This window comes from Schistocerca americana, chromosome 3 (assembly GCF_021461395.2).
Source record: "Schistocerca americana isolate TAMUIC-IGC-003095 chromosome 3, iqSchAmer2.1, whole genome shotgun sequence".
Classification (NCBI taxonomy): domain Eukaryota; kingdom Metazoa; phylum Arthropoda; class Insecta; order Orthoptera; family Acrididae; genus Schistocerca; species Schistocerca americana.
In genome coordinates, this window is record NC_060121.1 from 80,477,564 (window position 1) to 80,621,742 (window position 144,179).

Here is a 144,179-nt window from a genome sequence, read left to right on the forward strand (position 1 = left end):
ATTTGCAGTTTTGTGTTTATTTGCAGTTTTGTGTTTATTTGCAGTTTTGTGTTTATTTGCAGTTTTGTGTTTATTTGCAGTTTTGTGTTTATTTGCAGTTTTGTGTTTATTTGCAGTTTTGTGTTTATTTGCAGTTTTGTGTTTATTTGCAGTTTTGTGTTTATTTGCAGTTTTGTGTTTATTTGCAGTTTTGTGTTTATTTGCAGTTTTGTGTTTATTTGCAGTTTTGTGTTTATTTGCAGTTTTGTGTTTATTTGCAGTTTTGTGTTTATTTGCAGTTTTGTGTTTATTTGCAGTTTTGTGTTTATTTGCAGTTTTGTGTTTATTTGCAGTTTTGTGTTTATTTGCAGTTTTGTGTTTATTTGCAGTTTTGTGTTTATTTGCAGTTTTGTGTTTATTTGCAGTTTTGTGTTTATTTGCAGTTTTGTGTTTATTTGCAGTTTTGTGTTTATTTGCAGTTTTGTGTTTATTTGCAGTTTTGTGTTTATTTGCAGTTTTGTGTTTATTTGCAGTTTTGTGTTTATTTGCAGTTTTGTGTTTATTTGCAGTTTTGTGTTTATTTGCAGTTTTGTGTTCACATTGGTCACATTGTGCTGCTGCTGTCACATCACCTTCCATCTCTATTAGTCATGATCACAGAGGATACACCAGGCCAAAATACAAAGAAGCTTTAAAATTGCCCACATCAACTGCTCTAGCATCTTACAGATGAAATGCTACAGTGTGACAAAAATGGAGTATAGATGCATTGTCTGTAGCTCTATCAAACTGTGCTCTTGCAGATTATTTTAAAGCCTTCAGTTTTGACACTTTCTTTCCCCTCCAAGTGATGTAAGATTTCCCTTTTGCACATCAGAGAATCCAAAATTACATTGCAGTTTGATTTTGTATAAATGTTTAATTAGCTACTTGTAATAGTTGTAACTACATATAAGGACTGCCTAATATTAACTCATGACTGCTGAGTACCACACTTGTTCATGATAATTTTCTGGATAAGCTGTGTATCCACATTCATATGTGGTTCATTTCATTGCACAATATAAAATTTTGGAGATGTTGGAACTCCAATATCGGTATGCTGTTTCCTCACTCCCACTGTTCCTCTCTGCAGTGTCAATATGAATACATGTTAAGCTGTCACAGTACTTTTGCATTGTGATGCCTATATCATCGATCGCACTTTCACATAGTCCACTTCAAGACATGTGCACTATCTTCTTTGTAAATTAGACATACATTTCTGCATAGCACCTTAACACCATCCACAGTATTAAGTGGCTTCTGCCTATTCATTCGCTATGAAGCACACCAGTCTTACTTGTCTGTGTGTACAACGACAATGCAGCGAGGCCCCCACAGGGGGTCCACAACTCTTTTGTGGATGCGTGCATAGCGAGCACGGGACCCCTAGTTGATGTGGCCCTCCTTCCTTTCCGGGCTGCATACCTTCCCTTTCCGCATCCCTCCCTGTCCCCCATCTCCCCCCCCCCCCCCCCTCTGGCTCATTCCTTCCCTTTCTCCCCCTCTGGGAGTATGGTTTGTGCCTATGTCCGGAGACGGACGCTCGAAACTGTTACAAATTCCTTGCTTTCTATACTTGCAAGTCTTCGCCCTTCCTCTATCCTTCTCTTTTCCTTCATTCTTCTCTTTGCACTTTTCTCCGCTGCGGCATTTGAGACCCCTCTTCTTTCCTTTCCCTTTCTCTTTTTTCCTCCCTGTGCGTGTCTGACGGCCAACACACGCACTTCCCCCGGGATAACGCTTAATTCCCCGCCCCGGGTAGACAGGTAGGACACGTACGTACCCCCTGGTAACGGCCAGGCCCAGGGAGGGGTGATTACCCGAGCTGATACCTTCCAAAGGTGCCGATTGGTCCCTCCGTCCGTTTGTCGGGAGGTGTGACCTAAGGTGTGAACAATCACTTAAGGCGGGAGTGCCCTCAGAGAGGGCCCCCACAAGGGAGGAGCGCGCCATCGGAGACGCCGGTAATCATGGGGGATTCTTCCGCAATGGTTTCCTCACCTTCCACTATGTCTGCTCACAAGCATCTGACGAAGGTCACGACTTCTCCACGGTCAACCCTTTCATTATTCAGAAAGGTGTTGACGCAATTGCAGGTCCTGTAAAGTCTTGTTCCAGATTATGGAATGGCACCCTGTTGTTAGAAACAGTCAGTGCCCTCCATGCACTAAAACTGCTGCATACCTCACTACTACACACCTTCCCTGTCTGGGTAGAACAGCACCGTACTTTAAATTCCTCACGTGGAGTGGTTTATACACGCTCCATCGATGGATTGTCTGACGAAGACATTCAGCAGTACCTGTCTGACCAGGGCATAATGGCTGTTCATAGGGTTATGAAATGGGTTGACACGAACATCATTCCAACCCGCACTGTCTTCCTGACATTTGACAAAGTTCAACTCCCATCGAAAATCAAAGCAGGCTATGAGATAATTTCCGTTCGCCCTTACGTCCCAAACCCTACGCGTTGATACCGCTGTCAGCGGTTCAATCACACCAGCCAGTCCTGTTCCTATCCGGCCAAATGTGTTACGTGTGGCAAGGATGCCCATGAGGGTGCTTGTCCACCTCCATCCTCTCGCTGCATCAACTTTATGGGTGACCACGCTGCTTCCTCTCGAGATTGCCACGTTTTTTAAGGACGAAAAGCTCATCCAGGAAATTAGAGTGAAGGAAAAGGTGTCGACCTATGCTGCTCGAAAATTATTCGCCAGTCGACAGCCCACCGTGCCTCATACAGGAAAATACAGCACTGTCCTTGATTCTCCTCGGCCAACAAAGGAGGTGGCCACGCAGACTTGCGACCTCACCTTTAGTACCACAGTCGTCAGATCGGCCAGCGCAAAGATCGCCCATTCAACCTCACCACTTTCGCCTGCCCACTCTCTGGCTCACCCTTCGTCGGGTTCTGCTAAATCTCGAGCCCAAAAGTCAGACACCAAGACTTCGAAAAAAGAGCATACTCGTGAAGAGTTTTACGTCCCGCAACTTCCCAACCATCAGTTCCTCCTTCATCTAAACATACTTCCGAGAAGGCGACAAAGAAACCCAGTTCCTCTCCTTCTCCGGCAAGGCGTGTTCCATCTACAGCACCACCTGGTGGGAATCGCCCTCGGCCGTCTTCTGTGTCGCCGAGGCGCACTGATGGCGGCCGATCAACCGGCCGATCGCTGGTGGCAGGAGCTGCTCCTGACCAACCTATGGATCAGGATCTTGTGCCTTCGGCTGAATGCCATTCCACGATGTTGGTCGCAAGCTCTGAGCAATCGTTGAGTTGACAGTGACCTTGGTCACATTCCTCCATTTTCTGTTTTTCCTATGTCCATTATCCACTGGAATATCCGCGGTATTCGAGCCAATCTGGATGAATTGTCGATCCTCTTGCGATCCTACTCGCCGGTCATCTTCTGTCTTCAGGAAACAAAGCTGCGACCCCATGACTGTTTTGTTCTCCCTCATTTTCAGTCCGTCCGATATGATCTCCCCTCTGTTGAAGGCACTCCAGCACATGGAGGACTCATGATTCTTCTCCATGAAACTCTCCATTATCACCCAATCCATTTAAACTCTTCCTTCCAAGTTGTTGCCGTCCGTCTTTCCCTTTCCAGATACACGTTCTCTCTTTGTACTGTATACATTCCATCGCCTGCACCAATGGCATGAGCTGATCTCCTTCATCTTCTTGGTCAGCTTCCACCCCCCTATTTGCTGGTTGAGGACTTCAATGCCCACCACCCACTTTGGGGATCTCCACAGCCTTGTCCACGTGTCTCACTATTGTTTGACGTCTTCCACCAAGCGGATCTAGTTTGCCTCAACACTGGGGTCCCTACATTTTTGTCTGCCTCCACGGCAAATTTATCTCATTTGGACCTTGCGGTCGGTACTGTTCCGCTAGCTCGGCGCTTCGAATGGTTCGCCCTTGATGATACACACTCGAGTGACCACTTTCCATGTGTCCTTAGACTGCATCCTCAACTGCCATACATGCGCCCGCGACGCTGTAAGTTTGCCCAAGCTGATTGGACACTTTTTTCGTCTCTAGCGACATTCGATGACCGTCACTTTCCCAGCGTCGACGATGAGGTCACACATATTACCGACGTTATTCTTACAGCTGCAGAACATTCAATACCATGCACCTCCGAATTGCCCCGGCGCCCCCCAGTTCCTTGGTGGAACGAGGCATGCCGTGATGCAATACGTGAGCGGCGATGTGCTCTCCGCGTTTTCCGCCACCATCCTACTTTGGCCAACTCTATCCGCTATAAGCAGTTCCGAGCGCGATGCCGTCGTGTCATCCGCGATAGCAAGAAGGCAAGCTGGAAACTCTTTATTAGCTCATTTAACACCTTCACTCCCTCCTCGGAAGTTTGGAGTCGGCTTCGACAGTTCTCAGGCGCGCCTAGTTTCTCCCCGGTCTCTGGGCTCACTCTCGCGCATGACACATTAGTGGACCCCGTCGCAATTTCTAACTCGTTGGGTCAGCACTTTGCTGAGATTTCGAGCTCTTCAAATTACCCGCCAGCGTTTCTCCCGAAGAAACGTGCAGCGGAAGTGCGACATCTTGCTTTCTCCTCTGAAAATCGCGAAAGCTATATTACTGTTTTCTCCATGTGGGAACTCCAACATGCACTCTCTTCTTCTCGCTCCTCCGCCCCAGGACCGGATGGTATCCACATCCAAATGTTGCTACATTTATCAACCCATAGTCTGCGTTACCTCCTTCGCCTTTATAATCGAATTTGGACCGACAGTACTTTACCCAGACGATGGCGGGAAGCTATCGTCGTTCCTGTTCCAAAACCTGGAAAGGACAAACATCTCCCCTCTAGCTATCGCCCCATTTCTCTCAAGAGGAGTGTATGTAAGGTTTTGGAGCGTATGGTGAATTGCCATTTAGCTTGGTGGCTGGAATCCCGCAGTCTTTTAACACCTGCCCAATGCGGATTCCGAAAGCAACGTTCTGCAGTTGACCATCTTGTTGCTCTCTCCACTTATATCATGAACAATTTCCTCCGGAAACGCCAAACGGTAGCAATATTTTTTGATCTCGGGAGAGCATACGATACCTGTTGGAGGACAGGCGTCCTCTGCACACTGTTCTCTTGTGGTTTTCGAGGCCGGCTGCCCCTTTTTCTTCGCAAGTTTATGGCAGAGCGTACATTTAGGGTGCGGGTGAACACTACTCTCTCCCGTACTTTCTCCCAAGAAAACGGGGTACCCCAGGACTCCGTGCTGAGTGTTGTACTGTTTGCCATCGCCATAAACCCAATTATGGATTGTCTCCTCTCTGATGTCTCGGGCTCCCTCTTTGTGGACGATTTTGCGATCTACTACAGCTCTCAACGCAAAAGCCTTCTTCAACGACGTCTTCAAGGATGTCTCCATCGCCTCCACTTTTGGAGCATCGAAACTGGCTTCCGTTTTTCTCCCAGTAAGACCGTTTGTGTTAATTTTTGGCGACGAAAGGACCTGTCAACCTTCCGTTTTCAGATGTCGCTAAATTCTTGGTTCTTATGTTTGACAGGAAACTGTGCTGGTCCTCCCACGTTTCCTATCTTTCGGTTCGCTGTCTGCGATCCCTCAACACCCTCCGTGTCCTGAATGGTACCTCCTGGGGAGCGGACTGACTGGTCCTTCTCCGCCTCTATCGCGCCTTAGTGCGCTCGATATTGGACTATGGAAGCATAGTCTACTCCTCTGCTCGGCCATCTATTCTTCGGCGTCTCGACTCTATCCACCACCGTGGATTACGTTTAGTGTCTGGAGCTTTTTACACCAACCCTGTGGAAAGCCTTTATGCTGAGACTGCTGAACCTCCACTGTCCAATCGGCGAGCAGTCCTTCTGAGTCGTTATGCTAGCCATCTGTCTTCCATGCCTGCTAATCCAGCCCATGACATTTTTTCCGACGCCTCCTTTGATGTAGGGTATGCAGGCCGCTCCTCCTCCCTACTACCCCCGGGAGTCCACTTCCGTCAACTGCTCCATTCTCTTTCCTTCCGCTTTCCTAAAACCTTCTTGACAACTTGAGGTACAGCACCGCCTTGGCTCCGTCCCCGGACCTGCCTGCTCCGTGACCTTTGTCAATTTCCCCAGGATGGTACCCATTCACTTGTTTATCGTCGGGCATTTGCTGCTCTATGTGCACAAATGAAGGAGGCCACGTTTATTTACACTGACGGCTCAAAAACATCGTTTGGTGTAGGGAGTGCCTATATTGTTGGCGACACCCAAAATCCCTTTCGGCTTCCCGACCAGTTTCGGTTTATACTGCGGAGCTTTACGCTGTTCTCCAGGCTGCCCACTACATCCGCCGCCATCAGCGGATACAGTACATCATGTGCTCAGATTCTCTCAGCTATCTCCTCAGTCTCCAAGCTCTTTACCCTGTGCATCCTCAGGTCCACCGGATTCAGGACTGTCTGCGCTTGCTCCACCTGGGGGGGCGTCTCGGTGGCGTTCCTCTGGCTCCCAGGACACGTTGGTATCTGTGGAAATGAGGCAGCCGATATTGCAGCCAAGGCTATTCGATCGATTCCCTTCGCCGATCTACGGAGCGCTTTATGTCATTGTGTTGTTCATTTATGGCATGCGCATTGGTCGACACTTCCCCATAATAAATTGTGGGACATTAAAGCTCTTCCTTGTGCTTGGACCTCTTCCTCCCGAATGTGTCATCGGGAGGAGGTAATTTTAACTAGACTCCAAATAGGGCACTGTCGTTTTAGCCATTGACATCTTTTAAGCGGCGTTCCTCCCCCACTCTGCCCTCACTGCTCTCAGCTGTGGACGGTAAGACACATTTTAATTGAGTGCCCCTATTTTACTCCGTTACGTACCCGTCTACAGCTGTCACCTGATATATTGTCAATTTTAGCAGATGACATGTGCTCATCCGATCGCGTTCTCGAGTTTATTAGTGCCAGTGAAATGACGTCAGTCATTTGAAGCTTTTTTTGGGGACAACCAACCCCTATCTGTAGTGGATTTTTAAGCCTTCCTTCTGCTTTTAGTTTCTCGAATTTTATGACTTTCGTTCCCATTGCTGCTGGTTTCCACCTCCGGTTTTTTACTGTTTTCTAAGTCACGGAACGGGCGCTAATGACCATAGCAGTTTTGCGCAATAAAACAAAAAAAAAAAAAAAGAAAAAACAACAACAAAAGAAATTGATTCACATATGAATTTACAGTCCTGTTGTTACTGTGGTCTTCAGTCCTGAGACTGGTTTGATGCAGCTCTCCATGCTACTCTACCCTGTGCAAGCTTCTTCATCTCCCAGTACCTACTGCAACCTACATCCTTCTGAATCTGCTTAGTGTATTGATCTCTTGGTCTCCCTCTACGATTTTTAGCCTCCACGCTGCCCTCCAATGCTAAATTTGTGATCCCTTGATGCCTCAAAACATATCCTACCAACCGATCCCTTCTTCTAGTCAAGTTGTGCCACAAACTCCTCTTCTCCCCAATCCTATTCAGTACCTCCTCATTAGTAATGAGATCTACCCATCTAATCTTCAGCATTCTTCTGTAGCACCACATTTCGAAAGCTTCTATTCTCTTCTTGTCTAAACTATTTATCGTCCACGTTTCACTTTCATACATGGCTACACTCCATACAAATACTTTCAGAAATTACTTCCTGACACTTAAATCTATACTCGATGTTAACAATTTTCTCTTCTTCAGAAACGACTTCCTTGCCATTGCCAGTCTACATTTTATATCCTCTCTACTTCGACCATCATCAGTTATTTTACTTCCTAAATAGCAAAACTCCTTTACTACTTTAAGTGTCTCATTTCCTAATCTAATCCCCTCAGCATCACCCGATTTAATTTGGCTACATTCCGTTATCCTCGTTTTGCTTTTGTTGATGTTCATCATATATCCTCCCTTCAAGACACTGTCCATTCCGTTCAACTGCTCTTCCAAGTCCTTTGCTGTCTCTGACAAAATTACAATGTCATTGGCGAACCTCAAAGTTTTTACTTCTTCTCCATGAATTTTAATACCTACTCCGAATTTTTCTTTTGTTTCCTATACTGCTTGCTCAATATACAGATTGAATAACATCGGGGAGAGGCTACAACCCTGTCTCACTCCTTTCCCAACCACTGCTTCCCTTTCATGCCCCTCGACTCTGATAACTGCCATCTGGTTTCTGTACAAATTGTAGATAGCCTTTCGCTCCTTGTATTTTACCCCTGACACCTTCAGAATTTGAAAGAGATTATTCCAGTTAACGTTGTGAAAAGCTTTCTCTAAGACTACAAATGCTAGAAATGTAGGTTTGCCTTTTCTTAATCTTTCTTCTAAGATAAGTCGTAAGCCTCACGTGTTCCAATATTTCTACGGAATCCAAACTGATCTTCCCCGAGGTCCACTTCTACCAGTTTTACCATTAGTCTGTAAAGAATTTGCGTTAGTATTTTGCAGCTGTGACTTATTAAACTGATAGTTCAGTAATTTTCACATCTGTCAACACCTGCTTTCTTTGGGATTGGAATTATTATATTCTTCTTGAAGTCTATGGGTATTTCGCCTGTCTCATACATCTTGCTCACCAGATGTTAGAGTTTTGTCATGACTGGCTCTCCCAAGGCCATCAGTAGTTCTAATGGAATGTTGTCTACTTCCGGGGCCTTGTTTCGATGCAGGTCTTTCAGTGCTCTGTCAAACTCTTCACGCAGTATCTTATCTCCCATTTCATCTTCATCTACATCCTCTTCCGTTTCCATATTATTGTCCTCAAGTACATCGCTCTTGTATAAACCTTCTATATACTCCTTACACCTTTCTGCCTTCCCTTCTTTGCTTAGAACTGGGTTGCCATCTGAGCTCTTGATATTCATACAAGCGGTTATCTTCTCTCCAAAGGTCTCTTTAATTTTCCTGTAGGCAGTATCTATCTTACCCCTAGTGAGACAAGCCTCTACATCCTTACATTTGTCCTCTAGCCATCCCTGCTTAGCCATTTTGCACTTCCTGTCGATCTCATTTTTGAGATGTTTGTATTCCTTTTTGCCTGCTTCATTTAGTGCAGTTTCATAATTTCTCCTTTCATCAATTAAATTTAATATTTCTTCTGTTATCCAAGGATTTCTATTAGCCCTCGTCTTTTTACCTACTTGATACTCTGCTGCCTTCACTACTTCATCCCTCAGAGCTACCCATTCTTCTTCTACTCTATTTCTTTCCCCCATTCCTGTCAATTGTTCCTTTATACTCTCTCAGAAACTCTGTACAACCTCTGGTTCTTTCAGTTTATCCAGGTCCCATCTCCTTAAATTCCCACCTTTTTGCAGTTTCTTTAGTTTCAATCTGCAGTTCATAAAAAAATAGATTGTGGTCAGAATCCACATCTGCCCCTGGAAATGTCTTACAATTTAAAACCTGGTTCCTAAATCTCTGTCTTACCATTATATAATCTATCTGATACCTTTCAGTATCTCCAGGAGTCTTCCAGGTATACAACCTTCTACCACAACTATGCTACACTGTGTGGCGTATGACTTGTGATCTCTGCTAAATGGGACTAGAACCACCTAGCTTCAAAAGTTGGGGATCTGCTGGTGATCAGTAACCGGAAATACAGTGGAGACACTGTCAGAATTATATGTGACATATCATCTCCTACCTCCTGACTGACAACCTATAATTTTATAACAGTCTATTACTTCTTTCCCCTTCCATGATCCCTTGGACTATTTCACCAGGTCATAGCTGAGGGGTGTTCATTCCTGCAAACTATACTGTATTTGTCACTGCCAGTATTCTTACACCATCCTTTAAACATCTGGCAGCTATGATCTGCATTCCCACTCTGCTGACTTGCATTTCATGGGCACCTTTGTCTGCTCTGTGACAATGGCTGTACGTGGCAGCTGGCAGCCCTAGTGAATTCATATTACTGAGCTAAATTAAAAGTCAAATATTTTGTGATTATTCACTTGAATCATTATGCAGTTTCCATAAATGTCACTTCAATAAACTTTCACATCTACCTGCTTGTCTCTGCACCTGATTTGTTACCTCCAATACTGTTTTTATTTAGCAACTTACTAATACAGTGATGAGCATTGCAGTGAGATGACATACTACTGCCATGTTTCAAGGTGTTTGATTTACACTCAAATTCAGTTGATGTGAAGTTATTACACTGCTTAATTTTATTTATTTATTTATTTTTTGCAGCTCCCCAAAAAGTTGCGCATTGAGGAGATATTGGCAGGTGAGGTTTTCACTTTCTTCAGTAGCTTAATTATACAATTAAAATAGCATGTAAATGTTTTCTTATGAGGTACTTTCTTTTCAGTCTTCTTCTTGGACTTTAATTCTTTATTGATGGTATGCTAAATTATTTCGGTGAATCAGTTGTTCAAAATTTTATACTTTAAGTTGACACTGGATGTTAATTATGTAGTGCATAATATTTAGTGTATAATTGGTAGTGTCATCATAACTGCAACAGATTGGTTACAGATGTTGCAGTTGTGTTAAAAATGTATACTGTGGTAGACTGTGAGGGAAATGTGATCAAAGATAAAAGAAGACAAATTTTTAAGTACCAAACTGACATTTAAAAATAGCTCTCGATGAAAGTAAGCAATCATTGCCAATAAGCACCCCACTATAAGCAGCAATGTTTAGACCCCACACACTTTATTCTGTAGTCATAGCACATATTTAGCTCATCATCTTGAGATAAATATATTTAAGTATACAACTGTCACTCAACATAGCTGAAATTCTTGAAGACGAAATATCCAATATGATCGGGGACTGGAACAAGTCAACCACATTCACAGCCAGTGATTCGAAACCTCATTGTTGTGTCTTGAAATAGAGAATAGTGTCCCTGTAATCCTTCCCCTCTCCCTCAAACCTGTATTTTTCCACCAGGCTGATGTATGAAATAGCCTGGTCCATTTGGGTGCCACAATTGCTGGTGGGTGTCATTATGGACTAGCACATAGTCTTCCTGGTTGTTGTTCTTCATTGCATCTGCAGGAGGTCTATTGTTGACAATAAATGTCAGCAGAACAGACTACACTCCAGGAAAGCAATTTGTAGAGCACCACACAATCTCTGTTCCACCAGATGCATAAGATTATCTTTTGCGGATGCACACACATCTTTGTATGAGGAGTTTCTCCTTTATTCAGACTCTTCTGTAGCATTTGAACTATGTTTTCTGTGTTGTGATTTAGTTATTCATTACTTCCTAATATATATACCTCTATATTTCTTAGCCCAGTGACTGTTCCAAATGATTCCTCTTTCTAGGACTTAAAATCTGTGTAATTTGTAATTCAACATTAAAAATTCACATGGCTTTGCTACTGGGTTGTAGTGCTATATTTTCAAAATGTTAGACAGAGACCTTGTGTTGTAAACATTCCTGGTTATACTACATGCTCTCTCCATTTATCATTTCTCCCAAATATTTAAATTCATTAACCCTCCTTATCTCTCTATCTGTTTCTAGGGTTACAGGGGCATTCTAATGTTTGTCAGAAACTTTGCTTTTTTTCTATACAAACTCTTAATTCTGCTTTGTTGGCTATTTCTCTTGAGAGACTGATTTGTATTTCTACATTTGTTGGATTTTCATATAGAATGGCATAATCATTTCCAAATGGTCAACAGTGAATTTCAGTATTTATTTTCTTATCATCTAGTCTTACTGGTGCTACCTTGTGTTCTGTCAGTTTTTGTTTGCATTATCTTACTATTTTCTCTAGGATGAAGTTCAACGAGTGTAGACAGGCTGTCACCTTGCATTACACCTGTTTTTATTTTGAGTGCCTTCAATACTTCACACCAAAACTGTACTTTTGCTTCATTGTCTGTGAGTGTTTCATGAATAAGGTAGTTTAGCTTTAATGCCAAATTCTTGAGTCACTTTGTCTAGTGTTTCCCTGTCAATCAAATCAATTGCCTTTTTTAAATCTGTAAATGTTAACACCATGTCTTCAGAGTTTGTAAGTGTGTGGCAGATTATGGACTTGATGTTGAAATTCTGTTCTGAGCAAGATCTGCCCTTCCTAAATCCAATCTGATATTCTCACAAGTAGCTATTAAGTGTTACTTCTACCTGCTCACTGACAGTAGTCTCTGCAACTATTGACATCGTGCTCATCACAATTTTTTCGCACAGGATGGGTAAGGGTGACTTTCCAGTCTTTTGGCATTTTTCCAGTTTCCCCATATTTATTAATATATGGTCTGAAGTAGTTTGTCATTTTTAGTTGAGACCGTTTTTGGTTGGGACATTTTATGAGTTTCTCCACTGGCTTTGTTGTTTTTCACAGTATTTATTATTATTTTTTTTATTTGTACTTCATTAGCTGTGGGTTGTGGATTTGCTTCGGTGTTTCCATGAAGATAGGGAAATTCTAGCTAATAGTTCTTTTGTCCACAGTTCAAGAGTTGTTGACAGTACCATACTTTCTTATTAATTTACAGGTCTGGTTAATTGCTTATTTTACCATTTTCATCTTTGAAGTACACTACAGGCCATTGAAAATGCTTCACCAAGAAGGAATGCAGATGATGAATGGGTATTCATTGAACGAATATATTATACTAGAACTGACATGTGATAACATTTTCATGCAATTTGGGTGCATAGATCCTTATAAAACAGTACCCAGAACAACCACCTCTGGCTGTAAAAATGACCTCGATACGCTTGGGCATTGAGACAGTGCTTGGATGGCGTGTACAGGTACAGCTGCCCATGCAGCTTCAACACGATGCCACAGTTCATCAAGAGTAGTGACTGGTGTATTGTGATGAGCCAGTTGCTCGGCCACCATTGACCAGACATTTACAATTAGTGAGAGATCTGGAGAATATGCTGGCAAAGGCAGCAGCTGAACATTTCCTGTATCTGGAAAGGTCCATACAAGACCAGAAACATGCGGTCGTATATTATCCTGCTGAAATGTAGGGTTTTGCAGGGATCGAATGAAGGGTAGAGCCATGGGTCGTAACACATCTGAAATGTAATGTCCACTGTTCAAAGTGCTGTCAATGTGAACAAGAGGTGATCGACATGTGTAACCAATGGCACCCCATACCATCACGCTGGGTGATAAGCCAGTATGGCGATGATGAATACACGCTTCCAATTTCCATTCACTGTGATGTCACCAAACATGGATGTGACAATCATGATGCTGTAAACAGAACCTTCATTCATCTGAAGAAATGCCGTTTTACCATTCGTGCACCCAGGTTCATCGTTGAGTACAGAATCGCTGGTGCTCCTGTCTGTGATGCAGCGTCAAGGGCAACTGAAGCCATGGTCTCCAAGCAGATAGTACATCCTGCTGCAAACATCGTTGAACTGTTCATGCAGATTGTTGTTGTGTTGTGACTCAGGGATTGAGACGTCGCTGCACCATCTGTTACATCCATGCAGATAAGATGCCTGTCATCTTGACAGCTAGTGATCCGAGGCTGTTTGGATCCAGCACGGCATTCTGTACTACCCTCCTGAACAAACCGATTCCATATTCTGCCAACAGTCATTGGATCTTGACCAACGCAAGCAGCAATGTCGCGATATGATCAACTGCAATTGTGATAGGCTATGAACCAAACTTTATCAAACTCAGAAACGTGATGGTATGCATTTCTCCTCCTTACACGAAGCATCAGAACAGCGTTTCACCAGGCGACACCGGTTGACTGCTGTTTCTGTATGAGAAATCGGTTGGAAACTTTCCTCATGTCAGCATGTTGTAGGTATCACCACTGGTGCCAACCTTGTGTGAATGCTCTGAAAAGCTAATCATTTGCATATCACAGCATCTTCTTTCTGCCGGTTAAATTTCAAGTCTGTAGCATGTCATCTTTGTGGTGTAGCAATTTTAATGGCCAGTAGTGTAAATACTTGAAGCTTGGTAGCCCTTAGGTGATTGTTAAAAATCCTATAGAAATTCTGGGTGTGTTCTTTAACAAAGCTGTTTCATATGTCAAGAAGTTTACACTTCCCAAAAGACCATTTAGCACCCTTTATTATTCTTTCAATTTCTTTCCTTTGCACTTCAAATTCATCAAAGTGCTTAGCCTTCCAAGAACATTTCCTTTTTTCCTTTCTATTGTTCTTTCTGCAACAGCTTTTTCACCGGTTTCATTCCACCAGGCTATCTTCATTTTTGTTGTTCTAATACATTCTTCACTGCCCTATTGATTGCTTTGGATAATTCTTCCTATTTTCCTGATTTTTCTATTTTAATTTCTTCTTGAAAATGTTGTATTTTCTCTCTTGTGATGTTGAGCCTCTCTCTGTTATCTTTTAGCAATTTTTGCTGTCTCTTGTGGTTTTTAATAGGGAGAAATTACAGTTTAATTTGTGATGTAATGATCAGAGACTAATTCTCTGTTTCTTGTTACTTTCACATGCATAATATATTTAGTATTGTTTTGAGAAATAGCCACTTGATCTCATTGCAGTGCCTCTAGTATTATATTTGGTGATATCCACGTTTTTACTTTTCTTAGCAATTTTATGAAAGAAGTTGACATAAACATCAACTGAATGTTATATGAAGATTAGTAAGTCCTGATCCATTTTTGTTCCATCTATTATGGGATGGATATTCTCTTAAAATACCCTAGTAGCATCACAAAAGTTGTCTTCCAAAAGTTATCAAATCCTGCTACTTCACTTGTATTTTTCTTATCATCATCATTATTTGGAATGTGGGAATTAAAAGGTACACTGTTTATTTTTGCATTTCACTGTGAGAAATGTGTCTTTCTGAATGAGATTGTCTCATTATATTCAAACTTTTTATGAATATAGAGGGCAGTACCAAATATTGGCACACTTTTTATAATTTTTATTGCTGGTTTCTCCTCAAAAAAGTTTGTGGTTTTTTAGATTCTGTATCATTTTTGTTGGAAATTGTTACTTGTTCTGCTAAAAATTGTACGTCATGCTTGTCTAAGAGAATTTAAAGTTCTTCCTGTTTACCAAACTTTAGTAATGAGTTCACATTCAAGGTGCCTCTGAAGAATTTCCTTTTGAGCTTGAGTTTGGAAGACTACGATGGATGCTCTGACTCATCCTTCCTACTGTCTTTGTTGTTGATGTTGATAATATTGTTGATGATGATATTGATGATTATAGAGGTAAACAGATGAGTTTTATTACTAACTCTTTCATGTACCAAGTGATTCTATCTTTGATTTACACCTCATTGTGCCTCTTTGTCGATATTCAACAAAATATCCCTGATTTCCAACAGTCACTGTTTTCCAGAAACTAAAAAAATTTACATTTCAATACTTCCTTTGAGCTAAATTATTTTGGGAACTTAAGAAAGCTGCCACATACAGAAAATTTCAGACTACCAGTTATCAGAATTTTAGAAAAGAGTGTCAGTGTACAGGAATAGGTGGTGTCATGAAATAGTATCTTAAGTAATTAATGGCTTTTGAACTATGTAAATAATGTATAAATAATTACTTATTCAGTGTCAGGAACAACTGGTCTACAAAGCTGACTAGGTTGTTGTTCCTTAAAGTTAAATTGTGACACATGTATTTTTGCTTATTAATGAATGTGCAGTATACTGAAATTGTAACTTACATGAACTAATTAACGAAACTGGAAAACAATGTCACAAAATATTCAGGGTTGAAGAAAGTATAAATAGTGAACTAGAACTCCACAGACACATGTCTAGATGTTGTTTAGCATTGCCTAAATATTTTGGTATAAGGGACACACAGTCTACAGCAGCTTGTCACACAGTAACAATGTAATTATAACTGATTTAGTTTGATACCCATATCACAATTGTTTCCATGAAAAACTTTTACAAAACTGTAAGAGTTTAAATATGCAAACATCAAAAAACAAAATGCAGGTTAATGCTACTGCACATAGATGAAATTGTGATGTGGCGGCCTTTGCAGTGGGAATAGCTCAGCACAGTGGAATCATTCCACTGCATTCAGTGAACCCGTACGAAAGTTGCATATCGGCCAATTTTAAGTGAGCTACGTTATCCATAGTTCTGTGGGTCACTGTTCATGTAGAACTAATAGGGGTGGAAGAACAATCCTGAGACAGAACTGGGCAGTACTGAATGCAAACTCAAAGATGATAAGATAGGCATTATGTTGCTATCAGTAACTACTGTTAATGGATGGAACAGATTTGTTTCCAAGCACAAGACATGGCAGACAACATTGATATTTGTGGTGCTGTACTGATGTATTAAGTACATATGAAGTGCTGAATCTGCACCTAGATCCATTAATCATTGGCCTAGTTCTTTGAAACCTTCACCAGAAATGGCATTAGAAGGACTTGTGCCTTCAGCACACAGGGCTACACACATCATTGTTATACTGTTGTTTAATATGTTCAGTATCACTGAAATAGCTGTGTCAGTGTGGGTTTCTTACAAATGCATTGCTTTAAATGAGAAGTTCCTACTGGAAACACAATGATGCAAAGCATTATATGTTCATAGTCGACTTGCTGTTTTCATCCACAACCAATCAAAATGTATTCCAAACTTCACTGTTCAGATCCTCACAATTTAATTCATCAGTGTGTATGTATTGTACCAGTTTTTTCACAGCATTTTTTTTCTCATGCTGCAGGATTATTTGCACACAAATGCTCAAATGAGAAGACGGGGATGTCTGTAGTTAAGCACTGTAGATACATCCAACATTTTTGGAATGAACCTTTATCCATGGCTAACAAAAAAATTTGACTTTTACTTAAATATGGCATTGAAACAACAGAATAGTGGCAGATGAAAATTTCTTCTGTACTGGGATTTGGACAGAGATTCTTCACTTTACATGAGTGGTCACCTTAATTACTCATGCTGTCAGAGCATGTTTCCTATCTAACCCAAATATCCATATGACGGACACTACAGCATGTTGTACCCAGTATGTTATTCTTCTTTGCTTGCAGGTGTACTGTATTTCTGTAGAATAGCAGACAACATAGTGCATCTGGACTGAAAGGCAAATATGCCATTAGGCACCTGTGTTTATAAAGGTATGGTGTCTGTTGTTATGGAAGTGTGACCAAAAGAACAGGCACTATATCTATAAATTACCTAGGTTCGATACTTTTTGGTGCTTGGCTATGACAAGTGGTGTGGGCAGACTATAAATGTAGCCTGTGGTCACTTAATCTCACATTTTGTGCTTGATTGTTTAGTTGTGCAAGACTTCAACACCTGTCTTACTCCTCTGTCAACCACAGCTTCTGTTTCATGTCTTTTTTTCTCCTAACACTACATCCAGATGTGTTGCAGTGTAGCGATTTAGTCAAATGACAAATTATCTTCTTTACCTTACCTTCTATACTTTTCTGAAACTCTTTTATAATTACTTTAAAATTCATAATTAATGTCTTTGCTACATCACATTTTTATAAAAAGACATACGTCACCACTTACAAAATAGAAATAAATCTAATGACTAATATCTGTACATTTATGTATGATGAATTGTTTAACATCACTATTTTCATACTGTAATCATGATATTAAAAGAAAGTAATTTAATGTTAATAGGGCATAGGGCTGTGCATCATTCTTCTGGAGTGTCATGTATAAGCACAGTTCATAAAATTTCTAACCCCAAGGACAATGCTGAAAGCTTTCTTTCTTTCTTTCTTTCTTTTGTGCTTTCTGTTCTACAGACATGCAATGAACATGGGTTTCAGTTTCTTAATAACGGCTGCTGAAATCGTTTGTAGGCTCTGTACAGCTCAGTAAGTTAAAATACCCTTATATGCCAGTCATTGCAGTTATAATAGGAGCAATTGTTAAAGCAGTAGATAAAGATTTTTAAAAGAAGTTTTCCTCTCTGTGTATTTACAGCTGGAGGTACTAAGTGCAAGGCCAGTCAACGTGACCGGGAACCCGAGGCCGGCCCCAGTACTAGGTCTCCAGATGCAGCCTCACTAGGTGAGTAACAGTAAGTGCCCACCGTCAGAGGTTGGTGTTCCTACTCTACACACTACGGACTCCAATGCATAAGGGCACACATTAGTGGACTTGAAGATGGGGTGTGCCCACCATTCTCATTTTTGATGGCTTGAACTCCTCTGGGGACCCTTTCATCCATCCATCCTTGATAGTCGATACTGGAGAAGATGGAGATAGTGGATATCGGGTTTGGAGTGAAGCCACCTTGATATCTCATCCTTAAGATAAACCATTGCCTTCAGGCTGGAACATGGGCATACAGGCACACTTCAGAAATGTCACTGTCCATATATCATTTCCTCATAATTCCACTTCATGACAGCTGGTATTGTTGAACTGACTCAAACAGTCATTGTCTCTGCAATCATCCTCTGCTGTAGACAGTTCAGAGTACTGTCAAATATATGCTTATCCTTCTGCATTTAGCATTTTATAAAGTGCAATATGGAGAGAACAAGTTAACGAGGAGGACTAGCATATTGTATGGCATGCCTCCTGTGCATGTCATAGTTGACACGAAGATGATAGCAGGTAAAGCAAACATAGGGTTTCTCAAACTGAATCCAGCCATCAGATTGCCATGGAGGAAATAATAATTTGTCGCTTCACTCCAAAACCCTAGCTTCCAGTTGTCCTCTATATAGCGGATATTGTTCATTAAATGAACTTCAGCATTGCTTAATATCAAGAACAGGAATGTGCAGTATTCAGAAGCTGCTCAGCCATTGTAATCAGGGCTGCTGAGAGTGAGGACCGGTCATGGAGTGTGACACTTGGCTGGATTCTAACTAGAAATATAGCAACCCAATTGTATTGAAAATATAACGTACTTGGTCTGGCTCTGGAAGCTTGCATAAGCTAAAAATTGATTTTCATTGTATTGTTATACTAACCCAATTTTACTGTCATTTTAAAGAAGGTTTGACATGAAACATGACAGTCTGAGGAATATTGGAGATAAAGAAAATGTGCTCATTGGGATTAAATACAGTGTAAATATAATTTCTTACTGAACACTAACCACACCTCTACAATTGCAGTTGGTTTATGCATGACGGTGTGAAGCACCCCTATGTTTGAAAATGCTGTGTGTAAAAATTCAATTTTTGTGGGTCATGTCTCAGGTTATGTTGATCAATGAACTAATGGTCCTGTGTTTTGGATAGACATCACTCTAGTGACATTTTGAATACCTGAAGGAAGAATTGTGGTACTGCAACTATCCTACAGTACAGGGTAAAATGTAAAAGTTAGCCGGCCGGGTAGGCCGAGCAGTGCTAGATGCTTCGGTCTGAAACTGCTTGACCACTACAGTCACAGGTTCAAATCCTGCCTCGGGCATGTATGTGTGTGATGTCCTTAGGTTTGTTAGGTTTAAATAGTTTTAAGTTCTAGTGGACTGACAACCTCAGAAGTTAAGTCCCCTAGTGGTCAGAGCCACTTTTCGTCACTATCTTTTCTTTTTGACGGGAATTAATGGAAAACTTTACTGTATGTTCTAAAGATGACATTCTCAGGGAACATCAAAACATTTATTTACAACATTACTTGTTACTAAAAACCAGTGGTTCCAAGTTGTCATACTTTTGCCGCAAAATATGCATGTAATTACTGGTCTGATGCATAAATGTAGTTTTTTCTGATGCCATGGACATGTGGCAAGGGTTCTAGGGCCAATTAATGATTTCTCATGTCACAAAATTGTGTTTTTAGTCAGACTTTTTTCACCATGAAGCTTTACGATCACTTGCTCTAAACAATGGACACTTGATACCTATACAGATATGGCCAAAGTGGTATTGCAGTAAGAAAAAATTGGGTAACAAGGATCTTAATATATCTGGAAAGAAAATGATGGCAAAAATCTTGTAATACTAGAAAGACTGGAAATTCCGTTAAATATTCTAACAGTTTTACTCTTTTATGGTACAAATCACAAGCCAGATATTTTCAATGAATGGCAATTGATGAGCAGAATATCGGATAAAGTAAAACAAATGATAAAATGTTTTGTCACAAATGTCCTTCATTTGACTTCTGAGTGTGCTTTTATTTTGCACAATAATGACATTGGGTTTATAGCAATTCTTGTGTGTATGTTGAAATGTTAAAAAATGTATGCCTTGCTGTGACATGTCATCACTGAAAAAACATATTTCTATTTCCAAAGGCCAGTTCTGGTTTTCAACTGTGCACAATGTGATCCAGATTTCGTATCTTAGACAAGTACTCATATCCTGCAATAAAACTCATCTTTTAAGACGAAAAATATTTTTTCGATAAGTACAGACAGGGTAAAGGTATTTTATCATTTCAACATGATTTTGAGAAAGGCTATGAAGCTGAGATCATGACTGTGTAAAACAAATGAACAATTAACAGTCAAGTGATGGGAATTTTTTTAGAGAAGTGGAAAAAGAGATATTAGTGGTCAGTGGGGCAGTGGCAGTAAAGGAGGAGGAGAGATAAACGAAGACAGTCAGTGGGAGAAATAGAGAGAGGAGGCAGTGTAGTCAAAACAAAAGATGTGTGTGGACAATACACAGGCTCTGTGGATGATGGAGGGGTGGAGTCAGGACCCTCTAAGATCAGTGGGCTTGAACACACAGTTGTCAGAGAGCAAATTTTAGATCAAAATTTTACACACCAGTGCTTAAGAGGAAAAATAACTTGGATGCCCCAGAATTTTTGAACTGTTAGTGTGTTGTGGAGAGAGTGGGAGTATCAAAGAAAGACAAAAGCAAACAGCGTTATTGAGTGAGGTGACAGAGACAGTGGCAGTGGGATGTACTGTAAATCAGTGGGAGAAAATGAGAAAGTGGTAGATAGACAGAGACATAGGCAGTGACAGTGACAGTGAGAGGGAGATACTGAGTATGAAGGCTTCACTACAGAGAGAGAACAGGTAAAACTCTAGAATATTCTGTGTTAAAATAGTGGAAATATGTTCATAGACAAAAATGTTTGGAGAGGAAGGCAGAATGTAGACTGAGGCCACTGGTTCTCCAGTCTCCTGTCAGTATTTCAAAGAGGAACATATTCATATTTTATTTGCTCCAACAGGAGCATTTTTCTGCTGGTTTATCCTATGGTACTATTTGTTGCATGAGATAGTGCTGGCAAAATTAGAGCAAATTAACAGCTTGTGGTGCAGTAGGTTGATTCAGAGAATGTGGTAGTATACATACGTGTACCATCAGCCCACTATTAACAGTACTGACTTGTGTTATGTGTTACGTGCAATGTTATCCTGCATTGCAGAACATGTGAACATTGAAGTTTGTCGCCTTCCCATTAGACAGAGGACAGGAATATAAACATTACTTACCAATAGTACAGTTTCTGCTAATGCTTTGTTTCCTGTGCAAAATTCAGTGCTCACCACCCTGATTCTAGATGCTTTTGCTTCAACTGCATTTCGTCCCACAGAAAAAAGGATTACTGATATTTGTCTCTTCCATGAAATTTGTTTACTTCATTTCAGGCATTAAATTACAGAACTATGTTCTTCTATGAAAGTAAGGAAATACAGGATTCCCAATTACAGAGCATTCGGGAGGATGACGGTTCAATCCCGTCTCCAGCCATCCTGATTTAGGTTTTCCGTGATTTCCCTAAATCGTTTCAGGCAAATGCCGGGATGGTTCCTTTGAAAGGGCACGGCTGATTTCCTTCCCAATCCTTCCCTAACCCGAGCTTGCGCTCCGTCTCTAATGACCTCGTTGTCGATGGGACGTTAAACACTAACCACCACCACCACCACCACCACCACCACCACCACCCAATTACAGAACTGACACAGCAAGTTAAATTTGCTGCCTCATAATATTATATTCTTTAATCAGATTTTCTGAAATCATATTTGTGGTACTCCACACACATTTTAAGTCAGAATTTGAGTACATTGTGCTATCTACAAATTTAAATAACACTTATAAATATATTTGCAATTTTCATTGTATTTAGTTATAATAATTTTACTGACAGAAAACTAGCATATCTGTGATGAGCTCTTGCTAAGGTCACACTCTAAATTTCACCCTTTATTTGCAGTGAAGTACTCCAAGCCCTTTCATCACATCCCAGTGTAAGTGTGAGGGTTGGTTCTTACAGTGGCAACACTGCTGTGGAGACACTGATGCATTACATCCCTCCACCGCAGATCATAAATGCACTGTACTACTGCTCGTTCTTGGAGCCAAACCTGCGACCATCTTTGCTAAAGAAGCAGCGACACTTTCTGTACAACCCAGCCATCATTTTGCACAACAATGCACATGCACATAGAGTGCAAGTTGTGGCTGCTCTGTTCAGTCGATGGAACTCGGACGTACTGTACCATCCACCATACTCCCCAGTCTCAAGTCCTTGTAACTGTGATTTGATTCTGAAGATGAAGGAACCACTTTGTGGCATTCACTTCAGTGCTGTTACAGAGATTACGCAGGCAGTAGACTGGTGCATTTGCACCATCAACAGAACAGGCTCTGCCAACAGGGTGCTATGCCTTCCACATAGCTGGCAACAGGTGCTACATGATACTGTCGACTACTTAAAAAGGTCAGGTGCAAACCCGCAGCTCTTTTGTATCACTTGTAAATAAATAGTTGCCACTATTTGACATTGTATTGTTAAACAAAATGTTTAATTTCATGACCTCCATCATTTGAGAAAACTAGTAAGAGCTATTATGATATGTCTTGTGTAATTTGTTACTACAATCAGAATTATTTGAAATGTAGTAAAACAAAAAAGTCTTAAACCATTCATGTAGCAGGAGTTGGAAAGAATAATAATAATAATAATAGTAGTAATAATAATAATAATAAATGTGTGTGGAAAGTAGTGTATCCAGGAAATGTTTTGTCTAAGGTTTTCACTGTCTGAAATTGAGTTCAGGTAAGATTGTCAATAATGACATAAATTATATTTAACTTGAATAAATCAGTTTCTGGGTTCACCAAGAAATAATTTCCTTTCCTTAATGCACACCTAATGTAATTCAGGATTGATAGGAATTGCACTCGCAACAACTTTAGATCAGGGGGAATGGTGCCCAAGTTTCCACAAAGATACTGAAATTCACTTAATAAGGTCTGAGTTTGTAACCTCAACATCAATGGTAATGTTTCGAGCTTCTTGTAATTAGCTTCTGCACTCAGTTGATGCTGACAACTGTAGCTAAACAGATGGCATAATCTCACATGGAACACCCCATACCACAAGATGTTTCAGCTGACAAATTTAACTTACTGAGAGTTTAAACAGCAATGGCAAGTGTACCCAAGGGAGCATCAATTGGTATTGCAGTGTCAAACTGAAAATTCCAGTGGGTATCAGATGTGGCATATAGTGTTTCAGAATTCCCTAATATTGTGAAAAGCTACTGAACTGGTTTTAAATGTCAAATCTCTCCAAATGAAGTATATGGTAAGCAACATAAGGTTAAGAAAAGCACATGGAGAAAATTTCACAAGAGGATTTCACTGAAGAAAATGTCAGAGCAACTTCATACAATCATCTAATGGTACTTCCCTTTCCATAACCATGTCTTCCCCACCAGGGGGCTCGCCACCCTTTGGCGGGTTTGTACTTGACTACCACAGGACCCCAGCCTTAGCAGTGTCTATTTCCCTTCTGTTCTGCATGTCAATCATCTTGCTGTCCTTCGCACCCTCCCTTGGGGAACATTATTTGGTGTTACTGGGAATATTCCACACTGCATGTCGCTGACATGAGAACCTTCTCACCACTGTTTTTCATTTCATTTCCCTTTCTTCGTTTCCCTCCTTCTCTCGTTACTCTGCTTTGGCTTTTGAGGTTAATCTTTTTCATCTTCCTCCTTGTGTGCTCCTGATGGCCATGACATGCATCTGACATGTAACAGGTGACTGGGTACTGCATAATTCCCAGGTCGACAGGCAGGTTTCGCACATAAACCCTGGTACAGGCCAGACCCAAGGAGGGGTGATTGCCTGAGCTACAATCTTCCCAAATTGCTGATTGGTCCATCTGTAAAGTGTTTGGGAGGTGTGACCTGAGGTGTGACCAATCACCTAAGGTGGGTGTGCTCCCTTGTGAAGGTGGCCCCCAGTTCGATGGAGTGTGCCATTGAAGACGCTATCAAACATTCAGGATTTTGTCACAATGAGCCAGTCATGTTCACACTCAGTGTATACAAAAACCTAGACAGAATGAGGCTAATGATTCAAAGACCTTTCCAGCTGCACCACGGTACCTCGTGGTCTCACATAGTGAAGATGGTAGATCTGTTCATTATTCACAAGCGTGTTTATGCAGTTGTTGACCCTGTGAATCCTGCTCTCATCTATGGAATGGCACTTTGCTTTTAGAGACTAATTCTGATTTTAAGCACAACAATTGCTTCCGCCTCACTTCTCCACATCTATCCTGCTAATGTACAGGCCCATAGAACTCTGAATTCTTCCCTTAGTGCTGTTTACACTAGGCTGCTCAGTCATCTGACGGAAGCTGAAATCCAGTCGTACCTCTCTGATCAAGGTATCATAGCTGTCCATCAGCCAGCCAAATGTGTAACCTTAGGTAGGGATGTGCACGAGGGCGATTGGCCACCACTTCTCCCCACTGTATAAACTGCAATGGTGACCATGCCACCTCCTCTCTAGATTGTCCCATGTATCGTGATGAGTGGGCTGTCTGGGAGATCCGGGTAAAGGAAAAAGTGTCTTACGCAGTTGCTTACAAGTTCCTGGCCAGTCGCAAACTGTGCAATCTCCCATCTGGCACCTATAGTTTGTTCTTTTTACCCCTCAATCCGTGAAGGACATGGCCATGCAAACATGAGACATTAAATTCAGCTATCAGGTTGCGAAATCGCCCTGTTTCAAGGTAGCATCCCCATCCCCTGTCCAGCTGTGCATCAAGCCATCAAACTCTCACCTTCTACATAACCAGTATTGCATTCTGTATTTCATCACCCTTATACAGACAAACAATATATTCTTGCCATATGTTCAAAGCCTCCTGTGTTTCTTCTGCTAGAGTGCCATCTGCTCTTTCCATCTTATTCCACTTTCTCTTATGTTAAAAACCTCTCTCACTAGCCAGCCTATACATCATTTCATAATTCTCTCTTTCTCCATTTTCCCTATTTTGTTGCATTTCTGTGTCATCCATTTTTCCCTTGCTTCTTCAGTTTCTCTTTTTAATTCATTATTCAGTTTCTTGTACCTACTTCAGTTCTTATGTTTTTCCACTTTCTCCGTTCTTCCATCTTTTTCAACATGTCCTCTGTTATCCATTCTTTGCTGCTACTTCGGGATGCTCTAATTCCTAGTACTTCTTTGGCAGAGTCCATGAGTCCTACCCTCATTTTTGTTCATTTGTCATATTTTTCTGTCAATCTGTTTTCTAAATCTGATGCTTTTCCTACCTCTTTGAATCTTTCTATGTTCATTTTGCTTTATCTCTCTAGACTTTTATCAACTACACTTGCATTTCTCCCACTGCTAGGTTGTGGTCTGAATTTATATCCACTCCAGGATTAGCTTTGGCATTCTTCAAACAGTTCCTAAACCTTTTTGTGTGAGGATGTATTCCAACTGATATATTTCCCTATTCAAATTTCATAGGCATGTGTAACATCTCCTTTTGTGGTGTTCAAATAATGTGTTAGACCACTACTAATGAATTTTCTTTACAGAAAGTAGTCACTCACCTCTCTTTTCTTGTTGCTAATTCAGATTTTCCTACTGTATCTTCGTCTCTTCCTTTACCAACCACCACATTCCAGTCCTCCATTATGATGCGGCAGGCATTCCTATTTTCTTTATCAAGGAGTTCTTATATTTCCTCATAATTTTCTTCAACTTCATCTAATGCTGGCTGGTTGGACTATATACCTGTATTAACACCAAATCTTTTGAACTACCCTTCAATCTTACCATCATCAGTCCTCCATCAATATATTGTACCTTCAATATGCTATTTTTCACCTTTTGTCGTATCAAAATTCCTATTCCATTTTTATCACTCTTGATTTCCTTTGAGTCCCTGAGTAAAAGATCATTTTCTCCCCATCTCATATCACACAATCCAAGGGCATGTAATCTGTTCCTTTCATCTCCTGATTTGCAATCTCTAGCTTTCCTACTTCTCACATTGACCACTGCCTTTTTTGCCATCATCATCATCTGACAAGTGTTTCTCCCCCACTGCTATGTACGTATTGTCCCACGTTTTAGTTGTCTCCCACGTCCTGATGGAATTTCAATTTTTGAATGATTTATGTTCCTGTTTGGGTTTGCCATCAAAGTCATTTTAGCAAACGAGAGAGCAATTGACAGAGTTTTACTTTTTATCCATCAAAGCAATATGGTGAAGGTCCTCCGTTTCTGTATGGTGTCTTCTGTAGCCCTTTCTCCATGCCCATGCTTTTAGCTGTCTTGTTCTATGTCATTTGGGATTGATGTTCAGTAGCTCAACTCCTCTGTTTTCGTGTTCCATAGTTTTGACATGGGTGCTTATGACCTTGAGTGTTTAAACATAGTAAAACAAAACAAAACAATCACGTCTGTGGCATTCATTAGTAGGAATTGAATGTTTCACAAGTGTTCATTGAAATATGTTTGGAATAGCAATTCTTGTTTTATGATTACAATCTACAAATTCCAAAAATCAGTCAAGTGTTTGACATTTATCAGTCTCCTTATCACAGTAAATGTAATGCAGGGTGAATGTTGCTTTTCAGTGTAATTTGAATCAGGAGTGGCAGCAACAGGAATTGAGAAATACATTTTACTTTCTCTGTGTTCCAATATGGCACCAGTGACATGACAACTAGAAATAAGTTCATTGTGAGCATCAGATATCAGATAATGCACATGTAAACACTTTCCGTACACTTGTTGGTATCTGACCTTGCTTAAGTATTGGATTATTGTAGAAATAAGGGTACTAATATTCACAGGAGAATTTCTTTGTTTGTATCTGCAATTTCCTAAGCTGAACCTTTGCATGCCAAGCCTCTTTGACCAAGAAATAATATCGCATCAAGTAACATGAGAGCTCCAATGCAAGTTGGCTATTCTACAGATGAAGAGAAAGCATTAACTCTCCACTACCAAGCACTCTTTCATGTCATTTCATACCTTCACTTTCATGATTCTTCCATAAAAAATATTTACAAATGCAAGTATTCCATTTGATGTTTGCTCTTGAATGAAAAGTATATTCTATATACTCGTTTTTCATTCATTGAGGATGATTTGAATCTCTAAACTAAATATTTTTGTATGACCTATTATTGTAGAAACTGAAGTGAAATACTGGGGTGTGAATGTAGTTTATCACAAGCTGTAGCTAATAAATTCAGCACTACACTATGAAGTATTTGCTACTAAGATTTTCAGAGGCTCCCTTAACCCTTCTGTGAACCTTTGGAGTTAAGGAACCTACCATAATGTTTGTTTCAGACTCCCCACGTCTGAAGGAATGTCCAATTTCTGTGTGTTACTGTGATGTGTTGTGGTGTTGAGTTTTAATACTATTTGCCCACAGAGGCTGACAGTTGGTGTTAGAAATGTGTATTTCTGCTTTATTTCTACAGAACTGAGCACAGTATGTTTTGTGGAAGGCGCTTCTAATCTTTCACTTCTTTGTGGGTGGCAAAGTCAGTGAAGATATTATACTACATTATTTGCTACACATAGTGTTTTGGATGTATATGTTCACTACTGACTTATTCTGGATGGGAACTTTTGTCTGTGTCTTGTAACTAGACTGTTCAGAAAAATTAACATTCTCATTAAAATTTCTTTACATCCGAAATTGTTTCTACATTTCTCACAGCTAACACTAAGTATCTGTGGCTGGACATATCTGGCATTGCAGTAAGAGGCTATAAAAACCAACCCATGTATCTATTAAAGAAAACCATGTGAAAATCCTGACTGTAGTTTAGATTAGTTCTCGCAAATGTACCGGTACTGTACTCTAATGTACTATTTTTCTTTCTTCTTATGAGATGGTGTAGCGGAGACAATTGTATTTTTCCATTATTTTGTCTTGGATGTCTTGATAGTTTCTTGGAATTGCATCAGTATTGACAGTCCTTTATGGAACAGTCACTTGAATAATGGGTAGAGGGTTATGAAGAATCCAATCAGCAGAAATAAGATATATATGATCTACCTTATGATACAGGGAACTCCCTTGCCCAAATTGTCACCCACACTCATGGTCCTGTGTACCACCAGTTGTGGATGATCCATGCACAAGAAGAGAAATATGCTCAGGTAGCCATGAACATTTGAACTGCATTGTAACACAGAACGTACATCATAATACTCAGCAAGTGAAACAGCTTCATAATGAAATCAACATATAAATAGTCCCAACTGGCTGTATGGTTGTTACTAATGAGAATCATTCCTGAAGGTGCAAGTTGAGCACTGCAAGGTGTACTGGTGATATCCTAGAGTCGAATGTTGTGTGCTGTACTCGGAGGAAAGGTTGTGACTATAACAGCAGCAACAACTTTGAAAGCTGTTATCCCCATGGAGGAGATGGCAGTGCCATATAGGAGGTGCAGACCTGGAAGAAAAATACAGGAATCAGGCCAGGACATCTTGAAGGAGGGATTATGTGGTGGAATGACACAGGCAGAAAGATACCAGAATGAAGTGTTCTGCACTCCTAGGAATAGTCACGACACTCCAAAGTAGGTAACTGACGTCATGTCTGGAACTTAGATTGGGTGGTGCTCCACTGTGCAGTGAGCTATAAAGGCTGAGTATTGGAGGAATACTGGAAAGTTGTCCAATGTCACATGGCTCATGGATGGACACTATTCAGTGGCTGTCACAGGCAAGATGTTATGCACTGAGTTTGGGTTTCAGGCTCCTTAACATGGTAGCAACAGACAGCCCTCTGTTGTGTGGAATAAGGATGGATTTCAAGGCAGCAGCGAGATGCTACATCACCCACTTGCACCTCAATCCTATTAAGTCTCCTACTCCGTCATGTTGCCATAACCATCAGCTGTTCTTGCTGCCCCACCTCTACAAAGAATCCAGCTGAGAAATACCGTACCCATTTGCCACTCATTCTCCTAACTGCATGTACTCATCTGTAATTAAAGAAAGGAGAGTTACATTGTAGGTGTTTGGTGTGGCAGTTTTACTGCACGAACAGCAAAAATGCTGTAAGCGATAAACATTTTTCCTATAACTTTGTGTTGGGTATTCCAGAGAAAAATTCATGATTGTTTGAAATTGTGCGTGAAGCTTTTTGCTAGTCACTAAGTTCTCTGTTTGCAAAAGACTGGATTAACATATTGTGAGTATATGCCTGCAGTGAGTGTGGCTGCATATACAGTCTTACTCACGGTTTGTAACTGTAGAACTTGCCACAGTGAGATAACTCTGTAACATAAGGTTGTATGTTTTAATAGGCAGATTACTACAGGATTTCAAATTTTAAAATTTGTTCAGTAATTATTTGTAATGCTGACAGTAAATGTTTGTTTGCCCTAGATGGTCTTCAGATAGCCATCCTCCAACCAGAGTAAAGTTCTGCCGTTTTGGAACTTTGTTAGTAATGTTGATTCTTGTGCATAATTGAGTAGATTAGATGCTCATTGTTCACTTATCAGTAGGAATTTGAAAAGTCTTAAATAAATGATACCGTTCTCTTTCATTTCATGTTGAAACAATATTATTTTATTTGGTTGTTTTACTTTTGCAGAAAAAATGTACGTTATATTAACTCAAAATTTCTTTTTCTGTCCATCAGGACCTCATCAGGAACCCCTTCCGCAAAGAGCGGAGGGGAGAGGAGCTTCATCGAGCACGTCAGAGACTGGCAGAGCAAATGTGAGTTTCACCTGTAGCAAGAAAGTTAGATTTTGTAGCATATAATTAACACGACACTCCTTCCTCGCCTCTTTCCAGGGTGCCCACAATTTTCATCAGCCCATGGGTTTCAGCCACTACAACACTTCCTCATTTGGTGTACTGCCCTGCACACTTCCAACTTACTTAATGAAGTAAACTCCTTTCTACGCACCCTATTTACTATGACTTTGGTATCATTATGTCCTGCACTCCAGTTGGTATCCTCACCGAACAACCTTTGCAACTTCTTCTGCACTGGTAACTGAAATGTTACCTCAAGTCTAAATTCTCTGTTGAACAATCAAAAATGTTTAACAAAGAATACAGACTCTTCATTTAGAAGAGAAACTCCCCTTAATAACTAAAGATTGTACATTGTATACAGTATCTGAATGACACTCAACTTCATCTTCATTCTATTGATGTAATGGCAGTTCTCACAGTGCTCACAAATCTAAGGGCACGGCATATCACTGAACCAGAATGAGACAGCATGGAATAAACAACTCAAATCAGCAGGTACAGAGAAGCATGATAAAGCAGCTATTGTTGTCAAACCCTACAGAAATGCAGCATTCATCTGCATCAGATCTCACGCACAAGAGAGAGAGAAATCCTAAACCATATAAAAGTGTAAATCCTTTATTTGAACTAAAAAGTATCTTCATGGTAGCCACCATCATTCATACATATCATTACCAAAGTAATAGGTTATATCACAGTTTGTGTTATATACACAGATTAACACCTATGTGTGAACAAAAAAATTTATTAGAAGGAGCTGGGCCACCGCTTAATTTTACAGAAAGATAAACTTTCTTCAAAAACAAAAGGCTTTTTCTGCTACCAAAATTTTATGACAAGCCAAAGAAAATGCCACCTTATTGAATCGAAATATTAGCAACTGAACTGAATTTACATTTCTTTGTTGGGGTTTTCTCATGATGTTTCCTGGCAGATGCCGAGGAAGTACAGGGGCACAGAGTCCGGGGTCAATGGCTGGCATAGTGAAGATGTGGCACCTGGATGTTCCAGCTGCATTGAAGTATCTTCCAGGCAGCAGTCTGGGCCGGGTCGAGAGACGCCGGTTTCCCTTTCTTTCGGCTATTTAACCCAGCAGCTCCAGTCTTCCTCCGCTGATTCCAGAGTGATGAACGGCAGCCGTTGGCGATACCTGACTGGTGGATGGTCATTTCATAATGTGACCATCCGTGCCGGAAAAACACTCATGTGCATGCATAGTTGACGGCTGATTGAATGTTTGGCGGGAGCGTATCTAGCGCCAGTTGGCGGAAGGTGCCGGCACTAAGTTGCAGCTGCACTTAATTCTGCTGCGGTAGCTGGTTGTTGCGTTTTTGTGGCTGTGTGGGCCACGACCTTTAGTATTCATTAAAATGCCAATTATCACTTACAGTTCACAAAATTATTTATATGTATAGCAATTACACATCCAAATACCTTTCTAAAATGATAAAAGAGCCACACCTCTTGCTACAATTGTGGCCGGACGAACTTCCTAAAATCTTCTTAAAATAACTTCACTGGTTTTTAAATCAATATCACATGCACTTCGTAGATAGGTCTTATTGTCTCTAGGTATCAAGAGTATCACACACACATTGCTTAGTAATTCAATAAAACTGACTTCATGTTTTTAAGCTCATGTATCACAGCTTGTGCAGTGTAATGTAAAAGTAAGTTTGTAGCTATGTAATATTCAGATAGGTCTCTGGTGCATGAAACAGAATCAAATAATGATTCTTTTGACAATCCACAAGTTCTTGTATTGACTTCTTTATGCTGACAGGTGTCCCTCTAGCAATGATTCTATGATCAATACAATTGCTGTCTGTCATACAAATTGCACTGTATAGTGTCTGCCACAAGGAGTGCAACTCTTAAGGTGAGGGCTTATGCCACAATAACTCACATTGCCATGGTCATTGCAAAATATCTTGCATGTGGTCACAATGGGCCTAATTAATCCGAATGAATAAAAATTGGATGATGTGACAGACAATACAGCGCATTTTGTAAAGTTGTAGACATCGGGGGCTGGTTTGACACTGTTCACAAGATGCTGGAAGCTAGGGTAAGCCTAGTGTGTTAACATCCTCAATGTTGTCAAGCCGTAGAGGTAGTTGTGTTTCTTGCACAACTGAGGGGATATTTTCGAGTAGTTTCACACTGTTGCTGCACAATTTCCATAGTGAAGATCCACCTTCCATAAATATTCTTGTGAGATCTTGCTGGAGCTTGATTGCTGCCCCTACTGTATCACAACCTAGGATTGTCCACAGAGAAACAATTAATGATAATGTTTGCTGCTTCACTGTGGTCACTCTATTTGTGAGCTGGTTGTAACAGACACCATGCTGCAAGAAAGGTTGCACAAGCCATTTGTCATGTGACTGTCTTCAATTGGTATTCCTGAAGTGTTGCACATATCACTCTTCCTTAATATTTTTTGGTAAGCATGATCTTCACCTGCTACCAGAACTTTTCAATATGTCTTCTCTATATCTGGTGTAAAGGCAATGCAGTGCATGCAGAAACACAAAGTTATGGATTACAAAGCCTGTTGAATGATTGGTCCTGTCATTAGCAAACTGTTTAGTTACTAATCCATGTTCAATATGGTAGAAAAATCAAACACTACTCTCATTCAGTAGTTGAGCTGGCTTCCTCAGAGACAGTACTATGTGCATTGTAACACGAAACTGCATCTGTAATGACTACTGGTTCGTAAGTCTTTGTACCCCCTCATAAACTCTGCATAAATTTCTTTAAACTTTGGATGTAATGACTACTGGTTCGTAAGTCTTTGTACCCCCTCATAAACTCTGCATAGATTTCTTTAAACTTTTGTTGTCACACTAGATTCTGTTCAGTCTGTGAGAAGCATTTTGCTTCAGTGTAAAAAGAATTGAGTACTGACTCATCTCTTTGCAAAACAGAAGACAAATGATGAACCTGCCTGTGGAATCTATATTTGTGTGTTTAACAAAGTGTGCTTTTGCATTGCTGCTCTTCTCATCATTACAACATGATTTAATTCTTCTGTCTCCAAGAATCTGTTCAAGGAGGTTTGAGCATCAGTGTAACTTTTTGCAAAGCATAATATTACTGAACACATTGATGAAATGTGCTCTAGCATTTATTACTGCCCTGACATTTACTGAAGCACAGGATGATCACTTCCTATGGAGACAATCCTTGCCTTCTAATAGCAACTTAGATTTGTCTCCCATGACCTAGGTGCTTGGCATTGGAGGGAGATGTCTGTCTGTTCCCAGGTGTGCTGTGCCATGGTGGTACTGTAGTCTTGAGATTTGCAAAGATTCTCATTTATTTTTGAGAAAAGCACACTCTCTTCAGATGACATGGAGCTATTGGGACTCAAACTGGCTTCAGATTTTGTTCTTACAGGTTGGTGAACTTTTTCTTTCAGGGGCTGTAACGTAATCATATGTTGCAGGGATGCATCTACTTGTAATGCCACCAGTGCATGCACAATTGCATGGAGCCTTGTTAAGCAGTGCATGAAGTTCACTTGCACATGCCCTTGTCATTGATGGGAGTGCAAAGTTTCTTCCCATGTCTTGATGCAAGAAATTGAGTCTTTTTGTATTTGTTGCAGACCATATTAAAGGCCACATTAAAATAAGTGCTAGTCCCTAGAAGATGAACAGTTGAATTGTGAACTGCACGTTACTTAACTAAGCAAATGATAATACTTAGCATTGCCCTGTAATTCCTCATTATTTACCACAAGACTCGAAAATGTCATAAAAATGCCATTACTAAATTACTTCATCATTAAATGGTGGCAGTTAAGTGATGGGCAACCTAATGGTACTTTTGATGTACTCAAGTCAGATCCACCATTTAAAGAATCCTTGTCACAGGCATTGGCACAACACCCTCACAGCAGTCTCAGGCAACTGAGACCACTCTCATACCATTACATCCCACCCTGAATTTTCATTGTTTGAATGTAGATCTCTAATAAGACCCCAATGCTTCATTGTAATAAGAAGAATTATGTTTCTTTTACTGAGGATTTCTTCGTTTTGTGCTCTGCCATAATTAAACATTGTTATTGACACTAGCTGACACCTGTGAACAGCTCATTAGGAGGTTAATATGGGTAGACCCACAATATAAACCTTGGAATGAGGTCATATCTTTTAGCAGATTGTTTAGCTTTTGCTAAATGATTAATTTTTAAATAACATTCAAAACGATAAATTAACTAGCCTGCAGGACATGTTTGCGAATGTTTCTTTCGCTGATATTGCCAAAAAGTTGGCACAAGCTGCGAATTAAATAAAGGATTTTCTGTGGATAAGGTGGATTGCCACTTGACCCTTTTTCGGAGACAAAGAGAGTTCAGACTATTGCTGGTGATCTTGGGGAGAATGTAACAATAGTCAAATGTTGTGATGCTGTAATTGCAAGCATCCCACCCATAAATCTGTTCAGAGGAAGGCTGTGTAAAGATGAAAAGCGTTAAAAGTTCCGTGATGACAGCTCAATGACAGCCAGTATCCTTGCAAAACCTTCCTCATTCTTGATGCAGCTAAATCACATCTGGATGCTTGGTATTGTTGCTACTGCTTAAGAAAACAAAATATTCTATTGCCTATAAAGGAATTAAATGTGAATGTATGCCAATTGTTACATGTGTTCCCAAAACATCTGAATATTCTGGGATGTTGCTGACCTAATTACTGGACATCTGGAAGAGCTGAGAGATGTGATATTTGTAAGTGCCTGGCTAAAAGAAATGACACAAATGAGGCTGACTGCTGTTTCAAAGAAACAGGAATCTTTCCTCCCAATCTTTAAGTGATTCGCCAGTCCATATTTGCACCTTCAGTTTTTATTGAGTGTCATATTGAAACATTTCAGCCATGATGCATCAAACTTATCAAAGGATGATTCAGCAATTGACAGTTATCCCTAAGCTATTGATCAAATGTAGGCGGTACTGATTAGAATCACACAGGGAACACTACCAAAGAAGTAGTAGTAATAGTAGTAGTAGTAGTAGTAGTAGTATGGTATTCTGCCTTATGGCAGGTCTTGTCATGGGTTAAGACTCTTCCACTTTTGTCTGTCCATAGCCAGTCTTTTCATTTCTGAATATTTGCCTCCTTTGATATTGTCCAGCATTTGATATCCTCATTTTCCTCTTCATCTTGTTCCCTCCACCATTCCTTCTATTCCTTCCTTCAACAAACAGTCCCTCCTCGAACAATGTCCAATCCAGTTCCGTTTTCTCTTTCAGCTGACTTTGTACATGTTGACTTCTTCTCCAACTCTCCTTAATGCTTCTTCATTCCTTACTCGGTCTTCCCAGTTCACTTTTCCTTTCTTCTCCATATCCACAAGTCTAGTGCCTCCAATCTTATTTCATCTTCCTTCCTCTATGTCGAGGTCTCTGCACCATATAGTGCAACACTCCAGATGTGACATTTGGCGAGTCTTTTCCTCAGATCTTTGTTTAGTGGTCCACAAAGCAATTTGTTTCCTCTTGAATCCTTCTTTTGCCATTGCAATTCTTTTCCTATTTTCTGTTGAGCAATACATACAATCCATTATTACAGTTTCCAAGTAATTGAAGTTATTCACTTGCTCTGTTTCCTCTCCCCCTATTCTCAAAAGTGTTTTGTCCCCTTTTCTCCAATTACCATGCTTCTTGTTTTCTTCTTGTTAATCTTCATTTGTTATTCCTCTAATTTTGTGTTTAGATCATATAACATTTGTTCCATCTCTCTTGCACTATTTGCAATCACAACCATGTCATCTGCAAACCTTTTACACTCCACTCTCTGACCCCTTATATAAACTCCTTTCCTTCCATCAAAACTTTCACTAATAATTTCCTTCTGATATATACTGAACAGTGTTTGCGATAAACAACCACCTAGTCTTACACCTCTTCCCAGTTGAATTTCTTCATTCAACACACCTCCTACTTTTACTCTTGCTCTCTGGTTCAAATATAGATTTTAATTAACCATCTATCCATCTAGTCAGCTCCATGTTTCCTTAAGATTTCCATCAGTTTGTCCCATCTGACAGTGTCAAAAGGCTTCTCAAGATCAATGAACACAACATACACCTTCCTTTTCTTCTCCATGTACCTTTCCCCTATCACCCTCAGTAGCCCAATGGAATAGGTAGTCCCCACTCCTCACCTGAAACCAAATTGTTCATCTTCTAGTACACAATTCAGCTGTCCACATAGCCTTGTATTGAGCGTCCTCAGCAAGCCTTCAGCTGCATGTGACATCCGGCACATTGTTCTATGTTTCTCACACTTTTTGCTGTACTTTGTCTTTTCTACGGGTATTAAGTTTTCTTTCTGTAAAGTCCATTGGCTATTTTCCTGTTATGAATATTTGATTACACAATTCAATCAACTCCCTTTTCCCCTCTTTCTCCAATTACTCTATAGATTCTTGAATCTTGCTAGTTAGTATTGCATTTCCTTTGCCATCATCTGCAACTTTAGCTTCTTCTTCTATCCCAAGATCTTCTTCACTTGGTCAGCTGTTTACAGCGTATAGCCATTTTATATATTCTTCCCATCTTATCATTATTTCTTGGGGTTCACTCACCATTTTACCATCTGCTGCCTCTACTTCCTTTAGTCCATTGTTGTTTCTCTTTTTCCCTGAATGTCAAATCCATTGCTTCTTTGTACGAGAAATTATATGTTCCTTCTTTCTCTAATTTCACTACCTTGTCACACTCTCCTGTCAGCCGTTTGTCCTTTGCTTTTTCTGCCCCCCTTCTTACTTTATTATTTAATCTCCTGTAGTTGCACTTCCCTTCTTCTTTGTTAAAAGTATTCTATTTCCTGCGATCATCAACCTTGGTTACATACCTGGTGGTACCCATTCTTTCTTTCTTTATTATTTTCCTCTCCTTGACTCACAGCGTTTCTTAGCTGCATTTTTGATTCCATTTTTAAAATGATCCTGCCTTCCTTCTGTGCATTCAATTTCCTGATCCTTCATTATGATTTCACAATATGCATTCTCTAATTTTTCAAAATTGCCTTTGTCTATGTTTCTCAAAGTTAATGTGCTCTCTCTTCTGTCCTTCCCAGGTTCTTTTCAATTTAACTAGAACATAAGCTATTACTAATATATGATCTGAATAAATATCTGCCCCTGGATAGCTTATGACACTCCTCAGGCAATTTTGGTATCTTTGTTGTATCAATATGTAATCAGTTTGATATCTTTGGTTGTCAAATTGAGATATCCAAGTATACTGTCATCTATTGTGGTTACCAAACAGAGTATTTCAAACTACCATGAAATTTTCACTGCAGTATTCCAAAAATCTTTGCCCTCTCTCATTTCTTTCACCCAGTCCAAATTTTCCCAAAGCTTCTTCTTCTGGTCATTCACCAACTACCGCATTCCAATCACCCATTATAACAAGATATGCATTTCTTTTCCCTCTCTGCTAAGTTCTCTATCATTTCACAACATTCTTCTACCTCCCCATCCGAATGATTACTTGTTGTCATGTAGACCTGGATGATTACTAAGTCTTTCTTTTTCTCTTTCAGTCCCATCATCAATATTCTTCCACTAACATACTCAACCTCGATAACCTTGTCCTCCAGTTCTCCACCTGTCAAAATTTCAACCTCATTCATTCCATTTTTATCTTGACCTGAACAGTACAATCAGAAGTCATCACTTTCTAGTTTTTCACAACCACCCCATCTCACCTCACACATTCAGAGTACATCCAATTTGTTTCTTGTCATTTCGTGTTTGGCGTTTTCTAATTTCCCCTTCCTGGAGAAGGATTAAAACATTCCAACTACAAATTCCAAATAAGTCTTCCTTCTTTTCCTTCCTTCCTTTTTCCATTTGCCCTAATCTCTGGACTCCTTGTTGTATTCGCCTCTTGGAGAAGCAATTGAGGGGGAGCTTTACCTCTGGAATATTGTACAAAGAGTTCCATCCCATGAATATCTAGGGAAATAATTCTGGTAGTGGTTTCCCATTGCCTTCCACCATGCTCCACATCTTGTCAGCTTGCTGACCCAGTTTCCTGCTGGGGTTTGTTACCCAACCTTCCACTGGGTTGCTCAGCTTAACAGGGCCATGATGTGTAGGTAGGATTGTGGAGAATGGAGATGAGAGAGTCGAAGAGAACTCTCTTGTGGAGTTCTTGTATTTGCATCTCACCCCCATTTTTAGCCAGAGTCACAAAGTTGTAGCAGTGATACTCCCAGGTAATCTCCCAGACCTACCAAAGAATGACGGATAAATGTCCACAGTGTCTAGTACACATACTAGAGCATTGCATGGTAATTTATCTACTCCACAACCATAGCAAAAAATGAAAAAGTAAACCACTACAGCGCACAGCTCAAAATAGCGGACAAAAGTTATTTTGAAGTCTTTTTTTTGTATAAGAAGGAACATCAGCAAACTCATATGGTTTGCAGCAAAATCCAAAATATGTGTGAACCACAGAATCAAAACACCTAGACTTTATGAGAGAACGTATTTGGAAAACCAACCAGAACGTAATGGTACCCAAGTGAGAGGAGTAGGAAATTTAAGGATTTATTGCTTTATGTTCTGAAGATACAGCAACGTCAATTGTCCTGATAATGAGGATGACCTGTAAAATGAAGTTGAACATTGCATTATCAACTTGACATGGAACCTTTGTTTTTATTTATTTATTTATTGCTTGCATCATTATTTTCCTCGGCAAATTCTAACTGAATTTAGTATTCATTAAGTAAGGGCCACTTGATGAACAATTCTGTTACTTACACTGGAAAAGCTATTAAGTTCATAAATTCACCTTTTCTGCCCATCAAAGAGAGAGAGAAATTGACTGGCTAGTACCATAGGAGGATTGCTATGAATTTTTAAATTAAAGAGTCAGAATGTACTTACTTTACAATGTCAACAGTTACAGAAGAGATAGATTGCTGCTCATTGTAAATGTGACACATGGCCTACTACAGGAACGTGGAACACCCTGCACAACATGGAGCTACACATAACGTGCCCAATTTCAATGGCTGATTCACAACACAGGCAATCTGTGTTGTCACATACACCACCAGCTTTTCTGAACTCTGAAGACTGGAGTTGTTCTTAAAACACATTCCCTGCTCCTGAAACCATCCCTGCCTCAGCCTACAGTAACCTATTGCCCCCCTTCTTCCAAACAACCCCATCCCACCCTTTCCCCATTGTCCTATCATCTCCTCCCAAGCCACATCCCCACTGTGCATGGCTCTCTGCAAGTGAACCAACCAGTCCCTTTTTTCCTTTTATGTGCTCCTTTCCTTTCTGGTCCGTTTCCTTTCCTTCCCTCCCTCCCTCTCTCCCTCACAAATCTACACCAGATAGCCTCATCTGCCACATCTAGTCCCTGCACACTCCGCTAAGTTGCACTGTTTCCTCCTCTTCAACCTGTTCAGGGCTGTCCCTTTACCTGCTCTGCTCCACTATCGATTGTTAATTCTGTTTAATATGTTGGTCTGGCCTGAGCAGCCAGAGATATTGCGTGGTGGTGGTGGTGGTGGTGGTGGTGGTGGTGGTGGTGGTGGTGGTGGTGGGGTAGTAGTGGCAACTGCCTGTAACACTAGTTTGTTCTTGTAACATTTGTGTATATGGCCTTGATGTGCTGGTACCATGAACAGCTGAAATTATGGTGAAACTACAGCCATTCCTTTTTCTTGTTGCTGTGTTGTTCTACTGTGTGACTTAACCAATCAAACCCAATTTAATTTTAGTCATTATATATTCTGTATTTTTGGGAAACTGTGTCCTTGCAAAAAAGGCACCTGTAACACTTTTTATCATGATGACCTTGCTGTTGGGCACCCATGAGATTCACACCCACATGAGGTGGCTAGACTAAGTGTTTAAACTCAAAAGAGTGTTTTCAGAATCACTTGGCAGCAATTCCGGATGTGTGGAGTGTCGCACTTACCTGCTGGAATCGCTGCAGTCTGTTAGAATGCACAATGTACACTGGATATAATTGGATGCAAGTGATCAGCCAGGATTCTTAAGTACATGCCACCTGTCGATCATATCTAGACATATTAGACGTGTCCGTCCCTGGTTGCTGAGTGGTCAGTTCAACAGAGTATCATACCTAATGGCCCGGGTTTGATTCCTGTCTGCGTCGAGGATTTTCTCTGCTCAGGGACTGGATGTTGTGTTGTCCTTACGTTCATAATTTCGTCCCCATCAAAACACAAGTCTCCAAAGTGGCGTCAACTCGCAAGACTTGCACCAGGCTAACTGTCTACATGATGGAAGGTCCTAGCTACGTGGCATTTCCATATCAGGAGTCCAATATCACTCAAATTGCACATGCCCCACACCATTACAGAGGTTCCACCTCCTGTCATGTAGGGTCTATGGATTCGTGAGGTTGTCTCCATAACTATACACTTTCATCCCCTTGATACAGCTTGAGATGACTCATCCAACAAGCCAACAAGTTTCCAGTCAACAGTCCAAGACCAATGTTGAAGTGCAATTACTGATGTAGACATAGGATGGATTTTCACTTTTATATTGCTTGTTGAACACAACCCAATCATCATGGGAAAGAATAGAAACAGTGAAACCAACGATTCACAGTATCATTCAGTCGCTGGCCTCAGTAAGGAAAATGTTGCAACAAAATACTTTATTATATTCCAACAGGTCTCATCGGTCACAAGTGCCATACTATTACTTTACTTACCAATACCATGCTTCTGTATGACCCAGTACAATGTAGACATTGTGAAGTACACGTGCACAAACAATTTTATGGGAAAAGATGTCCAATTTCTTCACAGGATTTATAATATTATTCAGGGCACACATGGTTTGTCTTGAACTAGAGGTCTAGCATACTGTATATCATGTGGATGCATGTGCAATTATCTACAAGCAAATTAACAACAGACTAATTGCTCCAAAAAGGAACAATGAGAAAGGGAAGATCAGGAAGATGATGGTGAGGCGAGCAGTCTTGCGATGGACCATCATAGCAACAATAGTTTGGGGCACAGAGGAGTGAATATGTCATGGGAGGGCTTTGAACACCAGCAAGGCCCTAATTACTAGTGACAAACATACCAAATAAACAGAGATGAAGAAATACACCACTGGCTGTCATCACTCATGCCCTCGGTACAAACCAAACTGCTGATGTCTGCTTCACTGTGATATCCTTCTGGTTTTGATGGTGAATGGATGACGGTAACTGAGGCATTGTCAAAGCTGTTTGACTTATACATAAGAAATAGCATATTGACCCAGTTCTGATTGCTCCCGCATGATGCCAATAATGTTGAAAACATTTATAGGAATTTTCTTGCCCAAATGGCCTGTCCTCCAGTGTAAGCTGTGCAGGATTCAGCAAACATATGAAGAATGCAGATGAATTTACTTTCCATCAATGCATGTTGTGCATCTGGCACATTCATGAATTTCTAGGTATCCTCCATTGAGACAACTACTATTAATTGGTAGGAACAGGTATTGTTAAAGCTATACAAATTTATCTCAAGGGCCCCTGTGGTTAGAATAGGCCTGCAGTATTCCTGCCTGTAATAAGAGGCAACTAAGAGGAGTCTCAACTGCTTCGGCCTATATGTGATGGTCCCCTCTCGTGTTTGACCTCCATTTTTCCAAATTTTTGCGAAGAGCGAACCAATTGGGGAAGGGCACCTTACATGGTGCATTGTGCCCATTGTGCATAGATACCTTTATCCAGGTTTCTCATCGTTGCATTGCCGTTCCGCTAGTTCCCCATCTCTTGGGTGAGGATACATTCCTAGGTGCAATTTCCACCATGCACTGTGCAGTGTTGCTTTTTGTGGAGCTGATGACTATGGACTTCCTTGCACCTAATTCCAGCATAGTAGCCAGTCAACTGTGGTGGCACTGCCATGTACCCTGTTGGTTGTCGCCTCCTTACAACACAGGGATCACTCTGCTGATGACTGCGCCAACTCCGCATATATGCCAAGGAGTAGAGGCCTATCTCCCTGGGGTATTGGGTCTCCAAGCAATGGCCATCCTGCCAAGTGGCCCTTGCTGTTGCTGAGTGGCGCGCGTGGGGAGGGCCTGTGGTCGGAGTGGGTGCCATCAGGGCAGATGACCTGCAATGAAGCGTGGTACATCATCTCTTGCTGGTGGCCATCTACCAGCAGTCTCTAAGCATTCTTGGGCACAATTCAATGCTCAGAAATATGATCCCAAATCATTCCCCTCCCTGGTCACACTGTGGGAGGAGTGTCTCAGGATGGCAGTGACACTTATTCACTCTGGTTGCTAGTTTATATGAAAGCTGAAGGGGAGTCTAAAGTCTAAATTCTTCATAGAGCATTTAGAGGACAAGTTTGGGGAGGTGGAGGGCTTGTCCAAAATGTGCTCTGGGTTAGTATTGATAAAAATGGCATTCTCGGCCCAGTCTCGAAGATTACTTACTTGTGACAAGTTGGGGATGTTTCAGTTACCATAACACACCATGAGAGTTTAAATATGGTCCAGGGTATTATTTTCGATAAGGACCACCTTTCCAGTCTGATGACTTGCTGCACGCCAATTAAGAACGTCAAGGTGTTCGTTACATGTGGCGCATTCATAGGGGTTTGAATGGTAATCAGATTTCTACCGGTGCCTTCATCTTGGCCTTCGAGGGTGATACATTACTGGAGAGGTCAAGGTGATGGTCTACCACTGAGACATCAAGCCCTATATTCCTCCCCTAATGCAGTGCCTTAAGTGCTGCAAGTTTGGCCATATGTCTTCCTGCTGTACTTTCTGCCTCACATGTCGAGATTACAGACGCCCATCACATCCCAATACTCCATGTGCCCCGCCTCCCATCTGTGTCAACTGGAGAGACCCTCAATCACGTTGCTCACCAGAATGCAGGATCTTGCAGAAGGAGCAGAAAATCATTGATATAAGACACTGGACTGACTGACTTATACTGAGGCTAAGTGGAAATATGAACGACTCCATCCTGTTCGAATGACATCCTCATATGCCGCTGCAACATCAACTATGATAGCCCCATCAGCTCAGTGAATTTCAGTCGGCTCACCAAGCCGAATAAGTCCAAATGCCCCCTTACCCATGGGGGCACTACTCACCCTGCCCTGTTACTCCTGCTCCACCTACCTTGGGAACAATCAATTCCCCCCCCCACCCCCACCCCACGCATCCCCCCCCCACTACTAATTGGAGATGTCCATCGCTGCTTCTAAGCCAGAGAAATGTCCAACTTGTTCAGCTGCTCTCTCTTGCAAGGGGTCCCTTGGGTCCCTCCCTTCCCAGGTTTCCACAAGTGGGAAGGATGACGCCCAGCGATGGCATAAGTGCCCACAAGCAGCTGGTTGTAGGGCTATGTATCGCCCTCCATCCCAGAGACTGAATTGGTGAAGCCCTCCCAGTTGGTGAAACCCAAGGGACAAAGAAAAAGATCCAAAAAGGAGACCTCGAAGATGAAGGAAATTGTGGTTGCATCTAGCCCATCGCAACCTACAAGCTCTGTGTCTGAGGACGAGGTAGAGACTCTGGCATCCGCTAAGGACCTAGATCTCGCCTGACACTGATACAATGGATGTCACTCACACAGGTGCTCAGTCGGTGGCAGCAGGTGACCCAGTGGCATAATCTCCCTCTTCGGTCCCTTCACGCCTTTCTCAGCCAGGGACAATGTCAGCCTCCAGTGGAACTGCAGTGGTTTTTTCCACCATATTGCTGAGCTCAGACAATTTCTCAGCCTTACCCTTTCCTCTGCATTGCTCTTCAGTAATCTTTGTTTCTGGTGATGAGAACCCCTGCCCTCCATAGCTATGTGGTTTATTACAGGAACCGGGCAGCTTATGACAGAGTACCTGGTGGCGTCTGCATTTATTTCGATCAGTCCCTTTACAGCGACTCTGTCCCTCTACAAATGCCTTTAGAGGCTGTCACCGTTCAGGTGTGAAAAACCTCTGCAGTCTCTCTCTTCCACCAGATAGTGATGTCCTGCAGCATGTCCTGGCTACACTGATAGTCCAATTGCCGCCTCCTTTCTGTTACTGGGCGACTTCACTGCCCATAAACCTCTATGGGGTGGATCAGTGGCAACAGGCTGAGGCTGCATCTTTGAGCAAGTATTGCTACAGCTCGACCTTTCTCTTTTAAATAATGGTGCCTTCACAAATTTCAGTGTGGCACAAGGCACGTACTCAACCGATGACCTTACCAGCGGCAGCCCTAGCCTATTACCATCTGTCCAGTGGAGTGTGCATGACGACTTGTGTGGTAGTGATCACTTTCCAATATTTCTGTCACAGCCACAGCATCACTCTGCGCAGCTCCCCTGGAGATGGACTATGAATAAGGCTGACGGGGACTTGTTCACCTCCATTGCCACTATTGAGACTCATTCCAATGACGCCACTGATGTGGTGGTTCTCTCGGTCACCACCGGCATCATTACTGCTGCAGAATGTGCCATTCCGTTTTCTTCTGGGTCTCCCCAGTGGAGCACTGTGCCTTGGTGGTCGCCTGAGGTAGCTGAGGTGAAAAAAGATCTCGGGCAGGCACTCCAGCGTATCAAGTGGCATCCCTCATTGGAACACCTCATCGCCTTTAAATGGCTTTGTGCACAAGCCTGCTGCCTGATTCACCAATGCAAGCAGGAGTGGTGGGAAATGCATGACTCCACCATTGGCCTCCATACCTCTCCATTGCTGGTCTGAGCCAAGATTAGGTGACTATTACTGTCAGACCCCCGTCAGCGTACCTGCATTTCCACAGATTGGAACAGTCTGCACTAACTCAGGCAGGATTGCAAACCACTTAGCGGAGCATTTTGCTAAGAGTTCTGCTTCTGTGAATTACCGACTAGCCTTCCACTCCCTGAAGGAAAGGTTGGAACATCAGAGCCTTTCATTTCACACGCGCCGCCCTGAATCGTTCTATGCTCCATTCAGTGAATGGGAATTCCAAAGTGCCTTAGCCACTTGCCCTGATACGGCTCCCGGGCCAAATGGCATCCACTGTCAGATGCTCAAACACCTCTCAGTGGACTGCCAGTGATGCCTCCTAGACCTTTTCAATCATATCTGGGTTGAGGGTGAGTTCCTATAACAATGGTGAGAAACCGTTGTAATCCCTGTGCTGAAACCTGGCAAGTACCCACTGGAGGTGGACAGCTACTGCCCCATTAACCTCTCCAATTTTCTTTGCAAGTTGCTCGAACCCATGATAAGCCAGAGGTTGAGTCGGCTATTTTATTTTCTGTGCCTTCTGGTTCTGTCTCAGGGTGGGTTCGTAAGGGCAGCTCTGCCACCGATAATCTGGTATGCCTGTTGTCTGCCACATGTATGGCCTTTGCCCATCATCAGCATAGGGTCACCATCTTTTTTGACATGTGGAAGACATACAATATGACTGGTAACATCACATCCTCTCTATGATTCATGGTTACGATTTTTGGGGTCCCCTCCCATTTTTATACAAAGTTTTCTGTCACTTCGTTCCTTCTGTGTGCAAGCTGTGGCCTCCTATAGTTCCTCCTGAGTTCCCGAGTATGGGGTACCGCAAGGATCTGTATTAAGTGTCTGCCTCTTTTTGATAGGAGTTAATGGGCTTGCTTTGGCAATGGGAATGCCTGTCTCATCTTCCTTGTATGCTGACGACTTCTGCCTATACTATAGCTCCACTGGCATTGCAGCTGCTGAACAGCAGTTGGAGGGTGCTTTCCAAAATGCAGCTGTCTTGGGCTGTAGTGCATGTCTTCTAGTTTTTGGCTGCCAAGACCTGCGTTAAGCATTTCTGCCAGCGACACACTGTTCAACCTGAGCCATGGCTTTATCTTGATAACAAACCTCTTGCTGTTGTGGAGACACATCAGTTTCTGGGATTGGTTTTAGATACCTGGTTGACTTGGCTGCCTCATATTTAGCAGCTTAAACAAACGTGCTGGTGGCATCATGATGCTCTTCATTGCTTGAGTCACAACAACTGGGCTGCCGATTGGTCTACCCTCCTACGGCTGTACCAAATGTTAATTCAGTCCTACCTAGATTATGGGAGCCTGGCTTATGGTTCGGTAACCCCTTCCGCATAGCTGTTCTTTTAACTGAATTAAACTACTTCCAGCTAAATGTTTCGAATATTACACTCTCTTTGCTTCCTCTGTGCCTATATACCTGAAAAGTACTAAATTGAGACTGCCCTTTTATAAAGTTATTTGTTGTTATTTCAAATCCATCTGTCTTCCCCTCTATTGCCATCCACTGCACTTGCCCACAAATGATCAAAACATTTCTTCTAACTCTCTCTCTCTCTCTCTCTCACACACACACACACACACACACACACACACACACACATACATTTCTTTTACAAATTACGGAGTCCATGTTAGCAGTATCAGGAACGAGACTATGAGAATGGCTTGTACTTTCTAAATAGTGTTTAAATATTGAAACTGGTCTGTGTGTTGTAGTGAATTGATGGAGTGCGCTCTTCTTCTTATGGTGGGCATAGGATAGTAAAGAATGACATATTTGTTTGCATTGGACAAATTTTTTTCTGTAGGCTGGACTACAGCATTCAAATTCCTCTTCCTGAAAAGGAGAAAAAATGAAACTGTGGACACTGCATCATGTAATTTCCATCTTGCTTGTTCCATAGCCTGATGAAGCACAGCATTGTTAACAGGCCATCTGATCTCAACAATTGGTCATTACGCCTAGTCAATAACAGTAGCAAGAGAATGCAATAAATTTCCTTACTAAGTGGCAATCTGCCTTACAGTCTGCACCTTTCAATAGGAGCGAAAGATTTGAGGAGTGGGAAGTAACCATAGTGCCACTTGTCTCTGACACTTCATACCCTCATCATTGTTGAAATCTTTATCATATACATAAATCTGGTATGAGGCATAGTATTATCATATCACAGTGCACACATGGAATGATATCAGTGCAGTCACCTCCAGCATCTTCTGTGCAGATGACTAGTCTGACAATTCTGTACTGCCTTCACAGAGTGAACAAAGTACTTGTTTCTCTTGAATTAGTGCAGTGGTGTAAGTTAAGTTGCCATTCTATTAGCTATTGACACTAGCTGATTGGACCAAAATCGATATACTTCCCATCCATAGGATTAGTTACTTACCACTACTGTAAGCCCTCGGCAAACTACGGACATTTGTGGACCTGATTAAGATATGTTGCTTCCATCTATTACTCCCCTTTTTGTTCCCATTTCAATTTTTCTGATTTTATTTGTTGTGAATGTCATTGCCCCAGTCGAATTATGCCCCTGCTCATGTCACTACTCCACAAGCTTTTCTTATCTGCAGTTTTGTATTTATTGGACGTGTTCACATTGGTCACATTGTGCTGCTGCTATCACATCACCTTCCATCTCTATTAGTCATGATCACAGAGGATACACCAGGCCAAAATACAAAGAAGCTTTAAAATTGCACACATCAACTGCTCTAGCATCTTTCTGATGAAATGCTACAGTGTGACAAAAATGGAGTATGGATGCATTGTCTGTAGCTCTATCGAACTGTGCTCTAACAGATTATTTTAAAGCCTTCAGTTTCGACACTTTGTTTCCCCTCCAAGTGAAGTAAGATTTCCCTTTTTCACATCACAGAAACCAAAATTACATTGCAGATGGTTTTTGTATAAATGTTTTATTAGCTACTTGTAATAGTTGTAACTACATATAACGACTGCCTAATGTTAACTCATGACTACTGAGTACCACACTTGTTCATGATAATTTTCTGGGTAAGCTGTGTATCCACATTGACATGTGGTTCATTTCATTGCACAACATAAAATTTTGGAGATGTTGGAACTCCAATACCGGTATGCTGTTTCCTCACTCCCACTGTTCCTCTGTGTAGTGCCAATATGAATAAATGTTAAGCTGTCACAGTACTTTTGCATTGTGATGCCTATATCATCGATTCCACTTTCACATTGTCCACTTCAAGACATGTGCACTATCTTCTTTGTAAATTAGACATACATTTCTACATAGCACAACGCTAGATTTGTCACAATTGCAGTCAGCTACAGCCACTTGGACTGCAGTAGTTCATGACTTTAGTATGGTGGCTAACAGACTGTGTGCTAACAGACACAAAATACATATTTTCACATAGAGGGAAGATAACTTTCTTGATTCGAACCAACACTGTACCTTGAACAGTCTACATGCATCAGTTAGAAGCAACCTAACAGGGTTGCATGGCCCACTATCTTAAGTATCTGGGAGAACATTTTCAACATGCTCCAGGACAGGTAATAGCATGCTGGAATCAAACATATGAACTCTGATGATGAATTATTCTAAGATGCAATACTCTGGGACAGGTCAGTTGGCCCATAAATAGACACATATTATGAAATAATAATGTACTGTTCCTCTCAGCATCACATTGCCAATACAAAAGAAAGTGATTAACATATGAATTAACAGTCCTAAGCTACCACAACTACGCTACACTGTGTGGTGTATGACTTGTGATCTCTGCTAAATGGGACTAGAACAGCTAGCCTCAAAAGTTAGGGATCTGCTGGTGATCAGTAACCAGAAATACAGTGGAGACACTGTCAGAATTATATGTGACATATCATCTCCTACCTCCTGACTGACAACCTATAATTTTATAACAGTCTATTACTCCTTTAGCCTTCCATGATCCCTTGGACTATTTCACCAGGTCATAGCTGAGGGGTGTTCATTCCTGCAAACTATACTGTATTTGTCACTGCCAGTATTCTTACACCAACCTTTAAACATCTGGCAGCTATGATCTGCATTCCCACCCTGCTGACTTGCATTTCATCTGCACCTTTGTCTGCTCTGTGACAATGGCTGTACGTGGCAGCTGGCAACCCTAGTGAATTCATATTACTTAGCTATATTAAAAGTCAAATATTTTGTGATTATTCACTTGAATCATTATGCAGTTTCCATAAATGTCACTTCAATAAACTTTCACATCTATCTGTTTGTCTCTGCACCTGATTTGTTACCTCCAATACTGTTTTAATTTAGCAACTTACTAATACAGAGATGAGCATTGCAGTGAGATGACATACTACTGCCATGTTTCAAGGTGTTTGATTTACACTCAAATTCAGTTGATGTAAAGTTATTACACTGCTTAATTTTATTTACTTATTTATTTTTTGCAGCTCCCAAAAAAGTTGCGCATTGAGGAGATACTGGCAGGTGAGATTTTCACTTTCTTCAGTAGCTTAATTATACAATTAAAATAGCATGTAAATGATTTCTTATGTGGTACTTTCCTTTTACTCTTCTTCTTTGGCTTTAATTCTTTATTGGTGGTATGCTAAATTATTTCAGTGAATCAGTTGTTCAAAATTTTATTCTTTAAGTTGACACTAAATGTTAATTATGTAGTGCATAATATTTAGTGTATGTTGCAGTTGTGTTAAAAAATGAATACTGTGGTAGACTGTAAGGGAAATGTGATCAAAGATAAAAGAAGACAAATTTTTAAGTACCAAACTGACATTTAAAAATAGCTCTCGATGAAAGTAAGCAATCATTGCCAATAAGCACCCCACTATAAGCAGCAATGTTTAGACCGCACACACTTCATTCTGTAGTCATAGCACATATTTGGCTCATCATCTTGAGATAAATATATTTATGTATACAACTGTCACTCAACATAGCTGAGATTCTTGAAGACGAAATGTCCAATATGATCGGGGACTGGAACAAGTCAACCACATTCACAGCCAGTGATTTGAAACCTCATTGTTGTGTCTTGAAATGAAGGATAGTGTCCCTGTAATCCTTCCTCTCTCCCTCAAACCAGTATTTTTCCACCAGGCTGACATATGAAATAGCCTGGTCCATTTGGGTGCCACAATTGCTGGTGGGTGTTATTGTGGACTAGCGCATAGTCTTCCTGGTTGTTGTTCTTCATTGCATCTGCAGGAGGTCTATTGTTGACAATAAATGTCAGCAGAGCAGATTACACCCCAGGAAAGCAATTTGTAGAGCACCACACAATCTCTGTTCCACCAGATGCATAAGATTATCTTTTGCGGATGCACACACATCTTTGTATGGGGAGTTTCTCCTTTATTCAGACTCTTCTGTAGCATTTGAACTATGTTTTCTATGTTGTGATTTAGTTATTCATCACTTCCTAATATATATACCTCTATATTTCTTAGCACAGTGACTGTTTCAAATGATTCCACTTTCTAGGACTTAAAATTCGTGTAATTTGTAATTCAACACTAAACATTCACATGGCTTTGCTACTGGGTTGTAGTGCTATATTTTCAAAATGTTAGACAGAGACCTTGTGTTGTAAACATTCCTGGTTATACCACATGCTCTCTCCATTTATCATTTCTCCCAAATATTTAAATTCATTAACCCTCCTTATCTCTGTGTCTGTTTCTAGGGTTATAGGGGCATTCTAATGTTTGTCAGAAATTTTGCTTTTTTTCTATACAAACTCTTAATGCTGCTTTGTTGGCTATTTCTCTTGAGAGACTGATTTGTATTTCTACATTTGTTGGATTTTCATCTAGAATGGCATAATCATTTCCAAATGGTCAACAGTGAATTTCAGTATTTATTTTCTTAGCATCTAGTCTTACTGGTGCTACCTTGTGTTCTGTCAGTTTTTGTTTGCATTATCTTACTATTTTCTCTGGGATGAAGTTCGAGGAATGTAGACAGGCTGTCACCTTGCATTACACCTATTTTTATTTAGAGTACCTTCAATACTTCACACCAAAACTGTACTTTTGCTTCATTGTCTGTGAGTGTTGCATGAATAAAGTAGTTTAGCTTTAATTCCAAATTCTTGAGTCACTTTGTCTAGTGTTTCCCTGTCAATCAAATCAATTGCCTTTTTAAAATCTGTAAATGTTAAAACCATGTCTTCAGAGTTTGTAAGTGTGTGGCAAATTATGGACATGATGTTGAAATTCTGTTCTGAGCAAGATCTGCCCTTCCTAAATCCAATCTGATATTCTCACAAGTAGCTATAAAGTGACAGTAGAGATATATCTCTGCAACTATTGACATCATGCCCATCACAACTTTTGTGCACAGGATGGGTAAGAGTCACTATCCACTCTTTTGGCATTTTTCCAGTTTCCCCATATTTATTAATATATGGTCTGAACTTGTTTGTCATTTTTAGTTGAGACCATTTTTGGTTGGGACATTTTACAAGTTTCTCCACTGGCTTTTTTGTTTTTCACAGTATTTATTATTATTTTTTTTATTTTTGTTTCCTTAGCTGTGTGTTCTGGATTTGCTTTGGTGTTTCCATGAAGATAGGGAAATTCTAGCTAATAGTTCTTTTGTCCACAGTTCAAGAGATGTTGGCAGTACAATACTTTCTTATTAATTTACAGGTCTGGTTATTTGCTTATTTTACCATTTTCATCTTTGAAGTACACTACAGGCCATTGAAAATGCTTCACCAAAAAGGAATGCAGATGATGAATGGGTATTCATTGAACGAATATATTATACTAGAACTGACATGTTATAACATTTTCATGCAATTTGGGTGCATAGATCCTTATAAAGCAGTACCCAGAACAACCACCTCTGTCTGTAAAAATGACCTCGATATGCTTGGGCATTGAGACAGTGATTGGATGGCGTGTACAGGTACAGCTGCCCATGCAGCTTCAACACGATGCCACAGTTCATCAAGAGTAGTGACTGGTGTATTGTGACGAGCCAGTTGCTCGGCCACCATTGACCAGACATTTACAATTAGTGAGAGATCTGGAGAATATGCTGGCAAAGGCAGCAGCTGAACATTTCCTGTATCTGGAAAGGTCCATGCAGGACCAGAAACATGCGGTCGTGTATTATCCTGCTGAAATGTAGTGTTTTGCAGGGATCGAATGAAGGGTAGAGCCACGGGTCGTAACACATCTGAAGAGTAACGTCCACTGTTCAAAGTGCAGTCAATGCGAACAAGAGGTGGTCGACATGTGCAACCAATGGCACCCCATACCATCACGCTGGGTGATAAGCCAGTAGGGCGATGATGAATACACGCTTCCAATTTCCATTCACTGTGATGTCACCAAACATGGATGTGACAATCATGATGCTGTAAACAGAACCTGCATTCATCTGAAGAAATGCCATTTTACCATTCGTGCACCCAGGTTCATCGTTGAGTACACCATCACTGGGGCTCCTGTCTGTGATGCAGCGTCAAGGGTAACTGCAGTCATGGTCTCCAAGCAGATAGTACATGCTGCTGCAAACATCGTTGAACTGTTCATGCAGATTGTTGTTGTGTTGTGACTCAGGGATTGAGACGTCGCTGCACCATCTGTTACATCCATGCAGATAATTTGCCTGTCATCTTGACAGCTAGTGATCCGAGGCTGTTTGGATCCAGCACGGCGTTCCGTACTAACCTCCCGAACAAACCAATTCCATATTCTGCTAACAGTCATTGGATCTCGACCAACGCAAGCAGCAATGTCGCGATATGATCAAATGCAATTGTGATAGGCTATAAACCAAACTTTATCAAACTCAGAAACGTGATGGTATGCATTTCTCCTCCTTACACGAAGAATCAGAACTGCGTTTCACCAGGCGACGCCGGTTGACTGCTGTTTGTGTATGAGAAATCGGTTGGAAACTTTCCTCATGTCAGCATGTTGTAGGTATCACCACTGGTGCCAACCTTGTGTGAATGCTCTGAAAAGCTAATCATTTGCATATCACAGCAACTTCTTCCTGCCGGTTAAATTTCAAGTCTGTAGCATGTCATCTTTGTGGTGTAGCAATTTTAATGGCCAGTAGTGTAAATACTTGAAGCTTGGTAGCCCTTTAGGTGATTGTTAAAAATCCTATAGAAGTTCTGGGTGTGTTCTTTAACAAAGCTGTTTCATATGTCAAGAAGTTTACACTTCCCAAAAGACCATTTAGCACCCTTTATTATTCTTTCAGTTTCTTTCCTTTGCACTTCAAATTCATCAAAGTGCTTAGTCTTCCAAGAACATTTCCTTTTTTCCTTTCTATTGTTCTTTCTGCAACAGCTTTTTCACCGGTTTCATTCCACCAGGCTATCTTCATTTTTGTTGTTCTAATACATTCTTCACTGCCCTTTTGATTGCTTTGGATAATTCTTCCTATTTTCCTGATTTTTCTATTTTAATTTCTTCTTGAAAATGTTGTATTTTCTCTCTTGCGATGTTGAGCCTCTCTCTGTTATCTTTTAGCAATTTTTGCTGTCTCTTGTGGTTTTTAATAGGGAGAAATTACAGTTTAATTTGTGATGTAATGATCAGAGACTAATTCTCTGTTTCTTGTTACTTTCACATGCATAATATATTTAGTATTGTTTTGAGAAATAGCCACTTGATCTCATTGCAGTGCCTCTAGTACTATATTTGGTGATATCCACGTTTTTACTTTTCTTAGCAGTTTTATGAAAGAAGTTGACATAAACATCAACTGAATGTTATATGAAGATTAGTAAGTCCTGAGCCATTTTTTGTTCCATCTTTTATGGGATGGATATTCTCTTAAAATACCCTAGTAGCATTACAAAAGCTGCTTCTGTAGCTTTTGATATTTTGTCCTCCAAATCTTGTCAAATGCTGCTACTTCACTTGTATTTTTCTTATCATCATCATTATTTGGAATGTGGCAATTAAAAGGTACACTGTTTATTTTTGCATTTCACTGTGAGAAGTGTGTCTTTCTGAATGAGATTGTCACATTATATTCAAACTTTTTATGAATATAGAGGGCAGTACCAAGTATTGGGATATCTTTTATAATTTTTTTGCTGGTTTCTCCTCAAAAAAGTTTGTGGTTTTTTAGATTCTGTATCATTTTTGTTGGAAATTGTTACTTGTTCTGCTAAAAATTGTACTTCATGCTTGTCTAAGAGAATTTAAAGTTCTTCCTGTTTACCAAACTTTAGTAATGAGTTCACATTCAAGGTGCCTCTGAAGAATTTCCTTTTGAACTTGAGTTTGGAAGACTACGACGGATGCTCTTCATCCTTCCTACTGTCTTTGTTGTTGATGTTGATAGTATTGTTGATCATGATATTGATGATTATAAAGGTAAACAGATGAGTTTTATTACTAACTCTTTCATGTACCAAGTGATTCTATCTTTGATTTACACCACATGGTGCCTCTTAGTCTATATTCAACAAAATATCCCCGATTTCCAACAGTCACTGTTTTCCAGAAACTAAAAAAATTTACATTTCAATACTTCCTTTGAGCTAAATTATTTTGGGAACTTAAGAAAGCCGCCACATACAGAAAATTTCAGACTACCAGTTATCAGAATTTTAGAAAAGAGTGTCAGTGTACAGGAATAAGTGGTGTCATGAAATAGTAACTTAAGTAATTAATGGATTTTGAACTATGTAAATAATGTACAAATAATTACTTATTCAGTGTCAGGAACAACTGGTCTACAAAGCTGACTAGGTTGGTGTTCCTTAAAGTTAAATTGTGACACATGTATTTTTGCTTATTAATGAATGTACAGTATACTGAAATTGTAACTTACATGAACTAATTAACGAAACTGGAAAACAATGTCACAAAATATTCAGGGTTGAAGAAAGTATAAATAGTGAACCAGAACTCCACAGACACATGTCTAGATGTTGTTTAGCATTGCCTAAATATTTTGGTATAAGGGACACACAGTCTACAGCAGCTTGTCACACAGTAACAATGTAATTATAACTGATTTAGTTTGATACCCATATCACAATTGTTTCCATGAAAAACTTTTACAAAACTGTAAGAGTTTAAATATGCAAACATCAAAAAACAAAATGCAGGTTAATGCTACTGCACATAGATGAAATTGTGATGTGGCGGCCTTTGCAGTGGGAATAGCTCAGCACAGTTGAATCATTCCACTGCATTCAGTGAACCCGTAGGAAAGTTGCATATCGGCCAATTTTAAGTGAGCTACATTATCCATAGTTCTGTGGGTCACTGTTCATGTAGAACTAATAGGGGTGGAAGAACAATCCTGAGACAGAACTGGGCAGTACTGAATACAAACTCAAAGATGATAAGATAGGCATTATGTTGCTATCAGTAACTACTGTTAATGGATGGAACAGATTTGTTTCCAAGCACAAGACATGGCAGACAACATTGATATTTGTGGTGCTGTACTGATGTATTCAGTACATATGAAGTGCTGAATCTGCACCTAGATCCATTAATCATTGGCCTAGTTCTTTGAAACCTTCACCAGAAATGGCATTAGAAGGACTTGTGCCTTCTGCACACATGGCTACACACATCGTTGTTATACTGTTGTTTAATATGTTCAGTATCACTGAAATAGCTGTGTCAGTGTGGGTTTTCATACAAATGAATTGCTTTAAATGAGAAGTTCCTACTGGAAACACATTGATGCAAAGCAGTATATGTACATAGTTGACGTGCTGTTTTCATCCACAACCAATCAAAATGTATTCCAAACTTCACTGTTCAGATCCTCACAATTTAATTCATCAGTGTGTATGTATTGTACCAGTTTTTTCACAGCATTTTTTTTTCTCATGCTGCAGGATTATTTGCACACATATGTACAAATGAGAAGACGGGGATGTCTGTTGTTAAGCACTGTAGTTACATCCAACATTTTTGGAATGAACCTTTATCCATGGCTAACAAAAGAAATTTGACTTTTACTTAAATATGGCATTGAAACAACAGAATAGTGGCAGATGAAAATTTCTTCTGTACTGGGATTTGGACAGAGATTTTTCACTTTACATGAGTGGTCACCTTAATTACACTTGCTGTCAGAGCGTGTTTCCTGTCTAACCCAAATATCCATATGACGGACACTACAGCATGTTGTACCCAGTATGTTATTTTTCTTTGCTTGCAGGTGTACTGTAGAATAGCAGACAACATAGTGCATCTGGACTGAAAGGCAAATATGCCATTAGGCACCTGTGTTTATAAAGGTATGGTGTCTGTTGTTATGGAAGTGTGACCAAAAGAACAGGCACTATATCTATAAATTACCTAGGTTCGATACATTTTTGGTGCTTGGCTATGACAAGTGGTGTGGGCAGACTGTAAATTTAGCCTGTGGTCACTTAATCTCACATTTTGTGCTTGATTGTTTAGTTGTGCAAGACTTCAACACCTGTCTTACTCCTCCGTCAACCACAGCTTCTGTTTCATGTCTTTTTTTCTCCGAACACTACAGCCAGATGTGTTGGAGTGTAGTGATTTAGTCAATTGACAAATTATCTTCTATACCTTACCTTCTATACTTTTCTGAAACTCTTTTATAATTACTTTACAATTCATAATTAGTGTCTTTGCTACAACACATTTTTATAAAAAGACATACGTCACCACTTACAAAATAGAAATAAATCTAATGACCAATATCCGTACATTTATGTATGACGAATTGTTTAGTATCACTATTTTCATATTGTAATCTTGATATTAAAAGAAAGTAATTTATTGTTAATAGGGCATAGGGCTGTGCATCATTCTTCTGGAGTGTCGTGTATAAGCACAGTTCATAAAATTTCTTTCCCTGAGGACAATGCTGAAAGCTTTCTTTCTTTCTTTCTTTCCTTCTTTCTTTTGTGCTTTCTGTTCTACAGACATGCAATGAACATGGGTTTCAGTTTCTTAATAACGGCTGCTGAAATCGGTTGTAGGCTCAGTACAGCTCAGTAAGTTAAAATACCCTTATATGCCAGTCATTGCAGGTATAATAGGAACACATCGTTAAAGCAGTAGATAAAGATTTTTTAAAGAAGTTTTCCTCGCTGTGTATTTACAGCTGGTGGTGCTAAGCGCAAGGCCAGTCAGCGTGACCGGGAACCAGAGGCCGGCCCCAGTACTAGGTCTCCAGATGCAGCCGCACTAGGTGAGTAACAGTAAGTGCCCACCGTCAGAGGTTGGTGTTCCTACTCTACACACTACGGACTCCAATGCATAAGGGCACATATTAGTGGACTTGAAGATGGGGTGTGCCCACCCCTCTCATTTTTGATGGCTTGAACTCCTCTAGGGACACTTTCATCCATCCATCCTGGATAGTCGATACTGGAGAAGGTGGAGATAGTGGATATCGGGTTTGGAGTGAAGCCACCTTGATATCTCATCCTTAAGATAAACCATTGCCTTCAGGCTGGAACATGGGCATACAGGCACACTTCAGGAATGTCACTGTCCATATATCATTTCCTCATAATTCCACTTCATGACAGCTGGCATTGTTGAACTGACTCAAACAGTCATTGTCTCTGCAATCATCCTCTGCTGTAGACAGTACAGAGTACTGTCAAATATATGCTTATCCTTCTGCATTTAGCATTTTCTAAAGTGCAATATGGACAGAACAAGTTAATGAGGAGGACTAGCATATTGTATGGCATGCCTCCTGTGCATGTCATTGTTGGCACGAAGATGATGGCAGGTAAAGCAAACATAGGGTTTCGCAAACTGAATCCAGCCATCAGATTGCCATGGAGAAGATAATAATTTGTCACTTCACTCCAAAACCCTAGCTTCCAGTTGTCCTCTATATAGCGGATATTGTTCATTAAATGAACTTCAGCATTGCTTAATATCAAGAACAGGAATGTGCAGTATTCAGAAGCTGCTCAGCCATTGTAATCAGGGCTGCTGAGAGTGAGGACCGGTCATGGAGTGTGACACTTGGCTGGATTCTAACTAGAAATATAGCAACCCAATTGTATTGAAAATATAACGTACTTGGTCTGGCTCTGGAAGCTTGCATAAGCTAAAAATTGATTTTCATTGTATTGTTATACTAACCCAATTTTACTGTCATTTTAAAGAAGGTTTGACATGAAACATGACAGTCTGAGGAATATTGGAGATAAAGAAAATGTGCTCATTGGGATTAAATAGTGTAAATATAATTTCTTACTGAACACCAACCACACCTCTACAATTGCAATTGGTTTAAGCCTGACAGTGTGAAGCACCCCTATGTTCAAAAAAGCTGTGTGTAAAAATTCAATTTTTGTGGGTCAAGTCTCAGGTTATGTTGATCAATGAACTAATGGTCCTGTGTTTTGGATAGACATCACTCTAGTGACATTTTGTATACCTGAAGGAAGAATTGTGGTACTGCAACTATCGTACAGTACAGGGAAAAATGTAAAAGTTAGCCAGCCGGGTAGGCCGAGCAGTGCTAGGCGCTTCGGTCTGAAACCGCATGACCACTACAGTCACAGGTTCAAATCCTGCCTCGGGCATGTATGTGTGTGATGTCCTTAGGTTTGCTAGGTTTAAATAGTTTTAAGTTCTAGTGGACTGACAACCTCAGAAGTTAAGTCCCCTAGTGGTCAGAGCCATTTTTTGTCACTTTCATTTCTTTTTGATGGGAAATAATGGAAAAATTTACTGTATGTTCTAAAGATGACATTCTCAGGGAACATCAAAACATTTATTTATAACATTACTTGTTACTAAGAACCAGTGGTTCCAAGTTGTCATAATTTTGCTGCAAAATATGCATGTAATTACTGGTCTGATGCATAAATGTAGTTTTTTCTGATGCCATGGACATGTGGCAAGGGTTCTAGGGCCAATTAATGATTTCTCATGTCACAAAATTGTGCTTTTAGTCAGACTTTTTTCACCATGAAGCTTTACGATCACTTGCTCTAAACAATGGACACTTGATACCTATAAAGATATGGCCAAAGTGGTATTGCAGTAAGAAAAAATTGGGTAACAAGGATCTTAATATATCTGGAAAGAAAATGATGGCAAAAATTTTGTAATACTGGAAAGACTGGAAATTCCGTAAAATATTTCTTACAGTTTTACTCTTTTATGGTACAAATCACAAGCCAGATATTTTCAATGAATGGCAATTGATGAGCAAAATATCGGATAAAGTAAAACAAATGATAAAATGTTTTGTCACAAATGTCCTTCATTTGACTTCTGAGTGTGCTTTTATTTTGGACAATAATGACATTGGGTTTATAGCAAACCTTGTGTGTATGTTGAAATGTTAAAAAATGTCTGCCCTGCTGTGACATGTCATCACTGAAAAAACATATTTCTATTTCCAAAGGCCAGTTCTGGTTTTCAACTGTGCACAATGTGATCCAGATTTCGTATCTTAGACAAGTACTCATACCCTGCAATAAAACTCATCAAAAAAATATTTTTCATCTTAAAAGATGAGTACAGACAGGGTAAAGGTATTTTAACATTTCAACATGATCTTGAGAAAAGCTATGAAGCTGAGATCATGACTGTGTAAAACAAATGAACAATTAAGTCAAGTGATGGGAATTTCTTTAGAGAAGTGGAAAAAGAGATATTAGCGGTCAGTGGGACAGTGGCAGTAAAGGAGGAGGAGAGATAAACGAAGACAGTCTGTGGGAGAAAGAGAGAGAGGAGGCAGTGTAGTCAAAACAAAAGATGTGTGTGTACAACACCAAAATTTTACACACCAGTGCTTAAGAGGAAAAATAACTTGGATGCACCAGAATTTTTGAACTGTTAATGTGTTGTGGAGAGAGTGGGAGTATCAAAGAAAGACAAAAGCAAACAGTGTAATTGAGAGAGGTGACAGAGACAGTGGCAGTGGGATATACTGTAAATCAGTGGGAGAAAATGAGAAAGTGGTAGATAGACAGAGACATAGGCAGTGACAGTGACAGTGAGAGGGAGATACTGAGTATGAAGGCTTCACTACAGAGAGAGAACAGGTAAAACTTTAAAATATTCTGTGTTAAAATAGTGGAAATATGTTCATAGACAAAAATGTTTGGAGAGGGAGGCAGAATGTAGACTGAGGCCGCTGGTTCTCCAGTCCCCTGTCAGTATTTCAAAGAGGAACATATTCATATTTTATTTGCTCCAACAGGAGCATTTTTCTGCTGGTTTATCCTATGGTACTATTTGTTGCATGAGATAGTGCTGGCAAAATTAGATCAAATTAACAGCTTGTGGTGCAGTAGGTTGATTCAGAGAATGTGGTAGTATACATAAGTGTATCATCAGCCCACTATTAACAATACTGACTTGTGTTGTGTATTACGTGCAATGTTATCCTGCATTACAGAACATGTGAACATTGAAGTTTGTTGCCTTCCCATTAGACAGAGGACAGGAATATAAACATTACTTACCAATAGTACAGTTTCTGCTAATGCTTTGTTTCCTGTGCAAAATTCAGTGCTCACCACCCTGATTCTAGATGCTTTTGCTTCAACTGCATTTCGTCCCACAGAAAAAAGGATTACTGATATTTGTCTCTTCCATGAAATTAGTTTACTTCATTTCAGGCATTAAATTACAGAACTATGTTCTTCTATGAAAGTAAGGAAATACAGGATTCCCAATTACAGAGCATTCGGGAGGATGACGGTTCAATCCCGTCTCCAGCCATCCTGATTTAGGTTTTCCGTGATTTCCCTAAATCGTTTCAGGCAAATGCCGGGATGGTTCCTTTGAAAGGGCACGGCTGATTTCCTTCCCAATCCTTCCCTAACCCGAGCTTGCGCTCCGTCTCTAATGACCTCGTTGTCGATGGGACGTTAAACACTAACCACCACCACCACCACCACCACCACCACCCAATTACAGAACTGACACAGCAAGTTAAATTTGCTGCCTCATAATATTATATTCTTTAATCAGATTTTCTGAAATCATATTTGTGGTACTCCACACACATTTTAAGTCAGAATTTGAGTACATTGTGCTATCTACAAATTTAAATAACACTTATAAATATATTTGCAATTTTCATTGTATTTAGTTATAATAATTTTACTGACAGAAAACTAGCATATCTGTGATGAGCTCTTGCTAAGGTCACACTATAAATTTCACCCTTTATTTGCAGTGAAGTATCTACAAATTTAAATAACACTTATAAATATATTTGCAATTTTCATTGTATTTAGTTATAGTAATTTTACTGACAGAAAACTAGCATATCTGTGATGAGCTCTTGCTAAGGTCTCCACTGTTTTTCATTTCATTTCCCTTTCTTCGTTTCCCTCCTCCTCTCGTTACTCTGCTTTGGCTTTTGAGGTTAATCTTTTTCTTCTTCCTCCTTGTGTGCTCCTGATGGCCATGACATGCATCTGACATGTAACAGGTGACTGGGTACTGCATAATTCCCAGGTTGACAGGCAGGGTTTGTACATAAAGCCTGGTACAGGCCAGACCCAAGGAGGGGTGATTGCCTGAGCTACAACCTTCCCAAATTGCTGATTGGTCCATCTGTAAGGTGTTCGGGAGGTGTGACCTGAGGTGTGACCAATCACCTAAGGCGGGTGTGCTCCCTTGTGAAGGTGGCCCCCAGTTCGATGGAGCGTGCCGTTGAAGACGCTATCAATCATTCAGGATTTTGTCACAATGAGCCAGTCATCTTCACACTCAGTGTATACAAAAACCTAGACAGAATGAGGCTAATGATTCAAAGACCTTTCCAGCTGCACCACGGTACCTCGTGGTCTCACATAGTGAAGATGGTAGATCTGTTCATTATTCACAAAGATGTTTATGCAGTTGTTGACCCTGTGAATCCTGCTCTCATCTATGGAATGGCACTTTGCTTTTAGAGACTAATTCTGATTTTAAGCACAACAATTGCTTCCGCCTCACTTCTCCACATCTATCCTGCTAATGTACAGGCCCATAGAACTCTGAATTCTTCCCTTAGTGCTATTTACACTAGGCTACTCAGTCATCTGACGGAGGCTGAAATCCAGTTGTACCTCTCTGATCAAGATATCATAGCTGTCCATCAGCCAGCCAAATGTGTAACCTTTGGTAGGGATGTGCACGAGGGCGATTGGCCACCACTTCTCCCCACTGTATAAACTGCAATGGTGACCATGCCACCTCCTCTCTAGATTGTCCCATGTATCGTGATGAGTGGGCTGTCTGGGAGATCCGGGTAAAGGAAAAAGTGTCTTACGCAGTTGCTTACAAGTTCCTGGCTAATTGCAAACTGTGCAATCTCCTATCTGGCACCTATAGTTTGTTATTTTTACCCCTTGCTCCGTGAAGGACATAGCCATGCAAACATGAGACATTACATTCAGCTATCAGGTTGTGAAATCGCCCTGTTTCAAGGTAGAATTCCCATCCCCTGCCAGATGTGGATCAAGCCATCAAACTCTCACCTTCTACATAACCAGTATTTCATTTTGTATTTCATCCCCCTTATACAGACAATCAATATATTCTTGCCATATGTTCAAAGCCTCCTGTGTTTCTTCTGCTAGAGTGCCATCTGCTCTTTCCATCTTATTCCACTTTCTCTTATGTTAAAAACCTCTCTCACTAGCCAGCCTATACATCATTTCATAATTCTCTCTTTTTCCATTTTCCCTATTTTGTTGCATTTCTGTGTCATCCATTTTTCCCTTGCTTCTTCAGTTTCTCTTTTTAATTCATTATTCAGTTTCTTGTACCTACTTCAGTTCCTATGTTTTTCCACTTTCTCCGTTCTTCCATCTTTTTCAACATGTCCTCTGTTATCGATTCTTTCCTGCTACTTTGGGATGCTCTAGTTCCTAGTACTTCTTTGGCAGAGTCCATGAGTCCTTCCCTCATTTTTGTTCATTTGTCATTAACACTTCCATCAACACTACCTCTTTCATATTTTTCTGTCAATCTGTTTTCTAAATCTGATGCTTTTCCTGCCTCTTTGAATCTTTCTATGTTCGTTTTGCTTTACCTCTCTAGACTTTTATCAACTACACTTGCATTTCTCCCACTACTAGGTTGTGGTCTGAATTTATATCCACTCCTGGATTAGCTTTGGCATTCTTCAAACAGTTCCTAAACCTTTTTGTGTGAGGATGTATTCCAACTGATATCTTTCCCTATTCAAATTTCATAGCCATGTGTAACATCTCCTTTTGTGGTGTTCAAATAATGTGTTAGACCACTACTAATGAATTTTCTTTACAGTAAGTAGTCACTCACCTCTCTTTTCTTGTTGCTAATTCAGATTTTCCTACTGTATCTTCGTCTCTTCCTTTACCAACCACCACATTCCAGTCCCCCATTATGATGTGGCAGGCATTCCTATTTTCTTTATCAAGGAGTTCTTATATTTCCTCATAATTTTCTTCAACTTCATCTAATGCTGGCTGGTTGGACTATATACCTGTATTAACACCAAATCTTTTGAACTACCCTTCAATCCTACCATCATCAGTCCTCCATCAATATATTGTACCTTCATTACGCTATTTTTCACCTTTTGTCCAATCAATATTACTATTCCATTTTCATCACTCTTGATTTCCCCTGAGTCCCTGAGTAAAAGATCATTTTCTCCCCATCTCATATCACACAATCCAAGGCCATCTAATCTGTTCCTTTCATATCCTGATTTGCAATCTCTAGCTTTCCTACTTCTTACATTGACCACTGCCTTTTTTGCCATCATCATCTGACAAGTGTTTCTCCCCCACTTCTATGTACGTATTGTTCCATGTTTTAGTTGCCTCTCGCGTACTGATGCAATTTCAATTTTTGAATGATTTATGTTCCTGTTTGGGTTTGCCATCAAAGTCATTTTAGCAAATGAGGTGCTGGCTATCGACAGAGTGTTACGTTTTATCCGTCAAAGCAATATGGTGAAGGTCCTCCGTTTCTGTATGGTGTTTTCTGTAGCCCTTTCTCCATGCCCATGCTTTTAGCTGTCTTGTTCTATGTCATTTGGGATTGATGTTCAGTAGCGCAACTCCTCTGTTTTTGTGTTCCATAGTTTTGACATGGGTGCTTATGACCTTGAGTGTTTAAACATAGTAAAACAAAACAAAACAATCACGTCTGTGGCATTCATTAGTAGGAATTGAATGTTTCACAAGTGTTCATTGAAATATGTGTGGAATAGCAATTCTTGTTTTATGATTACAATCTACAAATTCCAAAAATCAGTCAAGTGTTTGACATTTATCAGTCTCCTTATCACAGTAAATATAATGCAGGGTGAAAGTTGCTTTTCAGTGTAATTTGAATCAGGAGTGGCAGCAACAGGAATTGAGAAATACATTTTACTTTCTCTGTGTTCCAATATGGCACCATTGACATGACAACTAGAAATAAGTTCATTGTGAGCATCAGATATCAGATAATGCACATGTAAACACTTTCCGTACACTTGTTGGTATCTGACCTTGCTTAAGTATTGGATTATTGTAGAAATAAGAGTACTAATATTCACAGGAGATTTTCTTTGTTTGTATCTGCAATTTCCTAAGCTGAACCTTTGCATGCCAAGCCTCTTTGACCAAGAAATAATATCGCATCAAGTAACATGAGAGCTCCAATGCAAGTTGGCTATTCTACAGATGAAGAGAAAGCATTAACTCTCCACTACCAAGCACTCTTTCATGTCATTTCATACCTTCACTTTCATGATTCTTCCATAAAAAATATTTACAAATGCAAGTATTCCATTTGATGTTTGCTCTTGAATGAAAAGTATATTCTATGTACTCGTTTTTCATTCATTGAGGATGATTTGAATCTCTAAACTAAATATTTTTGTACGACCTATTAGGGTAGAAACTGAAATGAAGTTATGGGGTGTGAATGTAGTTTATCACAAGCTGTAGCTAATAAATTCAGCACTACACTATGAAGTATTTGCTACTAAGATTTTCAGAGGCTCCCTTAACCCTTCTGTGAACCTTTGGAGTTAAGGAACCTACCATAATGTTTGTTTCAGACTCCCCACGTCTGAAGGAATGTCCAATTTCTGTGTGTTACTGTGATGTGTTGTGGTGTTGAGTTTTAATACTATTTGCCCACAGAGGCTGACAGTTGGTGTTAGAAATGTGTATTTCTGCTTTATTTCTACAGAACTGAGCACAGTATGTTTTGTGGAAGGAGCTTCTAATCTTTCACTTCTTTGTGGGTGGCAAAGTCAGTGAAGATATTATACTACATTATTTGCTACACATAGTGTTTTGGATGTATATGTTCACTACTGACTTATTCTGGATGGGAACTTTTGTCTGTGTCTTGTAACTAGACTGTTCAGAAAAATTAACATTCTCATTAAAATTTCTTTACATCCAAAATTGTTTCTACATTTCTCACAGCTAACACTAAGTATCTGTGGCTGGACATATCTGGCATTGCAGTAAGAGGCTATAAAAACCAACCCATGTATCTATTAAAGAAAACCATGTGAATATCCTGACTGTAGTTTAGATTAGTTCTCGCAAATGTACCGGTACTGTACTCCAATGTACTATTTTTCTTTCTTCTTATGAGATGGTGTAGTGGAGACAATTGTATTTTTCCATTATTTTGTCTTGGATGTCTTAATAGTTTCTTGGAATTGCATCAGTATTGACAGTCCAATATGGAGCAGTCCCTTGAATAATCCATGAAGAATCCAATCAGCAGAAATAAGATATATATGATCTACCTTATGATACAGGGAACTCCCTTGCCCAACCTGTCACCCACACTCATGGTCCTGTGTACCACCAGTTGTGGATGATCCATGCACAAGAAGAGAAATATGCTCAGGTAGCCATGAACATTTGAACTTCATTGTAACACAGAACGTACATGATAATACTCAGCAAGTGAAACCGCTTCATAATGAAATCAACATATAAATAGTCCCAACAGGCTGTATGGTTGTCACTAATGAGAATCATTCCTGAAGGTGCAAGTTGAGCCCTGCAAAGTGCACTGGTGATATCCTAGAGTCGAATGTTGTGTGCTGTACTCAGAGGAAAGGTTGTGACTATAACAGCAGCAACAACTTTGAAAGCTGTTATCCCCATGGAGGAGATGGCAGTGCCATCTAGGAGGTGCAGACCTGGAAGAAAAATACAGGAATCAGGCCAGGACATCTTGAAGGAGGGATTATGTGGTGGAATGACACAGGCAGAAAGATACCAGAATGAAGTGTTCTGCACTCCTAGGAATAGTCACGACACTCCAAAGTAGGTAACTGACGTCATGTCTGGAACTTAGATTGGGTGGTGCTCCACTGTGCAGTGAGCTATAAAGGCTGAGTATTGGAGGAATACTGGAAAGTTGTCCAATGTCACATGGCTCATGGATGGACACTATTCAGTGGCTGTCACAGGCAAGATGTTAAGCACTGAGTTTGGATTTCAGGCTCCTTAACATGGCAGCAACAGACAGCCCTCTGTTGTGTGGAATAAGGATGGATTTTAAGGCAGCAGCCAGATGCTACATCACCCACTTGCACCTCAATCCTATTATGTCTCCTACTCCGTCATGTTGCCATAACCATCAGCTGTTCTTGCTGCCCCACCTCTACAAAGAATCCAGCTGAGAAATACCCCACCCATTTGCCACTCATTCTCCTAACTGCATGTACTCATCTGTAATTAAAGAAAGGAGAGTTACATTGTAGGTGTTTGGTGTGGCAGTTTTACTGCATGAACAGCAGAAATGCTGTAAGCGATAAACATTTTTCCTATAACTTTGTGTTGGGTATTCCTGAGAAAAATTCATGATTGTTTGAAATTGTGCGTGAAGCTTTTTGCTAGTCACTAAGTTCTCTGTTTGCAAAAGACTGGATTAATATATTGTGAGTATATGCCTGCAGTGAGTGTGGCTGCATATACAGTCTTACTCACGGTTTGTAACTATAGAACTTGCCACAGTGAGTTAACTCTGTAACATAAGGTTGTATGTTTTAATAGGCAGATTACTACAGGATTTCAAATTTTAAAATTTGTTCAGTAATTATTTGTAATGCTGACAGTAAATGTTTGTTTGCCCTAGATGGTCTTCAGATAGCCATCCTCCAACCAGAGTAAAGTTCTGCGGTTTTGGAACTTTGTTAGTAATGTTGATTCTTGTGCATAATTGAGTAGATTAGATGCTCATCATTCACTTATCAGTAGGAATTTGAAAATTCTTAAATAAATGATTCCGTTCTCTTTCATTTCATGTTGAAACAATATTATTTTATTTGGTGGTTTTCCTTTTGCAGAAAAAATGTACGTTATATTAACTCAAAATTTCTTTTTCTGTCCATCAGGACCTCATCAGGAACCCCTTCCGCAAAGAGCGGAGGGGAGAGGAGCTTCATCGAGCACGTCAGAGACTGGCAGAGCAAATGTGAGTTTCACCTGTAGCAAGAAAGTTAGATTTTGTAGCATATAATTAACACGACACTCCTTCCTCGCCTCTTTCCAGGGTGCCCACAATATTCATCAGCCCATGGGTTTCAGCCACTACAACACTTCCTCATTTGGTGTACTGCCCTGCACACTTCCAACTTACTTAATGAAGTAAACTCCTTTCTACGCACCCTATTTACTATGACTTTGGTATCATTATGTCCTGCACTCCAGTTGGTATCCTCACCGAACAACCTTTGCAACTTCTTCTGCACTGGTAACTGAAATGTTACCTCAAGTCTAAATTCTCTGTTGAACAATCAAAATTGTTTAACAAAGAATACAGACTCTTCATTTAGAAGAGAAACTCCCCTTAATAACTAAAGATTGTACATTGTATACAGTATCTGAATGACACTCAACTTCATCTTCATTCTATTGATGTAATGGCAGTTCTCACAGTGCTCACAGATCTAAGGGCACGGCATATCACTGAACCAGAATGAGACAGCATGGAATAAACAACTCAAATCAGCAGGTACAGTGAAGCATGATAAAGCAGCTATTGTCAAACCCTACAGAAATGCAGCATTCACCTGCACCAGATCTCATGCACAAGAGAGAGAGAAATCTGAAACCATATAAAAGAGTAAATCCTTTATTTGAACTAAAAAGTAACTTCATGGTAGCCACCATCATTCATAAATACTATAGACATTGTGAAATACATAACATTACCAAAGTAATAGGTTATATCACAGTTTGTGTTATATAAACAGATTAACACCCATGTGTGAACAAAAAAATTTATTAGAAGGAGCTAGGCCAACGCTTAATTTTACAGAAAGATAAACTTTCTTCAAAAACAAAAGGCTTTTTCTGCTACCAAAATTTTATGACAAGCCAAAGAATATGCCACCTTATTGAATCAAAATATTAGCAACTGAACTGAATTTACATTTCTTTGTTGGGGGTTTCTCATGATGTTTCCTGGCAGATGCCGATGAAATACAGGGGCGCAGAGTCCGGGGTCAATGGCTGGCATAGTGAAGATGTGGCACCTGGATGTTCCAGCTGCATTGAAGTATCTTCCAGGCAGCAGTCTGGGCCGGGTCGAGAGACGCCGGTTTCCCTTTCTTTCGGCTATTTAACCCAGCAGCTCCAGTCTTCCTCCGCTGATTCCAGAGTGATGAATGGCAGCCGTTGGCGATACCTGACTGGTGGATGGTCATTTCATAGTGTGACCATCTGTGCCGGAAAAACACATGTGTGCATGCATAGTTGGTGGATGATTGAATGTTTGGCGGAAGCGTATCTAGTGCCAGTTGGTGGAAGGTGCCGGCACTAAGTTGCAGCTGCGCTTAATTCTGCTGCGGTAGCCGATTGTTGCGTTTTTGTGGCTGTGCATGCCACGACATTTAGTATTCATTAAAATGCCAATTATCACTTAAATGTTTACAAAATTATTTATATGTATAGCAATTACACATCCAAGTACCTTTCTAAAATGATAAAAGAGCCACACCTCTTGCTACAATTGTGGCCGGACAAACTTCCTAAAATCTTCTTAAAATAACTTCACTGGTTTTTAAATCAATATCACATGCACTTCGTAGATGGGTCTTATTGTCTCTAGGTATCAAGAGTATCACACACACATTGCTTAGTAATTTAATAAAACTGACTTCATGTTTTTAAGCTCATGTATCACAGCTTGTGCAGTGTAATGTAAAAGTAAGTTTGTAGCTATGTAATATTCAGATAGGTCTCTGGTACATGAAACAGAATCAAATGATGATTCGTTTGACAATCCACCAGTTCTTGTATTGACTTATTTATGCTGACAGGTGTCCCTCCAGCAATGATTCTATGATCAATAAAATTGCTGTCTGTCATACAAATTACACTGTATAGTGTCTGCCACAAGGAGTGCAACTCTTAAGGTGAGGGCTTGTGCCACAATAACTCACATTGCCATGGTCATTGCAAAATATCTTGCATGTGGTCACAATGGGCCTAATTAATCCGAATGAATAAAAATTGGATGATGTGACAGACAATACAGTGCATTTTGTGAAGCTGTAGGCATCAGGGGCTGGTTTGACACTGTTCACAAGATGCTGGAAGCTAGAGTAAGCCTAGTGTGTTAACATCCTCATTGTTGTCAAGCCGTAGAGGTAGTTGTGTTTCTTGCACCACTGAGGGGATATTTTCGAGTAGTTTCACACTGTTGCTGCACAATTTCCATAGTGAAGATCCACCTTCCATAAATATCCTTGTGAGATCTTGCTGGAGCTTGATTGCTGCCCCTACTGTATCACAACCTAGGATTGTCCACAGAGAAACAATTAATGATAATGTTTGCTGCTTAACTGTGGTCACTCTATTAGTGAGCTGGTTGTAACAGACACCATGCTGCAAGAAAGGTTGCACAAGCCATTTGTCATGTGACTGTCTTCAATTGGTATTCCTGAAGTGTTGCACGTATCACTCTTCCTTAATATTTTTTGGTAAGCATGATCTTCACCTGCTACCAGAACTTTTCAATATGTCTTCTCTATATCTGGTGTAAAGGCAATGCAGTGCATGCAGAAACACAAAGTTATGGATTACAAAGCATGTTGAATGATTGGTCCTGTCATTAGCAAACTGTTTAGTTACTAATCCATGTTCAATATGGTAGAAAAATCAAACACTACTCTCATTCAGTAGTTGAGCTGGCTTCCTCAGAGACAGTATTATGTGCATTGTAACACGAAACTGCATCTGTAATGACTACTGGTTCGTAAGTCTTTGTACCCCCTCATAAACTCTGCATAGATTTCTTTAAACTTTTGTTGTCACACTAGATTCTGTTCAGTCTGTGAGAAGCATTTTGCTTCAGTGTAAAAAGAATTGAGTACTGACTCATCTCTTTGCAAAACAGAAGACAAATGATGAACCTGCCTGTGGAATCTATATTTGTGTGTTTAACAAAGTGTGCTTTTGCATTGCTGCTCTTCTCATCATTACAACATGATTTAATTCTTCTGTCTCCAAGAATCTGTTCAAGGAGGTTTGAGCATCAGTGTAACTTTTTGCAAAGCATAATATTACTGAACACATTGATGAAATGTGCTCTAGCATTTATTACTGCCCTAACATTTACTGAAGCACAGGATGATCACTTCCTATGGAGACAATCCTTGCCTTCTAATAGCAACTTAGATTTGTCTCCCATGACCTAGGTGCTTGGCATTGGAGGGAGATGTCTGTTTGTTCCCAGGTGTGCTGTGCCATGGTGGTACTGTAGTCTTGAGATTTGCAAAGATTCTCATTTATTTTTGAGAAAAGCACACTCTCTTCAGATGACACGGAGCTATTGGGACTCAAACTGGCTTCAGATTTTGTTCTTACAGGTTGGTGAACTTTTTCTTTCAGGGGCTGTAACGTAATCATATGTTGCAGGGATGCATCTACTTGTAATGCCACCAGTGCATGCACAATTGCATGGAGCCTTGTTAAGCAGTGCATGAAGTTCACTTGCACATGCCCTTGTCATTGATGGGAGTGCAAAGTTTCTTCCCATGTCTTGATGCAAGAAATTGAGTCTTTTTGTATTTGTTGCAGACCATATTAAAGGCCACATTAAAATAAGTGCTAGTTCCTAGAAGATGAACAGTTGCATTGTGAACTGCACGTTACTTAACTAAGCAAATGATAATACTTAGCATTGCCCTGTAATTCCTCATTATTTACCACAAGACTCAAAAATGTCATAAAAATGCCATTACTGAATTACATCATCATTAAATGGTGGCAGTTAAGTGATGGGCAACCTAATGGTACTTTTGATGTACTCAAGTCAGATCCACCATTTAACGAATCCTTGTCGCAGGCATTGGCACAACACCCTCACAGCAGTCTCAGGCAACTGAGACCACTCTCATACCATTACATCCCACCCTGAATTTTCATTGTTTGAATGTAGATCTCTAATAAGACCCCAATGCTTCATTGTAATAAGAAGAATTATGTTTCTTTCACTGAGGATTGCTTCGTATTGTGCTCTGCCATAATTAAACATTGTTATTGACACTAGCTGACACCTGTGAACAGCTCATTAGGAGGTTAATATGGGTAGACCCATAATATAAACCTTGGAACGAGGTCATATCTTTTAGCAGATTGTTTAGCTTTTGCTAAATGATTAATTTTTAAATAACATTCAAAACGATAAATTAACTAGCCGGCAGGACATATTTGCGAGTGTTTCTTTCACTGATATTGCCAAAAAGTTGGCACAAGTTGCGAATTAAATAAAGGATTTTCTTGGTAAACACTAAAACATATTTAGTGTGGATAAGGTGGATTGCCACTTGACCCTTTTTCAGAGACAAAGAGAGTTCAGACTATTGTTGGTGATCTTGGGGAGAATGTAACAATAGTCAAATGTTGAGATGCTGTAATTGCAAGCATCCCACCCATAATTCTGTTCAGAGGAAAGCTGTGTAAAGATGAAAAGCATTAAAAGTTCTGTGATGACAGCTCAATGACAGCCAGTATCCTTGCAAAACCTTCCTCATTCTTGATGGAGCTAAATCACATCTGGATGCTTGGTACTGTTGATACTGCTTAAGAAAACAAAATATACTATTGCCTATAAAGAAATTAAATGTGAATGTATGCCAATTGTTAAATGTGTTCCCAAAACATCTGAATATTCTGGGATGTTGCTGACCTAGTTACTGGACGTCTGGAAAGGCTGAGAGATGTGATATTTGTAAGTGCCTGGCTGAAAGAAATGACACAAATGAGGCTGACTGCTGTTTCAAAGAAACAGGAATCTTTCCTTCCAATCTTTAAGTGATTCGCAAGTCCATATTTGCAGCTTCAGTTTTTATTGAGTGTCATATTAAAACATTTCAGCCATGATGCATCAAACTTATCAAGGGATGATTCAGCAATTGACAGTTCTCCCTAAGCTATTGATCAAATGTAGGCGGTACTGATTAGAATCATGCAGGGAACACTACCAAAGTAGTAGTAGTAGTAGTAGTAGTAGTAGTAGTATGGTATTCTGCCTTATGGCAGGTCTTGTCATGGGTTAAGACTCTTCCACTTTTGTCTGTCCATAGCCAGTCTTTTCATTTCTGAATATTTGCCTGCTTTGATATTGTCCAGCATTTGATATCCTCATTTTCCTCTTCCCCTTGTTCCCTCCACCATTCCTTCTATTCCTTCCTTCAACAAACAGTCCCTCCTCAAACAATGTCCAATCCAGTTCCGTTTTCTCTTTCAGCTGACTTTGTACACGTTGACTTCTTCTCCAACTCTCCCTAATACTTCTTCATTCCTTACTCGGTCTTCCCAGTTCACTTTTCCTTTCTTCTCCATATCCACATGTCTAGTGCCTCCAATCTTATTTCATCTTCCTTCCTCTATGTCGAGGTCTCTGCACCATATAGTGCAACGTTCCAGATGTGACATTTGGCATGTCTTTTCCTCAGATCTTTGTTTAGTGGTGCACAAAGATATTTGTTTCCTCTTGAATCCTTCTTTTGCCATTGCAATTCTTTTCCTAATTTCTGTTGAGCAATACATATAGTCCATTATTACAGCTTCCAAGTAATTGAAGTTATTCACTTGCTCTGTTTCCGCTCCTCATCGATCTTGGTTACATACCTGGTGGTACCCATTCTTTCTTTCTTTATTTTTTTCCTCTGCTTGACTCACAGCATTTCCTTAGCTGCATTTTTGATTCCATTTTTAAAATGATCTTGCCTTTCTTTCTGTGCATTCAATTTCCTGACCCTTCATTATGATTTCACAATATGTATTCTCTAATTTTTCAAAATTGCCTTTGTCTTTGTTTCTCAAAGTTAATGTGCTCTCTCTTCTGTCCTTCCCAGGTTCTTTTCAATTAAACTAGAACATCAGCTATTACTAATATATGATCTGAATAAATATCTGCCCCTGGATAGCTTATGACACTCCTCAGGCAATTTTGGTATCTTTGTTGTATCATTATGTAATCAATTTGATATCTTTTGTTGTCAAATTGAGATATCCAAGTATACTGTCATCTATTGTGGTTACCAAATAGAGTATTTCCAACTACCATGAAATTTTCATTACAGTATTCCAAAAATCTTTGCCCTCTCTCATTTCTTTCACCCAGTCCAAATTTTCCCAAAGCTTCTTCTTCTGGTCCTTCACCAACTACCGCATTCCAATCACCCATTATAACAAGATATGCATTTCTTTTCCCTCTCTGCTAAGTTCTCTATCATTTCACAACATTCTTCTACCTCCTCATCTGAATGATTACTTGTTGGCACGCAGACCTGGATGATTACTAAGTCTTTCTTTTTCTCTTTCAGTCTCATCATCAATATTGTTCCACTAACATACTCAACCTCGATAACCTTTTCCTCCAGTCCTCCACCTGTCAAAATTTCAACCTCATTCATTCCATTTTTATCTTCACCTGAATAGTATAATCAGGAGTCATCCCTTTCTAGTTTTCCACAACCACCCCATCTCACCTCACACATTCGCAGTACATCCAATTTGTTTCTTGTCATTTCATGTTTGGCGTTTTCTAATTCCCCCTTCCTGGAGAAGGGTTAAAACATTCCAACTACGAATCCCAAATAAGCCTTCCTTCTTTTCCTTCCTTCCTTTTTCCATTTGCCCTAATCTCTGGACTCCTTGTTGTATTCCCCTCCTGGATAAGCAATTGAGGGGGAGCTTTACCTCACGAATATTGTACAAAGAGGTCCATCCCATGAAAATCTAGGGAAATATTTCTGGTAGTGGTTTCCCATTGCCTTCCACCATGCTCCACATCTTGTCAGCTTGCTGACCCAGTTTCCTGCTGGGGTTTGTTACCCAACCTTCCACTGGGTTGCTCAGCTTAACAGGGCTATGATGTGTAGGTAGGATTGTGGAGAATGGAGATGAGAGAGTCGAAGAGAACTCTCTTGTGGAGTTCTTGTGTTTGCATCTCACCCCCATTTTTAGCCAGAGTCACAAGGTTGTAGCAGTGAAACTCCCAGGTAATCTCCCAGACCTACCAAAGAATGACAGATGAATGTCCACAGTGTCTAGTACACATAGTAGAGCATTGCATGGTAATTTATCTACTCCACAACCATAGCAAAAAATGAAAAAGTAAACCACTACAGCGCATGGCTCAAAATAGAGGACAAAAATTATTTTGAAGTCTTTTTTTTTTGTATAAAAAGGAACATCAGCAAACTCATATGGTTTGCAGCAAAATCCAAATTATGTGTGAACCACAGAATCAAAACACCTAGACTTTATGAGAGAACGTGCTTGGAAAACCAACCAGAACCAAATGGTACCCAAGTGAGAGGAGTTGGAAATTTAAAAATTTATTGCTTTATGTTCTGAAGATACAGCAACTTCATTTGTCCTGATAATGAGGATGACCTGTAAAATGAAGTTGAACATTGCATTATCAACTTGACATGGAACTTTTGTTTTTATTTATTTATTTATTACTTGCATCATTATTTTCCTCGGCAAATTCTAACTGAATTTAGTATTCATTAAGTAAGGGCCACATGATGAATAATTCTGTTACTTACACTGGAAAAGCTATGAAGTTCATAAATTCACCTTTTCTGCCCATCAAAGGGAGGGAGAAATTCACTGGCTAGTACCATAGGAGGATTGCTATAAATTTTTAAATTAAAGAGTCAGAATGTACTGGCCTCTAAGTTCCTTACTTTACAATGTCGACAGTTACAGAAGAGATAGGTTGCTGCTCGTTGTAAATGTGACACATGGCCTACTACAGGAACGTGGGACACCCTGCACAACATGGAGCTACACATAATGTGCCCAATTTCAATGGCTGATTCACAACACAGGCAATCTGTGTTGTCACATACACCACCAGCTTTTCTGAACTCTGAAGACTGGAGTTGTTCTTAAAACACATTCCCTGCTCCTGAAACCATCCCTGCCTCAGCCTACAGTAACCTATTGTCCCCCTTCTTCCAAACAGCCCCATCCCACCCTTTCCCCATTGTCCTATCATCTCCTCCCAAGCCACATCTCCACTGTGCATGGCTCTCTGCAAGTGAACCAACCAGTCCCTTCTCCTTTTATGTGCTCCTTTCCTTTCTGGTCCGTTTCCTTTCCTTCCCTCCCTCCCTCTCTCCCTCACAAATCTACACCAGATAGCCTCATCTGCCACATCTAGTCCCTGCACACTCCGCTAAGTTGCACTGTTTCCTCCTTTTCAACCTGTTCTGGGCTGCCCCTTTACCTGCTCTGCTCCACTATCGATTGTTAGTTCTGTTTAATATGTTGGTCTGGCCAGAGCAGCCAGAGATATTGCGTGGTGGTGGTGGTGGTGGTGATGGTGATGGTGATGGTGATGGTGGTGGTGGTGGGGTAGTAGTTGCAGTGGCAACTGCCTGTAACACAAGTTTGTTCTTGTAACATTTGTGTATATGGCCTTGATGTGCTGGTACCATGAACAGCTGAAATCATGGTGAAACTACAGCCATTCCTTTTTCTTGTTGTTGTGTTGTTCTACTGTGTGACTTAACCAATCAAACCCAATTTAATTTTAGTCATTATATATTCTGTATTTTTGGGAAACTGTGTCCTTGCAAAAAAGGCACGTGTAACACTTTTTATCATGATGACCTTGCTGTTGGGCACCCATGAGATTCACACACACATGACGTGGCTAGACTAAGTGTTTAAACTCAAAAGAGTGTTTCCAGAATCACTTGGCAGCAATTCCGGATGTGTGGAGTGTCGCACTTACCTGCTGGAATCGCTGTAGTCGGTTGGAATGCACAATGCACACTGGATATAATTGGATGCAAGTGATCAGCCAGGATTCTTAAGTACATGCCACCTGTCGATCATATCTAGACATATTAGACGTGTCCGTCCCTGGTTGCTGAGTGGTCAGTTCAACAGAGTATCATACCTAATGGCCCAGGTTTGATTCCTGGCTGCGTCAAGGATTTTCTCTGCTCCGGGACTGGATGTTGTGTTGTCCTTACGTTCATAATTTCGTCCCCATGAAAACACAAGTCTCCAAAGTGGCGTCAACTCGCAAGACTTGCACCAGGCTAACTGTCTACATGATGGAAGGTCCTAGCTACGTGGAATTTCCATATCAGGAGTCCAATATCACTCAAATTGCACATGCCCCACACCATTACAGAGGTTCCACCTCCTGTCATGTAGGGTCTATGGATTTGTGAGGTTGTCTCCATAATTATATACTTTCATCCCCTTGATACAGCTTGAGATGACTCATCCAACAAGCCAACAAGTTTCCAGTCAACAGTCCAAGACCAATGTTGAAGTGCAATTACTGATGTAGACATAGGATGGATTTTCACTTTTATATTGCTTGTTGAACACAACCCAAACATCATGGGAAAGAATAGAAACAGTGAAACCAATGATTCACAGCATCATTCAGTCGCTGGCCTCAGTAAGGAAAATGTTGCAACAAAATACTTTATTATATTCCAACAGGTCTCATCAGTCACAAGTGCCATACTATTACTTTACTTACCAATACCATGCTTCTGTATGACCCAGTACAATGTAGACATTGTGAAGTACACGTGCACACACTATTTTATGGGAAGAGATGTCCAATTTCTTCACAGGATTTACAATATTATTCAGGTCACACATTGTTTGACTTGAACTAGAGTTCTAGCATACTGTATATCATGTGGATGCATGTGCAATTATCTACAAGCAAATTAACAACAGACTAATTGCTCCAAAAAGGAACAATGAGAAAGGGAAGATCAGGAAGATGATGGTGAGGCGAGCAGTCTTGCGATGGACCATCATAGCAACAATAGTTTGGGGCACAGAGGAGTGAATATGTCATGGGAGGGCTTTGAACACCAGCAAGGCCCTAATTACTAGTGACAAACATACCAAATAAACAGAGATGAAGAAATACACCACTGGCTGTCATCACTCATGCCCTCGGTACAAACCAAACTGCTGATGTCTGCTTCACTGTGATATCCTTCTCGTTTTGATGGTGAATGGATGACGGTAACTGAGGCATTGTCAAAGCTGTTTGACTTATACATAAGAAATAGCATATTGACCCAGTTCTGATTGCTCCCGCATGATGCCAATAATGTTGAAAACATTTATAGGAATTTTCTTGCCCAAATTGCCTGTCCTCCAGTGTAAGCTGTGCAGGATTCAGCAAACATATGAAGAATGCAGATGAATTTACTTTCCATCAATGCATGTTGTGCATCTGGCACATTCATGAATTTCTAGGTATCCTCCATTGAGACAACTACTATTAATTGGTAGGAACAGGTATTGTTAAAGCTATACAAATTCATCTCAAGGTCCCCTGTGGTTAGAATAGGCCTGCAGTATTCCTGCCTGTAATAAGAGGCAACTAAGAGGAGTCTCAACTGCTTCGCCCTATATGTGATGGTCCCCTCTCATGTTTGACCTCCATTTTTCCAAATTTTTCCGAAGAGCGAACCAATTGGGGAAGGGCACCTTACTTGGTGCATTGTGCCCATTGTGCATAGATACCTTTATCCAGGTTTCTCATCGTCGCATTGCCGTTCCGCTAGTTCCCCATCTCTTGGGTGAGGATACATTCCTAGGTGCAATTTCCACCATGCACTGTGCAGTGTTGCTTTTTGTGGAGCTGATGACTATGGACTTCCTTGCACCTAATTCCAGCATAGTAGCCAGTCAACTGTGGTGGCACTGCCATGTACCCTGTTGGTTGTCGCCTCCTTACAACACAGGGATCACTCTGCTGATGACTGCGCCAACTCCGCATATATGCCAAGGAGTAGAGGCCTATCTCCCTGGGGTATTGGGTCTCCAAGCAATGGCCATCCTGCCAAGTGGCCCTTGCTGTTGCTGAGTGGCGCCCGTGGGGAGGGCCTGTGGTCGGAGTGGGTGCCATCAGGGCAGATGACCTGCAATGAAGTGTGGTACATCATCTCTTGCTGGTGGCCATCTACCAGAAGTCTCTAAGCATTCTTGGGCACAATTCAATGCTCAGAAATATGACCCCAAATCATTCCCCTCCCTGGTCACACTGATGGGAGGAGTGTCTCAGGATGGCAGTGACACTTATTCACTCCGGTTGCTAGTTTATATGAAAGCTGAAGGGGAGTCTAAAGTCTAAATACTTCATAGAGCATTTAGAGAACAAGTTTAGGGAGGTGGAGGGCTTGTCCTAAATGTGCTCTGGGTTAGTATTGATAAAAATGGCATTCTCGGCCCAGTCTCAAAGATTACTTACTTGTGACAAGTTGGGGATGTTTCAGTTACCATAACACACCATGAGAGTTAAATATGGTCCAGGGTATTATTTTCTATAGGGACCACCTTTCCAGTCTAATGACTTGCTGCACGCCAATTAAGAACGTCAAGGTGTTCGTTACATGTGGCGCATTCATAGGTGTTTGAATGGTAATCAGATTTCTACCGGTGCCTTCATCTTGGCCTTCGAGGGTGATACATTACTGGAGAAGGTCAAGGTGATGGTCTACCACTGAGACATAAAGCCCTATAGTCCTCCCCTAATGCAGTGCCTTAAGTGCTGCAAGTTTAGCCATATGTCTTCCTGCTGTACTTTCTGCCTCACATGTCGAGATTACGGACGCCCATCACATCCCAATACTCCATGTGCCCTGCCTCCCATCTGTGTCAACTGGAGAGACCCTCAATCACGTTGCTCACCAGAATGCAGGATCTTGCAGAAGGAGCAGAAAATCATTGATATAAGACACTGGACTGACTGACTTATACTGAGGCTAAGAGGAAATATGAAAGAGTCCATCCTGTTCGAATGACATCCTCATATGCCGCTGCAACATCAACCATGATAGCCCCATCAGCTCAGTGAATTTCAGTCGGCTCACCAAGCCGAATAAGTCCAAATGCCCCCTTACCCATGGGGGCACTACCCACCCTGCCTTGTTACTCCTGCTCCACCTACCTTGGGAGCAATCCATTCCCCCCCCACCCCCACCCCACGCATCCCCCCCCCACTACTAATTGGAGATGTCCATCGCTGCTTCTAAGCCAGAGAAATGTCCAACTTGTTCAGCTGCTGTCTCTTGCAAGGGGTCCCTAGGGTCCCTCCCTTCCCAGGTTTCCACAAGTGGGAAGGATGACGCCCAGCGATGGCATAAGTGCCCACAAGCAGCTGGTTGTAGGGCTACGTATCGCCCTCCATCCCAGAGACTGAATTGGTGAAGCCCTCCCAGTTGGTGAAACCCAAGGGACAAAGAAAAAGATCCAAAAAGGAGACCTCGAAGATGAAGGAAATTGTGGTTGCATCTAGCCCATCGCAACCTACAAGCTCTGTGTCTGAGGACGAGGTAGAGACTCTGGCGTCCGCTAAGGTCCTAGATCTCGCCTGACAATGATACAATGGATGTCACTCACACAGGTGCTCAGTCGGTGGCAGCAGGTGACCCAGTGGCGTAATCTCCCTCTTCGGTCCCTTCACGCCTTTCTCAGCCAGGGACAATGTCAGCCTCCAGTGGAACTGCAGTGGTTTTTTCCACCATATTGCTGAGCTCAGACAATTTCTCAGCCTCACCCTTTCCTCTGCATTGCTCTTCAGTAATCTTGGTTTCTGGTGATGAGAACCCCTGCCCTCCATAGCTATGTGGTTTATTACAGGAACTGGGCAGCTTATGACAGAGTACCTGGTGGCGACTGCATTTGTTTCCATCAGTCCCTTTACAGCGACTCTGTCCCTCTACTAATGCCTTTAGAGGCTGTCACCGTTCGGGTGGGAAAAACCTCTGCAGTCTCTCTCTTCCACCAGATGGTGATGTCCTGCAGCATGTCCTGGCTACACTGATAGTCCAATTGCCGCCTCCTTTCTGGTACTGGGCGACTTCACTGCCCATAAGCCTCTATGGGGTGGATCAGTGGCAACAGGCTGAGGCTGCATCTTTGAGCAAGTATTGCTACAGCTCGACCTTTCTCTTTTAAATAATGGTGCCTTCACAAATTTCAGTGTGGCACAAGGCACGTACTCAACCAATGACCTTACCAGTGGCAGCCCTAGCCTATTACCATCTGTCCAGTGGAGTGTGCATGACGACTTGTGTGGTAGTGATCACTTTCCAATATTTCTGTCACAGCCACAGCATCACTCTGCGCAGCTCCCCTGGAGATGGACTATGAATAAGGCTGACGGGGACTTGTTCACCTCCATTGCCACTATTGAGACTCATTCCAATGACGCCACTGATGCGGTGGTACTCTCGGTCACCACCGGCATCATTACTGCTGCAGAATGTGCCATTCCGTTTTCTTCTGGGTCTCCCCAGTGGAGCACTGTGCCTTGGTGGTCGCCTGAGATAGCTGAGGTGAAAAAAGATCTCGGGCAGGCACTCCAGCGTCACAAGTGGCATCCCTCATTGGAACACCTCATTGCCTTTAAATGGCTTTGTGCACAAGCCTGCTGCCTGATTCACCAATGCAAGCAGGAGTGGTGGGAAATGCATGACTCCACCATTGGCCTCCATACCTCTCCATTGCAGGTCTGGGCCAAGATTAGGTGACTATGACTGTCAGACCCCCGTCAGCGTACCTGCATTTCCACAGATTGGAACAGTCTGCACTAACTCAGGCAGGATTGCAAACCACTTAGCGGAGCATTTTGCTAAGAGTTCTGCTTCTGTGAATTACCGACTGGCCTTCCACTCCCTGAAGGAAAGGTTGGAACATCAGAGCCTTTCATTTCACACGTGCCGCCCTGAATCGTTCTATGCTCCATTCAGTGAATGGGAATTCCAAAGTGCCTTAGCCACTTGCCCTGATACGGCTCCCGGGCCAAATGGCATCCACTGTCAGATGCTCAAACACCTCTCGGTGGACTGCCAGTGATGCCTCCTAGACCTTTTCAATCATATCTGGGTTGAGGGTGGGTTCCTATAACAATGGTGAGAAAGCGTTGTAATCCCTGTGTTGAAACCTGGCAAGTACCCACTGGAGGTGGACAGCTACTGCCCCATTAACCTCTCCAATGTTCTTTGCAAGTTGCTCAAACCCATGGTAAGCCAGAGGTTGAGTTGGCTATTTTATTTTCTGTGCCTTCTGGTTCTGTCTCAGGGTGGGTTCGTAAGGGCAGCTCTGCCAACGATAATCTGGTATGCCTGTTGTCTGCCACATGTATGGCCTTTGCCCATCATCAGCATAGGGTCACCATCTTTTTTGACATGTGGAAGACATACAATATGACATGGTAACATCACATCCTCTCTATGATTCATGGTTACGATTTTTGGGGTCCCCTCCCATTTTTATACAAAGTTTTCTGTCACTTCGTTCCTTCTGTGTGCAAGCTGTGGCCTCCTATAATTCCTCCTGATTTCCCGAGTGTGGGGTACCGCAAGGATCTGTATTAAGTGTCTGCCTCTTTTTGATAGGAGTTAATGGGCTTGCTTTGGCAGTGGGAACGCCTGTCTCATCTTCCTTGTATGCTGACAACTTCTGCCTATACTATAGCTCCACTGGCATTGCAGCTGCTGAACAGCAGTTGCAGGGTGCTTTCCAAAATGCAGCTGTCTTGGGCTGTAGTGCATGTCTTCTAGTTTTTGGCTGCCAAGACCTGCATTAAGCATTTCTGCCAGCGACACACTGTTCAACCTGAGCCATGGCTTTATCTTGATAACAAACCTCTTGCTGTTGTGGAGACACATCAGTGTCTGGGATTGGTTTTAGATACCTGGTTGACTTGGCTGCCTCATATTTAGCAGCTTAAACAAACGTGCTGGTGGCATCATGATGCTCTTCATTGCTTGAGTCACAACAACTGGGCTGCCGATTGTTCTACCCTCCTACGGCTGTACCAAATGTTAATTCAGTCCTACCTAGATTATGGAAGCCTGGCTTATGGTTCGGTAACCCCTTCCGCATAGCTGTTCTTTTAACTGAATTAAACTACTTCCAGTTAAATGATTCGAATATTACACTCTCTTTGCTTCCTCTGTGCCTATATACCTGAAAAGTACTAAATTGAGACTGCCCTTTTATAAAGTTATTTGTTGTTATTTCAAATTCATCTGTCTTCCCCTCTATTGCCATCCACTGCACTTGCCCACAAATGATCAAAACATTTCTTCTAACTCTCTCTCTCTCTCTCTCTCTCTCTCTCTCTCTCTCTCTCTCTCTCTCTCTCTCTCTCTCTCTCTCTCTCTCTCTCTCACACACACACACACACACACACACACACACACACACACACACACACACACACACACACACACACACACACGAAACATTTCTTTTACAAATTACAGAGTCCATGTTAGCAGTATCAGGAACGAGACTATGAGAATGGCTTGTACTTTCTAAATAGTGTTTAAATATTGAAACTGGTCTGTGTGTTGTAGTGAATTGATGGAGTGCGTTCTTCTTCTTATGGTGAGCATAGGATAGTAAAGAATGACATATTTGTTTGCATTGGACAAATTTTTTTCCGTAGGCTGGACTACAGCATTCAAATTCCTCTTCCTGAAATGGAGAAAAAATGAAACTGTGGACACTGCATCATGTAATTTCCATCTTGCTTGTTCCATAGCCTGATGAAGCACAGCATTGTTAACAGGGCATATGATCACAACAATTGGTCATTATGCCTAGTCAATAACAGTAGCAAGAGAATGCAATAAATTTCCTTACTAAGTGGCAATCTGCCTTACAGTTCTGCCCCTTTCAATAGGAGCGAAAGATTTGAGGAGTGGGAAGTAACCATAGTGCCACTTGTCTCTGACACTTCATACCCTCATCATTGTTAAATTCTTTATCATATACATAAATCTGGTATGAGGCATAGTATTATCATATCACAGCGCACACATGGAATGATATCAGTGCAGTCACCTCCAGCATCTTCTGTGCAGATGACTAGTCTGACAATTCTGTACTGCCTTCACAGAGTGAACAAAGTACTTGTTTCTCTTGAATTAGTGCAGTGGTGTAAGTTAAGTCGCCATCCTATTAGCTATTGACACTAGCTGATTGGACCAAAATCGATATACTTCCCATCCATAGGATTAGTTACTTACCTCTAATGTAAGCCCTCGGCAAACTACAGACGTTTGTGGACCTGATTAAGATATGTTGCTTCCATCTATTACTCCCCTTTTTGTTCCCATTTCAATTTTTCTGATTTTATTTGTTGTGAATGTCATTGCCCCAGTCGAATTATGCCCCTGCTCATGTCACTACTCCACAAGCTTTTCTTATCTGCAGTTTTGTGTTTATTGGACGTGTTCACATTGGTCACATTGTGCTGCTGCTATCACATAACCTTCCATCTCTATTAGTCATGATCACAGAGGATACACCAGGCCAAAATACAAAGAAGCTTTAAAATTGCACACATCAACTGCTCTAGCATCTTTCTGATGAAATGCTACAGTGTGACAAAAATGGAGTATGGATGCATTGTCTGTAGCTCTATCGAACTGTGCTCTTACAGATTATTTTAAAGCCTTCAGTTTTGACACTTTGTTTCCCCTCCAAGTGAAGTAAGATTTCCCTTTTTCACATCACAGAAACCAAAATTACATTGCAGATGGTTTTTGTATAAATGTTTTATTAGCTACTTGTAATAGTTGTAACTACATATAACGACTGCCTAATGTTAACTCATGACTACTGAGTACCACACTTGTTCATGATAATTTGCTGGATAAGCTGTGTATCCACATTGACATGTGGTTCATTTCATTGCTCTATATAAAATTTTGGAGATGTTGGAACTCCAATACCAGTATGCTGTTTCCTCACTCCCACTGTTCCTCTGTGTAGTGTCAATACGAATAAATGTTAAGCTGTCACAGTACTTTTGCGTTGTGATGCCTAAATCATCGATTCCACTTTCACATTGTCCACTTCAAGACATGTGCACTATCTTCTTTGTAAATTAGACATACATTTCTACATAGCACAACGCTAGATTTGTCACAATTGCAGTCAGCTACAGCCACTTGGACTGCAGTAGTTCATGACTTTAGTATGGTGGTTAACAAACTGTGTACTAACAGACACAAAATACATATTTTCACATAGAGGGAAGATAACTCTCTTGATTCGAACCAACACTGTACCTTGAACAGTCTACATGCATCAGTTAGAAGCAACCTAACAGGGTTGCATGGCCCTCTATCTTAAGTATCCGGGAGAACATTTTCAACATGCTCCAGGACAGGTAATAGCATGCTGGAATCAAACATATGAACTCTGATGATGAATTATTCTAAGATGCAATACTCTGGGACAGCTCAGTCCGCCCATAAATAGACACATCTTATGAAATAATAATGTGCTGTTCCTCTCAGCATCACATTGCCAATACAAAAGAAAGTGATTAACATATGAATTAACAGTCCTAAGCTACCACAACTACGCTACACTGTGTGGTGTATGACTTGTGATCTCTGCTAAATGGGACTAGAACCACCTAGCCTCAAAAGTTAGGGATCTGCTGGTGATCAGTAACCAGAAATACAGTGGAGACACTGTCAGAATTATATGTGACATATCATCTCCTACCTCCTGACTGACAACCTATAATTTTATAACAGTCTATTACTCCTTTCCCCTTCCATGATCCCTTGGACTATTTCACCAGGTCATAGCTGAGGGGTGTTCATTCCTGCAAACTATACTGTATTTGTCACTGCCAGTATTCTTACACCAACCTTTAAACATCTGGCAGCTATGATCTGCATTCCCACCCTGCTGACTTGCATTTCATCTGCACCTTTGTCTGCTCTGTGACAATGGCTGTACGTGGCAGCTGGCAACCCTAGTGAATTCATATTACTGAGCTAAATTAAAAGTCAAATATTTTGTGATTATTCACTTGAATCGTTATGCAGTTTCCATAAATGTCACTTCAATAAACTTTCACATCTATCTGTTTGTCTCTGCACCTGATTTGTTACCTCCAATACTGTTTTAATTTAGCAACTTACTAATACAGAGATGAGCATTGCAGTGAGATGACATACTACTGCCATGTTTCAAGGTGTTTGATTTACACTCAAATTCAGTTGATGTAAAGTTATTACACTGCTTAATTTTATTTACTTATTTATTTTTTGCAGCTCCCAAAAAAGTTGCGCATTGAGGAGATACTGGCAGGTGAGATTTTCACTTTCTTCAGTAGCTTAATTATACAATTAAAATAGCATGTAAATGATTTCTTATGTGGTACTTTCCTTTTACTCTTCTTCTTTGGCTTTAATTCTTTATTGGTGGAATGCTAAATTATTTCAGGGAATCAGTTGTTCAAAATTTTATTCTTTAAGTTGACAATAAATTGTTAATTATGTAGTGCATAATATTTAGTGTATAATTGGTAGGGTCATCATAACTGCAACAGATTGGTTACAGATGTTGCAGTTGTGTTAAAAAATGTATACTGTGGTAGACTGTGAGGGAAATGTGATCAAAGATAAAAGAAGACAAATTTTTAAGTACCAAACTGACATTTAAAAATAGCTCTCGATGAAAGTAAGCAATCATTGCCAATAAGCACCCCACTATAAGCAGCAATGTTTAGACCGCACACACTTAATTCTGTAGTCATAGCACATATTTAGCTCATCATCTTGAGATAGATATATTTATGTATACAACTGTCACTCAACATAGCTGAGATTCTTGAAGACGAAATGTCCAATATGATCGGGGACTGGAACAAGTCAACCACATTCACAGCCAGTGATTTGAAACCTCATTGTTGTGTCTTGAAATGAAGGATAGTGTCCCTGTAATCCTTCCTCTCTCCCTCAAACCAGTATTTTTCCACCAGGCTGACGTATGAAATAGCCTGGTCCATTTGGGTGCCACAATTGCTGGTGGGTGTTATTGTGGACTGGCACATAGTCTTCCTGGTTGTTGTTCTTCATTGCATCTGCAGGAGGTCTATTGTTGACAATAGATGTCAGCAGAGCAGATTACACCCCAGGAAAGCAATTTGTAGAGCACCACACAATCTCTGTTCCAACAGATGCATAAGATTATCTTTTGCGGATGCACACACATCTTTGTATGGGGAGTTTCTCCTTTATTCAGACTCTTCTGTAGCATTTGAACTATGTTTTCTATGTTGTGATTTAGTTATTCATCACTTCCTAATATATATACCTCTATATTTCTTAGCACAGTGACTGTTTCAAATAATTCCTCTTTCTAGGACTTAAAATTTGTGTAATTTGTAATTCAACACTAAACATTCACATGGCTTTGCTACTGGGTTGTAGTGCTATATTTTCAAAATGTTAGACAGAGACTTTGTGTTGTAAACATTCCTGGTTATACCACATGCTCTCTCCATTTATCATTTCTCCCAAATATTTAAATTCATTAACCCTCCTTATCTCTCTATCTGTTTCTAGGGTTATAGGGGCATTCTAATGTTTGTCAGAAATTTTGCTTTTTTTCTATACAAACTCTTAATGCTGCTTTGTTGGCTATTTCTCTTGAGAGACTGATTTGTATTTCTACATTTGTTGGATTTTCATCTAGAATGGCATAATCATTTCCAAATGGTCAACAGTGAATTTCAGTATTTATTTTCTTAGCATCTAGTCTTACTGGTGCTACCTTGTGTTCTGTCAGTTTTTGTTTGCATTATCTTACTATTTTCTCTAGGATGAAGTTCGAGGAATGTAGACAGGCTGTCACCTTGCATTACACCTATTTTTATTTTGAGTGCCTTCAATACTTCACACCGAAACTGTACTTTTGCTTCATTGTCTGTGAGTGTTGCATGAATAAGGTAGTTTAGCTTTAATGCCAAATTCTTGAGTCACTTTGTCTAGTGTTTCCCTGTCAGTCAAATCAATTGCCTTTTTAAAATCTGTAAATGTTAAAACCATGTCTTCAGAGTTTGTAAGTGTGTGGCAAATTATGGACATGATGTTGAATTTCTGTTCTGAGCAAGATCTGCCATTCCTAAATCCAATCTGATATTCTCACAAGTAGCTATAAAGTGACAGTAGAGATATATCTCTGCAACTATTGACATCATGCTCATCACAACTTTTGTGCACAGGATGGGTAAGAGTCACTATCCAGTCTTTTGGCATTTTTCCAGTTTCCCCATATTTATTAATATATGGTCTGAACTTGTTTGTCATTTTTAGTTGAGACCATTTTTGGTTGGGACATTTTATGAGTTTCTCCACTGGCTTTGTTGTTTTTCACAGTATTTATTATTATTTATTTTTATTTTTATTTCCTTAGTTGTGGGTTGTGGATTTGCTTTGGTGTTTCCATGAAGATAGGGAAATTCTAGCTAATAGTTCATTTGTCCACAGTTCAAGAGTTGTTGACAGTACCATACTTTCTTATTAATTTACAGGTCTGGTTATTTGCTTATTTTACCATTTTCATCTTTGAAGTACACTACAGGCCATTGAAAATGCTTCACCAAAAAGGAATGCAGATGACGAATGGGTATTCATTGAACGAATATATTATACTAGAACTGACATGTTATAACATTTTCATGCAATTTGGGTGCATAGAGCCTTATAAAGCAGTACCCAGAACAACCACCTCTGTCTGTAAAAATGACCTCGATATGCTTGGGCATTGAGACAATGCTTGGATGGCGTGTACAGGTAGAGCTGCCCATGCAGCTTCAACACGATGCCACAGTTCATCAAGAGTAGTGACTGGTGTATTGTGACGAGCCAGTTGCTCGGCCACCATTGACCAGACATTTACGATTACTGACAGATCTGGAGAATATGCTGGCAAAGGCAGCAGTTGAACATTTCCTGTATCTGGAAAGGTCCATGCAAGACCAGAAACATGCGGTTGTGTATTATCCTGCTGAAATGTAGGGTTTTGCAGGGATCGAATGAAGGGTAGAGCCACGGGTCGTAACACATCTGAAGTGTAACGTCCTCTGTTCAAAGTGCTGTCAATGCGAACAAGAGGTGGTCGACATATGTAACCAATGGCACCCCATACCATCACGCTGGGTGATAAGCCAGTATGACGATGATGAATACACGCTTCCAATTTCCATTCACTGTGATGTCACCAAACATGGATGTGACAATCATGATGCTGTAAACAGAACCTGCATTCATCTGAAGAAATGCCATTTTACCATTCGTGCACCCAGGTTCATCGTTGAGTACACCATCACTGGGGCTCCTGTCTGTGATGCAGCGTCAAGGGTAACTGCAGCCATGGTCTCCAAGCAGATAGTACATGCTGCTGCAAACATCGTTGAACTGTTCATGCAGATTGTTGTTGTGTTGTGACTCAGGGATTGAGACATGGCTGCACCATCTGTTAGATCCATGCAGATAAGATGCCTGTCATCTTGACAGCTAGTGATCCGAGGCTGTTTGGATCCAGCATGGCATTCCGTACTACCCTCCTGAACAAACCAATTCCATATTCTGCTAACAGTCATTGGATCTCGACCAACGCAAGCAGCAATGTCGCGATATGATAAACTGCAATTGTGATAGGCTATAAACCAAACTTTATCAAACTCAGAAACGTGATGGTACGCATTTCTCCTCCTTACACGAAGCATCAGAACAGCGTTTCACCAGGCGACGCTGGTTGACTGCTGTTTGTGTATGAGAAATCGGTTGGAAACTTTCCTCATGTCAGCATGTTGTAGGTATCACCACTGGTGCCAACCTTGTGTGAATGCTCTGAAAAGCTAATCATTTGCATATCACAGCATCTTCTTCCTGCAGGTTAAATTTCAAGTCTGTAGCACGTCATCTTTGTGGTGTAGCAATTTTAATGGCCAGTAGTGTAAATACTTGAAGCTTGGTAGCCCTTTAGGTGATTGTTAAAAATCCTATAGAAGTTCTGGGTGTGTTCTTTAACAAAGCTGTTTCATATGTCAAGAAGTTTACACTTCCCAAAAGACCATTTAGCACCCTTTATTATTCTTTCAGTTTCTTTCCTTTGCACTTCAAATTCATCAAAGTGCTTAGTCTTCCAAGAACATTTCCTTTTTTCCTTTCTATTGTTCTTTCTGCAACAGCTTTTTCACCGGTTTCATTCCACCAGGCTATCTTCATTTTTGTTGTTCTAATACATTCTTCACTGCCCTATTGATTGCTTTGGATAATTCTTCCTATTTTCCTGATTTTTCTATTTTAATTTCTTCTTGAAAATGTTGTATTTTCTCTCTTGTGATGTTGAGCCTCTCTCTGTTATCTTTTAGCAATTTTTGCTGTCTCTTGTGGTTTTTAATAGGGAGAAATTACAGTTTAATTTGTGATGTAATGATCAGAGACTAATTCTCTGTTTCTTGTTACTTTCACATGCATAATATATTTAGTATTGTTTTGAGAAATAGCCACTTGATCTCATTGCAGTGCCTCTAGTATTATATTTGGTGATATCCACGTTTTTTCTTTTCTTAGCAATTTTATGAAAGAAGTTGACATAAACATCAACTGAATGTTATATGAAGATTAGTAAGTCCTGAGCCATTTTTGTTCCATCTTTTATGGGATGGATATTCTCTTAAAATACCCTAGTAGCATTACAAAAGCTGCTTCTGTAGCTTTTGATATTTTGTCCTCCAAATCTTGACAAATGCTGCTACTTCACTTGTATTTTTCTTATCATCATCATTATTTGGAATGTGGCAATTAAAAGGTATACTGTTTATTTTTGCATTTCACTGTGAGAAGTGTGTCTTTCTGAATGAGATTGTCACATTATATTCAAACTTTTTATGAATATAGAGGGCAGTACCAAGTATTGGGATATCTTTTATAATTTTTATTGCTGGTTTCTCCTCAAAAAAGTTTGTGGTTTTTTAGATTCTGTATCATTTTTGTTGGAAATTGTTACTTGTTCTGCTAAAAATTGTACGTCATGCTTGTCTAAGAGAATTTAAAGTTCTTCCTGTTTACCAAACTTTAGTAATGAGTTCACATTCAAGGTGCCTCTGAAGAATTTCCTTTTGAACTTGAGTTTGGAAGACTACGATGGATGCTCCGACTCATCCTTCTTACTGTCTTTGTTGTTGATGTTGATAATATTGTTGATGATGATATTGATGATTATAGAGGTAAACAGATGAGTTTTATTACTAACTCTTTCATGTACCAAGTGATTCTATCTTTGATTTACACCACATGGTGCCTCTTTGTCGATATTCAACAAAATATCCCTGATTTCCAACAGTCACTGTTTTCCAGAAACTAAAAAAATTTACATTTCAATACTTCCTTTGAGCTAAATTATTTTGGGGACTTAAGAAAGCCGCCACATACAGAAAATTTCAGACTACCAGTTATCAGAATTTTAGAAAAGAGTGTCAGTGTACAGGAATAAGTGGTGTCATGAAATAGTGTCTTAAGTAATTAATGGCTTTTGAACTATGTAAATAATGTACAAATAATTACTTATTCAGTGTCAGGAACAACTGGTCTACAAAGCTGACTAGGTTGTTGTTCCTTAAAGTTAAATTGTGACACATGTATTTTTGCTTATTAATGAATGTACAGTATACTGAAATTGTAACTTACATGGACTAATTAACGAAACTGGAAAACAATGTCATAAAATATTCAGGGTTGAAGAAAGTACAAATAGTGAACTAGAACTCCACAGACACATGTCTAGATGTTGTTTAGCATTACCTAAATATTTTGGTAAAAGGGACACACAGTCTACAGCAGCTTGTCACACAGTAACAATGTAATTATAAGTGATTTAGTTTGATACCCATATCACAATTGTTTCCATGAAAAACTTTTACAAAACTGTAAGAGTTTAAATATGCAAACATCAAAAAACAAAATGCAGGTTAATGCCACTGCACGTAGATGAAATTGTGATGTGGCGGCCTTTGCAGTGGGAATAGCTCAGCACAGTGGAATCATTCCACTGCATTCAGTGAACCCGTACGAAAGTTGCATATCGGCCAATTTTAAGTGAGCTACATTATCCATAGTTCTGTGGGTCACTGTTCAGGTAGAACTAATAGGGGTGGAAGAACAATCCTGAGACAGAACTGGGCAGTACTGAATACAAACTCAAAGATGATAAGATAGGCATTGTGTTGCTATCAGTAACCACTGTTAATGGATGGAACAGATTTGTTTCCAAGCACAAGACATGGCAGACAACATTGATATTTGTGGTGCTGTACTGATGTATTCAGTACATATGAAGTGCTGAATCTGCACCTAGATCCATTAATCATTGGCCTAGTTCTTTGAAACCTTCACCAGAAATGGCATTAGAAGGACTTGTGCCCTCTGCACACATGGCTACACACATCATTGTTATACTGTTGTTTAATATGTTCAGTATCACTGAAATAGCTGTGTCAGTGTGGGTTTTCATACAAATGCATTGCTTTAAATGAGAAGTTCCTACTGGACACACAGTGATTCAAAGCAGTATATGTACATAGTTGACGTGCTGTTTTCATCCACAACCAATCAAAATGTATTCCAAACTTCACTGTTCAGATCCTCACAATTTAATTCGTCAGTGTGTATGTATTGTACCAGTTTTTTCACAGCATTTTTTTTCCCATGCTGCAGGATTATTTGCACACAAATGCACAAATGAGAAGACGGGGATGTCTGTAGTTAAGCACTGTAGTTACATCCAACATTTTTGGAATGAACCTTTATCCATGGCTAACAAAAGAAATTTGACTTTTACTTAAATATGGCATTGAAACAACAGAATAGTGGCAGATGAAAATTTCTTCTGTACTGGGACTTGGACAAAGATTCTTCACTTTACATGAGTGGTCACCTTAATTACTCTTGCTGTCAAAGCGTGTTTCCTATCTAACCCAAATATCCATATGACGGACACTACAGCATGTTGTACCCAGTATGTTATTTTTCTTTGCTTGCAGGTGTACTGTAGAATAGCAGACAACATAGTGCATCTGGACTGAAAGGCAAATATGCCATTAGGCACCTGTGTTTATAAAGGTATGGTGTCTGTTGTTATGGAAGTGTGACCAAAAGAACAGGCACTATATCTATTAATTACCTAGGTTCGATACATTTTTGGTGCTTGGCTATGACAAGTGGTGTGGGTAGACTATAAATTTAGCCTGTGGTCACTTAATCTCACATTTTGTGCTTGATTGTTTAGCTGTGCAAGACTTCAACACCTGTCTTACTCCTCTGTCAACCACAGCTTCTGTTTCATGTCTTTTTATCTCCTAACACTACAGCCAGATGTGTTGCAGTGTAGTGATTTAGTCAATTGACAAATTATCTTCTATACCTTACCTTCTATACTTTTCTGAAACTCTTTTATAATTACTTCAAAATTCATAATTAATGTCTTTGCTACATCACATTTTTATAAAAAGACATACGTCACCACTTACAAAATAGAAATAAATCTAATGACCATTATCCGTACATTTATGTATGACGAATTGTTTAGTATCACTATTTTCATATTGTAATCATGATATTAAAAGAAAGTAATTTATTGTTAATAGGGCATAGGGCTGTGCATCATTCTTCTGGAGTGTCGTGTATAAGCACAGTTCATAAAATTTCTTTCCCTGAGGACAATGCTGAAAGCTTTCTTTCTTTCTTTCTTTCCTTCTTTCTTTTGTGCTTTCTGTTCTACAGACATGCAATGAACATGGGTTTCAGTTTCTTAATAACGGCTGCTGAAATCGGTTGTAGGCTCAGTACAGCTCAGTAAGTTAAAATACCCTTATATGCCAGTCATTGCAGGTATAATAGGAACACATCGTTAAAGCAGTAGATAAAGATTTTTAAAAGAAGTTTTCCTCTCTGTGTATTTACAGCTGGTGTTGCTAAGCGCAAGGCCAGTCAGCGTGACCGGGAACCAGAGGCCGGCCCCAGTACTAGGTCTCCAGATGCAGCCGCACTAGGTGAGTAACAGTAAGTGCCCACCGTCAGAGGTTGGTGTTCCTACTCTACACACTACGGACTCCAATGCATAAGGGCACATATTAGTGGACTTGAAGATGGGGTGTGCCCACCCTTCTCATTTTTGATGGCTTGAACTCCTCTAGGGACACTTTCATCCATCCATCCTGGATAGTCGATACTGGAGAAGGTGGAGATAGTGGACATCGGGTTTGGAGTGTAGCCACCTTGATATCTCATCCTTAAGATAAACCATTGCCTTCAGGCTGGAACATGGGCATACAGGCACACTTCAGGAATGTCACTGTCCATATATCATTTCCTCATAATTCCACTTCATGACAGCTAGCATTGTTGAACTGACTCAGTCATTGTCTCTGCAATCATCCTCTGCTGTAGACAGTACAGAGTACTGTCAAATATATGCTTATCCTTCTGCATTTAGCATTTTCTAAAGTGCAATATGGACAGAACAAGTTAATGAGGAGGACTAGCATATTGTATGGCATGCCTCCTGTGCATGTCATTGTTGGCACGAAGATGATGGCAGGTAAAGCAAACATAGGGTTTCGCAAACTGAATCCCGCCATCAGATTGTCATGGAGAAGACAATAATTTGTCACTTCACTCCAAAACCCTAGCTTCCAGTTGTCCTCTATATAGCGGATATTGTTCATTAAATGAACTTCAGCATTGCTTAATATCAAGAACAGGAATGTGCAGTATTCAGAAGCTGCTCAGCCATTGTAATCGGGGCTGTTGAGAGTGAGGACCGGTCATGGAGTGTGACACTTGGCTGGATTCTAACTAGAAATATAGCAACCCAATTGTATTGAAAATATAACGTACTTGGTCTGGCTCTGGAAGCTTGCATAAGCTAAAAATTGATTTTCATTGTATTGTTATACTAACCCAATTTTATTGTTATTTTAAAGAAGGTTTGACATGAAACATGACAGTCTGAGGAATATTGGAGATAAGAAAATGTGCTCATTGGGATTAAATACAGTGTAAATATAGTTTCTTACTGAACACCAACCACACCTCTACAATTGCAATTGGTTTAAGCCTGACAGTGTGAAGCACCCCTACGTTCAAAAAAGCTGTGTGTAAAAATTCAATTTTTGTGGGTCAAGTCTCAGGTTATGTTGATCAATGAACTAATGGTCCTGTGTTTGGGATAGACATCACTCTAGTGACATTTTGTATACCTGAAGGAAGAATTGCGGTACTGCAACTATCGTACAGTACAGGGTAAAATGTAAAAGTTAGCCAGCCGGGTAGGCCGAGCAGTGCTAGGCGCTTTGGTCTGAAACCGCGTGACCGCTACAGTCACAGGTTCAAATCCTGCCTCGGGCATGTATGTGTGTGATGTCCTTAGGTTTGCTAGGTTTAAATAGTTTTAAGTTCTAGTGGACTGACAACCTCAGAAGTTAAGTCCCCTAGTGGTCAGAGCCATTTTTTGTCACTTTCATTTCTTTTTGATGGGAAATAATGGAAAACTTTACTGTATGTTCTAAAGATGACATTCTCAGGGAACATCAAAACATTTATTTATAACATTACCTGTTACTAAAAACCAGTGGTTCCAAGTTGTCATACTTTTGCTGCAAAATATGCATGTAATTACTGGTCTGATGCATAAATGTAGTTTTGTCTGATGCCATAGACATGTGGCAAGGGTTCTAGGGCCAATTAATGATTTCTCACGTCACAAAATTGTGTTTTTAGTCAGACTTTTTTCACCATGAAGCTTTACGATCACTTGCTCTAAACAATGGACACTTGATACCTATACAGATATGGCCAAAGTGGTATTGCAGTAAGAAAAAATTGGGTAACAAGGATCTTAATATATCTGGAAAGAAAATGATGGCAAAAATTTTGTAATACTGGAAAGACTGGAAATGCCGTAAAATATTTCTTACAGTTTTACTCTTTTATGGTACAAATCACAAGCCAGATATTTTCAATGAATGGCAATTGATGAGCAAAATATCGGATAAAGTGAAACAAATGATAAAATGTTTTGTCACAAATGTCCTTCATTTGACTTCTGAGTGTGCTTTTATTTTGCACAATAATGACATTGGGTTTATAGCAAACCTTGTGTGTATGTTGAAATGTTAAAAAATGTCTGCCCTGCTGTGACATGTCATCACTGAAAAAACATATTTCTATTTCCAAAGGCCAGTTCTGGTTTTCAACTGTGCACAATGTGATCCAGATTTCGTATCTTAGACAAGTACTCATACCCTGCAATAAAACTCATCTTTTAAGATGAAAAATATTTTTTTGATAAGTACAGACAGGGTAAAGGTATTTTAACATTTCAACATGATCTTGAGAAAAGCTATGAAGCTGAGATCATGACTGTGTAAAACAAATGAACAATTAACAGTCAAGTGATGGGAATTTCTTTAGAGAAGTGGAAAAAGAGATATTAGTGGTCAGTGGGACAGTGGCAGTAAAGGAGGAGGAGAGATAAACGAAGACAGTCTGTGGGAGAAAGAGAGAGAGGAGGCAGTGTAGTCAAAACAAAAGATGTGTGTGTACAATACACAGGCTCTGTGGATGATGGAGGGGTGGAGTCTGGACCCTCTAAGATCAGTGGGCTTGAACACACAGTCGTCAGAGAGCAAATTTTAGACCAAAATTTTACACACCAGTCTTCTTCTTCAGTAGCTCTACAGCCCTTGGTGAGCCTTGGCTTCTTCAACAATCTTCCTCCACACTTCTCGGTTATTTGCTGCTCTTTTCCACCCCCGGACTCCCATATTGCTGATATCCATTATTACTTCATCGATCCATCTTCTTCTAGGTCTCCCTTTTCGCCTAACTGAATGGATCATACCTTTCATCATTTTCTTTGGCATTCTATCCTCTGCCATTCTCTCCAAGTGTCCTAGCCATCGTATTCGCTGTGATTTAACAAATTTTACTATGTCCCTGCCTTGTATTAACTCCTGTAATTCAGCATTGTAGCGTATTCTCCAGCCTTCTTCCTCCCTTATTGGCCCATAGATTTTGCGTAGTATTTTCCGCTCAACGCTTCTTAGAGCATTTTTATCGTGTTCTGTCAATGTCCATACCTCTGAGTCATATGTGTTGCTTGGTATTTTTTTACTTCATCGGGGATGTTCAGTTTGTCTGTATTCCATTTCATCATCTTTCCCATTCTGTTGCCATTTGTTAGTGACAGTTTCTCTCTCAAGACTGATTTTATCAGAAAGTGGTCTGAATCACAGTTTGGTCCTCTGCAGCTCCGTACATCCGTAACTGACGTGGAGTGGCGTGCGATCACTAAAATATGATCAATCTGATTGACTACTCCATTGGCTGCAGACTTCCAAGTTCCCAGATGGATCCTTTTATGTGGAAAGCAGGTACTTTTAATAATCTTATTATTCCTTGCTGCGAATTGGCATAATAAGTCTCCATTCTCATTGTTTTCTTCATGTAGTGAATATTTTCCAGAAACTCCATACAGATGTTCATTCCTCCCTATTTTTGCATCAAAATCTCCTATTACTAGCATCAGGTCATATATAGGTACTGCACCGTATACTTTTTCCAAGTCTTCGTAGAAATGTTCTTTAATTATATCCTCTTTTTCCTCTGTTGGTGCATGTGCATTAACTATTGATATATTCCTAAATTTACCTTTTAGTCTGAGTCTGCACATCCTTTCATTTATGGGTTCAAATTCTAGAAGGCTTTTCCTAACTTCCCTAGTTATTATAAACCCTGTTCCAAGTTGGCCTGTTCTTTCTTCTGGTCCACTATATACCAACGAGTACTCAGGTTTATCTATCTGCCCATTCCCCTGCCATCTTATTTCCTGTAGCCCTACAATATCATATTTGAATTTTAAAATTTCATTAGCTATTTCTTTCATCTTTCCAGGCTGAAGCATTGTCCTCACATTCCATGATGCTACTGTTAGATCCTTTATCCGTTTCCTTTGCCGGGGTCGTGATACATGCTTTCCATCCAGTTTCCGAGGCTTCTGTTGAATTTCTGTAATATTCTTTTTTTTTACAGTATGGGGTTATTAGCCCCATGCCCAACCCCCAAACTGGAGGACCAGGATTTGTATGAGGTTTACTCCTCTAGGGAAGCTGGCTTCACTACGCCTCTAGAGCCCTCCCTGCCCTATGTTGTGGGACACACTTTGTCTGGCTCCTCTGTCGGGACCAGTCCGGCTTGGGAGACCCTGCCAGTAGCTATGCTACCGCCGGCATAGCTCTCGACTTCACCGAAGCACGCAAACCCTCCCGCCCGGCACTGAAGGTGCCTACTATAAGGCGGTGTCCCCTGTACAATACACAGGCTCTGTGGATGATGGAGGGGTGGAGTCTGGACCCTCTAAGATCAGTGGGTTTGAACACACAGTTGTCAGAGAGCAAATTTTAGACCAAAATTTTACACACCAGTGCTTAAGAGGAAAAATAACTTGGATGCCCCAGAATTTTTGAACTGTTAATGTGTTGTGGAGAGAGTGGGAGTATCAAAGAAAGACAAAAGGAGACAGTGTAATTGAGAGAGGTGACAGAGACAGTGGCAGTGGGATATACTGTAAATCAGTGGGAGAAAATGAGAAAGTGGTAGATAGACAGAGACATAGGCAGTGACAGTGACAGTGAGAGGGAGATACTGAGTATGAAGGCTTCACTACAGAGAGAGAACAGGTAAAACTCTAGAATATTCTGTGTTAAAATAGTGGAAATATGTTCATAGACAAAAATGTTTGGAGAGGGAGGCAGAATGTAGACTGAGGCTGCTGGTTCTCCAGTCTCCTGTCAGTATTTCAAAGAGGAACATATTCATATTTTATTTGCTCCAACAGGAGCATTTTTCTGCTGGTTTATCCTATGGTACTATTTGTTGCATGAGATAGTGCTGGCAAAATTAGATCAAATTAACAGCTTGTGGTGCAGTAGGTTGATTCAGAGAATGTGGTAGTATACATAAGTGTATCATCAGCCCACTATTAACAATACTGACTTGCGTTGGTTATTACGTGCAATGTTATCCTGCATTACAGAACATGTGAACATTGAAGTTTGTCGCCTTCCCATTAGACAGAGAACAGGAATATAAACATTACTTACCAATAGTACAGTTTCTGCTAATGCTTTGTTTCCTGTGCAAAATTCAGTGCTCACCACCCTGATTCTAGATGCTTTTGCTTCAACTGCATTTCGTCCCACAGAAAAAAGGATTACTGATATTTGTCTCTTCCATGAAATTAGTTTACTTCATTTCAGGCATTAAATTACAGAACTATGTTCTTCTATGAAAGTAAGGAAATACAGGATTCCCAATTACAGAGCATTCGGGAGGATGACGGTTCAATCCCGTCTCCAGCCATCCTGATTTAGGTTTTCCGTGATTTCCCTAAATCGTTTCAGGCAAATGCCGGGATGGTTCCTTTGAAAGGGCACGGCTGATTTCCTTCCCAATCCTTCCCTAACCCGAGCTTGCGCTCCGTCTCTAATGACCTCGTTGTCGATGGGACGTTAAACACTAACCACCACCACCACCACCACCACCACCACCCAATTACAGAACTGACACAGCAAGTTAAATTTGCTGCCTCATAATATTATATTCTTTAATCAGATTTTCTGAAATCATATTTGTGGTACTCCACACACATTTTAAGTCAGAATTTGAGTACATTGTGCTATCTACAAATTTAAATAACACTTATAAATATATTTGCAATTTTCATTGTATTTAGTTATAATAATTTTACTGACAGAAAACTAGCATATCTGTGATGAGCTCTTGCTAAGGTCTCCACTGTTTTTCATTTCATTTCCCTTTCTTCGTTTCCCTCCTCCTCTCGTTACTCTGCTTTGGCTTTTGAGGTTAATCTTTTTCTTCTTCCTCCTTGTGTGCTCCTGATGGCCATGACATGCATCTGACATGTAACAGGTGACTGGGTACTGCATAATTCCCAGGTTGACAGGCAGGGTTTGCACATAAACCCTGGTACAGGCCAGACCCAAGGAGGGGTGATTGCCTGAGCTACAACCTTCCCAAATTGCTGATTGGTCCATCTGTAAGGTGTTCGGGAGGTGTGACCTGAGGTGTGACCAATCACCTAAGGCGGGTGTGCTCCCTTGTGAAGGTGTATCCCAGTTCGATGGAGCATGCTGTTGAAGACGCTATCGATCATTCAGGATTTTGTCACAATGAGCCAGTCATCTTCACACTCAGTGTATACAAAAACCTAGACAGAATGAGGCTAATGATTCAAAGACCTTTCCAGATGCACCACGGTACCTCGTGGTCTCACATAGTGAAGATGGTCGATCTGTTCATTATTCACAAAGATGTTTATGCAGTTGTTGACCCTGTGAATCCTGCTCTCATCTATGGAATGGCACTTTGCTTTTAGAGACTAATTCTGATTTTAAGCACAACAATTACTTCCGCCTCACTTCTCCACATCTATCCTGCTAATGTACAGGCCCATAGAACTCTGAATTCTTCCCTTAGTGCTATTTACACTAGGCTGCTCAGTCATCTGACGGAGGCTGAAATCCAGTCGTACCTCTCTGATCAAGATATCATAGCTGTCCATCAGCCAGCCAAATGTGTAACCTTTGGTAGGGATGTGCACGAGGGCGATTGGCCACCACTTCTCCCCACTGTATAAACTGCAATGGTGACCATGCCACCTCCTCTCTAGATTGTCCCATGTATCGTGATGAGTGGGCTGTCTGGGAGATCCGGGTAAAGGAAAAAGTGTCTTACGCAGTTGCTTACAAGTTCCTGGCTAATTGCAAACTGTGCAATCTCCCATCTCGCACCTATAGTTTGTTCTTTTTACCCCTCGCTCTGTGAAGGACATGGCCATGCAAACATGAGACATTAAATTCAGCTATCAGGTTGTGAAATCGCCCTGTTTCAAGGTAGAATTCCCATCCCCTGCCAGCTGTGGATCAAGCCATCAAACTCTCACCTTCTACATAACCAGTATTTCATTTTGTATTTCATCCCACTTATACAGACAATCGATATATTCTTGCCATATGTTCAAAGCCTCCTGTGTTTCTTCTGCTAGAGTGCCATCTGCTCTTTCCATCTTATTCCACTTTCTCTTATGTTAAAAACCTCTCTCACTAGCCAGCCTATACATCATTTCATAATTCTCTCTTTTTCCAGTTTCCTTATTTTGTGCATTTCTGTGTCATCCATTTTTCCCTTGCTTCTTCAGTTTCTCTTTTTAATTCATTACTCAGTTTCTTGTACCTACTTCAGTTCTTACGTTTTTCCACTTTCTCCTTTCTTCCATCTTTTTCAACATGTCCTCTGTTATCGATTCTTTCCTGCTACTTTGGGATGCTCTAGTTCCTAGTACTTCTTTGGCAGAGTCCATGAGTCCTTCCCTCATTTTTGTTCATTTGTCATTAACACTTCCATCAACACTACCTCTTTCATATTTTTCTGTCAATCTGTTTTCTAAATCTGATGCTTTTCCTACCTCTTTGAATCTTTCTATGTTCATTTTGCTTTACCTCTCTAGACTTTTATCAACTACACTTGCATTTCTTCCACTACTAGGTTGTGGTCTGAATTTATATCCACTCCTGGATTAGCTTTGGCATTCTTCAAACAGTTCCTAAACCTTTTTGTGTGAGGATGTATTCCAACTGATATCTTTCCCTATTCAAATTTCATAGCCATGTGTAACATCTCCTTTTGTGGTGTTCAAATAATGTGTTAGACCACTACTAATGAATTTTCTTTACAGAAAGTAGTCACTCACCTCTCTTTTCTTGTTGCTAATTCAGATTTTCCTACTGTATCTTCGTCTCTTCCTTTACCAACCTCCACATTCCAGTCCTCCATTATGATGCAGCAGGCATTCCTATTTTCTTTATCAAGGAGTTCTTATATTTCCTCATAATTTTCTTCAACTTCATCTAATGCTGGCTGGTTGGACTATATACCTGTATTAACACCAAATCTTTTGAACTACCCTTCAATCTTACCATCATCAGTCCTCCATCAATATATTGTACCTTCATTACGCTATTTTTCACCTTTTGCCCAATCAATATTACTATTCCATTTTCATCACTCTTGATTTCCCCTGAGTCCCTGAGTAAAAGATCATTTTCTCCCCATCTCATATCACACAATCCAAGGCCATCTAATCTGTTCCTTTCATATCCTGATTTGCAATCTCTAGCTTTCCTACTTCTTACATTGACCACTGCCTTTTTTGCCATCATCATCTGACAAGTGTTTCTCCCCCACTTCTATGTACGTATTGTTCCATGTTTTAGTTGCCTCTCACGTACTGATGCAATTTCAATTTTTGAATGATTTATGTTCCTGTTTGGGTTTGCCATCAAAGTCATTTTAGCAAATGAGGTGCTGGCTATCGACAGAGTGTTACGTTTTATCCGTCAAAGCAATATGGTGAAGGTCCTCCGTTTCTGTATGGTGTTTTCTGTAGCCCTTTCTCCATGCCCATGCTTTTAGCTGTCTTGTTCTATGTCATTTGGGATTGATGTTCAGTAGCTCAACTCCTCTGTTTTTGTGTTCCATAGTTTTGACGTGGGTGCTTATGACCTTGAGTGTTTAAACATCGTAAAACAAAACAAAACAATCACGTCTGTGGCATTCATTAGTAGGAATTGAATGTTTCGCAAGTGTTCATTGAAATATGTGTGGAATAGCAATTCTTGTTTTATGATTACAATCTACAAATTCCAAAAATCAGTCAAGTGTTTGACATTTATCAGTCTCCTTATCACAGTAAATGTAATGCAGGGTGAATGTTGCTTTTCAGTGTAATTTGAATCAGGAGTGGCAGCAACAGGATTTGAGAAATACATTTCACTTTCTCTGTGTTCCAATATGGCACCAGTGACATGACAACTAGAAATAAGTTCATTGTGAGCATCAGATATCAGATAATGCACATGTAAACACTTTCCGTACACTTGTTGGTATCTGACCTTGCTTAAGTATTGGATTATTGTAGAAATAAGAGTACTAATATTCACAGGAGATTTTCTTTGTTTGTATCTGCAATTTCCTAAGCTGAACCTTTGCATGCCAAGCCTCTTTGACCAAGAAATAATATCGCATCAAGTAACATGAGAGCTCCAATGCAAGTTGGCTATTCTACAGATGAAGAGAAAGCATTAACTCTCCACTACCAACCACTCTTTCATGTCATTTCATACTTTCACTTTAATGATTCTTCCATAAAAAATATTTACAAATGCAAGTATTCCATTTTATGTTTGCTCTTGAATGAAAAGTATATTCTATGTACTCGTTTTTCATTCATTGAGGATGATTTGAATTTCTAAATTAAATATTTTTGTACGACCTATTAGGGTAGAAACTGAAGTGAAATACTGGGGTGTGAATGTAGTTTATCACAAGCTGTAGCTAATAAATTCAGCACTACACTATGAAGTATTTGCTACTAAGATTTTCAGAGGCTCCCTTAACCCTTCTGTGAACCTTTGGAGTTAAGGAACCTGCCATAATGTTTGTTTCAGACTCCCCACGTCTGAAGGAATGTCCAATTTCTGTGTGTTACTGTGATGTGTTGTGGTGTTGAGTTTGAATACTATTTGCCCACAGAAGCTGACAGTTGGTGTTAGAAATGTGTATTTCTGCTTTATTTCTACAGAACTGAGCACAGTATGTTTTGTGGAAGGAGCTTCTAATCTTTCACTTCTTTGTGGGTGGCAATGTCAGTGAAGATATTATACTACATTATTTGCTACACATAGTGTTTTGGATGTATATGTTCACTACTGACTTATTCTGGAAGGGAACTTTTGTCTGTGTCTTGTAACTAGACTGTTCAGAAAAATTAACATTCTCATTAAAATTTCTTTACATCCAAAATTGTTTCTACATTTCTCACAGCTAACACTAAGTATCTGTGGCTGGACATATCTGGCATTGCAGTAAGAGGCTATAAAAACCAACCCATGTATCTATTATAGAAAACCATGTGAAAATCCTGACTGTAGTTTAGATTAGTTCTCGCAAATGTACCGGTACTGTACTCCAATGTACTATTTTTCTTTCTTCCTATGAAATGGTGTAGTGGAGACAATTGTATTTTTCCATTATTTTGTCTTGGATGTCTTGATAGTTTCTTGGAATTGCATCAGTATTGACAGTCCTATATGGAGCAGTCCCTTGAATAATTGGTAGAGGGTTATGAAGAATCCAATCAGCAGAAATAAGATATATATGATCTACCCTATGATACAGGGAACTCCCTTGCCCAACCTGTCACCCACACTCATGGTCCTGTGTACCACCAGTTGTGGATGATCCATGCACAAGAAGAGAAATATGCTCAGGTAGCCATGAACATTAGAACTTCATTGTAACACAGAACGTACATGATAATACTCAGCAAGTGAAACAGCTTCATAATGAAATCAACATATAAATAGTCCCAACAGGCTGTATGGCTGTCACTAATGAGAATCATTCCTGAAGGTGCAAGTTGAGCCCTGCAAAGTGCACTGGTGATATCCTAGAGTCGAATGTTGTGTGCTGTACTCAGAGGAAAAGTTGTGACTATAACAGCAGCAACAACTTTGAAAGCTGTTATCCCCATGGAGGAGATGGCAGTGCCATCTAGGAGGTGCAGACCTGGAAGAAAAATACAGGAATCAGGCCAGGACATCTTGAAGGAGGGATTATGTGGTGGAATGACACAGGCAGAAAGATACCAGAATGAAGGGATGAAGTGGCACCAGACAGGCACAAGATAAAACAGGTAAAAATGAGGCAGAGAGTCGTAGAACATGAGAGAGCAAAAGTGTATAGTAATCTGCAACCAAAAGGAAACAAAGCAATGTTTTTTAAACTTGGAGCAAAACCATCCAAGCTTGGTGTGGAAGCACATGAACACAGGTAAGTAGGCTACCTGGTGGAATACAACACACTGGTAATAAATTTTCAGAGACAGAAAAGTAAAGAAAAATGCACCATAAGAGAGGTGTTCCTGAGTAGCCGAGAAGAATAGAGCTTCATTGCAACACACATTGGACATGGTAATATGCAGCAAATAAAACAGCTTTCTAGTGAAGGAAGGTAGACATTGTCATGATCCACTAAAAGATTGGCACTAATATGAGAACTATTGTTGAAGCTTACATTCCCGCACTCTGTCTTGTAACAACTGACAAACACTGCTGTAGGCACCATCAGTATACGCTGCACTTGAAATACCAATATTGTGTTCTGCACTCCTAGGAATAGTCACGACACTCCAAAGTAGATAACTGATGTCATGTCTGGAACTTAGATTGGGTGGTGCTCCATGGTGCAGTGAGCTATAAAGGCTGAATATTGGAGGAATACTGGAAAGTTGTCCAATGTCACATGGCTCATGGATGGACACTATTCAGTGGCTGTCACAGGCAAGATGTTAAGCACTGAGTTTGGATTTCAGGCTCCTTAACATGGCAGCAACAGACAGCCCTCTGTTGTGTGGAATAAGGATGGATTTCAAGGCAGCAGCGAGATGCTACATCACCCACTTGCACCTCAATCCTATTAAGTCTCCTACTCCGTCATGTTGCCATAACCATCAGCTGTTCTTGCTGCCCCACCTCTACAAAGAATCCAGCTGAGAAATACCCCACCCATTTGCCACTCATTCTCCTAACTGCATGTACTCATCTGTAATTAAAGAAAGGAGAGTTACATTGTAGGTGTTTGGTGTGGCAGTTTTACTGCATGAACAGCAAAAATGCTGTAAGCGATAAACATTTTTCCTATAACTTTGTGTTGGGTATTCCTGAGAAAAATTCATGATTGTTTGAAATTGTGCGTGAAGCTTTTCGCTAGTCACTAAGTTCTCTGTTTGCAAAAGACTGGATTAATATATTGTGAGTATATGCCTGCAGTGAGTGTGGCTGCATATACAGTCTTACTCACGGTTTGTAACTATAGAACTTGCCACAGTGAGTTAACTCTGTAACATAAGGTTGTATGTTTTAATAGGCAGATTACTACAGGATTTCAAATTTTAAAATTTGTTCAGTAATTATTTGTAATGCTGACAGTAAATGTTTGTTTGCCCTAGATAGTCTTCAGATAGCCATCCTCCAACCAGAGTAAAGTTCTGCGGTTTTGGAACTTTGTTAGTAATGATGATTCTTGTGCATAATTGAGTAGATTAGATGCTCATCATTCACTTATCAGTAGGAATTTGAAAATTCTTAAATAAATGATTCCGTTCTCTTTCATTTCATGTTGAAACAATATTATTTTATTTGGTGGTTTTCCTTTTGCAGAAAAAATGTTCGTTATATTAACTCAAAATTTCTTTTTCTGTCCATCAGGACCTCATCAGGAACCTCTTCTGCAAAGAGTGGAAGTGAGAGGAACTTCATCGAGCACATCAGAGACTGGCAGAACAAATGTGAGTTTCACCTGTAGCAAGAAAGTTAGATTTTGTAGCATATAATTAACACCACACTCCTTCCTCGCCTCTTTCGAGGGTGCTCACAATTTTCATCAGCCCAGGGGTTTCAGCCACTACAACACTTCCTCATTTTGTGTACTGCCCTGCACACTTCCAACTTACTTAATGAAGTAAACTCCTTTCTACGCACCCTATTTACTATGACTTTGGTATCATTATGTCCTGCACTCCAGTTGGTATCCTCACCCAACAACCTTTGCAACTTCTTCTGCACTGGTAACTGAAATGTTACCTCAAGTCTAAATTCTCTGTTGAACAATCAAAAATATTTAACAAAGAATACAGACTCTTCATTTAGAAGAGAAACTCCCCTTAATAACTAAAGATTGTACATTGTATACAGTATCTGAATGACACTCAACTTCATCTTCATTCTATTGATGTAATGGCAGTTCTCTCAGTGCTCACAGATCTAAGGGCACGGCATATCACTGAACCAGAATGAGACAGCATGGAATAAACAACTCAAATCAGCAGGTACAGTGAAGCATGATAAAGCAGCTATTGTTGTCAAACCCTACATAAATGCAGCATTCACCTGCACCAGATCTCATGCACAAGAGAGAGAGAAATCTGAAACCATATAAAAGTGTAAATCCTTTATTTGAACTAAAAAGTAACTTCATGGTAGCCACCATCATTCATAAATACTATAGACATTGTGAAATACATAACATTACCAAAGTAATAGGTTATATCACAGTTTGTTTTATATACACAGATTAACACCCATGTGTGAACAAAAAAATTTATTAGAAGGAGCTGGGCCACCGCTTAATTTTACAGAAAGATAAACTTTCTTCAAAAACAAAAGGCTTTTTCTGCTACCAAAATTTTATGACAAGCCAAAGAATATGCCACCTTATTGAATCAAAATATTAGCAACTGAACTGAATTTACATTTCTTTGTTAGGGGTTTCTCATGATGTTTCCTGGCAGATGCCGATGAAGTACAGGGGCGCAGAGTCCGGGGTCAATGGCTGGCATAGTGAAGATGTGGCACCTGGATGTTCCAGCTGCACTGAAGTATCTTCCAGGCAGCAGTCTGGGCCGGGTCGAGAGACGCCGGTTTCCCTTTCTTTCGGCTATTTAACCCAGCAGCTCCAGTCTTCCTCTGCTGATTCCAGAGTGATGAATGGCAGCCGTTGGCGATACCTGACTGGTGGATGGTCATTTCATAGTGTGACCATCTGTGCCGGAAAAACACACGTGTGCATGCATAGTTGGTGGATGATTGAATGTTTGGCGGGAGCGTATCTAGCGCCAGTTGGCGGAAGGTGCCGGCACTAAGTTGCAGCTGCACTTAATTCTGCTGCGGTAGCCGATTGTTGCGTTTTTGTGGCTGTGCACGCCACGACATTTAGTATTCATTAAAATGCCAATTATCACTTAAATGTTTACAAAATTATTTATATGTATAGCAATTACACATCCAAGTACCTTTCTAAAATGATAAAAGAGCCACACCTCTTGCTACAATTGTGGCTGGACAAACTTCCTAAAATCTTCTTAAAATAACTTCACTGGTTTTTAAATCAATATCACACGCACTTTGTAGATAGGTCTTATTGTCTCTCGGTATCAAGAGTATCACACACACATTGCTTAGTAATTTAATAAAACTGACTTCATGTTTTTAAGCTCATGTATCACAGCTTGTGCAGTGTAATGTAAAAGTAAGTTTGTAGCTATGTAATATTCAGATAGGTCTCTGGTACATGAAACAGAATCAAATGATGATTCTTTTGACAATCCACCAGTTCTTGTATTGACTTCTTTATGCTGACAGGTGTCCCTCCAGCAGTGATTCTATGATCAACAAAATTGCTGTCTGTCATACAAATTACACTGTATAGTGTCTGCCACAAGGAGTGCAACTCTTAAGGTGAGGGCTTGTGCCACAATAACTCACATTGCCATGGTCATTGCAAAATATCTTGCATGTGGTCACAATGGGCCTAATTAATCCGAATGAATAAAAATTGGATGATGTGACAGACAATACAGTGCATTTTGTGAAGCTGTAGACATCAGGGGCTGGTTTGACACTGTTCACAAGATGCTGGAAGCTAGAGTAAGCCTAGTGTGTTAACATCCTCATTGTTGTCAAGCCGTAGAGGTAGTTGTGTTTCTTGCACCACTGAGGGGATATTTTCGAGTAGTTTCACACTGTTGCTGCACAATTTCCATAGTGAAGATCCACCTTCCATAAATATCCTTGTGAGATCTTGCTGGAGCTTGATTGCTGCCCCTACTGTATCACAACCTAGGATTGTCCACAGAGAAACAATTAATGATAATGTTTGCTGCTTAACTGTGGTCACTCAATTTGTGAGCTGGTTGTAACAGACACAATGCTGCAAGAAAAGTTGCACAAGCCATTTGTCATGTGACTGTCTTCAATTGGTATTCCTGAAGTGTTGCACATATCACTCTTCCTTAATATTTTTTGGTAAGCATGATCTTCACCTGCTACCAGAACTTTTCAATATGTCTTCTCTATATCTGGTGTAAAGCCAATGCAGTGGATGCAGAAACACAAAGTTATGGATTACAAAGCCTGTTGAATGATGGGTCCTGTCATTAGCAAACTGTTTAGTTACTAATCCATGTTCAATATGGTAGAAAAATCAAACACTACTCTCATTCAGTAGTTGAGCTGGCTTCCTCAGAGACAGTATTATGTGCATTGTAACACGAAACTGCATCTGTAATGACTACTGGTTCGTAAGTCTTTGTACCCCCTCATAAACTCTGCATAGATTTCTTTAAACTTTTGTTGTCACACTAGATTCTGTTCAGTCTGTGAGAAGCATTTTGCTTCAGTGTAAAAAGAATTGAGTACTGACTCATCTCTTTCCAAAACAGATGACAAACAACGAACCTGCCTGTGGAATCTATATTTGTGTGTTTTACAAAGTGTGCTTTTGCATTGCTGCTCTTCTCATCATTACAACATGATTTAATTCTTCTGTCTCCAAGAATCTGTTCAAGGAGGTTTGAGCATCAGTGTAACTTTTTGCAAAGCATAATATTACTGAACACATTGATGAAATGTACTCTAGCATTTATTACTGCCCTAACATTTACTGAAGCACAGGATGATCACTTCCTATGGAGACAATCCTTGCCTTCTAATAGCAACTTAGATTTGTCTCCCATGACCTAGGTGCTTGGCATTGGAGGGAGATGTCTGTTTGTTCCCAGGTGTGCTGTGCCATGGAGGTACTGTAGTCTTGAGATTTGCAAAGATTCTCATTTATTTTTGAGAAAAGCACACTCTCTTCAGATGACACGGAGCTATTGGGACTCAAACTGGCTTCAGATTTTGTTCTTACAGGTTGGTCAACTTTTTCTTTCAGGGGCTGTAACGTAATCATCTGTTGCAGGGAAGCATCTACTTGTAATGCCACCAGTGCATGCACAATTGCTTGGAGCCTTGTTAAGCAGTGCATGAAGTTCACTTGCACATGCCCTTGTCATTGATGGGAGTGCAAAGTTTCTTCCCATGTCTTGATGCAAGAAATTGAGTCTTTTTGTATCTGTTGCAAACCATATTAAAGGCCACATTAAAATAAGTGCTAGCCCTTAGAAGATGAGCAGTTGCATTGTGAACTGCACGTTACTTAACTAAGCAAATGATAATACTTAGCATTGCCCTGTAATTCCTCATTATTTACCACAAGACTCAAAAATGTCATAAAAATGCCATTACTGAATTACATCATCATTAAATGGTGGCAGTTAAGTGATGCGCAACCTAATGGTACTTTTGATGTACTCAAGTCAGATCCACCATTTAACGAATCCTTGTCGCAGGCATTGGCACAACACCCTCACAGCAGTCTCGGGCAACTGAGACCACTCTCATACCATTACATCCCACCCTGAATTTTCATTGTTTGAATGTAGATCTCTAATAAGACCCCAATGCTTCATTGTAATAAGAACAATTATGTTTCTTTTACTGAGGATTGCTTCGTATTGTGCTCTGCCATAATTAAACATTGTTATTGACACTAGCTGACACCTGTGAACAGCTCTTTAGGAGGTTAATATGGGTAGACCCATAATATAAACCTTGGAACGAGGTCATATCTTTCAGCAGATTGTTCAGCTTTTGCTAAATGATTACTTTTTAAATAACATTCAAAACGATAAATTAACTAGCCGGCAGGACATATTTGCGAGTGTTTCTTTCACTGATATTGCCAAAAAGTTGGCACAAGTTGCGAATTAAATAAAGGATTTTCTTGGTAAACACTAAAACATATTTAGTGTGGATAAGGTGGATTGCCACTTGACCCTTTTTCAGAGACAAAGAGAGTTCAGACTATTGTTGGTGATCTTGGGGAGAATGTAACAATAGTCAAATGTTGAGATGCTGTAATTGCAAGCATCCCACCCATAATTCTGAGAGATGTGATATTTGTAAGTGCCTGGCTGAAAGAAATGACACAAATGAGGCTGACTGCTGTTTCAAAGAAACAGGAATCTTTCCTTCAAATCTTTAAGTGATTCGCAAGTCCATATTTGCAATTTCAGTTTTTATTGGGTGTCATATTAAAACATTTCAGCCATGATGCATCAAACTTATCAAGGGATGATTCAGCAATTGACAGTTCTCCCTAAGCTATTGATCAAATGTAGGCGGTACTGATTAGAATCATGCAGGGAACACTTCCAAAGTAGTAGTAGTAGTAGTAGTAGTAGTAGTAGTAGTAGTATGGTATTCTGCCTTATGGCAGGTCTTGTCATGGGTTAAGACTCTTCCACTTTTGTCTGTCCATAGCCAGTCTTTTCATTTTTGAATATTTGCCTCCTTTGATATTGTCCAGCATTTGATATCCTCATTTTCCTTTTCCCCTTGTTCCCTCCACCATTCCTTCTATTCCTTCCTTCAACAAACAGTCCCTCCTCAAACAATGTCCAATCCAGTTCCGTTTTCTCTTTCAGCTGACTTTGTACATGTTGACTTCTTCTCCAACTCTCCTTAATGCTTCTTCATTCCTTACTAGGTCTTCCCAGTTCACTTTTCCTTTCTTCTCCATATCCACATGTCTAGTGCCTCCAATCTTATTTCATCTTCCTTCCTCTATGTCGAGGTCTCTGCACCATATAGTGCAACGCTCCATATGTGACATTTGGCAAGTCTTTTCTTCAGATCTTTGTTTAGTGGTCCACAAAGCAATTTGTTTCCTTTCGAATCCTTCTTTTGCCATTGCAATTCTTTTCCTAATTTCTGTTGAGCAATACATATAGTCCATTATTACAGTTTCCAAGTAATTGAAGTTTTTCACTTGCTCTGTTTCCTCTCCTCATCGATCTTGGTTACATACCTGGTGGTACCCATTCTTTCTTTCTTTAATTTTTTCCTCTGCTTGACTCACAGCGTTTCCTTAGCTGCATTTTTGATTCCATTTTTAAAATGATCTTGCCTTCCTTCTGTGCATTCAATTTCCTGACCCTTCATTAGGATTTCACAATATGTATTCTCTAATTTTTCAAAATTGCCTTTGTCTTTGTTTCTCAAAGTTAATGTGCTCTCTCTTCTGTCCTTCCCAGGTTCTTTTCAATTAAACTAGAACATCAGCTATTACTAATATATGATCTGAATAAATATCTGCCACTGGATAGCTTATGACACTCCTCAGGCAATTTTGGTATCTTTGTTGTATCATTATGTAATCAATTTGATATCTTTTGTTGTCAAATTGAGATATCCAAGTATACTGTCATATATTGTCGTTACCAAATAGAGTATTTCCAACTACCATGAAATTTTCATTACAGTATTCCAAAAATCTTTGCCCTCTCTCATTTCTTTCACCCAGTCCAAATTTTCCCAAAGCTTCTTCTTCTGGTCCTTCACCAACTACCGCATTCCAATCGCCCATTATAACAAGATATGCATTTCTTTTCCCTCTCTGCTAAGTTCTCTATCATTTCACAACATTCTTCTACCTCCTCATCTGAATGATTACTTGTTAGCACGTAGACCTGGATGTTTACTAAGTCTTTCTTTTTCTCTTTCAGTCTCATCATCAATATTCTTCCACTAACATACTCAACCTCAATAACCTTGTCCTCCAGTCCTCCACCTGTCAAAATTTCAACCTCATTCATTCCATTTTTATCTTCACCTGAATAGTATAACCAGAAGTCATCACTTTCTAGTTTTCCACAACCACCCCATCTCACCTCTCACATTCACAGTACATCCAATTTGTTTCATGTCATTTCATGTTTGGCGTTTTCTAATTCCCCCTTCCTAGAGAAGGGTTAAAACATTCCAACTACGAATCCCAAATAAGCCTTCCTTCTTTTCCTTCCTTCCTTTTTCCATTTGCTCTAATCTCTGGACTTCTTGTTGTATTCCCCTCCTGGAGAAGCAATTGATGGGGAGCTTTACCTCTGGAATATTGTACAAAGAGGTCCATCCCATGAATATCTAGGGAAATAATTCTGGTAGTGGTTTCCCATTGCCTTCCACCATGCTCCACATCTTGTCAGCTTGCTGACCCAGTTTCCTGCTGGGGTTTGTTACCCAACCTTCCACTGGGTTGCTCAGCTTAACAGGGCCATGATGTGTAGGTAGGATTGTGGAGAATGGAGATGAGAGAGTCGAAGAGAACTCTCTTGTGGAGTTCTTGTGTTTGCATCTCACCCCCATTTTTAGCCAGAGTCACAAGGTAGTAGCAGTGAAACTCCCAGGTAATCTCCCAGACCTACCAAAGAATGACAGATGAATGTCCACAGTGTCTAGTACACATAGTAGAGCATTGCATGGTAATTTATCTACTCCACAACCATAGCAAAAAATGAAAAAGTAAACCACTACAGTGCACGGCTCAAAATAGAGGACAAAAGTTATTTTGAAGTCTTTTTTTTGTATAAAAAGGAACATCAGCAAACTCATATGGTTTGCAGCAAAATCCAAAATATGTGTGAACAACAGAATCAAAACACCTAGACTTTATGAGAGAACGTGCTTGGAAAACCAACCAGAACCTAATGGTACCCAAGTGAGAGGAGTTGGAAATTAAAAAATTTATTGCTTTATGTTCTGAAGATACAGCAACTTCATTTGTCCTGATAATGAGGATGACCTGTAAAATGAAGTTGAACATTGCATTATCAACTTGACATGGAACCTTTATTTTTATTTATTTATTTATTTATTTATTTATTGCTTGCATCAATATTTTCCTCTGCAAATTCTAACTGAATTTAGTATTCATTAAGTAAGGGCCACATGATGAATAATTCTGTTACTTACACTGGAAAAGCTATGAAGTTCATAAATTCACCTTTTCTGCCCATCAAAGGGAGGGAGAAATTCACTGGCTAGTACCATAGGAGGATTGCTATGAATTTTTAAATTAAAGAGTCAGAATGAACTGGCCTCTAAGTTCCTTACTTTATAATGTCGACAGTTACAGAAGAGATAGATTTCTGCTCATTGTAAAAGTGACACATGGCCTACTACAGGAACGTGGAACACCCTGCACAACATGGAGCTACACATAACGTGCCCAATTTCAATGGCTGATTCACAACACAGGCAATCTGTGTTGTCACATACACCACCAGCTTTTCTGAACTCTGAAGCCTGGAGTTGTTCTTAAAACACATTCCCTGCTCCTGAAACCATCCCTGTCTCAACCTACAGTAACCTATTGCCCCCCTTCTTCCAATCAGCCCCATCCCACCCTTTCCCCATTGTCCTATCATCTCCTCCCAAGCCACATCTCCACTGTGCATGGCTCTCTGCAAGTGAACCAACCAGCCCCTTCTCCTTTTATGTGCTCCTTTCCTTTCTGCTCCGTTTCCTTTCCTTCCCTCCCTCCCTCTCTCCCTCACAAATCTACACCAGATAGCCTCATCTGCCACATCTAGTCCCTTCACACTCCGCTAAGTTGCACTGTTTCCTCCTCTTCAACCTGTTCTGGGCTGTCCCTTTACCTGCTCTGCTCCACTATCGATTGTTAGTTCTGTTAAATATGTTGGTCTGGCCTGAGCAGCCAGAGATATTGCGTGGTGGTGGTGGTGGTGGTGGTGGTGGTGGTGGGGTAGTAGTTGTAGTGGCAACTGCCTGTAACACTAGTTTGTTCTTGTAACATTTGTGTATATGGCCTTGATGTGCTGGTACCATGAACAGCTGAAATCATGGTGAAACTACAGCCATTCCTTTTTCTTGTTGCTGTGTTGTTCTACTGTGTGACTTAACCAATCAAACCCAATTTAATTTTAGTCATTATATATTCTGTATTTTTGGGAAACTGTGTCCTTGCAAAAAATTGCACCTGTAACACTTTTTATCATGATGACCTTGCTGTTGGGCACCCATGAGATTCACACACACATGAGGTGGCCAGAGTAAGTGTTTAAACTCAAAAGAGTGTTTCCAGAATCACTTGGCAGCAATTCCGGATGTGTGGAGTGTTGCACTTACCTGCTGGAATCGCTGTAGTCGGTTGGAATGCACAATGCACACTGGATATAATTGGATGCAAGTGATCAGCCAGGATTCTTAAGTACATGCCACCTGTCGATCATATCTAGACATATTAGACGTGTCCGTCCCTGGTTGCTGAGTGGTCAGTTCAACAGAGTATCATACCTAATGGCCCGGGTTTGATTCCTGGCTGCGTCGAGGATTTTCTCTGCTCCGGGACTGGATGTTGTGTTGTCCTTGCGATCATAATTTCGTCCCCATCAAAACACAAGTCTCCAAAGTGGCGTCAACTCGCAAGACTTGCACCAGGCTAACTGCCTACATGATGGAAGGTCCTAGCTACGTGGCATTTCCATATCAGGAGTCCAATATCACTCAAATTGCACATGCCCCACACCATTACAGAGGTTCCACCTCCTGTCATGTAGGGTCTATGGATTTGTGAGGTTGTCTCCATAACTATACACTTTCATCCCCTTGATGCAGCTTGAGATGACTCATCCAACAAGCCAACAAGTTTCCAGTCAACAGGCCAAGACCAAAGTTGAAGTGCAATTGCTGATGTAGACATAGGATGGATTTTCACTTTTATATTGCTTGTTGAACACAACCCAAACATCATGGGAAAGAATAGAAACAGTGAAACCAATGATTCACAGTATCATTCAGTCGCTGTCCTCAGTAAGGAAAATGTTGCAACAAAATACTTTATTATATTCCAACAGGTCTCATCGGTCACAAGTGCCATACTATTACTTTACTTACCAATACCATGCTTCTGTATGACCCAGTACAATTTAGACATTGTGAAGTACACGTGCACAAACTATTTTATGGGAAGAGATGTCCAATTTCTTCACAGGATTTACAATATTATTCAGGTCACACAATGTTTGACTTGAACTAGAGTTCTAGCATACTGTATATCATGTGGATGCATGTGCAATTATCTACAAGCAAATTAACAACAGACTAATTGCTCCAAAAAGGAACAATGAGAAAGGGAAGATCAGGAAGATGATGGTGAGGCGAGCAGTCTTGCAATGGACCATCATAGCAACAATAGTTTGGGGCACAGAGGAGTGAATATGTCATGGGAGGGCTTTGAACACCAGCAAGGCCCTAATTACTAGTGACAAACATACCAAATAAACAGAGATGAAGAAATACACCACTGGCTGTCATCACTCATGCCCTCGGTACAAACCAAACTGCTGATGTCTGCTTCACTGTGATATCCTTCTGGTTTTGATGGTGAATGGATGACGGTAACTGAGGCATTGTCAAAGCTGTTTGACTTATACATCAGAAATAGCATATTGACCCAGTTCTGATTGCTCCCGCATGATGCCAATAATGTTGAAAACATTTATAGGAATTTTCTTGCCCAAATGGCCTGTCTTCCAGTGTAAGCTGTGCAGGATTCAGCAAACATATTGAAAATGCAGATGAATTTACTTTCCATCAATGCATGTTGTGCATCTGGCATATTCATGAATTTCTAGGAATCCTCCATTGAGACAACTACTATTAATTGGTAGGAACAGGTATTGTTGAAGCTATACAAATTCATCTCAAGGTCCCCTGTGGTTAGAATAGGCCTGCAGTATTCCTGCCTGTAATAAGAGGCAACTAAGAGGAGTCTCAACTGCTTCGGCCTATATGTGATGGTCCCCTCTCGTGTTTGACCTCCATTTTTCCACATTTTTCCGAAGAGCGTACCAATTGGGGAAGGGCACCTTACATGGTGCATTGTGCCCATTGTGCATAGATACCTTTATCAAGCTTTCTCATCGTCGCATTGCCGTTCCGCTAGTTCCCCATCTCTTGGGTGAGGATACATTCCTAGGTGCAATTTCCACCATGCACTGTGCACTGTTGCTTTTTGTGGAGCTGATGACTATGGACTTCCTTGCACCTAATTCCAGCATAGTGGCCAGTCATCTGTGGTGGCACTGCCATGTACCCTGTTGGTTGTCGCCTCCTTACAACACAGGGATCACTCTGCTGATGACTGCGCCAACTCCGCATATATGCCAAGGAGTAGAGGCCTATCTCCCTGGGGTATTGGGTCTCCAAGCAATGGCCATCCTGCCAAGTGGCCCTTGCTGTTGCTGAGTGGCGCCCGTGGGGAGGGCCTGTGGTCGGAGTGGGTGCCATCAGGGCAGATGACCTGCAATGAAGCATGGTGCATCATCTCTTGCTGGTGGTCATCTACCAGCAGTCTCTAAGCATTCTTGGGCACAATTCAATGCTCAGAAATATGATCCCAAATCATTCCCCTCCCTGGTCACACTGTGGGAGGAGTGTCTCAGGATGGCAGTGACACTTATTCACTCCGGTTGCTAGTTTATATGAAAGCTGAAGGGGAGTCTAAAGTCTAAATTCTTCATAGAGCATTTAGAGGACAAGTTTGGGGAGGTGGAGGGCTTGTCCAAAATGTGCTCTGGGTTAGTATTGATAAAAATGGCATTCTCGGCCCAGTCTCGAAGATTACTTACTTGTGACAAGTTGGGGATGTTTCAGTTACCATAACACACCATGAGAGTTTAAATATGGTCCAGGGTATTATTTTCTATAGGGACCACCTTTCCAGTCTAATGACTTGCTGCATGCCAATTAAGAACGTCAAGGTGTTCGTTACATGTGGCGCATTCATAGGGGTTTGAATGGTAATCAGATTTCTACCGGTGCCTTCATCTTGGCCTTCGAGGGTGATACATTACTGGAGAAAGTCAAGGTGATGGTCTACCACTGAGACATCAAGCCCTATATTCCTCCCCTAATGCAGTGCCTTAAGTGCTGCAAGTTTGGCCATATGTCTTCCTGCTGTACATTCTGCCTCACATGTCGAGATTACGGACGCCCATCACATCCCAATACTCCATGTGCCCCACCTCCCATCTGTGTCAACTGGAGAGACCCTCAATCACGTTGCTCACCAGAATGCAGGATCTTGCAGAAGGAGCAGAAAATCATTGATATAAGACACCGGACTGACTGACTTATACTGAGGCTAAGAGGAAATATGAACGAGTCCATCCTGTTCGAATGACATCCTCATATGCCGCTGCAACATCAACCATGATAGCCCCATCAGCTCAGTGAATTTCAGTCGGCTCACCAAGCCGAGTAAGTCCAAATGCCCCCTTACCCATGGGGGCACTACCCACAGTGCCCTGTTACTCCTGCTCCACCTACCTTGGGAGCAATCCATTCCCCCCCCCACCACCCCAACCCCACGCATCCCCCCCCCCACTACTAATTGGAGATGTCCATCGCTGCTTCTAAGCCAGAGAAATGTCCAACTTGTTCAGCTGCTCTCTCTTGCAAGGGGTCCCTAGGGTCCCTCCCTTCCCAGGTTTCCACAAGTGGGAAGGATGACGCCCAGCGATGGCATAAGTGCCCACAAGCAGCTGGTTGTAGGGCTACGTATCGCCCTCCATCCCAGAGACTGAATTGGTGAAGCCCTCCCAGTTAGTGAAATCCAAAGGACAAAGAAAAAGATCCAAAAAGGAGACCTCGAAGATGAAGGAAATTGTGGTTGCATCTAGCCCATCGCAACCTACAAGCTCTGTGTCTGAGGACGAGGTAGAGACTCTGGCGTCCGCTAAGGTCCTAGATCTCGCCAGACAATGATACAATGGATGTCACTCACACAGGTGCTCAGTCGGTGGCAGCAGGTGACTCAGCGGCGTAATCTCCCTCTTCGGTCCCTTCACGCCTTTCTCAGCCAGGGACAATGTCAGCCTCCAGTGGAACTGCAGCGGTTTTTTCCACCATATTGCTGAGCTCAGACAATTTCTCAGCCTTACCCTTTCCTCTGCATTGCTCTTCAGTAATCTTGGTTTCTGGTGATGAGAACCCCTGCCCTCCATAGCTATGTGGTTTATTACAGGAACCGGGCAGCTTATGACAGAGTACCTGGTGGCGTCTGCATTTATTTCCATCAGTCCCTTTACAGCGACTCTGTCCCTCTACAAATGTCTTTAGAGGCTGTCACCGTTCGGGTGTGAAAAACCTCTGCAGTCTCTCTCTTCCACCAGATGGTGATGTCCTGCAGCATGTCCTGGCTACACTGATAGTCCAATTGCCGCCTCCTTTCTGTTACTGGGCGACTTCACTGCCCATAAACCTCTATAGGGTGGATCAGTGGCAACAGGCTGAGGCTGCATCTTTGAGCAAGTATTGCTACAGCTCGACCTTTCTCTTTTAAATAATGGTGCCTTCACAAATTTCAGTGTGGCACAAGGCACGTACTCAACCAATGACCTTACCAGCGGCAGCCCTAGCCTATTACCATCTGTCCAGTGGAGTGTGCATGACGACTTGTGTGGTAGTGATCACTTTCCAATATTTCTGTCACAGCCACAACATCACTCTGCGCAGCTCCCCTGGAGATGGACTATGAATAAGGCTGACGGGGACTTGTTCACCTTCATTGCCACTATTGAGACTCATTCCAGTGACGCCACTGATGCGGTGGTTCTCTCGGTCACCACTGGCATCATTACTGCTGCAGAATGTGCCATTCCGTTTTCTTCTTGGTCTCCCCAGTGGAGCACTGTGCCTTGGTGGTCGCCTGAGGTAGCTGAGGTGAAAAAAGATCTCGGGCAGGCACTCCAGCGTATCAAGTGGCATCCCTCATTGGAACACCTCATCGCCTTTAAATGGCTTTGTGCACAAGCCTGCTGCCTGATTCACCAATGCAAGCAGGAGTGGTGGGAAATGCATGACTCCACCATTGGCCTCCATACCTCTCCATTGCTGGTCTGGGCCAAGATTAGGTGACTATGACTGTCAGACCCCCGTCAGCGTACCTGCATTTCCACAGATTGGAACAGTCTGCACTAACTCAGGCAGGATTGCAAACCACTTAGCGGAGCATTTTGCTAAGAGTTCTGCTTCTGTGAATTACCGACTGGCCTTCCACTCCCTGAAGGAAAGGTTGGAACATCAGAGCATTTCATTTCACACGCGCCGCCCTGAATCGTTCTATGCTCCACTCAGTGAATGGGAATTCCAAAGTGCCTTAGCCACTTGCCCTGATACGGCTCCCAGGCCAAATGGCATCCACTGTCAGATGCTCAAACACCTCTCGGTGGACTGCCAGTGATGCCTCCTAGATCTTTTCAATCATATCTGAGTTGAGGGTGAGTTCCTATAACAATGGTGAGAAAGCGTTGTAATCCCTGTGTTGAAACCTGGCAAGTACCCACTGGAGGTGGACAGCTACTGCCCCATTAACCTCTCCAATGTTCTTTGCAAGTTGCTAGAACCCATGATAAGCCAGAGGTTGAGTTGGCTATTTTTTTCTCTGGGCCTTCTGGTTCTGTCTCAGGGTGGGTTCGTAAGGGCAGCTCTGCAACCGATTATCTGGTATGCCTGTTGTCTGCCACATGTATGGCCTTTGCCCATCATCAGCATAGGGTCACCATCTTTTTTGACAAGTGGAAGACGTACAATATGACATGGTAACATCACATCCACTCTACGATTAATGGTTACGATTTTTGGGGTCCCCTCCCATTTTTATACAAAATTTTCTGTCACTTCGTTCCTTCTGTGTGCAAGCTGTGGCCTCCTATAGTTCCTCCTGATTTCCCGAGTATGGGGTACCGCAAGGATCTGTATTAAGTGTCTGCCTCTTTTTGATAGCAGCTAATGGGCTTGCTTTGGCAGTGGGAACGCCTGTCTCATCTTCCTTGTATGCTGACAACTTCTGCCTATACTATAGCTCCACTGGCATTGCAGCTGCTGAACAGCAGTTGCAGGGTGCTTTCCAAAATGCAGCAGTCTTGGGCTGTAGTGCATGTCTTCTAGTTTTTGGCTGCCAAGACCTGCGTTAAGCATTTCTGCCAGCGACACACTGTTCAACCTGAGCCATGGCTTTATCTTGATAACAAACCTCTTGCTGTTGTGGAGACACATCAGTGTCTGGGATTGGTTTTAGATACCTGGTTGACTTGGCTGCCTCATATTTAGCAGCTTAAGCAAACGTGCTGGTGGCATCATGATGCTCTTCATTGCTTGAGTCACAACAAATTGGCTGCCGATTGTTCTACCCTCCTACGGCTGTACCAAATGTTAATTCAGTCCTACATAGATTATGGAAGCCTGGCTTATGGTTTAATAACCCTTTCCGCATAGCTGTTCTTTTAACTGAATTAAACTACTTCCAGTTAAATGATTCGAATATTACACTCTCTTTGCTTCCTCTGTGCCTATATACCTGAAAAGTACTAAATTGAGACTGCCCTTTTATAAAGTTATTTGTTGTTATTTCAAATCCATCTGTCTTCCCCTCTATTGCCATCCACTGCACTTGCCCACAAATGATCAAAACATTTCTTCTAACTCTCTCTCTCTCTGTCTCTCTCTCACACACACACACACACACACACACACACACACACACACACACACATTTCTTTTACAAATTACGGAGTTAGCAGTATCAGGATCGAGACTATGAGAATGGCTTGTACTTTCTAAATAGTGTTTAAATATTGAAACTGGTCTGTGTGTTGTAGTGAATTGATGGAGTGCGCTCTTCTTCTTATGGTGGGCATAGGATAGTAAAGAATGACATATTTGTTTGCATTGGACAAATTTTTTTCCGTAGGCTGGACTACAGCATTCAAATTCCTCTTCCTGAAATGGAGAAAAAATGAAACTGTGGACACTGCATCATGTAATTTCCATCTTGCTTGTTCCATAGTCTGATGAAGCACAGCATTGTTAACAGGGCATCTGATCTCAACAATTGGTCATTATGCCTAGTCAATAACAGTAGCAAGAGAATGCAATAAATTTCCTTACTAAGTGGCAATCTGCCTTACAGTTCTGCACCTTTCAATAGGAGCGAAAGATTTGAGGAGTGGGAAGTAACCATAGTGCCACTTGTCTCTGACACTTCATACCCTCATCATTGTTAAATTCTTTACCATATACATAAATCTGGTATGAGGCATAGTATTATCATATCACAGTGCACACATGGAATGATATCAGTGCAGTCACCTCCAGCATCTTCTGTGCAGATGACTAGTCTGACAATTCTGTACTGCCTTCACAGAGTGAACAAAGTACTTGTTTCTCTTGAATTAGTGCAGTGGTGTAAGTTAAGTCGCCATCCTATTAGCTATTGACACTAGCTGATTGGACCAAAATCGATATACTTCCCATCCATAGGATTAGTTACTTACCACTACTGTAAGCCCTCGGCAAACTACGGACATTTGTGGACCTGATTAAGATATGTTGCTTCCATCTATTACTCCCCTTTTTGTTCCCATTTCAATTTTTCTGATTTTATTTGTTGTGAATGTCATTGCCCCAGTCGAATTATGCCCCTGCTCATGTCACTACTCCACAAGCTTTTCTTATCTGCAGTTTTGTGTTTATTGGATGTGTTCACATTGGTCACATTGTGCTGCTGCTATCACATCACCTTCCATCTCTATTAGTCATGATCACAGAGGATACACCAGGCCAAAATACAAAGAAGCTTTAAAATTGCACACATCAACTGCTCTAGCATCTTTCTGATGAAATGCTACAGTGTGACAAAAATGGAGTACGGATGCATTGTCTGTAGCCCTATCGAACTGTGCTCTTACAGATTATTTTAGAGCCTTCAGTTTTGACACTTTGTTTCCCATCCAAGTGAAGTAAGATTTCCCTTTTTCACATCACAGAAACCAAAATTACATTGCAGATGGTTTTTGTATAAATGTTTTATTAGCTACTTGTAATAGTTGTAACTACATATAACCACTGCCTAATGTTAACTCATGACTACTGAGTACCACACTTGTTCATGATAATTTTCTGGATAAGCTGTGTATCCACATTGATATGTGGTTCATTTCATTGCTCTATATAAAATTTTGGAGATGTTGGAACTCCAATACCGGTATGCTGTTTCCTCACTCCCACTGTTCCTCTGTGTAGTGTCAATATGAATAAATGTTAAGCTGTCACAGTACTTTTGCATTGTGATGCCTATATCATCGATTCCACTTTCACATTGTCCACTTCAAGACATGTGCACTATCTTCTTTGTAAATTAGACATACATTTCTACATAGCACAACGCTAGATTTGTCACAATTGCAGTCAGCTACAGCCACTTGGACTGCAGTAGTTCATGACTTTAGTATGGTGGCTAACAGACTGTGTGCTAACAGACACAAAATACATATTTTCACATAGAGGGAAGATAACTTTCTTGATTCGAACCAACACTGTACCTTGAACAGTCTACGTGCATCAGTTAGAAGCAACCTAACAGGGTTGCATGGCCCTCTATCTTAAGTATCCGGGAGAACATTTTCAACATGCTCCAGGACAGGTAATAGCATGCTGGAATCAAACATATGAACTCTGATGATGAATTATTCTAAGATGCAATACTCTGGGACAGGTCAGTCCGCCCATAAATAGACACATCTTATGAAATAATAATGTACTGTTCCTCTCAGCATCACAGTGCCAATACAAAAGAAAGTGATTAACATATGAATTAACAGTCCTAAGCTACCACAACTACGCTACACTGTGTGGTGTATGACTTGTGATCTCTGCTAAATGGGACTAGAACAGCTAGCCTCAAAAGTTAGGGATCTGCTGGTGATCAGTAACTGGAAATACAGTGGAGACACTGTCAGAATTATATGTGACATATCATCTCCTACCTCCTGACTGACAACCTATAATTTTATAACAGTCTATTACTTCTTTCCCCTTCCATGATCCCTTGGACTATTTTACCAGGTCATAGCTGAGGAGTGTTCATTCCTGCAAACTATACTGTATTTGTCACTGCCAGTATTCTTACACCAACCTTTAAACATCTGGCAGCTATGATCTGCATTCCCACCCTGCTGACTTGCATTTCATCTGCACCTTTGTCTGCTCTGTGACAATGGCTGTATGTGGCAGCTGGAAGCCCTAGTGAATTCATATTACTGAGCTAAATTAAAAGTCAAATATTTTGTGATTATTCACTTGAATCATTATGCAGTTTCCATAAATGTCACTTCAATAAACTTTCACATCTATCTACTTGTTTCTGCACCTGATTTGTTACCTCCAATACTGTTTTAATTTAGCAACTTACTAATACAGAGATGAGCATTGCAGTGAGATGACATACTACAGTCACGTTTCAAGGTGTTTGATTTACACTCAAATTCAGTTGATGTAAAGTTATTACACTGCTTAATTTTATTTATTTATTTATTTTTTGCAGCTCCCCAAAAAGTTGCGCATTGAGGAGATATTGGCAGGTGAGATTTTCACTTTCTTCAGTAGCTTAGTTATACAATTAAAATAGCATGTAAATGATTTCTTATGTGGTACTTTCCTTTTACTCTTCTTCTTTGGCTTTATTTCTTTATTGGTGGTATGCTAAATTATTTCAGTGAATCAGTTGTTCAAAATTTTATTCTTTAAGTTGACACTAAATGTTAATTATGTAGTGCATAATATTTAGTGTATAATTGGTAGTGTCATCATAACTGCAACAGATTGGTTACAGATGTTGCAGTTGTGTTAAAAATTTATGCTGTGGTAGACTGTGAGGGAAATGTGATCAAAGATAAAAGAAGACAAATTTTTAAGTACCAAACTGACATTTAAAAATAGCTCTCGATGAAAGTAAGCAATCATTGCCAATAAGCACCCCACTATAAGCAGCAATGTTGAGACCGCACACACTTTATTCTGTAGTCATAGCACATATTTAGCTCATCATCTTGAGATAAATATATTTAAGTATACAACTGTCACTCAACATAGCTGAGATTCTTGAAGACGAAATGTCCAATATGATCGGGGACTGGAACAAGTCAACCACATTCACAGCCAGTGACTTGAAACCTCATTGTTGTGTCTTGAAATGAAGGATAGTGTCCCTGTAATCCTTCCTCTCTCCCTCAAACCAGTATTTTTCCACCTGTCTGACGTATGAAATAGCCTGGTCCATTTGGGTGCCACAATTGCTGGTGGGTGTTATTGTGGACTAGCACATAGTCTTCCTGGTTGTTGTTCCTCATTGCATCTGCAGTAGGTCTATTGTTGGCAATAAATGTCAGCAGAGCAGATTACACCCCGGGAAAGCAATTTGTAAAGCACCACACAATCTCTGTTCCACCAGATGCATAAGATTATCTTTTGCGGATGCACACACATCTTTGTATGGGGAGATTCTCCTTTATTCAGTCTCTTCTGTAGCATTTGAACTATGTTTTCTATGTTGTGATTTAGTTATTCATTACTTCCTAATATATATACCTCTATATTTCTTAGCACAGTGACTGTTTCAAATGATTCCTCTTTCTAGGACTTAAAATTTGTTTAATTTGTAATTCAACACTAAAGATTCACATGGCTTTGCTACTGGGTTGTAGTGCTATATTTTCAAAATGTTAGACAGAGACCTTGTGTTGTAAACATTTCTGGTTATACCACATTCTCTCTCCATTTATCATTTCTCCCAAATATTTAAATTCATTAACCCTCCTTATCTCTCTATCTGTTTCTAGGGTTATAGGGGCATTCTAATGTTTGTCAGAAATTTTGCTTTTTTTCTATACAAACTCTTAATGCTGCTTTGTTGGCTATTTCTCTTGAGAGACTGATTTGTATTTCTACATTTGTTGGATTTTCATCTAGAATGGCATAATCATTTCCAAATGGTCAACAGTGAATTTCAGTATTTATTTTCTTAGCATCTAGTCTTACTGGTGCTACCTTGTGTTCTGTCAGTTTTTGTTTGCATTATCTTACTATTTTCTCTAGGATGAAGTTCGAGGAATGTAGACAGGCTGTCACCTTGCATTACACCTATTTTTATTTTGAGTGCCTTCAATACTTCACACCGAAACTGTACTTTTGCTTCATTGTCTGTGAGTGTTGCATGAATAAGGTAGTTTAGCTTTAATGCCAAATTCTTGAGTCACTTTGTCTAGTGTTTCCCTGTCAGTCAAATCAATTGCCTTTTTAAAATCTGTAAATGTTAAAACCATGTCTTCAGAGTTTGTAAGTGTGTGGCAAATTATGGACATGATGTTGAATTTCTGTTCTGAGCAAGATCTGCCATTCCTAAATCCAATCTGATATTCTCACAAGTAGCTATAAAGTGACAGTAGAGATATATCTCTGCAACTATTGACATCATGCTCATCACAACTTTTGTGCACAGGATGGGTAAGAGTCACTATCCAGTCTTTTGGCATTTTTCCAGTTTCCCCATATTTATTAATATATGGTCTGAAGTTGTTTGTCATTTTTAGTTGAGACCATTTTTGGTTGGGACAATTTATAAGTTTCTCCACTGCCTTTTTTGTTTTTCACAGTATTTATTATTATTTTTTTTATTTTTATTTCCTTAGCTGTGTGTTGTGGATTTGCTTCGGTGTTTCCATGAAGATAGGGAAATTCTAGCTAGTAGTTCATTTGTCCACAGTTCAAGAGTTGTTGACAGTACCATACTTTCTTATTAATTTACAGGTCTGGTTATTTGCTTATTTTACCATTTTCATCTTTGAAGTACACTACAGGCCATTGAAAATGCTTCACCAAAAAGGAATGCAGATGATGAATGGGTATTCATTGAAAGAATATATTATACTAGAACTGACATGTGATAACATTTTCATGCAATTTGGGTGCATAGATCATTATAAAGCAGTACCCAGAACAACCACCTCTGTCTGTAAAAATGACCTCGATCTGCTTGGGCATTGAGACAGTGCTTGGATGGCGTGTACAGGTACAGCTGCCCATGCAGCTTCAACACGATGCCACAGTTCATCAAGAGTAGTGACTGGTGTATTGTGACGAGCCAGTTGCTCGGCCACCATTGACCAGACATTTACAATTCGTGAGAGATCTGGAGAATATGCTGGCAAAGGCAGCAGTTGAACATTTCCTGTATCTGGAAAGGTCCATGCAAGACCAGAAACATGCGGTTGTGTATTATCCTGCTGAAATGTAGGGTTTTGCAGGGATCGAATGAAGGGTAGAGCCACGGGTCGTAACACATCTGAAGTGTAACATCCACTGTTCAAAGTGCTGTCAATGCGAACAAGAGGTGGTCGACATGTGTAACCAATGGCACCCCATACCATCACGCCGGGTGATAAGCCAGTATGGCGATGACGAATACACGCTTCCAGTTTCCACTCACGGTGATGTCACCGAACATGGATGTGACAATCATGATGCTGTAAACAGAACTTGCATTCATCTGAAGAAATGCCGTTTTACCATTCATGCACCCAGGTTCATTGTTGAGTACACCATCGCTGGTGCTCTTGTCTGTGATGCAGAGTCAAGGGTAACTGCAGTCATGGTCTCGAAGCAGATAGTACATGCTGCTGCAAACATCGTTGAATTTTTCATGCAGATTGTTATTGTCTTGTGACTCGGGGATTGAGACGTGGCTACACCATCTGTTACATCCATGCAGATAAGATGCCTGTCATCTTGACAGCTAGTGATCCGAGGCTGTTTGGATCCAGCACGGCATTCCGTACTAACCTCCCGAACAAACCAATTCCATATTCTGCTAACAGTCATTGGATCTCGACCAACGCAAGCAGCAATGTCGCGATATGATCAAATGCAATTGTGATAGGCTATAAACCAAACATTATCAAACTCAGAAACGTGATGGTATGCATTTCTCCTCCTTACACGAAGAATCAGAACTGTGTTTCACCAGGCGACGCCGGTTGACTGCTGTTTGTGTATGAGAAATCGGTTGGAAACTTTCCTCATGTCAGCATGTTGTAGGTATCACCACTGGTGCCAACCTTGTGTGAATGCTCTGAAAAGCTAATCATTTGCATATCACAGCATCTTCTTCCTGCCGGTTAAATTTCAAGTCTGTAGCATGTCATCTTTGTGGTGTAGCAATTTTAATGGCCAGTAGTGTAAATACTTGAAGCTTGGTAGCCCTTTAGGTGATTGTTAAAAATCCTATAGAAATTCTGGGTGTGTTCTTTAACAAAGCTGTTTCATATGTCAAGAAGTTTACACTTCCCAAAAGACCATTTAGCACCCTTTATTATGCTTCCAGTTTCTTTCCTTTGCACTTCAAATTCATCAAAGTGCTTAGCCTTCCAAGAACATTTCCTTTTTTCCTTTCTATTGTTCTTTCTGCAACAGCTTTTTCACTGGTTTCGTTCCACCAGGCTATCTTCATTTTTGTTGTTCTAATACATTCTTCACTGCCCTATTGATTGCTTTGGATAATTCTTCCTATTTTCCCGATTTTTCTATTTTAATTTCTTCTTGAAAATGTTGTATTTTCTCTCTTGTGATGTTGAGCCTCTCTTTGTTATCTTTTAGCAATTTTTGCTGTCTCTTGTGGTTTTTAATAGGGAGAAATTACAGTTTAATTTGTGATGTAATGATCAGAGACTAATTCTCTATTTCTCGTTACTTTCACATGAATAATATATTTAGTATTGTTTCGAGAAATAGCCACTTGATCTCATTGCAGTGCCTGTAGTATTATATTTGGTGATATCCACGTTTTTTCTTTTCTTAGCAATTTTATGAAAGAAGTTGACATAAACATCAACTGAATGTTGTATGAAGATTAGTAAGTCCTGAGCCATTTTTGTTCCATCTTTTATGGGATGGATATTCTCTTAAAATACCCTAGTAGCATTACAAAAGCTGCTTCTGTAGCTTTTGATATTTTGTCCTCCAAATCTTATCAAATGCTGCTACTTCGCTTGTATTTTTCTTATCATCATCATTATTTGGAATGTGGCAATTAAAAGGTATACTGTTTATTTTTGCATTTCACTGTGAGAAGTGTGTCTTTCTGAATGAGATTGTCACATTATATTCAAACTTTTTATGAATATAGAGGGCAGTACCAAGTATTGGGATATCTTTTATAATTTTTATTGCTGGTTTCTCCTCAAAAAAGTTTGTGGTTTTTTAGATTCTGTATCATTTTTGTTGGAAATTGTTACTTGTTCTGCTAAAAATTGTACGTCATGCTTGTCTAAGAGAATTTAAAGTTCTTCCTGTTTACCAAACTTTAGTAATGAGTTCACATTCAAGGTGCCTCTGAAGAATTTCCTTTTGAACTTGAGTTTGGAAGACTACGATGGATGCTCTGACTCATCCTTCCTACTGTCTTTGTTGTTGATGTTGATAATATTGTTGATGATGATATTGATGATTATAGAGGTAAACAGATGAGTTTTATTACTAACTCTTTCATGTACCAAGTGATTCTATCTTTGATTTACACCTCATTGTGCCTCTTTGTCGATATTCAACAAAATATCCCTGATTTCCAACAGTCACTGTTTTCCAGAAACTAAAAAAATTTACATTTCAATACTTCCTTTGAGCTAAATTATTTTGGGAACTTAAGAAAGCCGCCACATACAGAAAATTTCAGACTACCAGTTATCAGAATTTTAGAAAAGAGTGTCAGTGTACAGGAATAAGTGGTGTCATGAAATAGTATCTTAAGTAATTAATGGCTTTTGAACTATGTAAATAATGTATAAATAATTACTTATTCAGTGTCAGGAACAACTGGTCTACAAAGCTGACTAGGTTGTTGTTCCTTAAAGTTAAATTGTGACACATGTATTTTTGCTTCTTAATGAATGTACAGTATACTCAAATTGTAACTTACATGAACTAATTAACAAAACTGGAAAACAATGTCACAAAATATTCAGGGTTAAAGAAAGTACAAATAGTGAACTAGAACTCCACAGACACATGTCTAGATGTTGTTAGCATTACCTAAATATTTTGGTAAAAGGGACACACAGTCTACAGCAGCTTGTCACACAGTAACAATGTAATTATAAGTGATTTAGTTTGATACCCATATCACAATTGTTTTCATGAAAAACTTTTACAAAACTGTAAGAGTTTAAATATGCAAACATCAAAAAACAAAATGCAGGTTAATGCCACTGCACATAGATGAAATTGTGATGTGGCGGCCTTTGCAGTGGGAATAGCTCAGCACAGTGGAATCATTCCACTGCATTCAGTGAACCCGTACGAAAGTTGCATATCGGCCAATTTTAAGTGAGCTACATTATCCATAGTTCTGTGGGTCACTGTTCATGTAGAACTAATAGGGGTGGAAGAACAATCCTGAGACAGAACTGGGCAGTACTGAATACAAACTCAAAGATGAGAAGATAGGCATTATGTTGCTATCAGTAACCACTGTTAATGGATGGAACAGATTTGTTTCCAAGCACAAGACATGGCAGACAACATTGATATTTGTGGTGCTGTACTGATGTATTCAGTACATATGAAGTGCTGAATCTGCACCTAGATCCATTAATCATTGGCCTAGTTCTTTGAAACCTTCACCAGAAATGGCATTAGAAGGACTTGTGCCTTCTGCACACGTGGCTACACACATCATTGTTATACTGTTGTTTAATATGTTCAGTATCACTGAAATAGCTGTGTCAGTGTGGGTTTTCATACAAATGCATTGCTTTAAATGAGAAGTTCCTACTGGACACACAGTGATTCAAAGCAGTATATGTACATAGTTGACGTGCTGTTTTCATCCACAACCAATCAAAATGTATTCCAAACTTCACTGTTCAGATCCTCACAATTTAATTCGGCAGTGTGTATGTATTGTACCAGTTTTTTCACAGCATTTTTTTTTTCCCATGCTGCAGGATTATTTGCACACAAATGCACAAATGAGAAGACGGGGATGTCTGTAGTTAAGCACTGTAGTTACATCCAACATTTTTGGAATGAACCTTTATCCATGGCTAACAAAAGAAATTTGACTTTTACTTAAATATGGCATTGAAACAACAGAATAGTGGCAGATGAAAATTTCTTCTGTACTGGGACTTGGACAAAGATTCTTCACTTTACATGAGTGGTCACCTTAATTACTCTTGCTGTCAAAGCGTGTTTCCTATCTAACCCAAATATCCATATGACGGACACTACAGCATGTTGTACCCAGTATGTTATTTTTCTTTGCTTGCAGGTGTACTGTATTTCTGTAGAATAGCAGACAACATAGTGCATCTGGACTGAAAGGCAAATATGCCATTAGGCACCTGTGTTTATAAAGGTATGGTGTCTGTTGTTATGGAAGTGTGACCAAAAGAACAGGCACTATATCTATTAATTACCTAGGTTCGATACATTTTTGGTGCTTGGCTATGACAAGTGGTGTGGGCAGACTATAAATTTAGCCTGTGGTCACTTAATCTCACATTTTGTGCTTGATTGTTTAGCTGTGCAAGACTTCAACACCTGTCTTACTCCTCTGTCAACCACAGCTTCTGTTTCATGTCTTTTTATCTCCTAACACTACAGCCAGATGTGTTGCAGTGTAGTGATTTAGTCAATTGACAAATTATCTTCTATACCTTACCTTCTATACTTTTCTGAAACTCTTTTATAATTACTTCAAAATTCATAATTAATGTCTTTGCTACATCACATTTTTATAAAAAGACATACGTCACCACTTACAAAATAGAAATAAATCTAATGACCAATATCCGTACATTTATGTATGACGAATTGTTTAGTATCACTATTATGATACTGTAATCATGATATTAAAAGAAATTAATTTATTGTTAATAGGGCATAGGGCTGTGCATCATTCTTCTGGAGTGTCGTGTATAAGCACAGTTCATAAAATTTCTATCCCTGAGGACAATGCTGAAAGGTTTCTTTCTTTCCTTCTTTCTTTCTTTCTTTTTTTCTTTCTTTCTTTTGTGCTTTCTGTTCTACAGACATGCAATGAACATGGGTTTCAGTTTCTTAATAATGACTGCTGAAATCGGTTGTAGGCTCAGTACAGCTCAGTAAGTTAAAATACCCTTATATGCCAGTCATTGCAGGTATAATAGGAACACATCGTTAAAGCAGTAGATAAAGATTTTTAAAAGAAGTTTTCTTCTCTGTGTATTTACAGCTGGTGGTACTAAGCGGAAGACCAGTCAGCGTGACCGGGAACCAGAGGCCGGCCCCAGTACTAGGTCTCCAGATGCAGCCGCACTAGGTGAGTAACAGTAAGTGCCCACCGTCAGAGGTTGGTGTTCCTACTCTACACACTACGGACTCCAATGCATAAGGGCACATATTAGTGGACTTGAAGATGGGGTGTGCCCACCCTTCTCATTTTTGATGGCTTGAACTCCTCTAGGGACACTTTCATCCATCCATCCTGGATAGTGGATTCTGGAGAAGATGGAGATAGTGGACATCGGATTTGGAGTGAAGCCACCTTGATATCTCATCCTTAAGATAAACCATTGCCTTCAGGTTGGAACATGGGCATACAGGCACACTTCAGAAATGTCACTGTCCATATATCATTTCCTCATAATTCCACTTCATGACAGCTGGCATTGTTGAACTGACTCAAACAGTCATTGTCTCTGCAATCATCCTCTGCTGTAGGCAGTTCAGAGTACTGTCAAATATATGCTTATCCTTCTGCATTTAGCATTTTCTAAAGTGCAATATGGACAGAACAAGTTAATGAGGAGGACTAGCATATTGTATGGCATGCCTCCTGTGCATGTCATTGTTGGCACGAAGATGATGGCAGGTAAAGCAAACATAGGGTTTCGCAAACTGAATCCAGCCATCAGATTGCCATGGAGAAGATAATAATTTGTCACTTCACTCCAAAACCCTAGCTTCCAGTTGTCCTCTATATAGCGGATATTGTTCATTAAATGAACTTCAGCATTGCTTAATATCAAGAACAGGAATGTGCAGTATTCAGAAGCTGCTCAGCCATTGTAATCAGGGCTGCTGAGAGTGAGGACCGGTCATGGAGTGTGACACTTGGCTGGATTCTAACTAGAAATATAGCAACCCAATTGTATTGAAAATATAACGTACTTGGTCTGGCTCTGGAAGCTTGCATAAGCTAAAAATTGATTTTCATTGTATTGTTATACTAACCCAATTTTACTGTCATTTTAAAGAAGGTTTGACATGAAACATGACAGTCTGAGGAATATTGGAGATAAAGAAAATGTGCTCATTGGGATTAAATAGTGTAAATATAATTTCTTACTGAACACCAACCACACCTCTACAATTGCAATTGGTTTAAGCCTGACAGTGTGAAGCACCCCTACGTTCAAAAAAGCTGTGTGTAAAAATTCAATTTTTGTCGGTCAAGTCTCAGGTTATGTTGATCAATGAACTAATGGTCCTGTGTTTTGGATAGACATCACTCTAGTGACATTTTGTATACCTGAAGGAAGAATTGTGGTACTGCAACTATCGTACAGTACAGGGTAAAATGTAAAAGTTAGCCAGCCGGGTAGGCCGAGCAGTGCTAGGCGCTTCGGTCTGAAACCGCGTGACCGCTACAGTCACAGGTTCAAATCCTGCCTCGGGCATGTATGTGTGTGATGTCCTTAGGTTTGCTAGGTTTAACCTCAGAAGTTAAGTCCCCTAGTGGTCAGAGCCATTTTTTGTCACTTTCATTTATTTTTGATGGGAAATAATGGAAAAATTTACTGTATGTTCTAAAGATGACATTCTCAGGGAACATCAAAACATTTATTTATAACATTACTTGTTACTAAAAACCAGTGGTTCCAAGTTGTCATACTTTTGCTGCAAAATATGCATGTAATTACTGGTCTGATGCATAAATGTAGTTTTGTCTGATGCCATAGACATGTGGCAAGGGTTCTAGGGCCAATTAATGATTTCTCATGTCACAAAATTGTGTTTTTAGTCAGACTTTTTTCACCATGAAGCTTTACGATCACTTGCTCTAAACAATGGACACTTGATACCTATACAGATATGGCCAAAGTGGTATTGCAGTAAGAAAAAATTGGGTAACAAGGATCTTAATATATCTGGAAAGAAAATGATGGCAAAAATTTTGTAATACTGGAAAGACTGGAAATGCCGTAAAATATTTCTTACAGTTTTACTCTTTTATGGTACAAATCACAAGCCAGATATTTTCAATGAATGGCAATTGATGAGCAAAATATCGGATAAAGTGGAACAAATGATAAAATGTTTTGTTACAAATGTCCTTCATTTGACTTCTGAGTGTGCTTTTATTTTGCACAATAATGACATTGGGTTTATAGCAATTCTTTGGTGTATGTTGAAATGTTAAAAAATGTCTGCCCTGCTGTGACATGTCATCACTGAAAAAACATATTTCTTTTTCCAAAGGCCAGTTCTGATTTTCAACTGTGCACAATGTCATCCAGATTTCGTATCTTAGACAAGTACTCATATCCTGCAATAAAACTCATCTTTTAAGACGAAAAATATTTTTTCGATAAGTACAGACAGGGTAAAGGTATTTTATAATTTCAACATGATTTTGAGAAAGGCTATGAAGCTGAGATCATGACTGTGTAAAACAAATGAACAATTAACAGTCAAGTGATGGGAATTTCTTTGGAGAAGTGGAAAAAGAGGTATTAGTGGTCAGTGGGGCAGTGGCAGTAAAGGAGGAGGAGAGATAAACGAAGACAGTCAGTGGGAGAAATAGAGAGAGGAGGCAGTGTAGTCAAAACAAAAGATGTGTGTGGACAATACACAGGCTCTGTGGATGATGGAGGGGTGGAGTCTGGACCCTCTAAGATCAGTGGGTTTGAACACACAGTTGTCAGAGAGCAAATTTTAGACCAAAATTTTACACACCAGTGCTTAAGAGGAAAAATAACTTGGATGCACCAGAATTTCGAACTGTTAATGTGTTGTGGAGAGAGTGGGAGTATCAAAGAAAGACAAAAGCAAACAGTGTTATTGAGTGAGGTGACAGAGACAGTGGCAGTGGGATGTACTGTAAATCAGTGGGAGAAAATAAGAAAGTGGTAGATAGACAGAGACATAGACAGTGACAGTGACAGTGAGAGGGAGATACTGAGTATGAAGGCTTCTCTACAGAGAGAGAACAGGTAAAACTCTAGAATATTCTGTGTTAAAATAGTGGAAATATGTTCATAGACAAAAATGTTTGGAGAGGTAGGCAGAATGTAGACTGAGGCCGCTGGTTCTCCAGTCTCCTGTCAGTATTTCAAAGAGGAACATATTCATATTTTATTTGCTCCAACAGGAGCATTTTTCTGCTGGTTTATCCTATGGTACTATTTGTTGCATGAGATAGTGCTGGCAAAATTAGATCAAATTAACAGCTTGTGGTGCAGTAGGTTGATTCAGAGAATGTGGTAGTATACATAAGTGTATCATCAGCTCACTATTAACAATACTGACTTGTGTTGTGTATTACGTGCAATGTTATCCTGCATTACAGAACATGTGAACATTGAAGTTTGTTGCCTTCCCATTAGACAGAGGACAGGAATATAAACATTACTTACCAATAGTACAGTTTCTGCTAATGCTTTGTTTCCTGTGCAAAATTCAGTGCTCACCACCCTGATTCTAGATGCTTTTGCTTCAACTGCATTTCGTCCCTCAGAAAAAAGGATTACTGATATTCGTCTCTTCCATGAAACTTGTTTACTTCAGAATTTACTTTACAGAATTTGAGTACATTGTGCTATCTACAAATTTAAATAACACTTATAAATATATTTGCAATTTTCATTGTATTTAGTTATAGTAATTTTACTGACAGAAAACTAGCATATCTGTGATGAGCTCTTGCTAAGGTCTCCACTGTTTTTCATTTCATTTCCCTTTCTTCGTTTCCCTCCTCCTCTCGTTACTCTGCTTTGGCTTTTGAGGTTAATCTTTTTCTTCTTCCTCCTTGTGTGCTCCTGATGGCCATGACATGCATCTGACATGTAACAGTTGACTGGGTACTGCATAATTCCCAGGTCGACAGGCAGGGTTTGCACATAAACCCTGGTACAGGCGAGATCCAAGGAGGGGTGATTGCCTGAGCTACAACCTTCCCAAATTGCTGATTGGTCCATCTGTAAGGTGTTCGGGAGGTGTGACCTGAGGTGTGACCAATCACCTAAGGCGGGTGTGCTCCCTTGTGAAGGTGGCCCCCAGTTCGATGGAGCGTGCCGTTGAAGATGCTATCAATCATTCAGGATTTTGTCACAATGAGCCAGTCATCTTCACACTCAGTGTATACAAAAACCTAGACAGAATGAGGCTAATGATTCAAAGACTTTTCCAGCTGCACCATGATACCTCATGGTCTCACATAGTGAAGATGGTAGATCTGTTCATTATTCACAAACATGTTTATGCAGTTGTTGACCCTGTGAATCCTGCTCTCATCTATGGAATGGCACTTTGCTTTTAGAGACTAATTCTGATTTTAAGCAGAACAATTGCTTCCGCCTCACTTCTCCACATCTATCCTGCTAATGTACAGGCCCATAGAACTCTGAATTCTTCCCTTAGTGCTATTTACACTAGGCTGCTCAGTCATCTGACGGAGGCTGAAATCCAGTTGTACCTCTCTGATCAAGATATCATAGCTGTCCATCAGCCAGCCAAATGTGTAACCTTTGGTAGGGATGTGCACGAGGGCGATTGGCCACCACTTCTCCCCACTGTATAAACTGCAATGGTGACCATGCCACCTCCTCTCTAGATTGTCTCATGTATCGTGATGAGTGGGCTGTCTGGGAGATCCGGGTAAAGGAAAAAGTGTCTTACGCAGTTGCTTACAAGTTCCTGGCTAATTGCAAACTGTGCAATCTCCCATCTCGCACCTATAGTTTGCTCTTTTTACCCCTCGCTCTGTGAAGGACATGGCCACGCAAACATGAGACATTAAATTCAGCTATCAGGTTGTGAAATCGCCCTGTTTCAAGGTAGAATCCCCATCCCCTGTACAGCTGTGCATCAAGCCATCAAAGTCTCACCTTCTACATAACCAGTATTTCATTTTGTATTTCATCCCCCTTATACAGACAATCAATATATTCTTGCCATATGTTCAAAGCCTCCTGTGTTTCTTCTGCTAGAGTGCCATCTGCTCTTTCCATCTTATTCCACTTTCTCTTATGTTAAAAACCTCTCTCACTAGCCAGCCTATACATCATTTCATAATTCTCTCTTTTTCCATTTTCCCTAATTTGTTGCATTTCTGTGTCATCCATTTTTCCCTTGCTTCTTCAGTTTCTCTTTTTAATTCATTATTCAGTTTCTTGTACCTACTTCAGTTCTTACGTTTTTCCACTTTCTCCGTTCTTCCATCTTTTTCAACATGTCCTCTGTTATCGATTCTTTCCTGCTACTTTGGGATGCTCTAGTTCCTAGTACTTCTTTGGCAGAGTCCATGAGTCCTTCCCTCATTTTTGTTCATTTGTCATTAACACTTCCATCAACACTACCTCTTTCATATTTTTCTGTCAATCTGTTTTCTAAATCTGATGCTTTTCCTACCTCTTTGAATCTTTCTATGTTCATTTTGCTTTACCTCTCTAGACTTTTATCAACTACACTTGCATTTCTCCCACTACTAGGTTGTGGTCTGAATTTATATCCACTCCTGGATTAGCTTTGGCATTCTTCAAACAGTTCCTAAACCTTTTTGTGTGAGGATGTATTCCAACTGATATCTTTCCCTATTCAAATTTCATAGCCATGTGTAACATCTCCTTTTGTGGTGTTCAAATAATGTGTTAGACCACTACTAATGAATTTTCTTTACAGAAAGTAGTCACTCACCTCTCTTTTCTTGTTGCTAATTCAGATTTTCCTACTGTATCTTCGTCTCTTCCTTTACCAACCTCCACATTCCAGTCCTCCATTATGATGCAGCAGGCATTCCTATTTTCTTTATCAAGGAGTTCTTATATTTCCTCATAATTTTCTTCAACTTCCTCTAATGCTGGCTGGTTGGACTATATACCTGTATTAACACCAAATCTTTTGAACTACCCTTCAATCTTACCATCATCAGTCCTCCATCAATATATTGTACCTTCAATACGCTATTTTTCACCTTTTGTCCAATCAATATTCCTATTCCATTTTCATCACTCTTGATTTCCCCTGAGTCCCTGAGTAAAAGATCATTTTCTCCCCATCTCATATCACACAATCCAAGGGCATCTAATCTGTTCCTTTCATCTCCTGATTTGCAATCTCTAGCTTTCCTACTTCTCACATTGACCACTGCCTTTTTTGCCATCATCATCTGACAAGTGTTTCTCCCCCACTTCTATGTACGTATTGTTCCATGTTTTAGTTGTCTCTCACGCACTGATGGAATTTCAATTTTTGAATGATTTATGTTCCTGTTTGAGTTTGCCATCAAAGTCATTTTAGCAAATGAGGTGCTGGCTATCGACAGAGTGTAACTTTTTATCCGTCAAAGCAATATGGTGAAGGTCCTCCGTTTCTGTATGGTTTCTTCTGTAGCCCTTTCTCCATGCTATTGCTTTTAGCTGTCTTGTTCTATGTCATTTGGGATTGATGTTCAGTAGCTCAACTCCTCTGTTTTTGTGTTCCATAGTTTTGACATGGGTGCTTATGACTTTGAGTGTTTAAACATCGTAAAACAAAACAAAACAATCACGTCTGTGACATTCATTAGTAGGAATTGAATGTTTCACAAGTGTTCATTGAAATATGTGTGGAATAGCAATTCTTGTTTTATGATTACAATCTACAAATTCCAAAAATCAGTCAAGTATTTCACATTTATCAGTCTCCTTATCACAGTAAATGTAATGCAGGGTGAAAGTTGCTTTACAGTGTAATTTGAATCAGGAGAGGCAGCAACAGGAATTGAGAAATACATTTTACTTTCTCTGTGTTCCAATATGGCACCAGTGACATGACAACTATAAATAAGTTCACTGTGAGCATCAGATATCAGATAATGCACATGTAAACACTTTCCGTACACTTGTTGGTATCTGACCTTGCTTAAGTATTGGATTATTGTAGAAATAAGAGTACTAATATTCACAGGAGATTTTCTTTGTTTGTATCTGCAATTTCCTAAGCTGAACCTTTGCATGCCAAGCCTCTTTGACCAAGAAATAATATCGCATCAAGCAACATGAGAGCTCCAATGCAAGTTGGATATTCTACAGATGAAGAGAAAGCATTAACTCTCCACTACCAAGCACTCTTTCATGTCATTTCATACCTTCACTTTAATGATTCTTCCATAAAAAATATTTACAAATGCAAGTATTCCATTTGATGTTTGCTCTTGAATGAAAAGTATATTCTATGTACTCGTTTTTCATTCATTGAGGATGATTTGAATCTCTAAACTAAATAGTTTTGTACGACCTATTAGGGTAGAAACTGAAGTGAAATACTGGGGTGTGAATGTAGTTTATCACAAGCTGTAGCTAATAAATTCAGCACTACACTATGAAGTATTTGCTACTAAGATTTTCAGAGGCTCCCTTAACCCTTCTGTGAACCTTTGGAGTTAAGGAACCTGCCATAATGTTTGTTTCAGACTCCCCACGTCTGAAGGAATGTCCAATTTCTGTGTGTTACTGTGATGTGTTGTGGTGTTGAGTTTTAATACTATTTGCCCACAGAGGCTGACAGTTGGTGTTAGAAATGTGTATTTCTGCTTTATTTCTACAGAACTGAGCACAGTATGTTTTGTGGAAGGAGCTTCTAATCTTTCACTTCTTTGTGGGTGGCAATGTCAGTGAAGATATTATACTACATTATTTGCTACACATAGTGTTTTGGATGTATATGTTCACTACTAACTTATTCTGGAAGGGAACTTTTGTCTGTGTCTTGTAACTAGACTGTTCAGAAAAATTAGCATTCTCATTAAAATTTCTTTACATCCAAAATTATTTCTACATTTCTCACAGCTAACACTAAGTATCTGTGGCTGGACATATCTGGCATTGCAGTAAGAGGCTATAAAAACCAACCCATGTATCTATTAAAGAAAACCATGTGAAAATCCTGGCTGTAGTTTAGATTAGTCCTCGCAAATGTACCGGTACTGTACTCCAATGTACTATTTTTATTTCTTCTTATGAGATGGTGTAGTGGAGACAATTGTATTTTTCCATTATTTTGTCTTGGATGTCTTGATAGTTTCTTGGAATTGCATCAGTATTGACAGTCCTATATGGAGCAGTCCCTTGAATAATCGGTAGAGGGTTATGAAGAATCCAATCAGCAGAAATAAGATATATATGATCTACCTTATGATACAGGGAACTCCCTTGCCCAACCTGTCACCCACACTCTTGGTCCTGTGTACCACCAGTTGTGGATGATCCATGCACAAGAAGAGAAATATGCTCAGGTAGCCATGAACATTTGAACTTCATTGTAACACAGAATGTACATGATAATACTCAGCAAGTGAAACAGCTTCATAATGAAATCAACATATAAATAGTCCCAACAGGCTGTATGGTTGTCACTAATGAGAATCATTCCTGAAGGTGCAAGTTGAGCCCTGCAAAGTGCACTGGTGATACCCTAGAGTCGAATGTTGTGTGCTGTACTCAGAGGAAAGGTTGTGACTATAACAGCAGCAACAACTTTGAAAGCTGTTATCCCCATGGAGGAGATGGCAGTGCCATATAGGAGGTGCAGACCTGGAAGAAAAATACAGGAATCAGGCCAGGACATCTTGAAGGAGGGATTATGTGGTGGAATGACACAGGCAGAAAGATACCAGAATGAAGGGATGAAGTGGCACAAGACAGGCACAAGATAAAACAGGTAAAAATGAGGCAGAGAATCGTAGAACATGAGAGAGCAAAAGTGTATAGTCATCTGAAACCAAAAGGAAACAAAGCAATGTTTTTTAAACTTGGAGCAAATCCATCCAATCTTGGTGTGGAAGCACATGAACACAGGTAAGTAGGCTACCTGGTGGAATACAAAACACTGGTAATAAATTTTCAGAGACAGAAATGTAAAGAAAAATGCACCATAAGAGATATGTTCCTGAGTAGCCGAGAAGAATAGAGCTTCATTGCAACACACATTGTACATGGTAACATGCAGCAAATGAAACAGCTTTCTAGTGAAGGAAGGTAGACATTGTCATGATCCACTAAAAGATTGGCACTAATATGAGAACTATTGTTGAAGCTTACATTCCCGCACTCTGTCTTGTAACAACTGACAAACACTGCTGTAGGCACCATCAGTATAGGCTGCATTTGAAATACCAATATTGTGTTCTGCACTCCTAATAATAGTCACGACACTCCAAAGTAGATAACTGATGTCATGTCTGGAATTTAGATTGGGTGGTGCTCCACTGTGCAGTGAGCTATAAAGGCTGAGTATTGGAGGAATACTGGAAAGTTGTCCAATGTCACATGGCTCATGGATGGACGCTATTCAGTGGCTGTCACAGGCAAGATGATAAGCACTGAGATTGGGTTTCAGGCTCCTTAACATGGCAGCAACAGACAGCCCTCTGTTGTGTGGAATAAGGATGGATTTTAAGGCAGCAGCCAGATGCTACATCACCCACTTGCACCTCAATCCTATTATGTCTCCTACTCCGTCATGTTGCCATAACCATCAGCTGTTCTTGCTGCCCCACCTCTACAAAGAATCCAGCTGAGAAATACCCCACCCATTTGCCACTCATTCTCCTAACTGCATGTACTCATCTGTAATTAAAGAAAGGAGAGTTACATTGTAGGTGTTTGGTGTGGCAGTTTTACTGCATGAACAGCAAAAATGCTGTAAGCGATAAACATTTTTCCTATAACTTTGTGTTGGGTATTCCTGAGAAAAATTCATGATTGTTTGAAATTGTGCATGAAGCTTTTTGCTAGTCACTAAGTTCTCTGTTTGCAAAAGACTGGATTAATATATTGTGAGTATATGCCTGCAGTGAGTGTGGCTGCATATACAGTCTTACTCACGGTTTGTAACTATAGAACTTGCCACAGTGAGTTAACTCTGTAACATAAGGTTGTGTGTTTTAATAGGCAGATTACTACAGGATTTCAAATTTTAAAATTTGTTCAGTAATTATTTGTAATGCTGACGGTAAATGTTTGTTTGCCCTAGATGGTCTTCAGATAGCCATCCTCCAACCAGAGTAAAGTTCTGCCGTTTTGGAACTTTGTTAGTAATGTTGATTCTTGTGCATAATTGAGTAGATTAGATGCTCATCGTTCACTTATCAGTAGGAATTTGAAAAGTCTTAAATAAATGATTCCGTTCTCTTTCATTTCATGTTGAAACAATATTATTTTATTTGGTGGTTTTACTTTTGCAGAAAAAATGTCCATTATATTAACTCAAAATTTCTTTTTCTGTCCATCAGGACCTCATCAGGAACCTCTTCCGCAAAGACTGGAAGTGAGAGGAACTTCATCGAGCACATCAGAGACTGGCAGAACAAATGTGAGTTTCACCTGTAGCAAGAAAGTTAGATTTTGTAGCATTTAATTAACACGACACTCCTTCCTCGCCTCTTTCCAGGGTGCTCACAATTTTCATCAGCCCAGGGGTTTCAGCCACTACAACACTTCCTCATTTTTTGTACTGCCCTGCACACTTCCAACTTACTTAATGAAGTAAACTCCTTTCTACGCACCCTATTTACTATGACTTTGGTATCATTATGTCCTGCACTCCAGTTGGTATCCTCACCCAACAACCTTTGCAACTTCTTCTGCACTGGTAACTGAAATGTTACCCCAAGTCTAAATTCTCTGTTGAACAATCAAAAATGTTTAACAAAGAATACAGACTCTTCATTTAGTAGAGAAACTCCCCTTAATAACTAAAGATTGTACATTGTATACAGTATCTGAATGACACTCAACTTCATCTTCATTCTATTGATGTAATGGCAGTTCTCACAGTGCTCACAGATCTAAGGGCACGGCATAACACTGAACCAGAATGAGACAGCATGGAATAAACAACTCAAATCAGCAGGTACAGTGAAGCATGATAAAGCAGCTATTGTTGTCAAACCCTACAGAAATGCAGCATTCACCTGCACCAGATCTCATGCACAAGAGAGAGAGAAATCCGAAACCATATAAAAGTGTAAATCCTTTATTTAAACTAAAAAGTAACTTCATGGTAGCCACCATCATTGATACATACTATAGACATTGTGAAATACATAACATTACCAAAGTAATAGGTTATATCACAGTTTGTGTTATATACACAGATTAACACCCATATGTGAACAAAAAAATTTATTAGAAGGAGCTAGGCCAACGCTTAATTTTACAGAAAGATAAACTTTCTTCAAATACAAAAGGCTTTTTCTGCTACCAAAATTTTATGACAAGCCAAAGAATATGCCACTTTATTGAATCAAAATATTAGCAACTGAACTGAATTTACATTTCTTTGTTGGGGTTTTCTCATGATGTTTCCTGGCAGATGCCGAGGAAGTACAGGGGCGCAGAGTCCGGGGTCAATGGCTGGCATAGTGAAGATGTGGCACCTGGATGTTCCTGCTGCATTGAAGTATCTTCCAGGCAGCAGTCTGGGCCGGGTCGAGAGACGCCGGTTTCCCTTTCTTTCGGCTATTTAACCCAGCAGCTCCAGTCTTCCTCAGCTGATTCCAGAGTGATGAATGGCAGCCGTTGGCGATACCTGACTGGTGGATGGTCATTTCATAGTGTGACCATCTGTGCCGGAAAAACACTCGTGTGCATGCATAGTTGGCGGATGATTGAATGTTTGGCGGGAACGTATCTAGCGCCAGTTGGCGGAAGGTGCCGGCACTAAGTTGCAGTTGCGCTTAATTCTGCTGCCATAGCCGATTATTGCGTTTTTGTGGCTGTGCACGCCACGACATTTAGTATTCATTAAAATGCCAATTATCACTTACAGTTTACAAAATTATTTATATGTATAGCAATTACACATCCAAGTACCTTTCTAAAATGATAAAAGAGCCACACCTCTTGCTACAATTGTGGCCGGACAAACTTCCTAAAATCTTCTTAAAATAACTTCACTGGTTTTTAAATCAATATCACACGCACTTCGTAGATAGGTCTTATTGTCTCTAGGTATCAAGAGTATCACACACACATTGCTTAGTAATTCAATAAAACTGACTTCATGTTTTTAAGCTCATGTATCACAGCTTGTGCAGTGTAATGTAAAAGTAAGTTTGTAGCTATGTAATATTCAGGTAGGTCTCTGGTACATGAAACAGAATCAAATGATGATTCTTTTGACAATCCACCAGTTCTTGTATTGACTTCTTTATGCTGACAGGTGTCCCTCCAGCAATGATTCTATGATCAATAAAATTGCTGTCTGTCATACAAATTACACTGTATAGTGTCTGCCACAAGGAGTGCAACTCTTAAGGTGAGGGCTTGTGCCACAATAACTCACATTGCCATGGTCATTGCAAAATATCTTGCATGTGGTCACAATGGGCCTAATTAATCCGAATGAATAAAAATTGGATGATGTGACAGACAATACAGTGCATTTTGTGAAGCTGTAGACATCAGGGGCTGGTTTGACACTGTTCACAAGATGCTGGAAGCTAGAGTAAGCCTAGTGTGTTAACATCCTCATTGTTGTCAAGCCGTAGAGGTAGTTGTGTTTCTTGCACCACTGAGGGGATATTTTCGAGTAGTTTCACACTGTTGCTGCACAATTTCCATAGTGAAGATCCACCTTCCATAAATATCCTTGTGAGATCTTGCTGGAGCTTGATTGCTGCCCCTACTGTATCACAACCTAGGATTGTCCACAGAGAAACAATTAATGATAATGTTTGCTGCTTAACTGTGGTCACTCTATTTGTGAGCTGGTTGTAACAGACACCATGCTGCAAGAAAGGTTGCACAAGCCATTTGTCATGTGACTGTCTTCAATTGGTATTCCTGAAGTGTTGCACATATCACTCTTCCTTAATATTTTTTGGTAAGCATGATCTTCACCTGCTACCAGAACTTTTCAATATGTCTTTTCTATATCTGGTGTAAAGGCAATGCAGTGCATGCAGAAACACAAAGTTATGGATTACAAAGCCTGTTGAATGATTGGTCCTGTCATTAGCAAACTGTTTAGTTACTAATCCATGTTCAATATGGTAGAAAAATCAAACACTACTCTCATTCAGTAGTTGAGCTGGCTTCCTCAGAGACAGTACTATGTCCATTGTAACACGAAACTGCATCTGTAATGACTACTGGTTCCTAAGTATTTGTAACCCCTCATAAACTCTGCATAGATTTCTTTAAACTTTGGATGTCACACTAGATTCTATTCAGTCTGTGAG